This window comes from Manis pentadactyla, chromosome 11 (genome assembly GCF_030020395.1).
Source record: "Manis pentadactyla isolate mManPen7 chromosome 11, mManPen7.hap1, whole genome shotgun sequence".
NCBI classification, from domain to species: Eukaryota; Metazoa; Chordata; class Mammalia; order Pholidota; family Manidae; genus Manis; species Manis pentadactyla.
The window spans coordinates 8,074,186-8,218,364 of NC_080029.1; the positions used below are offsets into that span (position 1 = coordinate 8,074,186).

Below are 144,179 nucleotides of genomic sequence, written 5' to 3' on the forward strand. Positions count from 1 at the left end.
TGAATCGGAAAGGCCGCCCAAACTCTCCTGACTCTTGGGATCATCCAAAGCACTTAGTAAATTATTTCATCAGCAAACATGATAAGCAGATTTCTAGGTCCTTATATAACAGAATGGAGGTTTTTCTTTCTACAATTTCTCGATTTCTCACAAATCACACCAACAGTGTTTCTGCCACCACACACCAGCACATTCTAAGTCCCCTAGTGTGCAACAGGTCAGTGCTTGGACACTTAATTCATTTGAAGTGTGTGACTATTCCTCCTGACTCTGTGCTTCTCTTGAGCATCTCTGAAGAAAGAAACTGTCCTTACTGCAAAAACAAATTATAAGGTAGAAGGTTCCCCTTGTCCTTTCAGGTGCCAACACAAATACAGTGTCTGGCAGAGAGTGAGTAGCCAAAAAACATTTGCTAAACAAGTGAATTTTTTAAAAGAGGAGAGGACAGAAGGGTGGTCACTGACCTAGCAACAGAGTGAGGGCTCCCCCAGCCGCACAGGACATCAGGTCCCCCAGGTGCAGGGCTGAAAACGAGGGTACTTGTTTGGACCCTAGCCTTCTTTTCCCATTCGGAGTGGCCTAAGAGCTTCAAACAATTTAAATTTATGGAGGGATAAAATGAAGGCAACTTCTTAAAAAAGAGAAGGAAAAAATTAAGGAAGAAAAAAATAGGTCCATAAACATAAAACAGAGAAACCAGAGAGAAAATAATCAGATACAACACACTTCCCAGAACTGAGAAACAAAATCCTCTGGTCCGAAAGGGCCGCTGAATCCAAGCTGCATCGTGTGAAAGTCTGAAATGCCTCTTCAGGGGTCACCGTGCTTCCACTCTTGTACCTCTCCCTTCTGTCTTCCCAGAGCAGTGGTGTTGTCTTTTAAAAGGGTAAAGTGGAGCCTATCACTCCTCTGCATGTAACTTTCCAAAGACATCTGTATTTCAAATAGAAGAAAATCCTAAGTCCTTTCCACAACCCTACATGTATGGCCTAGGCTGAACTTTCTGGCACTCTTTTCCTTTGTCACCCTCTATTCCCTGCTCTTCAGATATGCTGAGCCCAGGACCTTTACACTTGCTTTTACCACCTGGAACTGCCTTTCCCAGATGGCTCCTCCTTCTCAGATGCCAGGTCTCAGCTCTTAACATCACTTCCTCAGAGAGATCTCCCTGGTCCCTAACATAGCACCCACTGTTCAACAGTCTTCAAATTCATTTATCCATCTGTATTCTATATTGTACTTGTCACTATCTGAAATTATTGTAGCTATTTTATATTTCTTATCTTTTTTCTCCCCTACCAGATTATAAGCTCCACAAGAATGAAAACCTTCTCCGTCTTATTTACTGCAGTACCTCCAAGGTTTAGAACAAGGTTTAGAACAGTGCCTTGGATGGAGTAAGTGTTCAATACCTGACAAATAATTGAGTTCCCAGAATAACAAATGACAAGAAGTTTCACCAAGGCAAGGATAAAGAAAAGATCCTAAGACTTCCAAAGAGAAAAGGAAATCAGGAGGCATTACATTTCCTCTCAACAACAATCAAATGCTAGCAGACAGTAGTGAGACACTTCAAAAAATCTTAAGGAAAAGAATTTTCAACCTAGGCTTCTATACCTAGCCAAACTATCAGATATGAAGGTAGATTAAAGACAGTTTCTTTTAAGACATGTTAGGATTAAAATAATTATAACCTCCCATGCATATTTTTAAGGAAGCTTCTGGAAAATGTACTAGTTTGAAGCAAGAGAGAAAATTAAGAAAGAGGCAATAGAAACCAGAAGAGGAGACATAATACAGCAAAGTGGTAAAGAGAAGTCCAGCATTACAGTGAGGGATGCTCCAACTGAAATGCTGTGCAGGAACCTAGGGACAAACTGATTTTTGGTGGAGCGAGATGGAAGGCTCCAGAAGGGAGGACTCTAGTTTAAAAGAAAATAAAGAAATTGATAAACTTTCTAATATGACCGAGCATATAAAAGTAAAAACTACTGATAGATATTATAATGGATCTGGTGAAACAACTGTAAAAAATCAAAATTATGTAGAGAACATTACAAATTTTAAAAATGAGGTCCTTTTTAATTCCAGGAGAAACAAAAAGTTTTACAAAAAAAACGAAATGATAGCACAATACATTGAAATAAACAATATTTAACTAATTGAAATAATGTAAACACTGAGTACCAATTTATCTAAAGACATTTAATTCCACTGAGAGGACAGAAAAGAAAAAAGGTAGAGAAGAGCTAAGATCTCATCTACCATAACAAAAACTCAACTGTTGACTGTTAAAGCTGATAAACAGTAAGTCTGTCAATGTCTCAAGATTCAAGATCAACATGGAAATCTCAGTTGCACTTCTTTATATTAACAATGAACTTGTGGAAACCAAAATTAAAAACATAACACTATTAACAATTGCTCCAAAGAAAATGAAATATTTAGGTAAATGCTTAACATAATCACTACATGATCTGCATTCTGGAACTTAGAAAATAACTGATGAAAAGAAATTAAGACCTAAATAAATGGAGACACATATTGTACATACACCGAAGACTCAACATACTAAAGATGTCGATTTTCCTAAAATTGATCTACAGTTTTAATGTGATTTCTATCAAAATTCCACCATGTTTTTGTAGACATAATTGAGTTTATTAAAAAATTTATGTAGAAAGGCAAAGATTCTAGGCTAAAACATCTTTAAAAAGAAAGACAAAGTGAGAGGAATCACACTACCTAATATTAAGATTTACTATATAGCTATAATAATCAAAACAGCAAGGTACTAGCAGAGGAATGGACATACAGATCAACTGAGCAGATGATACAGAAACAGACCCACTTATAAATATTACCAACTAATTTTTGACAAAATACAAAAACAATCAAAGGAAGAGGTCTTTTCAAAAAATGGTACTGGAACAATTGGACATCTCTAGGCAAAAAATTGAAACTTGTCTTAAAACTCAGACATACAAAAATTAACTAACTGGATGAGAGACTTAAATGTAAAACATAAAACTATAAAACTTTTATAGAAAAGACAGTCCCTTCAAAAAATGGTGGTGAGAAAACTGGAAAAGCTAAATGCTAGAGAATGAAACTGAATTACTATCTAACAATATACACAAAAGTAAACTCAAAATAGAGAAACTGAATTACTGTCTAATAACGTACACAAAAATAAACTCAAAATAGATTAAAGATCTAAATATAAGACATGAAATCATAAAACTCTTAGAAGGAAATATGAGCAAAAGTCTCTTGAACATAAGCATGAGTAATGTTTTCCTGGATACACCTACCTAGGCAAGGGAAACAAAAACAAAATAAACAAGTAAGACATCAAACTAAAAAAATTCTGTATAGCAAAGAACACCATCAACAAAATGGAAAGGCAACCTATGGTACAGGAAAATATACTAACAAATGATATCTGATAAGGGGCCAACACAAAATATGTATAGAAATCATATGACTCAATACCAAATAAATAAATAAATAACCCAATTAAAAAATGAGCACATGAACTGAACAGACATTTCTCCAAAGGGATACAAATGGACATAGAAACATTAAAAGATGTTTCACATCACTAATCATCAGGAAGACGCAAACCAAAACCACAATGAGGTATCACCTCATGCCAGTCAGAATGGCTACTACCCAAAAGGAATAACAATTGTTGGTGAGGATGTAGAGAAAAGGGAATCCTCCTACATTGTTGGTGGGAATGTAACTTGATGCAGCCCCTGTGGAAAGCACTATGGAGATTCCTCAAAAAACTAAAAAAAAGAAATACCATACAACCAAGTAATTTCACTTCTAGGAATTTTCCCAAAAACAAAATCTGATTCAAAAAGGTACATTAACTCATTTATTGCTGCATTATTTACAATAACCAAGATAGAGAGGCAATGATAGTGTCCAACAATAGATTAGTGGAACATGTGGTACATATACACAATGGAATATTATTCATCCATAAAAAGAACTCCTACCATTTGTAACAACATGGATGGATCTACAGGGTATTGTGCTCAGTGAAATATAGTAAAATTATGTACAAACAGGTGAGTTCAAACATATATTTCAGGCACTCACTTAAAGCCCACAAAGGCTATCCATCAATAGCTAGAGGGTTCCCTGAAAAGCCACAGCAGGGCTGTTCCTGCCTCCTGCCCTCCAAGGGAGAAACCATCAAGCCCTGACCTCTTAAGAGGGTTTATGACCTGATTTTCAAAGTCAATCCTGCTTTTATCAAAGGTCAATTAGTTACATATACATTTTTGATAGTCATTAATTTTACCATATATACTCTAACAATGGATAAAATGGCCTCTCTTGCCCTCTTCCATGAGCTTCTGGAAAAGAGCAAAAAAGTCATGAGAGGGCCTCCAGCATTTCTCGTCCTTTGTTAAGACAAATTGCTCTGGCATTTGTCAGCAAGGCCACACTTCCACTGATGGCACCTTAAGTCATCTAGCCAAAGGCTGGAGAAGCAAATCAAGACAAAAGATCTTATGTGGATGTGCACCACTACACATACATAAGATGGAGATAAAACGAGCGCTTGGGTTTCACTGGAATTCTTCTGCCAGGTGGCTTCTGGGGAAGACTGCACCGCCGAAGCCAAAGCTTGATAGCAGCACTGTGGGTGTCAGAGAAAGCTAATCAGAAGATTGGCCAGATACTGAGAAATGCAAAGTATTCCAACCACTTACTGATTTAAAATTTTAAGATTAAATTACAATTCCTAATATCTGCTGAATGGGGAAACAAAAAGCCATCATCTGAAGTTTTAAAAAATCTATGTATTTTTGAAGCAGAAAAACTATATATTTCAAAATAGGACACTGGCAAAACAGGCAGGTGCAGGTGGGGAACTGCTCCAACTGCCCCCAGCTGAGTCAAGGTGACAAAACTTATTTGCCTACCAGTTTTCTTCCCACATCTTCATTCCCAGGGTTCGCATGATTCGGAGTCAAAATGTCAACAGAATTCACTTTGTATCAGTATAATTTCTTTTGAGAGCCTGCACCCAAATTATAAAAATTTTTGAAATTAAGTATCTTTGAAAACGGAAAACAGACTGCTATCTCAATGAGAGGAAGGGCATTCCACATAGAAACTAAAATCATGATAAACTGATCTGCGAACAGTTGGGTGTGTGTTAGAAATGGTCTTCTGAAATTTAAAAATAATTACAGTGGGGCCTATCAATTAGGTGACAAGTACTTTGAGCCTATGTAATGGCTCATCTGCAATTTTTTTTTTTAAATGTCTGGCAAAATGTTTTTACAAACTAAACTCAGCAAGACGACAATTCTACCAGAAGGTGCCTCAGATGGTTTTCCTAATAATTTTGATCAGCTGAAATGAAGAAAAACATAATTTCAATTATTCACTTTCAAAAACCACCCATTTTAAGTTGGAATATTAAATGCCCCTTTCTTCCTCCCTCCATTACCATCAACCAAATAGAATCGAACCTCACAGAACCTTTGGAAAAAGAAAAAAGCGGGTAAGGAGTGACTTCATACGTTAACATACCAAAAATTTTGTCAACATGTTTTTGCCACTTGAGGTTGTCCAGCTTATGTGTACCTTTGCTCGAGATGATTAAAGTCCCTTTAGAGATCTCAGCGGAAGCTGGCATTGCAACTGCTGCAAAGATCTAAGTGCAAACCACCATATATTGGCTTTTGTTTTAATAGCCTTTTAACCAACTTTGTTAATGGACTGAATGCAATTTAGATATGGAACTTGGCTAAAACGTAGCTTCAATTGGCTATTAAAATTTAAGAGCCAACTAAGATAGCTAATTACAAAAAAAGCTCCAGTGATAATGCTAAGCAGAATTAGTAATAGCAAATGACAGTCTGTCTAGTCTTATTCCCATAGGGAAAGAAACTCTTAACTGAGAAGTCAACCAGACAGTGTGCAGCAAACCTGATTGCATTACTGGTATTATGGCATACAAATCTGGCAGCTCGCTGGGACAAAACGGGGAGTCAAGTCTGTCAACCTCCAGTCAGAAAACTGACCCCCTTTTACATGCATTAGAGCAGACTCTAGGAAATTTTACTGGCATTCACAGGTACGCATAAAGGCTCTTTCACTGAGGAACGCTGCTGTAAAACCCTAGCAGACACTAAGAGTGAGGAGGGAAGGAACTGAGCCTCAAAAGAGCACATTCACCATCACCTGCACAGAATCCATCTTTCCCTTTAGGAATTTAGGTCTGAAAAAGACAACAATAAATATCTGAATGCTAAAAAGTTGAGTGTAGAGGGGGGAGAAATGTTCTACTTCTTTGCTTCATTACAGATACCCTCATTATGGCATCAGCTGAAGTGCAGATGAGCTCTCCTGTGAAGATTTATCATGTGTGGTGGCCACTTTGAATCGGAGGTACTGGAGTCTTTAACATTCCCTAGTCAAGTGTCTCCCTGCTGTGCCTGTAAATGTCAGTCCAGTTTTTTCACGGCTGTGCGCACAGATTAGAAACAGCAGGAGAGCTTGGGAGTATGACTACAATACCAGTAAGGACACTTGTCTTCGTGGCACTGCTCAAGTGATTCTTGGAATGTAGGACCCTGCTGTTTTCTAATATTTACACACAACTGGAGTCATCAAGAGCAGTAAATGCGGTCTAAAGGCAGCTTGCTTCTTTTGTTAGGGGCTTTACATTCAAATAGGGATATCAACAATAAGACCAAAAAAAGGAAAAAGACCCACCATTTTTAAAAGTTTCCTATTTCCTCCCAATTTTGCTGCTAAAAGACGAACCAGGTATCATCATGACTGTCCACTTGGCTCGACCCTCCCTTCCAAGCATTTTCACTGTGCAGCATACAGTTCACTGGGAACAGCAGGTATTTCAGATTCTTAACCTTGAGTTGGGTATTTGCAGGCTGTGGCTCCTCTGACCTCTCCAGGAACAGACAGGGCCTTCGAAACCATTTTGATGTAATTTCACACACCTTTGCTTTCTGAACACTTTGCATGACATATCAAAGACTTATTTGGGGGCTGTAGCACCTGGAATACAACTCTTTCAAGAGCCTGATTAGGAACTTGAGAAAAAGGGGGGTGGGGGAACTACTATGCCTGTGCAATTTAAGAAGTGTCTAAATGGTCCTTCTTTAAATTATAAATGGTGGGGTAAATCACATAAACTTTTTAATATCTGCCAAGGACCTGTGGACTAGAAACTTCAGGGGGTCGTGGTGGGTGGGGGGAAGGTTGCACTGGCACCAGATCACACACCTTTGCAACTAGTGTTAACAGATTAGCATGTGAACAACAGTTCTCCAGTTGAACTGACTTGTGTTAGCACCATAATATTCTGTAAGAGTAAATGAAGGCCAAAGAACAAAGTTTTTTATTACCCTTTGGGGGTTGATGTGTGGGGTGGGGGTATTAAAATGCCCCCTTAGAAGACCTTAACATAAAGCTCTTCTTAGGACCTTGAAAGCACACTTCTATCTAAGAATGTTCAAGAAGTAAATTATTTCTCTCTTCTCTCTTCATTGGGCAATCTGATATAATCAATATGTACTTCCCAGCTGTAACTTTCCCTGTGATCTATTGTCCTGGAATCGTCCAGTGTTCGGGGTTAGCAGACCCTTTAGCTGCTTTACTCTGACTTTTAAGTACTAACACATATTGGACCCTTATGAGGAAAGTCTGAGAGCCTGTGTAGGGGCGTCTCTCACATCTGAGAACTACACCAAGAATGACCACCATGACCTTCTGCAGTAAGGCTTTTGTGTCAAGGTCAGAAAGTATACTGAATACAATTTTTCAGTTTTTAATCAAATCATGACCTGGGTGTTACAGGTGTTCATTTACTTAATTGTAATCACTTTTCATATACTTCTAAGAGATATCAGAAGCAGAAAGACAACCTACAGAAAAGTGGAAACAGATTTCAGACTACTGTCCCAACTCCCCCAACCCCTGTCAAGACCTGGAGTCATGCTTTTAAAACTCCTTCCTGCCTCTGCACTCCAGGCAGACAAATTATCTTACAGATCATCTCCATTTATATGTTTGATAATCCAGACTTCAAACAAATGTTGAACTTAGAATGAAGTCAAAAGAAGGAAAGAATGTTTCAAAGATCATTTGCAGAGGTTCACACATAAAACTGTAATTTGCTTGATGGAGAAATTTTACAGGTAATTTTATAATGAGCCAAAATCACAGGAATTTAGGACTACTATGTATAAGGTGCAAAATGTTATTCTATAATAAAAGAAAACTCACCATTACATGAATAACACATCCTTACTACAGTGGAAATGGTAAGCATCTATTTGTAAAATAACACCCCAGCAACAGAGCCGCCTAAACCATCTGGTCAGCGGCAAACTGCATGGAACCACTAACATGGTGTGAGGCTCTATTTATCTCCAGACCCTTTTCCAACATTCATTCTTCAGTGTGTCTCATACTCTTGATACCAGCAGACCTTAATGAAAGAGGGGGGGGTACAGAGTAATCTGTGCAATTTTAAAGGAAACAAAAACCACTAAATTACATCCACGTAAATGTGGTAACTATGAAAAATTATGTAGGCATGATACAGGACTTAACACATAACATAGCCACAGGACACGAGTTTGATTTTTGTAGTGGTGGTGAGATAAGGGAACTTTCCCTTTCATTTTGCTATCTGTTAATGTGGTCTGGGTAATAAATAAGAATTAATAAGTAAAATGGCATTAATTAAACCAATGCGGTGCTGCCGTAAGAACAGACAGATAAATGAAAAAGAACAGAAACAGACCCTGGTATAAGAACTTAGTATGTACTAAAGCAGGTATTACAAACCAGGCTGGAAGGTAGGTGAGGAAGAGAATGTATTTAACAAAAGGTACTGAAGATACCAGTTAGCTATTAAGAAAAAAGAATCTAATGTGATCCTTGCCTCATGGCATACGTACACCAAAATTAATTCCATACAGATTAAAAATTGAGAAGCATTAAAACAAAAAACCTAGGAAAAGCCATGGTAAATACTTCTGATTTAAGGATGGGAGGTATTTTAAAACACTGGTGGAAATTACAATGAAATAAATAATCAAAAGATTAAAGCCCTAAAAAGTAATAATGTTATCAACAAAAAATAAACAAGGAAAAGTCAGTAACAAACACAACAAAGTGTTAAGATCATTACTGTACATTAACAGTACAAACACCAAAGAAGAAATAGAATAATTAGTTTACAAATGAAAATTTGCTCAGCTTCACAGGCAATTAAAAAAAAAACTACCTTATCAAATTATAGAAACTAGTAATACTCAAGGATGACAAAATTAAGCTGAGTCCTCTCAATTACTGGGTGCAGTGTTACCTGATGGATTTTTGCAAAGCCATTTGATAACATGTATTAATAATCTTCCATTTTCCTAGTATTTGACTCAGTGCTTCCCTTGTGAAGATCTAAGGAAGGTTTGTACAACGTGGACAAAGATTTCTGTACAATTTTATTCAAGAATATTATTTACAATACCCCAATACGGGAAATACTTTAAAGGTCCAATATTAGGGAAATGATCCATAAATCCAGAAGATGAAGTAATATGGAAACATTGAAATGATATTCATGAAGTATCTATAACAACATGAAAAGCATTTAATTCCAGCTTTAAAAAGCAATATATAAGGTTTTATATAAAGTATAATAGGTATTTAAATGCTGTCAAAACATTACCAGTGATTGCCTACGAGTGGTAGTAGTCGGGCTAGTTAGTCTTTTGACTTTTCTGTATGTTCTAAATTTTCTACAATGACCGTGTATTATTTAATATATTTTGGTAATAAAGAATATAGAGAACTAAAAACAGTATTTTAAAGGATAAACATGCACAGAATGCTCAACTATATATACACATATATACACAAATACATATAATTTATTTATATTTCTAGCACTAATTTACTGCTATGCAACTTAAGCCTTTATACGCATTTTTTAAATTTAGTGATTCAAAAAAATAATCGGGGTTTTATAGCTCTGGCCTATTAGTGTTTATTTGTCTTAAGAGATCACTACTGAAGAACACCTACAAGCTATTATTTTACTTCAAGGCTTAGTTGGTTACCAAAGATTTACCAGTTGCTTTGTAGAAAATGTAGAACCACACTTACAGCTCCTTGTATAAACAAAAACAAAGAATGGCAAAATCTACTGAATTCAAGTATTGGAAAGTAAAACTATGCAACCTAAAAATAATAAACATGAACCGAAAATGGCCAGAAAAAGCAAGCATAACTCCAAATGACAAGGAGATTCTTAACCATTCTTAAAAAATAAAGGGGCCTAAGAAAACCCAGTGCTTCAGGGAACAGAACAGCAGAATAATGAGCTACAGCTGATGAATCAAACTGGCGACTATGGCTACTAGTTTTTAGTTTCCACAGCCCTGCCAACAGAATAACATTCAAGAAAATGCCAGCACTTGTTAGAAACAATATGGGAGGAAATATCTGTTTTCTTAATATTTAACTAACAGGTTTTACTGTGTTTTTGTTTTTTGGAAAATAAAAAAGGCTAAGGCATATACACGAACACGAACACACACACACACACTTTATCCTATTTTAAGCATCAATGTGTTTAAAACAGAATCTGAGAGTTGATTTAGGTGTTACAAACAAACTTGGGACCATAGCACTGATGAGTACTAAAACCCAGCACTTTACAGAAAATGGGAGGAAGTTCTGCCCAAAATCTAGTTCTCTATCCTGTAAGGACTCTTAGCCTTAGAACTTCAGGAGGCATTTAAAAGATTAACCTTCAAAGACAGTCTGCAGATCTGTTTTGCATTTTTAACATCTGACCACTACAGTGATAAATGGTTCACATGACAACTATCAATATTAGACAGCCAGAAGTTAGTCTTTGTGTTGGGACAGAGTTCCTCAAAATTGGTACAACCTTAACAATTTTTGATATGTCTACATCCCACCTGTACTACTACTTAATATTTTCTTCAAATCAAGTTTTTTTTTAAAAAGCTAAAATACCTACTTTAGGTTTATCCTGAGCAGTAGAGAAATCACTAGTTTTAATGTGCCATTTATACTTTGAACACTACTTGTATTTTGAGTACATACTAAAATAAATGCTTAAATATTTAAATAAAAGTATACCCACATACCATCTAAAAACATTGTACATGTTACAAGAGGTAAGGTGTACACCACCCTTTAGAAAATACAATCCAATACCATTTCTGTAACAAAGGAAATCTTGAAATTGTTCATAAATATTAAATTCCAAGCTTTTATTCCCAAGGCAATTATAAAATATCCACATCTTAAAATCACCAAAACTCTAAAGTGCTTGGTTTACTGTAGAAATACTATATGCTACAAAAAATGAAACTTGTAAGAAAAATAACCTCCTGTGAATAAACAATAAGCTAAAGACGGACAGACAGATGGAGCTAGGTCACAAGATTTCCTTAAAGGAAGCCGATCTATAAAACCTTTGATGATGCCACCACTTGATAATGTATCACCTGTTTTCTTATCATATAGCTTGCATACTTAAATAATTCTTATTTAATCTAACTTCCAAATACGTATATTTTATCTCTCACAGATAAACTTATTACTCTAATTTTTCTTTCATATTCCTTTCCCTTCTTTATGCTTCTCACCTGATACAGCAGGTGCTTAATAAATGCTGTGGAACTCAACAAAATCAATACGAACCAAACCTTATGGTCACAACAAATTGTGTATTTGTATCAAGCAAAAAGAGACCTTTATTTTAAGTTTTCTATTTCCTTAAAAGTGAGGACTTTGTCAAACATTTTTATACACTCAGGGAAATATACAACATTAGAGAAATGCAGGCCATAGTAATTTTTCTTGTATGTACTAAAGAACCTCAACACACACACACAGCTTGGGATAACTCAGAGAGTACAGCCTAAAGATTTTGAAATTTTATAAATTAGCCTTTAGTAAATTATACAAAGTATTTGATTTAAAAGTTTGTATTTTTCAAAGACACTAGTATTTCACTGTTATCTCCCACCCCACAAGACTCACATAACAATATAACACTTAAAAGAGAAAAAGAAAGAAGAGTCAAATGAAAGGAAGAAAAGAAAAATTGGTTCACAGCATTTGGTTTACTTCTGGACTCTTCTTCTGGTTTTTGAACCTGGAAGAGAAAACAAAGAAATTTAAATCATTAATCATTAACTTACAAAAGCAAAAGGAGAACATGAATGTAAGTATTTCCATATATAATTATATGTAAAAAGATATCTGACTAGAATGATTTGTGAAGATGAAATTCATACACAAAAGTATAATTATTAATACCCTGAAACTCTTAGGAAATTGGGTCAATTTTTTCATTCATCAAAAAATATGCTAACAAAGTCTACCTTCTAGTCTTAAGTTCTATCAGAACTCTTCCACTCATAAAACATATCTGATTTACACTTGTACTGAATTGTCTCTCCCCCAAATATTTATTGTACAATTCAAAACATTAGCTCCTGATGTAAGCTAGCAACAAGATAGCATTCTTTCTTTGGAAGGGAAACAATAAGGTAATGTATGTTATGAAAAGCAAGGAATTTTTTATAAAGGTATTATTGCTTTTTAAAACCTGTTACTTATATTCTTTAGGAAGGAGAGTGCTGGGCTATTCCAAACTACAGTCTTTTCCACTAGGAATGAACTAAATCCCACCGGTAGCCTTCTAGAAAAGTACCCCATCTGATATTGGCCTAGGTATCTTGTGACAGTTCTTCTCCAACTATTCCTGAATTGGGAAAAATCAGTGATTCTTTATTGGGGGCATAAAGAATTCTGCCCCATAAAAAATTCCATGTGGGAATGCTACCTCACCAAAGAAACTTTGCTCCTGACTCCCACACCCACTCCACCTGCACCTGGTGCACAACAGTCAAAAGGGTGTGCTTAAGCCTAACCCCTACTGCCTAGTGTTGGCACATGAACGTGCTTCCCCTGCCAGGAAGAGCAGTGGTGCCCGCAACTGATCAATGCACGCGCTACCCAAGAAAGATCAATACTTCTTTTCTAAACATACAAAACATTCTTTCAATCTAGGACAAAATATCTACCACACACATCTAATAAACAGTTTCTAAAGGTTTTCTGATTACAGGTTTATTTTGTGACTTATTTGTAAGATCACTTTAAAAATTTGTGGTTTTTATTTTCCCAAGTTCTAATTGCTATTCAATTGCCATATATTTCAATTAAAGCAAACCTTGAATTTGTATGAATATCTCTTTTTTTCTGCCACTCATAATGCATAACCTGATTTATGGCTGGTTAAGAGCTTTTTCTTCAATTTTCTGATATACATATAGCCTTCTTTTTAAAATAACTCATGGTAGATTTTGAGTTTTTTTCTTGAGAATTTTAAAATTAACTTTGCATAGAAAATTGAGAATGTTGTGATTATCTGAGACTGGTATAATGGCCTATCACAAAACCAAGGTCAATAACCAATACTACAGTACATCTTCCTTTCAATAAATTGTGAATCTGTAGTCACATTACAAAGGACACTAAAGTTAACAATTACCGCTACATTCAAGTAGTTTTATTCCCATTAACGTCCTAATTTGACATTCCACTGTTAGATTAAATACCATTGCTGCTTAGCCCCTTCAATCTGGATTTAAAGTTTTTTCAATGCAACTAAAAATGCTATCACACCTGGGATTTATTATATAATCACCACCATGCAACTGACAGACTTTGCTACTTGTATCAATTCAATATTTCCCTAACAATTCTAATCGCTGCAGAAGAAATGTTTCTCTTCCCATCTCTTTAAAAAAATCCAGTTCACAAAACATTACTACAGGTAAAAGTTCCAATCATAAGGCTAATGTGTAAAATTCAATATTTGAAAAATAAAAAATACAAGTTTGGGTTACTCTCCTATGATTTTATAATGCAGAAGGAAAAAAACAAGTGGGAAATTTCTTTGTGGGCTGCCCTTAAAAATACCTCTTTCTTGACTAGACCACAGATATTCAAAAGGTAAACTTAAATCATGCTTTCCTTAAAATTTCTCAAGAATGGTCCAACATCAAAGGCACTTCAAAGTACCAACAAGAGTAGGTGTTGAGTACTGTCCATTTTATGAGCAAATGAAACAAAGTATAGTAGCCATAAATATCATGGCTACAGTAACAGTTTTGAAATATTGGCATGGTTTTGAAATGCCAGAATACACAGGGCTTTTTTTTTAAGGCTTATCATTTTGTGGGGAGAAAAATTACTTGCAGCAAATAACCAAATTTTCTCAATTGGTAAAAATTATGCCTTGCATAAAAATAAAAGGATTAGAGGCCTCTGTTCTTCTTGAAAACCACCCCGTCACCCCCTCTCTTTCTTTGAGAAAATCTACACAATACACATTTTGAAAGCTTTCAGAATGTGTTCTCACACAATAGACCCCCAACTAGTCAAAATGAGTTTAGGTGTATCAAGAAAATTATACACGTTTTTAAAATGGTCTAAATAGATATTAAAGGAAAGTCGCTCCCATTTTGCTTGGCACAGCATTCTGAAAGATCACATAGTGAGAAAAATCTCTTACCATATTGTAAACCATAAACTGTGTTTGAAAATAAAATTGTTAATGAAGAAACTGACATTTCTAAAGCTGCTGTTGGAGGCAACCACTCTTGAAACACATTTATGATATAAAATCTTAAAGCTCTAAAACACAGAATTCACTGAATTGTATTATATATTTCTTAAAAAAATACACATGTAATAATGTACCTTCCCCTTCAACTTTCTTTAAATTGATGAATACAAATATACATTTTCATGAACCCTTGGTTTTTTTGTTGTTGTTGTTTCCCTGGAAGCAGTAACACTTTACCATCTGAGGTAATATTTTTCCCATTTATAAATATTTAGATAGTAAAATACCTTAACTAGCCTTATACTTTAGGGGAAAAAATGAATTACAATGGAGAAATAAACAGCATTTAAGTAAGGCAATTTGGAGTTTATATGAAAAAGGGAGAATCTGACTATTCTTTACCTTCCTTCTTTTAAAAAAAAAAATCTGGATTGTTTTCCTTAAATAAAGATGGGGTCTACTCTCTTCTGTGATTAATGAAAATATCAATACAAAATTTCAGGTGTAAAAAACACTGTTCATAATTATAGTCAAATTGAAAATCATTCTGTATCAAAAACAAATGCCTCTGATGCTCATTAAGCAAAGCTCAGGTTCCAAATGCCCACACAGAGCTGTGAATCTGCTTTCAGTCTAAATGGGTACCAACCTTACTGTCACAGAGTAGTACCTTTCCTAAACTAAAATTGCCAGTTTTAAATCTTAAGGGATTTTTTAAAACTAAGAATGTGTATCTGTATAAGTGCTCCTAATTTTCTCCCACTCACTGTCATAGCTGCTGCTGCTAGCCTCTGGCTGAGACATGCTTCGATGTACTGCTCCTCGGGACTTCTCACTTCCTGATGACAAAAGGAACAAGACAGGGAGGAAGGGAAAAAAATAAAAAGACCACAGGGAATGGAAGATGGTTGCAGCAAAGAGAGAGCGACTACTTCAAAACCTTCAGCCTCCAGAGTGAGGGCATATTCTCCCTCCTCAGAGATCCCAAGTATTCTCTTGGGTCAATTTAGATAAACCTAAGGATGTTCTATCCATGACATATAATGAAGAAAATGTTAATAAAATCAAGGTGAAGATGATTCTTTTTGAGAGTCGAGCTTTTGCCTTCCACCAACATGCACCAGTGTGACACTGTCAAAGGGAAGGTAAAATACATCATCGGCCTAACTCGTTCAGGGCACTCATGCTTTAATGAAATTTTTATCAAAAATAAGCCTTTCCTATTATAAATCATGAAACATTTCAAGACCAACAAAATAATAAACAAACAAAGGCAGACAGAAAGGAAAGAAGTCTAGAAGGGAGAGAAGGGAAGGTGTTGTAGCCAGCATTGAATCTCTTCACCAAGTAAATATTTCTTATGAAACTTGAAACACGTTTTTCCTTTTTTTGAGCCACCCACAGGTGTGCCTACACATCACAGAATGGCCATTTACTAACCAGACCAGACCAAAGCCCAGCTGGTTTTGCCCTTTGCAGACTGTCATTTTTGGAACTACTACATATTGGAAGGGCCTTCCACACCAGTTTATGAGCCATCTAAGAAGTGATGTCCCATGTTGCCTTTTGCTTCAAGAGCTTTGAAATTTTATGATTTGAGACTTTGATTCCTTGTGTTTCAACTTACTGAGAAGAGCTGGAAGACTTGGTGGAGAACATGCAGGCAGCTCAGGCAGGTGGAATTTGGCAGCTGCCAGTAAGCCCACTTACTGACCGCCTGACTCCTGACATGCACTCAACCCAAGTCATGTGGACCGTGTGCAGAAATGGGAACAGTGACCTGAGAGTTAAAGAGGTGTGGTATTTATGTGTAACTCTTTCACAATGGTCTGTCATTTAAATGTTCCATATCTGCAAAATGAAGAGTAGCTCTGGTCCCAACCTCATGCTAATTGTGAATAATAAGTAACACGATTTGTGTACAGAAGACATTGTGATACATAAGACATTGTGATATATACCATACAATTATAAGATCTTCTCATGTAATATTTTATTAGAAAATCAAAATGTTATCACCTAAATAGTTCACCCCTATTTAGTGGGAGGAAATGAAATTTGTGTTTATATATGTTAAAAGCTACAGGCAAGACTTCAACTTACGGGTTTGTGCAGCCTCTTCTGTCTGTTTGTCTGAGCAGTCCATATCTTCAACACTATTTTCTGTGCTTCCCTCAATTTCTTTCTTTCGCTTCTTATATATAAAAATTTTGTAAAAAGAGAGAGAGAGAGAGATGTAGTCCAATGGTCAAATAATATACAGACTTGCCACATATTAGTATATATATGAATCTGTACAGGTGTGAGTGTGTCAAAACATACAGGAAGCATACACATAACTTCAGGGTAGTGGTGACCCAAAAGAAAGTGTGGAGAATGGAAGAAAACAGGATTAAGCAAACCTTCAACCAGAGTTAGTGATCATTTAAAGTAGTGTTTTAACCATCAGGCCTGATTATACAGAAACTCTGTGTTTTACAAATCTGGTATCATTCACTCAGGCCAATGATACCATTCTCCCCATTTTACAATGTCTACGTGGGGGACGGCTGGGAGGTGCTGATCTACTTGGTAAGTGTGGAAATATACTCCCTGCCCCATATATTTTATCAGTGGTTATATCCTAAAAATTGGCAGCAAAATTCCATTCATAAATCAATAATGACAAACTTCTAATAAATGTTCTCTCCTGGCATATTTTTTATTGAAAGTTTAAGAGGACCATAAACTGAAGTGTAAGGGATGAGTCTTAGAAGTATACAGCTCTCCTAAAAATCTCAAAAACAGGTTAGATTTTCCACCATTCTCTCAGGTCTTTCCAATTTTCTATTTATTTTTCTAGTTGAGTGTTACTTAGGAAGTAATGCTTATATTCTGTCACCATCCATGTCTCCCAAACATTCATTCACTTTCTTTGTTACTTTTTATCACTATGACATTTTGTAACTAGTTCTGTCCTGTGCAGTTTTTAAATCACTTAACATCTCTATAGGTAGGAATAAGTATGGAAAGACATTAGTGACAAACTTGAAATTTTGTGTTTTTCATGTAACTTTATCCTATGTAATCTCAAATTTAAATGTTTTAAATTCCAAATTATAACTTAGGTTCCCTGCAATAGGTTTGTGCCATTCAGGAAATCATCTGCTACTTGCCGAATTTCACAGATTCACAATGCATCAGAATGTCTTCACTGATATTTTCTAACAATTAATATTAAGTTAAACTTCGCTTGAGAATTTTCTTTGCTTCAGGCCATTTTGCGTAAAGCTATGAAAAAGCATAATGCCTGCTGACACCACAGTGTTCCTTTTCCTAATGGCAACCACGGGTTCTGTTCCAAAGAAACTATATGGGAAAGCTCAACTCTATTCAAGCCGCATTATCTTAAAACCTCCAAATGGTCAGAACTATTATTATCTGTGTATTACAATTAATCCCACTGTTTCAAAACAGTCTTAAGGTGGCTGTGGAAAGATCAGAACTCAGAGATAGCCACCGTGTTCTTAAAGAAAATGCTTCACATGTACAAAAATAACAACTGGACTAAACCTTAAGAAACTTTAAAAAGCATTCATTTAGCAGATTTGTATATGGAGGTATTGCTTCTCAAAAATAGCTTTAAGAGTGGCTACAACTTCATATAACTGATGAGAGAAGGGGAGAGTGCCTTACATCTTTCTTTTCCAAAGTGTTGCTTCATGATTACCATCTAAACCCTGCTGGGCTGAACAGATTGGTTCGATAATTACATACAATAACTGCAGTGGGCAGGTAACCCTCAGCTGGCACAGGGCAGCTCCCCTGTGAGAACTTCCATATGCAAACTGCACTGATGGAGTGCATTAGGTACAGCTTTCCTGCCGGTGCGCAGGCCTGATTAACGCCAGCCAAGACTCCAAGGTTAGCATGTCAGCAGATTTGTGATGCATTAGGCAGGAATAAACACAGACACTTTTGTTCGTTCAGACCAAAATTAAGGAGGAATATTTCAGTACTATATTGCTTACCATACAGGAGAGAATGCATTTTCCAGTTTTAGGAGGGCAGACTTTAAAATGCTTATTACAAAGGGAACCATCCAATACATTCAATCCAAGAACCTAGTGCATTCATCTTTTCAAGCTTATTTAATAAAAAGGAGCCTTCTTAATCTCCATGCAGGTAAATTACATAGAAATGAAAATCAGACAGTATTCAACCAACAAAGGAAGCACCTGTGTTTTAAGCAGTATGCATTAGGTAAAGCACAGAATTGTATTAATTCACACTTCAGCTAGGTTATCTCCTGCCCAACTTTTCTGATAATGCACATAGTTTGGATAGAAAGGGCCAATGGTCTACAGACTTAAGACCAATTAAAAAAAAAACAAAAAACTTCAAGTTTAACAGCATGTATGTTATTCATTTTATAAGGTAATGAGTAAAATTCCAATTTGCTTCCAGCTTTTTTCTCCTGATTATCTCCAACACTTCATTTTGTTATTTGTCAACATCTTAGGCTTCAGACAGTGCATATTTTGGTTCTCTCTGGATAGAAAACAGCTTCTCTAAGTGACTAAGCTAACCTTTGGTTTTGTCATACTCCAAACCAGATCTTACAAGTTCCTTTTTTGCATTTTTAAAAGAAATCAAAATACTGTGCTACATACACACAAGAATAACTTACAAACTTAGGATGGAGTTCTCTTTTCATTCTGCACAGCTAAAATATCTTTAAAAAATCGGATTTATTTCAAAGGGCATTAGTGTATATATTACACATTGTATTTCTGAAGTGTTCAGATGTGCTAGGCTAAAATCTAGTTAATTAGCAGCTTCTCACTTCCAATTTAGAAACAGGAAGACAAGTCAGCTAGATGCATTTGGACTGATAATTTCCTAATAGTCTAAACACAGATTGGAGACCAGTTATAGACTTAAAGCTATTTTAAAGGAAAAGACAGTAAAAATCTTCAGAGGCAAAAGAAAAACACCAATTCTTTGCTTCCCAAGTCAAACGCCAAAAGATCACCTCTAAATGCTTTCAATAGCCTCTATGAAAAACCGATCAGATACACAACTATATCGAAGATGAGCGCTCAGGGACAGTTGTTGATTTTTTCCCCCCTTATTACAAAAGTCATAAATATTTACTTGAGAAACTTAGGATACACAGCCTAAAATTCTTAAATGTTTGATACTGCACATGTGTCAAAGAGCAAAAACTCTAAATACAAATATGTGACTGCATTAATCAACTGACCTCATTTTATTTATTTAAGGCCACCTAAAATAACCACACAAGTGTACACATTTTACTATTACCTTCCTTAGAAGCCCAAAATAGGGTATTTGTTACTCAGTAGCAACTAAAAAAAAGATAGGATGTATCTTATATGACAATAGGGCAAACACATGTGTTATACCACAACACTTACAAAGGCAGCAGATTTAGTTAAAATTCACTATATAGACAGAAAAAACTAAGGTTGGGGACAGAGAGAACTAATGCAATTTGTTCAGTGTTTCTCAGTTGGTGTAGTGAAGAACCAGAACTCAGACCTCTTTGTTCTGCTTACCATTTCCTTACATACCTTTGCTGCCTCCCTATGTGACTCTTATGCATGAAGCACCAGTTTCTAGTCGTTGTGCTTGCAGTTTAGTGTATCCCTTCCTAAGGATCACAGTCCACACCTTTGCGTACCTGGTAGAGCTTATTCCGCCCTCCTACCTCTCCCTACTATGTATGCTCCCAAAAGGCAATGACTAGTTTTCCTCATTTGTTGAACCCTCGCTGAGCTTAGCTGAGCTTGGTATTTTACAAATAAATAACCATGATGAGCAACTAACTATTTAACTATTACTATAAAAAGAGCTGACCTCATATTTTACCCCAGGCCCTCAAAACCTGTGTGCTGTTTACATGGACATTTAGTGATTACAGGTATGTTTTGAGAAAAAGCAGGAAAAAGTCAGACATACCTGGAAGGAGAAGAAATGAAGAGATGGGAAGTAGATTAGGAAATGAGTAAGTGATTTAAAAAGAGGGCAGATGAATTTAAAGAATAATCTAAAAAATATTCTGCTAGAATGCATTTAAGTCGTTCAATATTTTCTGAGTTTCAGTGTTAAAGGCTGTGATACAATAAAGATATGGCAAGGTCCTTCCACAATAACACTGACCTCCATTTTAACAGAGCAGAGAGCTCACCATGTATTTACTAAGCACCTACTGGGTACTTGGCACTGTTGCACGCTTCATTCTTAAGATGCAAAAGAGACACTAAAAACAGATTAAAGCAGAAGAGAAATTCAGCTTTTATATAAACATTAAACACACAATGTGTTTATTTCAGCTTTATAAGAAATAATTTTGGGGTTCCATAAATGAGTCTTAAGTACGGGTCCGGTGTAATCCCACACAGTAAGAATTTCATTCTGGGAAGTATCAATCTATATGTAAATGTAACACATGCATGACTTCACAGTCAACCCTAGATTTTGTTTGTTGTTGTTATTATTTGCTTAAATTTAGATCTCTCTCCTGTTGACACTTCCAGTTGTCTACTCTGGAGTTAAGGAGAAGTATAAGTTAAGAAATTTTGCTAATTGATAACGAATCTGCAGAAAAGGGTTGAGCAAAACAAAATGTTTAAATGCATGACTGACAAAGTGTGGACTCCTTAGGTTCTTCACTAGTTCAACCATCCCTCTCTAATAATACCAGGAAGGATGAAGAATTTACTATAATGATCTAAAAATGGGGCACCAAAGGTCACTGCTAATTCATATGTGCCAAAAAATACTGATATATTTGTAGTTCTGACAGAATAAATAAATAAACGAAAAAAACTTCACCTAGTTGGCAATCAGAATTGATTGTCTGCTCCATGGATGATGCATTTCTAGCAAAAGTACGGCTTCCACAAAGTAAGCACAAACTGTCTACTACTTATTTGGAGTGAATGTGTGCCCCTTTTGAAGTTGGGCCTCCTGAGGGAACAGAAAAGCACTGCTTTAGAGCCCTAGGGTCACTCATCCTCCTAGAGAAACACTAGGATAGTGAGCAGGTAGTGAGCTGAAAACAAATTGAGCCCTGACCACATGACCTGCAGGAGTATTACATGCATAGGAACTTACTCCCATCAAGTATTCATATAATAATGGCAACGACAGCCTGGAAAGATTTCCCAACAGCAGTTCTGAAAACAGTAAAGCTAACAGCTGAATTTTTGGCAACAATGCCTTTCATGACTCTAATATCATGCATGTCACAAGGACCATAAGACTACCAACATAATCAAACTGGTAGTCACTTAACAACTGAAAAACCGCAAGATGTTTCCCAAGATTCAATAAAGTCTAGAAGACGAATACGTCACTGTATTCTATGTTAGAATTAATATGACTTCTTCATTCATATTTACTCCTGAGGGCTCCATGACCTGCACCATTAATGTCAAAAACTTCAGCAAAGTTAAGGTGTTTCAAGGGCAATTTATGGGAAGAGGCAAATGGGTAGCTAGTTACACTTTGATTATCTTTAATATTTTATGCCTAAAATCACTAGAAGATTTCTAAGTGTCTTCTGAGAAAAAAAAAAGCTATATAAATGCATAATAATAATGAATAGCTGCATGGCCCTAGACAAGTCACCTAACCTCTTTTGAATTTTAGTTTCACCATTTATAAGCAGAGGTATCTCACATCAATACAACACAGATACTTTAAAAATAGTGACAAAATACAGAGTACTACATAAATGTTTAATGATAACCTAAAGTTTAAAGGGTTAATATACTTACTATTGCCAGTACCAAGCATGATCAAAGACCCTGGAGAATTCTCAAAATAAGAATTGAAAGCACAAGACTCTGACACTAAAAACACTGCAAACTAAAGAGGCCCATATTTATAAAGATAGGCATTTTGATGAAAACCAAGCCCTATGTATGTACTGATGGAGAATTAATCTTTTCAGGCCATAAATGAACAAGGTTCTTGTAAAATAAATCAGGCTACAATAGAGTTCCTACTAATAAGAGACTGCCTGACTTCCCCAAATTAGACTCTGTCCACAAAATACCTAATTCCTAAATGCGCAAGTACCACATAGTAGACACAGAATTCTTTAGTACTCAGAAATTCTCTGCTTTCTGTCAAATACCTATTGTCCTTCAGTATCAATCACTAGCTTGAGGGAAAAGAGTTAACTTCAAACTCTTTAATTTGATTTATAATATGAATAAGTTATAGAGTTGAATGATTATGGAATCTTTATTCTACAGTAATTACCATCTTGTCTTTGTTACAAAATCAACTTTTATTCAAAAATTCCCATTTATTCAAAACAATCAACTTGAACATACACACTCAACCAGGCGAAAGTAAGCCAGTCTTCATTCAGATCCACCCAACATACCCTATTTCATAAACTGAACTTTTAAGGATGTACAATCTTCATTCAAAGAAAGGTGTCAACATACTTAAATGGGAATGCTCCATGTGTTAGTTTCTTGACATCAAGAAACAAAAAGACTTGAGAAAACTTAGTGAAACAATAGCATTAACAATAATATTGCAGTTAACATTTACTGATCACTTATTATGGCTCTAGCACTGTTCTAAGCACTTTGTGTATCTCATTTAATCCACACAACAATCCATGAGCAAAATAGACAACATTATCATTTCCAAGGAAGTTTTAAATAATTCACCCCTTATTAAAAAGAAATTCTATGGAAGCAACCTAAGTGTCCATCAGTAGATGAATGTATAAAGAAGAGGTGGTACATATACACAATAGAATATTATTCAGCCATAAGAAGAAAACAAATCCTACCATTTGCAACAAGGATGGAGCTAGAGGGTATTATGCTCAGTGAAATAAGCCAGGCAGAGAAAGACAAGTATTAAATGATTTCACACAACCGTGGAGTATAAGAACAAAGAAAAAACTGAAGGAACAAAACAGCAGCAGACTCACAGAGAAGACAGTAATGATTCTATAGCATCTTACAACACTGGTGGACAGTGACTGTAATAGGGTATGTGGGGGGGACTTGATAATAGGGGGAGTCTAGTAACCATAATGTTGTTCAAGTAATTGTACATTAACGATACCAAAATAAATACATTAAAAAAAAAATTCACACAAATGTGTATGATTCCTAAAAAGTAGTCACAGTATCAAAGAAAAATAGGACCTTGGTCCAATACTGTCCTTTGAGATCTAAGTTTTGAAAACACCTTGTAAGCATATCCTTTTGCTACAACAATGCAAATTTCTCTGGGCATCACTAAAGGCATATTTATATGATACCAAACTACTTTCTCTATCTCTTAGAGCAAAAATCAAAACATGGCATGTTTTAATCATTGTTCACATATAAAAACTGGTCCTGTGACTAAGTTTAATTATTTAAAGTCTTTTAGACTTTAATGCCCAATATCTCCTTTGCCTATTTGCAAAAGAGTTGTTTTACACACAGAAGCTAGAATTCAGAGATTTTCAAATTTTGTCTGGCAGTGGTTCTCAGCTATGTCCGCACAATGTAATCACCTAGGAAACTTTTCTAAAAGTTCTGAGGTCTGGACCCACCCCCATATCTTTTGATTTAATTGATCTGGGGTACAACCCAGGCTGTGGGAATTCTGAAAGCTCCCAGGTGATTTTAATAGGTAGTCAAGGATGCCAGTCCCACCTTCATCTGCATCAGAATCACCGTAGGCACCTGTGGTGCAGCAGCCTCCCAGGCTAGACAGAAGGCTTGCAGATGCACGGCCACCCATCACCCAGAACACAACCTACCTGGCCCAAGGTCCCACTCATCATCTGAAATCACAAGGAACGTCTGTAATGAAAGCTACATTAAACTAACAGATAAATGGGCATTCCAATTTCAGCTAAGGAAACACACTTATTAAAATTAGTCAACAAAAATTATGAATTAAGTTAGGCAAAATCTAAGGAAAATTACAGGATCAGAAAAGAAAGACAATAAGCTCAGAGGAACTAACCTCCATGCCAAGAGTTAATAGGAAAAAATTATAATAATTACTGTTCTCAAAGAGACTTAAGAGGCTATCACATCAATAAAATGAGAATAAGCTGACATATAAAGAAAATAACCAGTTCCCTTAAAACACGACTGAAAAACGGAATAGAGGAAACCAGTGAGCGGGAAGTCTATGGACTCACCCAGAACAGTGTGAAGGGCAGAGAAAGAAAACTTGGTAGGAGAGTTAAAGAGATGTGGAGAAGAGACGGTGGAATCTGAAGTTACCAGATTCATGCAGTAGAAGCTCCAGAGGGAGGGATGGTAAGGAAGTACTCGCATACATAAGGTAATAGATTTTTTGAGAGTTAAAGATGGGCACTGAGTCTTCAGATGAAAAGGGTCCACCAAGTACCAAGAAGGATGAATGAGGCTTAAGAAAAAGAGAAAGAGCCCCACACATCTATACCTATGACAAAATGCAGAATGCCAAAGATAAAGAAAAAAGCAAGAGACTTTGAAGAGTGAAAACATATAAATCTAACAAACAAAAATCAACAAAATTGGATGCTAGAAGACAACAACAGAATGCCTTTAATTAAGAACTCTCTTTATGGCTAAATTACTCTTTGACTAGAGCAAAATATGGACAGCTTTGGACTTTTGCAGAACTCAAAGATTATGAAAAATGAATCCAAGAAAAAGGACATGGACACAACAAAGTGGTAACAAGAAAGATCAGTTAGACTCATGACTAACTCTTAAATAACTAATGATACCTCGTGTACACAAACAAAAACTGGAACTAAAACCTCAGATGCTTGTAACATGGGAGATGGGTTGTGAGGGGCTAAGATGGTAAAAGTGAAGCATGCTGGGTTTACTTTTGTGGGGGAAGGATATAAATTTCAGTTAACTCTAAATGTTTATGCAAAACAAGGGTGGGATATTTGGGGGGTAATATTTCACAAACTCCCCCTGCCCAAAATCTGAAGAAATGAACCCAAAATAACAATTAGGGAATATTTCGGCAGCAAACAGTGGCAGAGCCTCACAGCATAACCTGAAAGCAACACGTAGCTCCTACACACCACTAAACTATAGTGGGAAAAAGAAAGTGAGTGAACACCATTCTGAACGGTTTCACCAATGATCTCCAACTTACAAAATAACAAGCAGGAAGCTTTAAAAAAAAGGACTGGAAAAGCCTTTTGAAAAGAGAAGACCTTCCCTACTTCCACCGTACCTCACTATAAGCAGGACCTGCAATTCTGTTTCCTGGAGAAAGAGAGCAGAATAATCAAATTCATTCAGGACTAATTGTTTTCAACAATAAACAAAGGCTTTTCCAAAACAGATGACAAAAGAAAACAAATAAGTAAAACATAAAAAGCTATGGAGACCACATCCCCAATGAAGTCTCTCTTTCACTATGGATTAACTAACAATGCATTAACAAATCAATGCATTTCACTTAATTCTTTTTCTGGTGGCTCTGAAGGAATGGAAGCAACTTTGAGGAAAGACAGATCATTTGGCCTATGGTATCTGCTGAGCCATGGCTCTCCAGATCCTCCCCAAATATGCACCTGCAGGACAAGAAAATGAACTAACAGTGCCAAGTCCTCAAATCCAAACTATGAGGAAAAGCAACGTAAGACGGAAAAGCCAATCACAGTAATTAGCAATCACAGTACAGGTAGGTCACGGGGAAGGCAGTAGAGTACAGGGAAGACAAGTCACTGAGTCCACAGCCTCTTGCTGCCTCACAGACAGTGACTGCCGGGGGTGGGGGGGAGGAGGCCTCGATAATGTGGGTGAATGTTGAGACCACAATGCTGTTTATGTGAAACCTTTGTAAGATTGTTCATCAATGATACTTTAATAAAAAAAAGTGGGAAAGCCAAAGATTCACAAATACAGTAATCTACTAAGTGCAGATAAAGCCATCCTTATTCAACATTAGTAAGATCAAGAGAAGAAAGCATGCCAATAAAGAATACTTGCAGACAAAAAGAGAAAATGAAACAAATAATGAGAGCATGAATATGATAGCTGAAGACTCCACTCTGAAAGAAAACAGTCCTCCCCCAAAATTTTTATGAAATGCATTGGAAGCTCAAAAAAGGAAAAAAGATTTAAAAATTGAGGAAATGAGAAATGATAAAAAAGAAAACAGCAAGGAAACTGCATAGCTAACAAACTGGAGTAATCATTACAGAACTTATAAATATATTAGAAACAAAATAGACATGGAAGATGTATATGATCTCTACAGAGACAACTACAAGCATGACCGAGAGAAATGAGAGAACACCAAAATAAATATAAGGGTATGCCATATTCATGCAACAGAATAGTATGAAGATGTCAGTTTCATGGAACAGAAGAGTATGAAGATGTCAGTTCTTTCCAAATGACAAGAGTCGATGCAATCTCAATCAAAATCCAAGAAGTATTTTTGTGGAAATTAAAAAGCTGATTCTAAAATTTTTATATAAAGTCAAAGGGCCAAGAATAGCAAAGACCATCTTAAGGAAGAACAAAGTTGAAGGACTTAACTATCAGATACCATTATGAAACCAGGAGTCCAAACAGTGTGGTTTGGCTCTAAAAAACAGACCCAAACACGTATCATTGCCCTAAAAACCTGCTACGTACTATGGGGATTCAATAAATGATTCAGATCAACTAGAAAGCCACAGGGGGTAAATAAATATTGACTTATACCACACACAAAACCAATCTGTTAAACTGTAGACCTAAGTGCAAAAGATAAAATATCTTGATAGTAGCAGACTATCTTCATAATCTTGAGGTAGACAAAATTTTCCTAAAATACAACAAAATTTTTTTCCTAAAATAGAATACAAAAAAAAAGCACTAAGTGTAAACAAGAAGACTGATAGATTCATCTCCATTAAAATGAAGAACTTCTGTTCATCAAAAGATACCATATTAAGAAAGTGAAAAGATAACTCACTGGCAAATATGTGCAACATGTATACTGTATACATACAAAGTAGTCAACTCTGGCAAATCAAAAGAAATCAGACATTGAGTCACTATGCTGTATATCTGAAACCAATATAATATTGTACATCAGATATATTCCAATTAAAAAAAATAAATCAAATAACCCAGTTTCTTTTAATAAACAAAAAACTAGGAATATAACTCACAAAAAAAGGATAATCAAGGCAGATGGGCATATGAAAAGGTGTTCAAAATCAATATTCTCAAAGAGATTACATTAAAAACCATAAAGAAATACCACTATGCATCTACCAAAAAGGTAAAACTAAATATAATGCAATAGTAGTGTCAGTGAGCAATGAACACTCATAACCTATTGGTGGGAGTGTAAACTGGGATAGCTGCTTTGGAAAACGGCTTGGCGGTTATCTACTAAAGCTAAACATAAATAAACCCTATGCCCCAGTAATTCCACTATGTCTAAACCCAAATTGAAATAAATATATATATTTACCAAAATAAATTATAAGAATGTTCCTAACAGCATTATTGCAATCACCAAAAACTGGAAACAATGCAAAGATCCATCAATTGCAGAAGGGTTAAGTGAGTTATGATACCATCACATAATGCAGTACTATATAGAAATGAAAAATAAACTTGTTACAAGCAAAAGAATGGAAATTCACAAACATACAAATGAATGAAAGACACACAAAGACTACACATTGTATGATGTTATTACTATGAATTTTTTATGGCAAAACTAATATGGTTTTGAGTATTAGTCAATAGAAGTCAATATATTGGTTACTCTTAATGAAGGGATAATGGCTGGGAGCAGGGGCAGGAGAGGGCTTTCTGGGGTTCTGATGATGATCCACATCATGATCCAAGTGATGTTTAAATGCATATGTTCACTTGCAAAGTTCAAATTCCACATTTAATTGTGTACTTTTCTGTACATATATCATAATCTCACATGAAAATATATGGGAAAAACAACTTGACAAAATCCAGCCAAATAAAATGAGATTGAAATAAAGAATCAATAATGGGGCACCTAAGTTAAAGAATTATTAGTATACACTGAATCCACTTAAATACAGCACTATGGCTAAACTGCCGTTAGAAAGCAGAAAGAAATGTATCAACTTCAACAATCAAAGTTTATATAATTAAAATACAGTTTCTATTATTCTATTAAGTTGAAACAGCTGGACAGACTTTCACTATATTTAAAGGGTATATTTGGGGCAATGGGACTTAAACTATGGGCTACATGGTATAAACTGAATACTGCATGTGGAGTGGTCACCTCAAAGAGACACAAGAAGGTACCCATGAAAGCAGCAGCAGACCCGACCTGCAATGGCAGACCAAGGTGTACCCTGTTCCAGGCTGAATGCCCACAAGGACTTATTCAACAATGTTAATGATTCTTTAAAAAAACTCTAGAAAAGCCAACTAGCATAATATAACTAAAAAAAAATTGGAAGTGCAAAGAAGGGTACGTGCACATCATTCATAGGGAGCAACAATATATACTGTATGTGATGAAAAAGTAATATACAAACTACAGGGTCACACTCTATAGACCTACTCAGTGAATCTCCAAGGATGAGACCCAAGAGATTCTAATGAACAGCACATTTTGTTGGCTTGGGCAAGCAACTTAATCAAAACCCTACAAGAAAACAGCTAATGGAGGTATTAATGTCCTTTTAACTTTCTGAGTTCTTTCCAGTAAATTAAGCTATTCTTAACCCAGATGGGGCAGGGAGGGATTCTTTAAGGGTGGAACTACACGTTATTGATCTTCAGAGACCCAGGAATCTAGCCCGACCAGGTACATAAATTAGACTTTACATATAATTTCTGAATGTTGACCTAAGAGTACAAACTCTTGGTACTGAATCCAGTAACTGTTGGAACTATCCTGACAGATTCTAATTAAAGTGTTTAGTTCTAATCAACCATGACACTCTTTGACAATGTACTTTTTAAGGGCAGATTGGTAACTTAAGTCTCTTCCTTCAGCTTTATGTCATCCCAAATTCTGTGCTTCAAATAAAATTCTTAGGCTATTGAGGCTGAAAACATTTGCAAGTGGATAAATTCACATTTCACTCTGATTTCCAAATTTACTGCACCAAAATCAAAAGCATGGATATAAAAAATGCACAGAAACCTTGCTTCATTCCTCTGAGGACCAATTCTTAGAGGTTTTTACCATAATGGATATCTCTTAGGAACATAAAGAGAAAATACATTGCATTAATTAAGCCGACCCCTTTCCAAAAGAGATTTGAGTCTCATAAACACAAAGCACATGCACTTTAAAAAAAAAAAATTATGACAAAGGAATAGAGGAAGGAGCAAATATGCTAATTACAAAGATAAATATAGTTTCTATGACTAAGCATCACATTTAGCTCTAAGCTTCCTGGTAACCAGATCAAAAAAGACCTCTCAATTATACCACTTGCTAAGAGATGGAATACCAATTTCTCAAAGAAGAAAGCTTTTCCTTGCAGCAAGACCCCTACCTTTCAGGTGCTGGCATTCTGCTTTTGTGTTTTAGATAGGGGATATTATAATTTGAAGAAAATATTCTGTGGCATTAAAAAAAAAAAACTAGACAACAAAACACTAGCTTGGTCCAACTCTTTCACTTTACAAATAGAAAAACAAAGGCCCACAAAATGAACAACTCACCTATAGTTACATGGCATTCAAGCAGCTTGATCTTACCTAATCTTAACTCTTATAAATTTATTTTTAATACAAAGAATAGCCCTGTGGGGTGGGGAGGAGCAGCAAGCAGTAAACTAATGAAGGATATCTAATAGTTCAACTTGTTATTCATTTTTTTCTCCTAAATAAAGCTTTGTACATGTAAGGGATGGTCCAACAAGAAATTTCCAGCCTTCTGAACTACCCAAGGACACAAGAGAATTACAAGGTCACAGATGTTAGCTCTGCAGCAGACTGACCTATTCAGCTGAAAGTCAGCCAACCTGCAGAAACCACATTTTCTCCAGCACACAGGTCCAAACAACAGTGATTTGCAAAGAAACGGGGAATAGCACTGAACAAGTTCTCATTGCAGCAAAGATGTTCACTTATCAATCAGCAAAATTTTAGAAACACTACATAAGCTAGCTACAAATATTAACATAGAGCAATCTGTCCTGAGCAAGAAGATGCATGCTATATGTTTATAAATGAACACAAACTCTAAGCTTACTACCTTACTGAAAAACTCCACTCAGGCTTCCATTTTTATCCTCTTCATTTCAAAACTGGATGTGGCTTTCAGCACACTTGTTGACAACAAAAATGGAGTAAATGCAATTACGACAAAACTTATGAAAGAAAAAAATGTATATGGAGATTCATGTGTATAATTTCATTTCTGAGATGAAGCTACAAAGAGAACTACTACTTGTCAAAAAAGTCAAATTCAAGATACAATTTCAAAATTCCTATCTCTTTTGTAAGTTACAAATTATGAAAATATTTTAATATGCTGCTTATTTTAAAATGAAAATTTGTTCTTAGCCCTTTTCCTCATAGTTTAGAATATGAGATTTTCAAAGGAATCTACTGCAATTCAATGACATTAAAAATGGTCAATAATGTAAAAAATATTTTTCTTCTAAAAGTTATCTTCCTTTCCCATATAAAAGCAATTAATATTTTATCCAATAATTTCAGATTACAAAGGCAATCAGTAAGATATTAACTATTAAAAATAAGCAATAAATATATCAAATCTAAACTTAAAGTGATACCAGGAGCTATTTACATGCCTGCGATATTTCTACCATGAAGTTCACTATTTCTTAACATTTATCTCCAAAAATTGAATCCCTTTATATGTAGATACTTAAGCTTTACAGAGTGACATTTCTGTATATAGCAAAATAATACTCAAGTGGTAAACATGGCACACCAACAAACAAGGGAACTTTCAAATGGGAATTTTTCAAATACCAATTTTCAAATGATGTAACACTTTGACCACACCAACAAGGAAAAACTGAGAGACAAGAGCAGCCCCAACGCATGACCCAGGAGAAAAGAATGCACAAACTTTATGAACTGAGTGCCCATCCAAATCCCTCTGACAGGTACTAGTATCCCAAGCCAGAATCTTTTTAAGAATTTAATAACTTGCTATCGGGCATAAGGAACACAGAAATATTCATTTTTCTACAACCCTCCACATTTTTCTGTACCATAAAGAGTTTACCTTTACATAAATGGTGACAAGTATTTAATTGCCAAACAATCTGTTATTATTTTCTTTACTGAGCTACTAATGTACTTTCCTAAAACTAGTGTTTCTTGCAATTATAACCACAGGAAACCAAAGGATAATTCAATAACAAAATTCACCTTCGTTATTGTTTTTGCTTTCAAACCTCCATTCTCCACAACACTGAGGTCCAGTTTGCCATCATCCTTACTTCCTATAGATTTTAGTCCTTGCAAAAGAATATCTCGTAAATTTTGATAAAGCGGTTTTTCAGCATAATCCAGTAATTTCACTGTTTCGATGTATTTAGCAATTTCATCTAAAAGAGTAACATAGTTTGTAATTTATAAATCATAAATATAGCATACTCATCTCTTGTAAGAAAATAATTCATGGTTATAGTAAAAACAAAATGCAAATGTATATCTTAAGATGTTCTTTTCAATCACCTTCAAAGGATGCTTTTGGACTTAGGAAATGTCAGATTAAGTCAAATAAAAAATGCATTTTGATATACCACATAAAAAAGTTTTATAATAGTAAGAGACAACAGAAGACATACTTAAAATTTATATATGTACAAACATAACTGCTATAATTTTAAAGCTATTAAAAAAATACAAAAAGACCTAGAATAAAGACTATGAAGTAAAATGTACTTGAGTACAAGGAATATCACAGCCAAGATTTTTTTGCCAGGGAAGCCATTAATTAGCTCTATAGAAAATAGCTGCATTCTTTATGTAAATAAATAAAAATAACACAAGCAGGGTGAAGAAAGAAGGAAGCAAGGCCCGGTTTTCCCGTAAGAAAAAAATCAGCTTCTGAATGATAACCGTTGAGTGGAAACTGAAGCAGAACCAAACCCATAAAAAAAAATCTTTCCTGTCAAGACCAACGTGTCTCAACACTAAAAATCCATCTTTGGGCTCATACACACGTATCTCCACTAGCTTTCCACTGACCTCTGAACACATATATCCACTGCTCTCGAATCTATAATTCTAATTTTAAATCCCAACAAATTCACCTCCAAACTCCTACCCCACCCTGAAAACCTGTTTCCCCTGCAGCTTTCCCTGACCCAGTTAACTGAGAATTCCATTGTTCCAGCTTCTCAAGCCAAGAATCTTCTCTTCTAACACCCACATCCAATAAATGAAGAGATCTGTCAGTGCTACATACTCACATACATATCCACATCCATTCATGCAATTATTTATTAAGCAACCTCTACATGCCAGCCATGATCCTAGATACTTGGGATACATGAAGAAAGAAGAAACAAAAATCCCTCCATTCAACTTTCTTAATAGGATAAAGGAAATCTACAGAAAACCTAAAGCAAACATCACTAAGTACAGTAAAATGTTAAAAACTTTCTGAGAGAGGAAAATGCAAGGATGTCCACTTTCACCACTTCAAATTCAGTGTAATAGTCATGTATACTTTTAGCCAGTACAGTAAGGCAAGAAAAGAAACAGAGGCAGAAAGAGTGGAATGGAAGATGTAAAACACATCATAGTGTGTGTAGAAAATCCTAAGGAATCTACAAAAAACTAGTAGAACTAATAGGTAAATGTAACAAGGTCACAGAATACAAGGTAAATATTAAAAAAACTATTTCTGTATACTAGCAACAAAGAAATGGACAATGCAATTTTTTAAAAATATATAACCTACAATAGCATCAAAAGTCACAAAATACCTAATAACAAATATAATGAAAGACAGGCAAGATTATTTGCAGAGAAAACTATAATGCACAATTGAGAGAAATTAAGTGAGAGCACAATAAGTGGAGGATATACCATATCAGCGGATTGGAAGACTCAATAGTATAAAGATGTTAATATCCCTCAATTAGTCTGTAAAGCCAATGCAATTCCACTCAAAATTCCAGCCAACTAGAGAAGGAGGGGATGGTATATGGAATTGACAAGGTGATTCTAAAATGTATACAGATATACAAAGGGTCAAGAATAGCAAAACAGCAAAGTCAAGTTTAAAGAATAACAGTGCTGGATATCAACTACCAAATCAAGACTAAAGATAAAGCTATAGTAATTAGGATAGTGTGGCCCAAGAATAGACAAAAAGAATGATGAAAGAGAAGAATCTAGAAACTGATCCGTAGTTTCACACTTGATTTAAGACAAAGGTGGCACCATAGAGAAAGAACAGTCTTTTCAGGATAGGCTATTGGGTCAAAGTGCATATAAATAGAAGGGTAGGGAAGAAACTTGACCTCTCCTCATATGACACACAAAAATCAACTGCAGGTAGACTATACATCTGTATGTGTAACTGGCAATCGATAACTGTCAAAAATTGAAACAATCCAACAGAAGGAATACATAAATAACAGTATATAAATATGATGGAACAACAGTATTAGAAATGAGAATAAACAAGTTACTGTTAAACATGCATTTAGGTCTCATAAGGACCTAATGCATAGCATGTTGACTAGAGTTAAGAATATGATATTGTTATACATGAAAGTTGCTGAGAGTAGATCTGAAGCATTCTCACCACAAAAAAAAAGAAAGTCAGCTATGTGAAGTGCTGGATGTGTTAATTACTTTGACTTGGCCATCCTTCTACAATGTACATGTATATCCAATCACCATGTTGTACACTTTACATATATGTAATTAGATTTGTGAGTTACTCACCAATAAAGCTTAAAAATACACTCTAAAAAGTCCAACGATGGGAATGAATTTTCAGAAATAAATGCTGAGTGAAAGAAAAGACTTCAACAGCACCAGAATGTTAATAAAATGCTTCAGATCTACTCTCAGCAACTTTCAAGTATAACAATATCATATTCTTAACTCTAGTCAACATGCTATGCATTAGGTCCTTATGAGACCTAAATGCATGTTTAACAGTAACTTGTTTATTCTCATTTCTAATACTGTTGTTCCATCATATTTATATACTGTTATTTATGTATTCCTTCTTTTGGATTGTTTCAATTTTTGGCAGTTATCGATTGCCAGTTACACATACAGATGTATATACACACATCATAAAATGACGATATCCATTTTATTTACTCGAGGATTCCATTTCTATATAGTTCAAACACAAATCTTTGGTGTTGAAGTCACGCTAGTGATCCATTAGGCCAGAGGGAGTGGCTCATGCCTGGCAGGAGGCCTGAGAGAGATTCTGAGAAGCCTGTAACTGATGCGGTTGGTAGTCCGTGATTTTAAATAGCATAAGGTCAAGGTAACCCCCTAAAAGGAGATACCTGAACAAAGGTTGGAAAGACTTCTAAATACATCCAAACTGACCACTTCTCATTCTCTCCACTGCTATTTTCGTGGCTTGGATCATTGCAGTAGCCTTCTGACCTGCTCCTGTTCATAGCCTGCCCTGCTCCCTTAGCAGTCTACCCTAAAACAAGCAGGAAAGATTTCCCTTAAAGGTGAACAGTTCATATCAGTCTTCTACTTCAAACCTTATGTTCTTGCTCAAAAGTCCTTATACTGGCCTAAAAGGACACACTCCTCAAATACACCAGGCACTTATGTTCCTTCTGCCTAGAACACTATTTCCCAGACTTCCATAGAGCTCACTCCCTATTTCCTTCTACAACTGCTCAAATGTCACCTCCTTACACCATCCCTGGCCACCCTCTTTAAAATTCCAATCCTCTTTACTCCAATCCCCACTTTACTCCCCATGCCATCCATAGACCCCCTAATTTTATTCTCTGTTTTCTTCTTTTTTCTAGCGTACTAACCATGTAATACACTGAAAAATTCACTCCCTGATTTACTGTCTCTCTCCAGCCAAAGCATTAGTTGCATGAGGATAGGAACTGTTACTTGTTTTGCTCATTGAGGCATCCCTAGTGTCTAGAACAGTTGTTGGCACACAATTAATCTCCAATTAAAAAAAAAAAACACTGAATTAATGAATGAAATCTGGTTCCTTTCCTGAAAGCACTGAATAATAACTGAATGAGGCCCAAGTGCTCATTCAGCCCACCTTTGGAAAAGGAAGTACTCCTATGATGAGATCAGGCCCCAGTAAAATGATCACACTTAAAAATAGCTAAGCTCTTACGTGATGGGACATTCCATAGACATCCTTATTTTTTCCTCCCAGAAAACAAAATCCCTGTGAACATTTAAGAAGCCTTTTCCTACCTGGCTTGTTTTTCGCAGGAAAACATTTGTCCATCAAACCTGCAATATTTTCTCTGTATCTGTTAAAAATTAAAGAATGAGTCATTGTTTGAAGCTTAATGACACAGAAAATGATTAATATTTAATAAGAGTAAATAGCATATTAAGCAGCACTGTGCTACATCCAAATTTGCTTAAAGACATTCTTCTAAAATAACTGAACTGAAGACCAAGAATCCTGTTTAACAAGTACTTCTTATTTCTAATTAGTACCAGTTAAAACTAGTTTCCATCAAGAAATTCTGACTAAAAAACATTTGCCTTACATGATTTTACCCAAATTAATTTATTGTAAGTTTTTGTTTACCTAATTTTGGAATCTCTAACATAGTTAGGATCTTTCAAATTATCTTCCCAAGGAAGATGGCCACTAAGCCACTGGATCATGCAATAACCAAGTATTTCCAAATCACCACGTCTTGAAGGGGCTATGAATACAAAAGAAACAGATTAAACATATCGACATAATGTTTAAGATATAATTTCAAGTATTATAAAACAAGCTAAAGAGCCAACTTTACAGTCTTGTTTTTCATCATAAAACTTTGACTGCATTTAATAAAAGCATTGAATATTGGCCAATATAAAAGAAATAATTTACCTCCAGCTAATAATTACCTTTAAAACTCAAATTGGCAAACTCCAGAGTTTCAAAATGAGACCATTAAATAAGTCCAGGAAATAAATTAAAAACAGTGACACTCTTAATATTGCCCTTGGAAAATTTGGTGATATTAAGAATTTAGGAAGCTACTGAGAAGCCCAAAGAGCTGGGGACGTTAGCTCCTCCACAGTGCTGGGCACAGGAGAAAGATATGACCGCTAAAGAAGCAGGCTAACTTAATAGGCGACAAAATAAAAGTTTACCTGTTACAAAGTTGTAACTGCCTAAGACACAGAAAGACATAAGGGGGAAAAAAATCCTAACATCTAATCAAGCGAAATAAAACCAAAAACAAATACTTGCTCAGCTAACTAAACCCCTTTCCCTGCTAAGACCTTGGTACCTTGAAGGGTGGAAGGAAGATGAGGAGAGAACAGCAGAGGTCCTGTTACACAATCACAGAAGTTCAACCACTCCCTTTCTTCCCCATCTTACCTTACCTCTTCAATTCTTACTTATCTACGTATTCACCTCTGCAGGATTAAGAACCATGTGGGAATTCAGTTGAAAATGTTAGCAGTGTATTTCTTGTTCAAGTGCAGATGACGTACCCACACCATGGTGCGCATCAATGCTGGTGAATTCAATAGTGCCATCATGACATCTTTTGGGGTCCTCCTTATATTCCTTATGAATCCCTTCTGGGCAGTAGCGATAAGCAAGGCCGTAATCTACCAAGTACACCTAAAATAGTCCAAGCACCAAGATAAATTAAAGCCAAAATGATGGCACAAATACTCCTTTAAAGCCCAGAAAGAATATACCGTCATTTGTGGGTAGATTCATTGACAAGTCACCTCAAGCAAGTTACATTCAATATGCAAAAGTAGCAAATACTTAAATTGAAAGACTTATTTGAAGAAAAATGTTAAATGACCATGTAGCTACAGTTCAGATAGTATCATCTGACTTTATATACTTTTTTAGACAATTATGTGTTATACCTGTAATTAATCTTGTCTCCTCAACTTGAGCAAGGACTATAAATCTTACACTTTTACTTACAGAGCCTAAACAAAATTGAGCAGAGTAAACCACCAATATTTGCTGAGGTACAACTGCCACACATTGAATGTAAGACTGCAAACTTAGCTGACACAATATGTTAGGTAGTTTCTACTCCTCTAGCTGCTTCCCTTATAAAATAACTAAATAGCAATTCACTTCATAAAAATATTTCTAAGATTATAATGATCTGAAAAACCTTTAGAAGAGGCTTTTATCTACATTTAAATATTATATATTGAAGTCAAGTCTTCATAATTAAAACTAAATTTTAATGTTATACACACATATCTGTGGGCATGTACATGTGGGCCTGATTAGCATACAAAGCTAATAAATTTGACTTTCTTCTATTCCATAGCCACATATTACATCTCTAATCCTGGGTAACTGTCTCACAAGTATATGAATTTGGTCACAAGAGGGACCTGAAGTAAAAATATGGGAATGGATCTAGCATATACATCTAATACTTGAAAAATAATCCCATCCAAAACATGTGCCCAAAGGATGACAGAATCGCAAAAAATATTCCCATTGTAAACAAAGGCAGCGTGTTTCAGTCAACTGCAAACTGAAACAATCTGTATTTTTATTTACTGTATTTTACATGTCCAATCTACTTCAGTTAACAGAATCCTTATCATTCAGGTTCCTAGCTTCGTTTTGCTAGTTTTTAACCTAAAAACATCTAAAATGAGATGTCTACAAAGTCTGTGATTGCCTTCAAGATTTCCCCATTAGTATGCTATAGTTAAGCAACTTTCTTCTGTTATACATTTACAGATAGATCCCTTATAGCCACCATTAGGGAGATGGGGGAGGGAAAGAACATATGTGAGACGACAAGAAAGGGGAGCCAAAGGAAACGGAAAAACAAGCAAGAGGAAGTTAAAGTAGGTTTGAGGAAAAGCAGAAGTATAGGGTATCAATATAAACACACTTAAAATGTTTAAATATTACTTTCTTATACAAGATCAAGTCAGAATGACAAACACGGAATGGATTAAACACAGTGAGCCCAACTATGAGTGTCAGTGAAATCTTACTTTTATCAAAATCATACAAACAGCTTCAAAACAATTGTATAAATTGTTCTAGACCAACTAAACTGACCCAAATAAAGGCAAAATAGCATCAACTTTTCTCCTTTCCTTAAAAAGTAAAAATTACAAAGTGAATGTAATAAACTAAAAAAATGCACATTTGAATTCCAAACACCAAGGGTATACAAATTTAGACAGCTAAGATATTTCTGTAAACCAATTGATTTGAGTAATCAACATGTTAAAGACCAAATTTTCCAAGTAACAGAACACTTATATTTGATGGATTTCCTGAACAAAGGAAATAAAAAAAATGACAAAGCAGACAGGCAAACATAATTCATTGGTGCACTATATAATTTTACGCTTCCACCCCCAAATAGCTATTTGAAATTCATTTTGTATTACAAGTACTTCTCCTGAATATTATTTAGGGTAAAATAGCCAACTTGATAAAGTGCCAACAAATCGCATCAAAAATGCAGAATGTTAACTAGATAAAAGTGTCAAGGAGAAATATTACTATTTCCATATCTACTTCAAAAAGTAAAACTTCTGCATGGGTTCAAAAGTTCAAGGCAACCATATCTTGTTTTCAAACAACAGTTTTTAAATAGTAAGAATTAAAGTTATAAACCTACCTGATCAGGATTCTTGTGGCTCAAAAGAAGATTTGAGGCCTTGATATCTCCATGTACATACTCATGCTCGTGAATATATTCCAGAATATCCAGCTATGAAAACACCATATAGAATAAATTAATGCAGTACCTAACACCAACCAGCAGAGGACTGAGCATCAACACAACTAGCCTTTACTGGATGAAAAACAAGAATGTAGCTCACATACAATTCTTAAACTCAGCTTCAAGACGGTTTTTTGAGAAAACCTTTTGGCATTTGCTTCATATATTTTCTGAAGGTCACTCCCAAAGCGGTCCATTATCATAAACCTGTAACTGAAGATGAACAGGACAAGTCAATGAACAAAATATAACTAAGGAAAACCTATTTTGCAATGAGTACTCTCCTTTCAAAGTAACTTTTTCAAGGCAAGGTTTAGTAAGGAAGTAAAATGAAAAAAAAGGGAAGAAACACAAACATTTGAAACAATTTCTTCTAACTGGAAATCCCAAGAGTTAGGAGTGCATCCAGTCCTGCCTTTCATCTTGAGGGCTTCCTTTCTCACCTGGTTACATGAGAATATATTCAAAGTAAGATGACGTCCACAGACAGAATCCCACAGACTCACTCAGAGTAAAGATCAATCTTAGTAAGACTGATATCACTGATTTTTCTCATAGTCAAAGGCAATTTATGTTTCTGGGTATTAGCTTCCTGCCTTTGAATGCTTCCTCTATTTTTAGGGCATATTTTAGCAGTATTAACATTCTATTAATAGCAGAACTGTCAAGAAATACTGTAACAATACCGAATTGGATAAAATTGCTTAAATGGTGTAAAAAGATTATATATTAAATACTCAATGGCCAAGATTTGGGGAAGACCAAATATCCTGAAAAACATAAAGATCTTGGTTTTGCCACAAGCCCCAATATGTTATCTTGGCCAATTCACATTACTTCTTTGGGCCTCAATTTCCCTAAGTATCAAATGAGAGAACAGGACCTCATGCTTTCCAAGGTCTTTCCAGCACTCAAGTTCCCAGGTTTAGAAGCCATGTGTGTACTGAAAAGCACCACCTAGACGCAGTCACACAGTTCATCTTCAGCTCTGAGAACAGCTTTTATCTTTAGAAAGTTTTCCAGATTCTTACTTGTCTAGTTAAACCACTCAATAAAGAAAAAACAAGACCACATTCAAAATGTATCGAAGTATCTTCCAGTGAGGATGAGGTTAATCATCATCATGAAAACAGCTGGAGTTTAACCGAAGCTCTGGTGGGAGCACAGCACTGATCTAAGCACTTTGGAAGCATCCGTGCATTCAGGCCCCACTTCACCCTGTGAGGCAGGTGCTCCTATGAGCACCACTACCACTCTAAACCATCCTTTATTCACCTCACCATTTCTAAATCACACACATCACCTGAAGCATGATTCCTTATACTGCAGACAAATGTTTATCATATTATCTGCAAGGATATTTCTACCACTGTGTAGTAAAGTCAAAGTTATTTCTAAGTAACTCTTCTAAAATAAAACCATCAATGTATACTTTCCTGGGGACTTGGATAAAAGGATGCAAATAATGGAAAAATATAAATCAGCATGAAGGATTATAAATGATTTAATAATGACAGTAGCTAATGTTTTCATGATCCTAACACTGCTCTCCATCTCTCCAGACCCTGGTCACTTCAAAGGACACACACACATGCACGCGCGTGCACACACACACACACACACACACACACACACACACACACACAGGGCATATTTAATTGGCTCTGTGATTTATCACAAAATAGGTGACAAGACTGTCTAGTGGTGAAGATTTCACAATGTACATAAATGTTGAATCAGTATACTGTACACCTGAAACTAATAAAATATTGTATGTCAACTTTACTTCAATAAAAACATTTTTTAAAGAATGTACAAGGTCAGTGTTGATGACTTTAAGTCACCATTCCCAAACAAAAATAAATAGCACCAATAATAATGATAACAATAATGACAATGGTGATGACTGCAACTAACATTTACTGAGAATGCTCAATGTGCCAGAAAACCCCCCTTAAGATTTACATGTTTTCATTTCATCTTCACAATAAATCCATAAAGGACATACTATTATCCCCATCTTACAGGTGAGATGACATGAGAAACTGCAAGCAGGCAGCCCAGGACCACACCTGATGGAGTCAGGTATAACCTGGTTCAGGGAGGTTTAGGTTTCACTGTGATATACTTCTGTATATATAGGGAGGGAAGGATAAAGAAAAGAAGGAAAGACAAAGAAATTCATACTGATACTCTGGAAGGAGGGGAAAAAACTTGTTACTCCAAGTCTGAAGTCCTCTAGCCCAGCTACAGTTCTCTTCCAATTGTCTCTACAAAATATGGTTTTGATAATGTACTGTTTCTTAGGAATAAAACTACTGTGCACTGGGGTAGATAACAAATTCATCTGCTGTCTAGGAGGTCATCTGTAAGGGATTTTCCTGCCCAAGTGCTCTGTAAACAGGTTCCAAATCACCAGGCAAAACCAATTCTCAAATACCACTCTCACCATCATGTCACTGTCCTTTGTTCAAGAGCATGCAGTAGCTTCTGCCTACCTACCACAACTGGTAACAAATCACTCTCTCCCTGGGCCTTCACTGGGTGCCTCAGTCTCTTTCTCGAAGCTGATTTCCTTCTCTTCCACACTTATGCATGCCCTCTTCCTTTGTTGAAGAAAGACACAGCAGACCAGAAGCCCACCCTGCCCTGTGTTCACATTCCTCTCCCACTTGAGATGCTATCCCTCCACTTCCATGGTTTTGTAAACTAGCAGTTCTTAACATTTAAGGCTTAAAGACCCCTTTGAGAGTAAAAGCTAACACAGGTATCTTACACGTGTTCTAGAAGCTTTACATTTAATCCCCCTTATTTAGTGGGTAACCGTTACTCTATTTCACAGATGAGGAAATTGAGGCAAAAACGAGTAACTTACCCAGTCACAAACATTTTAAGGGGCAAAACAGATTTGAATGCAAGCAGTCTAGCTCTAGAATCCTTGCTCTTAATTTAATCCTTGCTCTATACAATTTCTCCAGAATATTTCATAAAAAACTATAGATGTCCCAGCAAAAACATGACATATATGACACACCACATCTTGTAAGCATATATTAAATATTACTGATATAAAACACCCCTTCAGGAAGTCCCCAAGTTCTCATCATTTCAGGGAGCACCCTGGAATGCTTGGATTCCAGGATACAAATTCCCAGATAAACAACGCTGGCTGCCCACCCAGCAATGACCTCTTCTCTCCATCTTTTCTAACACAGCAGCTGCTTGGTTCAGGCATTCTGTCCTCTGCCACATGGCCATGTGCTTCACCAAGCCAATCACTGTGATCACTGTTCCCTTGCCAGTAACTGGTTTAAGGATGTGCAAAGATAAAACTCAAGTCTGCCATGAGACTGTTCAGAAAGGTTTCCTTGCAGGGAAAGTCAAACTCAAAAGCAGCAATACTGTTTTCCGCTGTTGGACACTGTGTCTGCCTGGGAAGCCTAGAAATGGGGCAGCCACCCTGAGACCACAGGATGGAGAACAGAGAACAAAGCCAAGGTGAAGAGGGTAACATGCAGGGGCCTGGGCTCTTGACGATTCCTTAGGGAGCCAAGCCAGAGTTTTCCTTTACTTGCAGCTGAAAGTACCCTCACCAATATACCCCCAGTTCCAAACTAAATCTACTCCAAATCTTAGCTACCAGCCCTACTCCAGGAAGTTCCATTCACTCATTCTAAGATTTTTAAGGTGTTACTGTGCATCAGAGTATGGGGATTTCTCCAATTCAACTACACCAACCACATTCTCTCCATGCTTTGAACTCCTAACACAAGTCAGAAGCACACAATTTAGCACTTAACTGTTCTCTATTTGTTTCATTCATGTTTGTTCTTCTCACCATCTGGACTGAAACCTCATAAAGAGCAGGAATCTACCCTGAGCATATTATGTATCTAACATGAAATTAAAAATTGAAGCCTAAAGGGCTACTTTTTACATAAATGACATGGAGTTTTTCGTTTGTTGGTTTGTTTTCAAGGGAAATAAAAAAGGCAGGGCACATATGGTTTTGTTCCTACTTGTCGGCTGGGTTCTAGTCAGTTGCTACCACTCTGCACAAGTCCTCCAGAAGAGAGACAGTCTCTGACCATTGCCTCCAAGAAGCCCAGATGAACGCCTCACAGAACTGTAGGTGCCCAGTAAATAATTATTGACAGAAGAAACAGTAAATAATTATTGACAGAAGAAAAGCAAATGCACAAAAAAGGCAAGAGAAAAACAAAACATGTATATTCTTACCTTTTTCCATTTTTATCATGGAGACCAGACCCCCAGTACTTAGGAACACCCAGGTACTTCAATTTATGGGTACGAATCCATTTCTGAACTACAAGTTAAAACACATGCTCAGTATTTCTATTTTGTTTAATGTAATTTTTTTTTAATCATTAAGAGAATATATACATGCAGTAAAGTTTCATCTTTATTTATAAAAAATGAACAGTACATTATAACTAGTAAATGAAAAGGACAAAGCATTTTTATTAACTCATAAGTTTTCTTACCCTATCCTAAACACTGTCTTTAAATAAAAATTCTCTAAAACATCTAAAAAAATCAAATCACAGTACTACAGTTACAATTAATCTCTTCAATTATATAAATGTTTCCCTGCATTCACAGGAAAACTTATTTTTTATTCTAATCTAAAAGTTTTTTTACCTCATTCTAAAAGACCTCAACCAGGAAACCAAGCTCTGGGAGAGACGGAAGCCTCCCTTAAGAGACCGCCAAGCCCGACACCACCCTGTAAGGAAATTCCCGGATCAGTTCCCAGAGGGGAAGGCAGGGAAGAGGGGAGAGGCCCGAAAAGACTGGGGCATCCAGAGGACGGCCGGCGCTCTTCCTTGACAGTCCGCTCTATTTCATCAATTACGGCACCCCCCAGAGGATTCTCAAGAGTTTAAAAAAATACTCAAAAAAGATTTGGAGGTCTTTTGGGTTAGGATTAATTCTCAATTTTTAACAGTATTTCTAATGTCATATATCATTTAACTTTGTTCTATGTATAAATATAGGTGAAACCTTATCCTAACAAACCCATTAAGAGATCAAAATTCTTTCATACAAATCTCATTTAAATGGAAACCATTTATAAAGTAAAAACTAACAAGGCATCATAATAGAAGATCCAATTCTCTAATACTGGCTTAAACAAAACAGAACAGTGGTCATTTTAAAAGTTTCTTTTAATCAAACAAAATAGATTCATAAATACAAAAAACAAATTGGTGTTTGCCATGGAGACTGGGGGGTGCGGTGATGGGCAAAACAGGTGAGGGGGATAAAAAGATACAAAATTCCATTTATAAAATAAGCCACAGGAATGAAATGTACAGCACAAGGAATAGTCAGTAATATCTAATAGCTCTGTATGGTGACAGATGCTAACTACACTTATCATGGTGAGCATTTTATAATGTATTTACTCATTGAATGACTATGTTGTACAACTGAAACCATAATATTGTATTATCAACAATACTTCAATTAAAAACAAAATATTTCTCAAAAAATAAAAGTATAAACATATGTGTATTGTATTCCTTACTTTGCTCCGGCTTGGCAGCTCGCTGGTAGAATTTTAATTCAGTAAAAAGAGGTCCATTGTCACTGGGTTCCTTAAAACATAAGAGTAAATTAGTACTAACAGTAGTTAAAATTACTGAGTTATTTTCAATGAACCTTCAAAAAGACTAACAAACCAATTTTTCTTTCCAAACAATGTGATTTTTATACTTAAGTTTATAACCATGTTTAAAGTTAAGTCAAATTTTTTAGAAATGTTTTAGATATTCTTAGAATAGTCCATAAGTCTTATATTTTTCTCACATTTCTATAAGTGATAAGCTATATAAAATCAGACATATAGCTTAGTCTTTGCAGAAGTTTAAGAAAAACCTTTAAACTTATCTTCTTCATTAAGCTTTCTCTTTAGCAAAGATCAGCAACCATGTCAACAGTTTCACCAAAAGGCTACAAGATATTTCTAAGATTAAATAAAATTCCATTACCTAATTTAACCAATTAATGAAAAAATCCCTTTCCTTTTCTGTTTCTCATTGCAGTTATATCTGGATTATTAGAAGTGGCAGAACCCGTACCCAAAAGAAGAGCATTCTGGAACTCCAGAGCAAGCAGGCACTGCATTCTTTCCTTCTAACACTGATCCCCATTTTTCAAACTAAAGGGCCCTCCAATTTACTCCCCACCTGATAACTTAAAGTCAAGAGGAAAATGGGGCTCAAAAACAATTGTTTCCCACCAACTTTACTGGACTACATTCATTCACATTTTGAGGGACAGTAACAGTTAAATTTTTTTGTAAAGAGGCATATTTGACAAACAAGAAATATCAGCCTATTGGGAGTTTTTCCTTGTTAAATAAACATGGAAAAGTGGGAAACATCATGTAATTTTTTGAACTCTTTAAACAATAAATTTTGTCTGATTAAAATTGGTTAGTATTTATTTAATGTTTGGTATTTTGTGTTGATATTATTTTGTTTATTGAAAATCTGAGAAAAATTTTGAAAAGCAGCAAGAAGTTCCAATGAGGAAAGTAACATTTCTAAATTTTAGGGCTAGTTTTCTTTTATGAAGTACAGGAAGAAAGTTATTTTGGACAGAATATCTTGTAGCTGGAGTTCAAGGCTCAGTAGAACATTAGAAATGATAAATGAGGCCCACTACCTTAACTGAAGAGAAAATATGACAAAATATGTAATTTTGGCTCCTGGAGATGCCTTTTGCAAATACTTAAAGTACATTCATTCTAGATTCCCTCACTGTAACAGAGGTTAATTTTACTCCTTGAGGTTTAAATAAAATCACTCTATACATACAGTTCTACTATCTCAGATCTCTTGTAATTCAGAAAAATAGGAATCCCCACTTAAGAGTATTTACAAAAAGACTGATTAGCCAGTCTTCAAAGAGGCAGTACCTAGTTAAGAATGAGCATTCTATGTAGCAAATGGGTAACATATATAACACTTGGAGCAGAACTCCAATTGAAAGTAAGCTTGCCTTACTTGTTACAGGAAGTATATTTTTAGCCAACCTTGGAAGACAATGGTATACAAGGGCTTGATAGGTCATCACCTCCTAAAAGCAGACACTAACCAATATACTAAGTTGTGAGTGCCAAAGCCCTGATTTGTGGACCCAGGACCTCAAGCTTCATCATAACCTGTGGGTCGCTCCTTTCCTAGCAGCTATGCTAACTAGACAGACAGTTGTGAATGTTTAGAGCCCATGGCTGAGAACAGGCCTTCAGAAGGCGGTAATAAATTCAGTGTAAGACATGAAGAAAGAGATAAATTCAAGAGAAGGAATTTTAGTAAAGTTACTCACCAAAGGCTAACTTCTAGAATGGCTCATTAATGTAATTCAGGTTTAAAAGGGGTTTTCCTAACACAAATTCTGGCTTATTGCATTCAGTTTGAAATTCTGATTTATTCAGTTTCAACCTATGTCATATCAACTTTAATTTTCAAGCTCTCCTTCAGGCAATAATTTATTAAACTTCTAATAATGAGAATCAACCTATATAAATCAGGCTATTATAATGAAAGCCCCACTACAATGAAGGCTTTTTGAGCTCATTTCATACTTTTTCTAATCCAATAAGATTCCATTATAACAAAATAAAGGAGTTAACTTCCTTGGTATTGCACTCTAGCCAAAGCTAGCTATTTCTGTTGAAGAAAATACCTTAACTCATAACTAAAATTTTATTAACATATTTCAAATCTAAAATACTCTGCCAACTCTATAATAGCCAAGATTTAGAAAAGAAATTGGGACTGACATTTTAACTAGAATATCACTAAACGTTTCTTTAAGACTTCTAAGTGTCAAAATGAAGATGACAACAGAAAAAAATTTAAATGTGATATATTTCAATGGCACCATCTAAAAGCAACTGGCTGCCATTTAAAAATGAAGCTGTATACAGTCTCTCCTTTCTACCAAAAAATTGTGATATATATGAATTGAAAATTCAGGTCATTTCTCATAACATCATGAGGGTACTGAACATCAGTCTGCAAACTTTCCAGGGAACTTCAAAATACAGATTTACATCCATCATATTAGAAGGTGAACATGATATAAAGAACTGTGGGGACATAAGATCCAAAAACCTGGCCTCTAGGTCCAATTCTGCTATTTGCTCATTGACATGGTGGCAAAAGGTATGAGTAATTAAAGGAACTAATTCCCTATAAAGCCTCTTAACAAGAATTTTTTCTCCTTTCATTGTCTACGTTATCATCAGTTTACCATTTCTCTCTGCATCTTTACTCCCAAAATAAAATATAGGTAGTGTCTCTTAGTTATCTAGAGGTGACCTAGTGTCACATCTCCAAGGCTGCTCCCATACGTCAATAAGGACTATGGCCCAAATCAAACTGGACAGAGTCATTTTGTAGAATATATTTAGTATGAACTTAAACATCCATCTTGAATACATGTCTTACCTTCATTTCAAGGCCAAGTGTAAGACACATTTGCGGGTTAAGTATTTAGAGATCTCTCATAGAGCAGATATGCATATTAGCAGCAACGAAATTTTCTGACAATTCTTCCACATTAAGATGGAAGCCCTCCCAGAAGCACAGGGCACCTGAAAGCCCCTACTGAATAAAAGGATCCCCAAACAAGGATAAACATGAGTGTGCACATATGGTTCCACTGAAAATAATTAAGCTTCTCCACGTGCCAAACTCAACCAGTGCTTCTCAACCTTGATGCACAAAATAATCCCCTGGGAGAATTTACTAAATATACCAATAACCAGGCCCTGCACCTAGAGACCCTGATTATACTGTACAACTTCTTAAAGTCAAGAACCACTGTTTGATCTGACATGCTATTAGATTATTAAGTCTAATTTGCCTTTTATTACATTACAAATCAATTTGCCTTTGATTATCTCTTAAATAATATTTGCTGAGTTTTTCTCAAGATAAAATATGTGCTCATTTTAGAAAATTTGGAAACAGTTTGGTGTATTTTCTTTATACATATATTTTATAAAATTACCTCTGCTCTATATTTAATTTTGTGTTTTGCTTTTTTTTCCCAAGGAATTATGAAATTTCCCCAAAGAGTAGTACTTGTTCTTTGAAAACATGATTTTTAACAGCTAATATGGCAAATGTTCATAAACAGTTCTGATTTCAATACTGGAAAGATATGATTCTCATTTTATACATTTGTATTTAATGAACCATTTCAACTTTTAATATTATAAAGCCCTGAGAGAAAAAAAAAATGCAGAACAGTAATGGACAGAGCTACAGTAAAACATATCACAACTGAAGGCAAATTATGAATGGGCCAAAGGCACAGACAGGAGATGGAAACAGTTGGCATCAATAAGTTAAAAGGTGATGGGGAATTATGGCCAAAAGTTTTCAGAAGAATAAAATAGGCATTTAAAGGTGGCACAAAGAAAACAAAGTTTAAAATAAGGTCCTCATCATCAAATAACTTAAAATCTAGTTAGGGAGACTAAAACAACACATAAAAAAACTAAGAACAACCAGCGGCATGAGAAGAGTATTAATGTGTGCACTTATAAAATAAACAGAAACGGAATGAGCGCTGCAGGAGCTTAAAGGAGTTCAGAAAAGACAGGGGTCAGTGCGAAACAGCAAACAGCAGCTACTAAACTCCCCTTGGAGAAGAAAGGGTCAATACTGTTGAGCTTCTGGCATTCTTCCACGATCACCAACTACAACAGTGAAAATGTTACTGACATTAAATGCAAAAGAGAAATCAACTCAATATTTAGCACTGCCCTAATTAGAGAGAGAAAGACTAATAAGGGCTAACAGAAGCAGAACTAAATTAGGAGAGAAGGGATGCAGAGAGTTTTAAACTAGGGTTTGATAACAAATGGCTTTAAACTTAGTGATGTGATGTAATTTGCTACATTAAACAGTTAGGAAATACTTGTTCCTATTTTTTTCATAACTCTGTAAGAAAGGTAATAAATGCAAAGTTGCACTGCATAACTAAAATATTTAGAATTACCCATAATAAAGAAAAATATCATAATTCTAAAATAAAACAAACTTAAAGAAGCCCAGCTTGTACCGAAGAAAAAAGACAGGGTGTAAGATCCAGCACCAGCACTGGCACTCTCCTTCTGAGACATAAAATGACTAAGCAGATTAACCAACAGCAAAGTGGTCAGAAATAACCACATTTTTTGAACCTCAAGATTATGAGAAGTCATAAGGTGACTTGCTTTCTTCTCTCAATGGGAACTTTAAAGATCCTAAGAAGAAACAAATCTTACCTATTGATTTTAATATTTTAATTTGTCAAATCAAAGACAAATGCAGGTAATATTCTTCAATTCCATGCAAAAGGCTCAATTTAATAGTAAGAACTTCCATTCCTCTGGTATAGCAACAAACTGAATATTTCCAAAGGGCTGTTGCTCCACAAGCGAGAAAGAAGAAACCCCAAAACAGAAGGGCATGAAGAAAAGTGAAATGGCACAGGAAACAAACAAATGACACTCTGACTTAATCAGTTTTACCTTCCACTGTGGGCACAATGGGATAATGGAGACCCAATCAGCACCCCCCAACACTAAACAAATACAAAAATTGGACAAAGTATGGAAATTACTATTTTCAGACGTGGGGCAAAATAGGCAGCACAAGACTATGGTCTCTAAAAAATGGGGAACAAACAGTGAGCCCATGACAGTCCCAGCTTTCTTCAGGGGGAAAGAGGAGGAGACTCGGGATGCCACGGGCATAAAGGGGGAGACAGACACAGTGCATCAACAACCTGACACCAAAACCGAAAACTGAGATGGGAAAACCAGGAAAAACAACGAAAAGATCAATATCCCTCACGAACAAAGATGTAAAAATCCTTAAAATATTACTGAATCAATTCCAGCATCATGTAAAAAGCATAATACACCATAACTAAGTAGAGTGTATGTTAAGAATATAAAGTTAGTTCAACACTCAAGTATCAATCAATATAATTGCCACATTAGCAGAATAAAGGAGAAAAGTCCTATGATTCATCTCAACAGATGCAGAAAAAGTCCTGAGAAAATAAGCAGGAAAGCTACAAACTGAGAGAAAATATTTACAACACGTGTGTCTGAAAAAGGACTTGTATCCAGAACAACTCTCTCACTACTCAATTATAAAAAGCAAAACAACCTAGTTATATTTTTAGAAAGAAGTAGTGGGAGGGAAGGGGGCAAAAGACTGAGGAGGAACTCCACAAAGGAAAATTTATGAATGACCAATAAGTATAATGAAAAAGTGCTCAAAATCAGCCATCAAGTAAACATAAACCAAAACTATGAGGAACTACCACATTTCCAGGGTCACAGCTAAAAACCAACTAACCCAACAACTGTAAGTGTTGCAGAGGAGGTACAGTAACCAGAACTCTCATACATGGCGGGTGTGTAAAATGTGTAAAATGGCACAACCACTTTGAAAATCTGTCTGGTACTGTCTTATAAGCTTAAGTATATACCTTCCCTGTAAACTAGCCATTCTACTTCTAGGTACTTATCCATGAGAAATAAAACGTACATGCAAAAACACTTGTACAAGAATGTTTACAGAAGCTTTATTCATTAATAGCCCAAAACTGGAAACCATCAAAATGTCTACTAAGAAGAGATGGAAAACAAACTATAATGTGTCTGTATGATACACTACTACTGAGCAGTAACACTGAATGAGTAACTACTACACCAACAGTATGGATGAACCTTTAAAATATTATGCTGAGCATAAGAAGTCAGAGACAAATAGTATATATCATTTAATACAATTCATATGGCATTCTAGAACAGGAATAACTAATTCATCGGGAGAAAAAAAGCTCAAACAAGTGATTGCCTCCAAGGGTGTGGGAAGTAAGGGTTTAACCAGAAAAGGGCACAAGCAATCTTTTTTGGGCTGATGGAAGCATTCTGTATTTTAATAGTGGTGTGGTTACATAGGTATATGCACTTGTCAGAAGTATTCAAATTGCTTATTTGAATACATAGGCATTTCCTTGTATAAAGAATGCCTGAATTATTTTTTAAATGTTAAAAACAATCACTAAAACGGTTCAGGTCCAAAAGAGTTAACTCATAAGGGATCAAATATATTCCTTTTTAAAAAAAGAGTAAAATAAACTGAAACAAAAAACCTTGGGATAATTCTAATTCCAGAGTTCTATAGCCTTTAGGAAAAAAGGAGGGGTGGGGGCCTTAAGAGGTAATTTGTAGAAATAATAGACTCCATTACTCTACCATTTAACAAAAACACAAGGAGAGTTACAAATGTTGGAAAGCAAAAAAATACATAATATATTGATTACAAAAGAATAATGGTTAAAACATCCTTTAGTGTACCAATACATAAATTAACCTGGCTTTATGTCAGATGGTATGTTATCAACTTTTACTCACTACAAATATATTTCAACTGATGCTAATATCACAAAAAGATGGTTCAGTGTGATCAGAGATAATTTAATTTACTAAAATGGAAGGGGAAGATAAGAAAATTGGAAATAATGAAGAGAAAATTGACCAAGTGGAAGAAGCAAATGCAAGATAAAATACAATAAAATTTCATTGAAGTTGTATAGTCTTATAGGATATAAATATAAAAAGCACCTCATCTATTACAAATAAAAGCTGAAATGAAAAGAACAAGCTGAATATTTTTATTCCACAACTGTATACCTATGTGCTTTCATTTATTTATCCCCAAATACTAGTGCTACTCTAATTCAAGAGAGAAAAGGGACTTACTGAATTCAAATTATTAAAAACTATAAAGCTACTCTTCTGTTTCATTAAATATTTATGAAACATTATTAAAAATGTAGTACCTTACTTTAATTCTAGTTACCAAAAAGGATGTTTTTTTACAAAATAAATACTACACTAAATCAACAGAAAAGAAAAAAATCAGCTAAAATATTTGCTTACCACTTTTACAACACAGGGTGCATCACTGCCCACCGATTTTGAAGAATTCGTATCAGCTGTTTGAAGAAGTGACACATGTAATATTAGAACAAGAAGCAGCATTATTACAAATAGCCTGTAACTAACCCTTTATTAATATTTAAGTCTGTAAATCTATAACCCCTTGATAGAATAAACTTCAGTTCCCAAATAGGTGTTTTACGATATCATTACAGTGTATTTCATCTACTTAAAGACTTTTTTTCATGATTTAACATGTCTGAAATTGGAATGCATCTTACAATTGCTGGTACCTTCAATATGATCATCCATTAAGTATGGAATGCTCTGAGTTAAAGATTTCTTTGATTCAAAATTACTCCTGGCTTTTCATACGCTAATGTATGTTGTGAATTCCCAAGATGGTGATAACTGATACAATGTCTTAAATTTAACAAACTAGAGAATCATTTTAAGAAGTAGCATCAGAAAAGTAAGAAAACTGGGAGCTAAAGATCCAAAAAGCACTAGTTTGGGGGAAAAAACTTCACCTAGATCAATAGCTTAGACTATTGGCACTAGAACTTTGAACTGCCATCTAGAATAATTTTCAAGGGGCTGTCGTTTTATTTCACGCAAAAAAAGCAGCATAGCTGCCCTGGAATACTGAGTTAGGTACATAATGTTGACCACACTGATTAAACAAATGTTTTCATCAAGTACCTACTACACACCAGTTTCTTGGAAACTGATCTAGCAGTGAACAGGAAAACGTAATCCCTGGTCTAAGGAACCCTTCAGTGGGAGGGCACAGATAATTAAATTATATAGTATTTTTGATGGTGGTGATTGCTACAGAAGAAAAGTTAAGCAGTAAGTAGACAGCGTTGCAAGGTCATAAGAGAAACCTCACTGATGGAGTGTCACTGGAGCAGCAGTCTGAAGGCAGGGAGGGAATAAGCCATGTAAACATCTGGGGGAAGAACATTCCAGGCAGATCAGGACAAAGGCCTCAACATGGAGCCTCTGACATATTTGAGGAAAGCAAGGAGACCACAGCAGCTGGAGAAGCATAATGAGGAAGAAAGTTACACTGAATAGATCAGAACAGCAGCAGGGAACACACACAATGAGCTTAACAGGTGACAACAAGCTGTTACTGTGAATGAGACGGAGCAACTGGAAGCTCTAAGACAAGGACGAGCAAGATCAGCCTGATTTTTACCAAATTCTTTGGCTCCTATGTAGGGAACAAAGTGTACAGCGCAAGGGCAAGGGCAAGGGCAAGAGCAGGGAGCACTTAGGCTATTACAACACTCCAGGGGACGGACGTGGTGGCTTGAGGTGGTAGCAGTAAGGTGGTGATAAGTGATCAGACTGTGGACACATTTTCAAAGAAGAGCCAACATGATTTGTTCATGAATTGGATACAAAGGGTAAGTGGAGGTAAAGTAGGTAAGAATGACTCAAGGCTTCTGGCCTGAGCAACTGCAAAGAGGAAGCTGCTGAGCCAAGAAATGGAAGCAACCTAAGCATCCATCAGTAGATGAATGGATAAAGAACAGGTGGTACATATACACAATGGAATACTACTCAGCCATAAGAAGAGAACAAATCCTACCATTTGCAACAAAATGGATGGAGCTAGAGGGTATTATGCTCATTGAAATAAGCCAGGCTGAGAAAGACAAGAACCAAATGATTTCACTCATCTGTGAAGTATAACAACAAAGCAAAACTGAAGGAACAAAACAGTTGCAAACACAGACTCCAAGAAAGGACCAGCGGTTACCAAAGGTAGGGAGTGGGGAAGGAGGGAGAAGGGGATTAAGGGGCATTATGATTAGCACACATAATGTAGGGGGGTCATGCGGAAGGCAGTGTAGCTCAGAGAAGACAAGTAGTGACTCTATAGCATCTTACTATGCTGATGGACAGTGACTGCAATGGGATGTGTGGGGGGGACTTGATATTATGGGTGAAGGTAATAACCACAATGCTGCTCATGTGAAACCTTTATAAGATTGTATATCAATGATATCTTGATAAAAAAAAGGCCACAAAAAAAAGAAAAGAAAGAAAGAAAGCTGCTGCTCATTAAGATGGAGAAAACTGCAGGAGGAGCTATGTTTGGGGGTATCTTTGGTTTGAGATCCTTCCTAAACATCCTAGTTCAGATGTTAAATAGGCAGTTGATACTTAAGTCTTGAGCTCAGAAGAGTGGCCCAAGTTGGGGAAATGAATTTGAGAGAGATCACCATAGAAACGATATTCACTTAAAGCCATGAAACCGGAAGACCCCCCTAGGGAATGAGTGTAGACAGAGAAAAGATGACCTAGAACTGAGCTCTAGGGCTTTCTCACATCAGAAGTTGAAGAACTGAAGAAGGACAGGCGAAAGAAAACACAGCCACCAATCGGCTGGCAAACACCAAGTTTGAAATTGTGGCAGCTAAAACACTTCAGACTGAAGAAGAAACACTAAATTGGGCAGACGAAGAGGTCTGAGCTCATTAAGGAACAGCTCCAAGGAATATCATTTAGATACTGAATTAGTAATAAAGAAAGGTCAGATTTTTTAAAAAAATAATCATTTAGTATAAAAATATTAAAATAAGGATAGTATCATACAATTCAAATGAGGGAAGGGGGGGAAGGAAACTCAATGTACTACAAAATGGGCCAGGCCCTCGGAGTGCAGCGAGAGGAGGAGCCAACCCACTGCCCAGGAGCACATGTTCACTCTGGAAGAAAGAAAAGTCATTTCAGCGCAGTGTGGCAGTATTCGAAAGGGTTAGCCAACAGCAGGGGACTACCAGCAGAGGCAGCACTGCCCAAAACTCAGCTTTGGGAAAACGAAGCCAAGGCAGCACCACATCAAAGATCACACAGCGAAGGGCAGCCCGACAGCTGCCACCCAGATTCTGAGGAAGTCACAGGGGAAGGGAAGACGTGACACAGGGACAGACCAAAGGAAAGGTCTTTTATGCCAGTCTCAGAAATCTGGCACTTTGTCCTAAGAGCGCTGGGGAGCCAATTTACATAGGCTAGATCACTCAAGCCAGAATGTGAATAGTGGGACGGAAGGGGCAAGACTGAGCAGAGAAGGTCGACGGCAAGAGTGAGACTCCAGACAAGACTTGAAAACAACCCGCACTAAGGTAGTATCAGCAAGGACGGAGAGAAATGAATGGCTCTGAGAAGTCACACAGTTAAAGCAATAGAACTAGGTGAAGTACTAAGGATATTAGTAGGGGAACATTTGAGAATGACTTCCCAGAGTCTGGTTTGAGGGGTGTCATTCATTCAGGTAATCTCCTGATCAGGAGAATCAGGAGATGGAAGAGGGCAAGTCTTAGACATGCCTGTGGGACACCCGAGTAGAGATTCCTAACAGGCCACGGGCTATAGGCCTGGATTCAGGAAACCAAGTCCTAGGATACAGATAAAAGATATTGAAATCAACAGTAAAGAGACAATAACAGAAGCCACGAGACCCGATGAGATCACTCAGAATATGTAGAATGAAAGTGAGCCAAGGAAGGGAAGCTAGAGAAAACAGACGTACCTACAAAAATGACAACATACACCCAGAGAGGTAAGGGGAAAGCTAGAGGTGAAACATGTTATTATAAAGGTCAATGGAAGCAATTTTTATGAAAAGAAAAGATAAACAGCACCACATGCTATAGAAAATATCCAAAGAAAATTCAAAAGCTATCTTTTTAATTCATTAGTACAAATTGCTGCTGATCTTGAATATGGCTGTTTTGATGTATCAGTGGGCACAGAGAGATAAACTAGAGGCACCAATATTCCTTCTCTGAATTCCTGGAGGCAAATTCCTTCTCCAGATTGATCAATCTGGTTTTACAGAAGCAAAATTTTATTATAGAAATCTGTCGAACCATTGAATATTAAAAATACTAACTATTAGATGGTACTTTCTGATGTTAAATACAAACACAAACAAACAGCTAGCACAAATACAAAGCAAGCTGTAAATTTGCCAAAGGTACAAAGGCAAAAGTACAAATTTAACTAATGAAAAAATTTTTGAGGAACCTACTTGCTTAAAGCCAAGTTCCCATTCCTAACATGGGATGCTCTCAGTCCACACATCCTGTAATAGAAACACCTTGTATAATCTACCAGCTCTAAATCACAAGGTCAAAAAATATGTACCTAACTAGTATAGCTACTAACCTTTCACGATGTATGAGGATTTTCCCCTTAAGTCAGAGACAGCCTAGTTCAGTGGAATGAGTTTGGCTCTGACACAACTAAAGGATCAACATCTATTCCCCAAAGGCAGGTGCCACTAACCTAGAGGAATCATCTTTACAAAATACAGTCAAGTGCTGATTTCTAATCTACATTTCATGCACATACTCTGGAGACTGCAGCTAACCCACTATATAGCCCACTGGTCCTGGAGGAGGTCGAGCTGAACTCCCCTTGAGTAAGAGCAGCTGCTCTGTTAGATGCGTCTCTGGTTCTCAAACTTTAACATGCATCTGAATTACTAGGAGGACTTGTCCAATCACACTGCCGGGTCCTCTCCCAACAGTTCCTGGTTTGTAGTTCTTGGGTTTTTGCAGTTCTAACAAGTTTCCACAAGATGCTCATCTAGTATCTAATACTAGTATTCTGAGCAAGATTTTCTAAAAGAAAAAGGGTTCCACTACTAAAAATAAAACTTTATAAACCTCACAGCAGAAATTCAATAATTAAATAATTACCTGATTAAATTGATATTTGAAGTGGAGTAGGAACATATAATGGAAAAGGTAGAGAGAAGTATCCAAAGTAAACACAAAACGCACTATATCACTATTAATATTCTTAATGAAGGAGACCTGATTTTAACTGACTTAGAAGTAATCGGGTAAAATATTTTTTAAGTCAACAATGTACTTAAACTATAGAATCTCAGGGTTCCGCAAAGGGTCCCCCAAAACTTCAGGGTAAGTATATCAATTAATAGCACATTTAATCAGACCTAAATATAATTTCTAAGTCATTCTCTTAATTCCACTATGATGAATATGAGGGTTGTACAGAAGGAAAAAATAATCCACACCTGTTAAAGTTCTCAAAGTGATCAAATAAAACCGTAACAGAGGGAATAAATCCTAACTGGGTGAGGTAGGAAAGAAAGACACTCAGTTTTCTTTGGGTCTCAAAAGAAATTAAAATTATATAGAACATCTTAAATATCTAAAGCCACCGTACTAATGACAGTATTACAGATATTTATCTTTTCTATTGATTAAATCAATTTCCACTCCTATACAAATCAAATTGTAGATTATTAAGAGTATCCCGTAAAAGCTCATAACTGAGAAACCATTTTGATAAGAAAGCATATAAATCTTTGGATTGACAATTAGAAGTAGTCATACACTTACCAAGATATATACATCCAAAGCCACCTTGGCCAATGGGTAATCCTAGTTTCCATTCCTTTTTTGTCATGTCAGTGATTATCTCCCCAACTGCAAATTGTTCTGCAAGACGTCTCCTTGTAGGACCCTGTCTTCCAGCTTGAGCTGCTTTTACACGAGGCATTTTCACTATAATTTAAACAAAGCAACACCCAGAATTATACTCCTAGAAGTATTGAAAACATTTTCACTAAGGAAAGCTTCTGTGCACAAAGATGGTGTTCAAATTTCTACTTACTCCAAAACTTAAATAAAGGACATCTATTGATTCTGATTTATAATTGCTCTAATCCTATTTGGTTATCTCAACTTTGGAGAGGAAACAATAAAATGATCTATGCAATTACTTTCAAGAGAATATTTATTTTTACACTACGGTGGTATAATAACATCTACGACTAAAATGCTATTTAACAACAAAAAGAAAATTGCTCTCTGAAGTTGAGGGGGAAGGTACATCCAAATACAATATACATTTACAGTGATGCAATGAGCTTATACAGGTATATACTGACATAGTAAGAGCACAGCAGAGATTGAAAACACAAGATAATTAACAGGAGGGGAAAAGGAAAAAGTATTTGTGGCATGAGAGTAGATGCCTTACACAAAGGTGCCCATCCATCCTCACAACTGTGAAGATTACATTACCATTCCCAGTTTTACAGATGAAGAAATTAAGGCTCAGCAAAGTTAAGCAATCTGTCCAAGGTTATGTATCTAGTAAGCAGCAGAACAACAGAAATCTGCACTGAGGAACCCCTGGCTCCAAAGCCTCACCAACGTGCCCCGAAATTACAAAAGTCACTGTAATGAAAGAGCAAACCTTTCAGAAGAGTGACAATGAGAAACTGTAGCTGTTTAGCCAGTTGGGTTCACAGGAACGGCAAACGAGCATTCCTGTGCTTCCTTTCTCACCAACTATCCTTTGTAAGAATCTCTATTTACTTTTCTCACTAACAGGTAAGTTTAACGGAACATTCAGGGAAAGCAGAGTTTACTGTGAAAAGAGAACTAGACTAAAATCAAAACACCTAGATTCCAGTCTACATACCATCAGTTAGTTGGGTGATCTTGATCGTCACTTCTCTCAGAGCTTTAGGTGCCCTCAGACTTAACTTACTTCACTGAGTGAAGGAACCTGGTGGGGGTACGAGGAGATTTCAAACTCTCAGTCCTACAACTATTACTTGAAAAAAATTTAAACAAATGCTTTTTAGAACTTAATAGTTCCCTGAACTGTATCAGAGAAAAAGTAAAAAGGAGAGGGTGATGAGGGTTTAAGATAGTCTACAACACTTGACATGGCTATTCAGATGAAACATGTCTATGAAACACAAACATTTACATTACAAGAGTAATTTGGATTTAAACCTAGATATTCTGAATACAGTTGACCCTTGAACAATGCAGAGGTTAGGGGCACCGACTCCTGCAGAGTCAAAATTCCATGTAACTTTTGATTCCCCAAAAACTCTACACTGATAGCCTACTGCTAACTAGATGCTAACTAGAAGCCTTACAGATAACATAAACGATCAATTAACACATATTTTGTATATGTATTATATATATTCTTACAATAAAGTAAGCTAGAGAAAAGAAAATGTTTTTTCAAACTGTCACAGATCTCTAAAAAATTTTCCAATATATTTATTGAAAAAAATCCACATATAAGTAGACCTGCATAGTTCAAACCCATGCTGTTCAAGGGTCAGCTGTACATACACACTACATTAGATTGGAATTTTTTTAGCAAACAACCACCCACTATCATTCCACATATACAAAGCCCAGATACGCAATTCTCTTTGTTAATTTATAGGTCTTTAAATTTAATTTTTTCCTACACAAAGCTGATGCATCTTCATTGTCTAAATCTTATCTAAGTTAACAAAATAAATTAATGTGGCTGTTATCTCTTCATCAATTCATTCATTTAGTGTGTTTTTAATCATTGTAAAATCTTCCTGAATGGAACGTCACGAAAACCATGACAGCCCAGACTCAAAACACCAAAAAAGGTAACTTCTATAGCTAGGTAGTAGATTGAGTAAAAGAAGTAACTAAGTTATTTAGCCATAAGAAGAAAACAAATCCTACCATTTGCAACAACATGGATGGAGCTAGAGGGTATATCATGCTCAGTGAAATAAGCCAGGCAGAGAAAGACAAGAACCAAATGATCTCTCTCATCTGTGGAGTATTAAGAACAAAGCAAAAACTGAAGGAACAAAACAGCAGCAGACTCACAGAACTCAAGAATGGACTAACAGTTACCAAAGGGAAAGGATTTGGGGAAGATGGGTAGAAGGGGGGGATAAAGGGGATAAAAGGGACATTATGATTAGCATGTATAGTGTAGGCAAGGTGACACAGGGAAGACAGTATAACACAGAGAAGACTACTAGTTCTATAGCATCTTACTACGCTGATGGACAGTGACTGTAATGGGGTATGTGGCGGGGGGACCTCATAATAGGGGGAGTCTAGTAACCATAATGTTGTTAATGTAATTGTGCATTAATGATAGCAAAATTTTAAAAATTAAAAAAAAGAAATAACTAAGACACACACTACTTCCAAATTTTAAAATGGATGCCTTCCAAATTTCATCCAACTTTACCAAATCATCAGAATAACCTCCTATTTGATGACTTCCTTATAAAGGCAGTTTAAAATGAGTTAGAAACTTTATTTCTCTTTCTGTAACTCAAAACAAAAACTAGACTATCTTTATTTCATGTTTTCTGGAATTCTCTTTCAAAAGTTAATACCACATTTCAAAAAAATTATTCTACCTCAACTTCTACTTGATATAAATTGTGCAACAAAGTGTTTTGCCTTCAAATTAAGCTGTTCACTTTTATTTTTAGTTTTATTCCTACAGCCCAATTGTAATAACCAATGAAGGCTTGGGTGACTTTCTCTCCTAAAAGCAGTCCCACAAACTGACAGTCTCTGCTGTCAGTCTACTGCACACCTGGGCAAACCACTGCTTCTGAAGGTTCACTGCTAAGACAGTGGGCAGCAGCAACTGTTGAATCTCCCCTAAATTTCCCCCATAAAACCAGACAACTGGAAAGCAAAATTCAAAGCCCATGGATGACATCTACGACAAAGCAAGGCAACAGTATCCCTATGCCCACAAACACCAAAAAGTGAGTGGGTGCAGACACCACAGACAGCAAACTGGTCTGTGCGGTACCAGCCACTGGAAAGGAAGAAGCAGGAGGAAGAGTGATGTCTCTGAGGAGTCCGCGAACCCCAAAACCACCGGCAGGTACTCCTCACAAGCACAGAGACAGCTGTGAGCGCAGCAGCTGACTCCGGGAAGGGCTGTGCGCGCTCCACCAGCGGCAGAGCGGAAGGGGTCTGGAGCAAGGTCTGAAGAGGCTGGAGCGGGCTGGACTCCACGGCTTTCAAAACAAATGAGCCAAAGACCCCTCCTAAGGCGAGGCCTAATGCCGAGGAGAAACCGGCAGGGATGGAATCTAGAATGAGTACCAGAAGGATAATACAAAGGAATAAAAAAGAGGACTGAAATAAACGATCTAGGAATTAACCTCCATATTTTGGCACACTTACAATAAAAAAAAAAAGAAGAGGAGGAAGCAGCTCTAGAGAATGACATAAAGTAGACCTGAACCACACCATCTACAACTATTTACAAATAAAGGAAAATGAATTGCATATAAAAGTCAGCAACACAAAAGGATCAAAGCCTAATCTCATGCAAGTTGCTATTAGGAAAACATATATATCTTCAGAAAAACACAGAATACATGCCTCCTAAAAAGCTGAGAGCTACAAACCAGCTTTATTTCAAAGAAAGCTAAAAAGTTTTATAAAGACTAGTGTAAATCAGAATTAGAAAACTTAGAAGCCAAATGATAAACAGAAATGATTAGAAATACAAGTCAAAAACATTTCAGAAATGACTGAACCAGAAGGAACACCAAATGGAATAAAATGTTTAAATGACTTAAGAGAAGCAGAAAGGAAAAAAATTTTTTTAATCAAATTGGGGAAAAAAGATAAATGTTTCTAGAAAAAAAAAATCATAAATTAAGAACACAGGAAAAGAAAAACCGGTATACATATAACAAAGAAAATCAAGCAAGAGAACAGCGTACTAAAAATGCTTTAGTTCAAAAGATTTTCCTGAACTTACAAAAAAAAGGGAAATTATAAAAGGCCACACTACATACTTAAGAAAAATCAACCCATGATGACCAACACAAAGACACAGCCTAGCAAAATTACTGAACTTAATAGAAAAGAAAATATTCTTTGAGTATCCAGGCCCCAAAAAAGATATTTTTATAAGTTAAATAAAATCAGATTGTCCGTCACTTTGACAAGAAGATTTTATGCCAGAACAAAAGAAAGTAACATAAACTTAATACTCAAAAAACAAGAACCACAATCCTGAGAAGGAAGAATAAAGTGGGGGGGATCTCACTCCCCAACTTCAAGCTCCACTACAAAGCCACAGTAATCAAGACAAGTTGGTACTGGCACAAGAACAGAGCCACAGACCAGTGGAACAGAATAGAGACTCCAAACATTAACCCTAACATATATGGTCAATTAATATACGATAATGGAGCCATGGACATACAATGGGGAAATGACAGTCTCTTCAACAGATGGTGCTGGCAAAACTGGACAGGTACATGTAAGAGAATGAAACTGGATCACTGTCTAACCCCATACACGAAAGGAAATTCGAAATGGATCAAAGACCTGAATTAAGTCATAAAACCATAAAACTCTTAGAAAAAAACATAGGCAAAAATCTCATGGACATAAACATGAGTGACTTCATCATGAACATATCTCCCCGGGCAAGGGAAACAAAAGCAAAAATGAACAGGTGGGACTATATCAAGCTGAAAAGCTTCTGTACAGCAAAGGACACCATCAATAGAACAAAAAGGTACCCTACAGTACGGGAGAATATATTCATAAATGACAGATCTGATGAAGGGTTGACATCCAAAATATATAAAGAGTTCACACACCTCAACAAACAAAAAACAAATAATCCAATTAAAAAATGGGCAGAGGAGCTGAACAGACACTTCTCAAAAGAAAAAATCCAGATGGCCAACAGACACATGAAAAGATGCTCCACATCGCTTGTCATCAGAGAAATGCAAAATAAAACCACAATATCACCTCACACCAGTAAGGATGGCCACCATCCAAAAGACAAACAACAACAAATGTTGGCGAGGTTGTGGAGAAAGGGGAACCCTCCTACACTGTTGGTAGGAATGTAAATTAGTTCAACCATTGTGGAAAGCAGTATGGAGGTTCCTCAAAATGCTTAAAATAGAAATACCATTTGACCCAGGAATTCCACTTCTAGGAATTTACCCTAAGAACACAGAGGCCCAGTTTGAAAATGACAGATGCACCCCTATGTTTATCGCAGCACTATTTACAATAGCCAAGAAATGGAAGCAACCTAAGTGTCCATCAGCAGATGAATGGATAAAGAAGATGTGGTACATATACACAATGGAATATTATTCAGCCATAAGAAGAAAACAAATCCTACCATTTGCAACAACATGGATGGAGCTAGAGGGTATTATGCTCAGTGAAATAAGCCAGGCAGAGAAAGACAAGTACCAAATGATTTCACTCATATGTGGAGCATAAGAACAAAGCAAAAACTGAAGGAACAAAACAGCAGCAGAATCACAGAACCCAAGAATGGACTAACAGTTACCAAAGAGAAAGGGACTGGGGAGGATGGGTGGGAAGGGAGGGATAAGGGCGGGGAAAAAGAAAGGGGGCATTACAGTTAGCATGTATAATGTGGAGGGGGTACAGGGCAGGCTCTACAACACAGAGAAGACAGGTAGTGATTTTACAGCATCTTACTAAGCTGATGGACAGTGACTGTGAAGGGGTATGTGGGGGGGACTTGGTGAAGGGGGGAGCCTAGTAAACATAATGTTCTTCATGTAATTGTACATTAATGATACCAAAAAAAGAAGAAAAAAAAAAGATGAGGGACAGGGTGGTAGACAAGGAGAATTTTAGATTCATTTTACAGTTTTCTATTTGAAATTTTTTTCTTCCTTTTGCTATATGCATGTATTGATTATATTTTTAAATATTTAAAAGTTTTAAATTAAAATGAGTATTTTAATATGTAATGTAAAATTTATGTAATGTAATATTTTATATTGTATTTATATGTATTTATATGTATTTATATGTATTGATTATATTTTTAAATATTTAAAATTTTTAAATTAAAATGAGTATTTTAATATGTAATGTAAAAATATTTTACATTATAGTATTTTAAAATATAAATAAACAATTGTGCACTCTGAAAAAAAAAAACAAGAACCAAAGATTTTATACTCGGTTAAATTTTAAGTATAAAGACTTGAAAGTGTTATCAACATGGAAAAAGAAAATAAAAATGTACTACAGAACAAGCCTCAGACATCCAAAATGACTAAAGAAACATCACTATAAGAACTGATGGGGAGAAGCAAATAGATATTTGTAGACCCAAGACTCAACAAGGGTTATAAAGGACAGAACAGAATATATAATGGGTGTGTGTTCTGACAATGTAGATACAACACCACTGTAAAAAATGGGAGAATATATGTAAAAAAAAGCAACTCTTTCAGTAATCATATTGTGATACTGGTTTGTTAACTAAGGCTAACTATAGGCATAAATGTGGAATAATGCAAATTAGTAATTAGTGATACTTTAATTCTACCATCATCCCCTTGTATCCTTAAAAATCAGAATTCAAATATGTAAGAAAGGGGATAGAGATGAAAGAAAAGTCAAGGTTAAAAATGTATTTGCAAATATTTTTAGTTCAGAAGGTTTTTTAAGTCTTACAAAGAGCATATGCATACCTACACACACATACACACGTACATCCAGCTATTTCCTAGACCCATTCACAAAGAAGCTCAGAACTAATAACAAGACTGGCAGTAATGGGCATCCTTTACACAAACTGTAATTCTGAAATACCATTGCCTGTTGAAAGAAACCAGGTTCCTTGAAGAAATGATTGACTCTAATCTGGAGTTAGAAATGTACAAGATAAACTTGGAACATCTTGCCATTTCTAGATGTCAAGGAAACTATAATTATGTCAAATAGGTCTAAGAGGCCAGCTTGGAAGACGTTTCCACGATCCAAAGATAGGCCAATTTAAGTCAATAAAGATAATAACTACAATGGATTAAAACACATAAAAGGGGAAATTCCAAGAGGGTTTAATAGTCAGAAAACCTAAACGGTCCTCTTTGAGGTCAATAAGAAAACACTCCATTCTGGAAACTGGTAAATAAAGAAAAAGAATCAAGCATTTTTCCTTTCTTATATGGATTGTACCACTGGGTAACCAACTACAAGATGAAGAGACATTTCTCCTGATAGAAAAATTTCAGCTAAGAAATGAGAAGACTGGTTTTAGGTTAATACCATTTCCACTTCCTAGTGAATTAATGAACCCAGACATTGAGCACTGATAGCTACTAACATCAAAATATGAGCAGCATCCAGACATTATATGCCCCCTGATAAAAAAGAATATGCCACAACCCATGAAGTAATCTTGCCAAAAAAGAAATAAAAAATAAATAAATAGACCCTAACTCTGATCAAGCGTACTAATTCACAGGGTATCAAGAGAACAAGAACATGATAAACCGTAACACAGGAATGTAATTAGCAAAATCCTAACTGTGGGAAACCCAAAGTACCTATAATCCCATTTCTTCAATAAATAAAGGGAAAAAAAGGAGCAAGGAGAAAGCCAGATTTTAAAAGACTTAAAGCAACGTTACCTGTAACAAAACAAAATCAGGCAAATCTAAACTACATATTTAGGTGTATATTTTTAAGTGACAAAACTATAAAGAAAAGGAAATTATTATCATATGTGACATTAGTTATTTCAGGGAAGCATAAGAAAGTGTGATTAAGATGGAACATATGGTGGGCAGAGTTTTATTTCTTGACATAGGTGGCAGTAATAAAGTACCTATAATTCATTAAGGCTATATTTGCTTGATAGTTTTCTGTTTTGTGAAATATTTTATGGTTTCAAACATTAAAAAATTACTGTTCCTATTATTAATAATCACCAAGGGACCAAAAACTTAAACTCTTTTCATATGCCATGAGCTTTTCCAATCACACACACACAAAGAAAAAGAAAACACTCCTAAATAAAATCTGTACTTTGTTTCCTGTGAACTGTTGGTGATCTTTTGTTTTTTATTTAGGTACTACTCCCCTAGTCCATGTAAATGAAATTAGCTCACTGTATTGCAAATAGTCTTCCCAGTGTATTCGTGTCCTGGTGTTCTTTACTTTTAGCTTTTGGATTTAATGTCATTCTTCCGAAGACTTCTCCCAAATTCCTTTTTCAAGTATCTCCCATGTTTTCTCTTAGTTATTTTATGGTTTCGTATTTTGCTTGTAAAATTTGATACACCTACACTTACATTGGTATAAGATATGAGGCAGAATTCAGTTTTCAAATGGCTATCTATTTTTTTTTCTTTTAATGAGTCATTCATACATATTAGGGAAATCCAGTGTGTGAGGAACTTAAATACATACCAATCCAAAAGTTAAAAAAGTACAAACAGTTCATATAAAGTTGTTCAATGTAAGTCCTAGATTACTGGCTTCTTTGCAAACAAAGAAAAGAAAGAACAGAATTATTAATTAGCTTGAATTAACTTTGTGCTTGGGTTCAAACCTCCCACACATTTAGGTCCACTCCAGATGAATGAGAAGTTGCTGAAATACACTCTGCGGCTCTAAAAGAAAGAGGCCACTACAACACAAAATACCTCTGAAGTTGTCCCTAAATGAAACTCCTTCCTTCAGGGTCTTCTTAGGGAAGAAAATGTGGGGTCCTCCCTTCTGTCAGTCCCAATAACCTTCAGCAGGTCTCAGACAACTGACAGCCATGTCAGTGCTCAAAGACTGGATGCAAGGGGGACCCGACGGCCGTGCATTAATAAACAAACTTTTGGTCAATAACCCATCTTTTAAAATGCTGAGACAAAAAAGACTTAAATTCCGCAGGTAGACTACATACTGTACAGGGCAATTTAATGTGATAACCATTCCTAAAAAATCATACCTGGCTGTGGTTATAATTCTCACATGGGCTTCTCGACTCTATGTGCTGATACCTTATTTAGAAACAAAATTGATGCTCGTAAGTAAGACTGGTCTTCAAGTTCTCTTTTTTTCCTACTGTTCTGATATCAGTATTATCCTCACTTCATAAAAGGACTTTGGAAGATTTTCTTCTTTTATCACAACATAGAGAATTTAAACAGCACTTGAATGATCTATTGAATGATTAAGTGTTTGAAGACCTCAACTGAGAAAGTCAGACAATCCCAAGTGTTGACAAGGATATGGAGCAACGAGACTCCTCATACACTGTACACTGTCACAGCTGCTTTGAAAATCTGTTTGGCAGTAGCTGCTATCTGACCCAACAATTCCTCTTCTATGTACACACCTAAGAGAAATGAAAATATGTCCAGCAAGAGACATGTGCAAGACTGATAATAGCAGCTTTATTCACAATAGCCAAAAACTGGAAACTCCTATGTCCATCAGCAGAAAATGGATATAGCAAAAATGGAGGAACTTTCCAAATACTATGTTGAGAAAAAGAAGCCACATGCAAGACATACTGTATGATTCCATTTGTAAGAAGTGTGATAATAATCAAAACTAATCTGTGATGGCAGAAGTCACATAGGTGATACCGTTTGGGGGAGAAAATGACAAAGACCTGAAGAGGAAGGGGACCTGGTAATGTTCTATATCCCAACCTGGGTCATGTTTAAACTGCATATTCACTTCAGAAAAACTAACCAAGGTGTACACTTATAATTTAATTTTATTCTGTTTACTTATTTATGTAAAATCAACACAGTAAATTACACAAACCATAAGTGTTACAACAGTCAGGGCCCAATCAGCAGATAGAAAATACACAAGCAACATCAACAGGATAATTCAATATAAAAAATTATTAATTTGTAGAAGATTGTTGACTACTAAAAGGGATAAAGGAGAACGCTAAGGCTTCAAGGCACAGCAAGTGCAGGGAGAAGTTCCTACCTCCGAGGCTAAGGAGAGTATGTGCGAAATAATCAATAATCTTCACCCGTGAGGCTGAGGCTGAGGCAGAGCCCCGGGCAGCAGAGTTCTGTAGGGCTGGGGTGCCAGTGGGCTGGAGCTGGTCCACAGGAATCCACCTGCAGGGGGCTGCTGGGAGCAAGAAGCTGCCTACTGGGGGCTAAAAAAGGTCACAGAGAGTAAGCACACTTTGAGGAAGAGAGAAGGAAATGAGCACACTTCAACTTCAAGTGAGGCCCCTTCCCTACCACTAGGCCTTGCAGCATCCCTCACTTGCCCTCTATTGACACAACCTAACATTGTGCTGGAAGGAAAAAAATGTTTGCAGGGTCTAGTTCAAGTATCAGAATCAGAGCAAATTCAATGGTGAATTTAGAGTTGAGAGGCACCAAATTGGTAACCTGCATGAGTGTATACATACACTGATAAATTTTTAGAGATGCATATACACTTGAGTAACAACCACCTGGACCAAGATCACACCACAAAGTTCCCTAGTGCCCTTTTCTACTCTTCCAAACAAAGACTCACTAGTTGTGCCCCTCAGGGTATGCTACTCTGAAGAACACTACTCTGCAACTCTGAGATCTGTGTCTCCGCCCCAAGAGTGCCCCTCCCAGCATCCTCCCATGCCCCAGCTGACCACTGCATCCAGCAGCACCTCTTATTTTCTGGTTCAGTGCTACAGAAGTCTCCTAGTTGCAGAAAATATGAAAACTGGGTTTCTCAATTGCCTTGTTCCTTTCCAGGTGATTTCTGAAAAGAAAAGAGAATTATTTAAAACCAAAAAGTCCCTGCCCAAAAACTGTAATAACAGAACCACAAGCATTTGCCTCAGTAAAAGTTAGTGAATTTTCTAAAGAACTTAAAATACTAACTTGAATTAAACAATCGATTTAGTACATTATAGGTTTTTTCCTAATAATGAAGCTAATACCTACATCAGGTTTCCATAAAAGAATACACTGGCAGCACACACCTCGCCCAAATTAAATCTTTTGGCATGATTTCTGCCCATTTTAAGGCAAAACAAATCCACTATTATGGTAGCTAATCCAACAGAGAGGGATCTAAGAAAAGAAAAACTTTATCATCATATAATCCATTAGTCTGACCACTTCTTTCCCCTCGATTAGATGAAATGCAGATGCAAGTGATAAGCACATCCTGGCGCCAACCAACACCGCCCTTTGCTGAAATCACTCACTGGCATACTCCCTATTAGCATATTCACCAAAATTTAATTGTAAACAGAGTAATTATGGTACTAAAGTTATTAAATACACAAAGCAAGCTTAGAACTATACATATTCAAATAGAATTTCAGTGGCAGATCAACTTCTATATCTAAAACAATACCCTAATTAATAGTCAGCTCTGATAATAAAATGGCCCTGTTTTTCAGATAACATTCCAAAAAAAGTTCTGATATGAATACTAAGATGAAGTTTTGTAAAGACATTTTTTAAATTTCAATAGCTATATTTATCAGAATATGACACTGTATTTAGACAACTGGTATTTTTCAAGTCCTAGATTCAAATTTGGAATAATTTATAATTTTTTTTTAATCTTCTGAAGAGAGAAGAAAGCCTGAATGGATCAAATAATGTCACTTACACTTAATGAGCTCTACGAATTCATCATACCCAAACTGGAAAATTACCGTGTTATAATAAAGCTTGTTATACACTGAATGACTACATTTTCCCTAAAATAGGTATATGCATGTAAGCTCCTTTGAGGGAATCATGTTTTTTTATGAAATTTTCTTTAAGCGTGTTTCTCTGATGTTTTTAAACTGCATAGAGAGGAGCTAATTCAAAGATAATTTTGAACAAGCTGGCTTATTCACCATTCCATTAACATGGTACCAACATACTACATTTGTAGTGTAAAGCTTTTTCTCATCACCTACCCACCTCCCCACCATCTATATTTACTGAAATCTTTTTCCTACCCAAAGATCTACCTCATTCTCAGATATGACTTCGGAAGTTTCAGTACTTTTCCTACCTCTTCTTGTATCTTCCCTGTAAACTTATAAGCTCCCTGGGTACAAGAACTATCCTACAGTACATAGCACTCGGTAGGAATTCAGTAAATGGTAAAATTAATACAGCATAAAGGTTAAGTTTATGCTTAATACACATCACCCGACTGCAATGGATATTGCCATTCCTTTTAAAAGCCCAGTAACTGAAATCTCTTCCGACTCTCTACAATGACAATGTCCAACCCTGTTTATTCAAACCCTGAAAGTTTATTAAAACTGTAATTCCCTTCCAAACTCATATAATTTTCAATAGATGACCTCATCTCCAAATTTAGAAAGAAAACAGAAGCTTGCAGTGGAATTCCCTTTATCATCCTAAGATCCAAACCACCTGCACCCCTGCAAGCCCCACTCTGCATTCATCCTACAGCCCTTCTCTCCATCACAACTGAGGAAAGTTGTCCTTCCCTATCAAACACGGGCCCCTCCCCTTTGCTTGTATCTCATCCCCTCCAACCTTCTTAGGACTTTATTATTAATTAAGCCTTCTCTCATATATTCAATATCTCCCTCAACTGGATCTTTCCCATCAGCTTTTATATATGCTCATGGCTCATCAATTTTAAAAAAAAGTTTTTTAAGCCCACATGGCTCAGTAAGTGTGCGTACATAGTAACATTTCCTCTCTCCTCACTCCACAACTCCATCTGGACTCCAACTTCATAACCCACTCTAACTACTCTCACTAAGGCACTAAGTCCAAATGACATTTTGAATTCTCATTTGCCTACTCAGCAGCACTCAACACTACCATTCATCCCTTTTTTCTGGAAACATTCCCTTCCTTTGCTGTCAGAATACGATCCTGTTTTTCATTCTACTTTTTAGGTCACTCACAGTCTAGATAAGTTGGGAAATACAGCAATGAATAGCAGCTTGTTCTTTCAAGGAGTTTGTTCCACTTTTTGATGGCGTTTTCCAGGACTGTAGCATGTTAAAAAAAAGCAGACCCACTTATACTTCCACAGTTTATAGCAAAATACAAATTTTATTATATGAGAATAAATTGCATTAAAAAATGCCACTAAATAAGATTAAGATCTTCACAAATAAAGTTAAGATCTTGGAAATAAAATTAAGAGCTTTAAAATTAAGATGGAGGCATATACTGAAAATATAACTGATATGTTTATCCCTTTTCGTTAACAGATCTCAAGAAGAGTTTACAGTCTCAAAGAGATGTCTGCACACCCATGCTCACAATAGCACTATTCTCTACAGCCAAAAGGTGTAAGAACCCCAGTGTCCATCCAACACATGAACGAATAAACGAAATGTGGTGTGTGGGGAGCAGTGTCACACAACGCCATATTATTCTCCCTTAAAAAAGAAGGAAATTCTGACACATGCTACAACATGCATGAATCTTGAGGACATTATACTAAGTGAAATAAGCCAGTTACAATAAGACAAATACTGTATGGTTTCACTTATATGTGGCATCTAATATCTACAGTAGTCAAATTCATTGAAACAAAGTACAATGGTGCTAGGAGTCAGGGGAGAGGGAAAAGGGGAGTTGTTAAATGGGTAAAGTTTCAAATTTGCAAGACAAAAAGGGTTCTGGAGATTGGCTACACAACAATGTGAACGTACTTAACACCGCTGAACTGTACATCAAAAATGGTTAAGATGGTAAATATTGTTATGTGTTTTTCCCCACAATTAAAAGAAGAAAAGAGTTTATAAACACAAAACAGACATAGAAATTGAGTTGAATGTAAGCAGTACCAATACATTCCTGGTGATTATGGAGTCACCCCTACTCCCCCCAACATACACAGCTGGAAAAGAATCACCAGTGGTATTATTTCAAAAGTTGTTCTTATAGGTGCTAACTACATAAATCTACTAGTTGTCACATTAATAAGTAAAGGTTAACTGTGAAGTATGTGAATTTATGAAGAATAACAGTTCATTCATTCACTCTCTCAACAAGTATTTATTGATAATCTGCCATGTGTCAAGCACTACTATTCTAGGCACTTGCTATGCAAAGAAACAAAACAAAGGTCCTGCCCTTTTGACACTTGTATTCTAACAGAGACAGGTAATAAGAACAAACACAATGGATAAATTATCTAATACTTTAGAAATGTAGGTGCTATGTTTAAAAAAAGAAGAAGAAAATAATATTCCAAGTCAAGGTGGATAGAGAATAAGGAGATGGCAGCTTGCAGTATTAACAAAGGGTCATGGTCAGCCTCACTGAGGAGAGCTCTGAGCAAAGACTGGAAGGAGTTGAGGAAGCTGGCCATGTGAGTATTTTAAGGCAGGTATTCTGGGCAGAGGGATGAACACTGCAAAGATCCAAAGACAGAACCCTGCCAGGCAACCAAAGAGTTAAGAATGCCAGTGTGGCGGATGTGCAGTGAGCAGGGGAAATGGAGATAAGTCAGGTAAGACAATAACAATGGACCAAGTAGAGCCCTGAAGACCATTCATTATAAGGACTCTGACTTTAGCAAAAGGATAAACATCCTTCTACAAGGTTTTGCAACATGTGTTCTATTTGCATTTTAATTTACAATACTTCAATCAAAATAAGAATCACACTCTGCACACTTCAGTCAAGAATTCTCCCACTGACCTAGTTCTCACTGAAGTTTTTACACGCCAGATGTTTTTTGCTGTTATTATCCCATTCTCAAAACCCATTCATTCTACAGAATGAACCATGTAAGCTTGATACATACCCAAAATGTTAAGTGATTCTGAGGTGCCTTTGTCACTAAAGTCACCTCAAGGTACAAAAAGGCTTACAATGGATCAAATTCCCTTCTTAAGAAGCAGTCGACATCAATAGATGAATGGGTGTTTGCGTGAGCGCGCGCACACACACACAAATATTAGCCATAAAAAAGAACGAAATCTTTGTCATTTGCAACAACATGGATCGACCTAAAGTGTATTATGCTAAGTGAAATATAAAAATATAAAACAAACAAACAAAACAAACACTCATAAATATATAAAGAACTAATAACTGCAGGAGGGGAGAGGTATAGGGAATAGGAAAAACAGGTAAAGGGGATAAAGAGGTACAAACTCACTACCAATTATAAAATAAATTAGTCACTGGGATGAAAAGTATAGCATAGGGAATAAAGTCAATTATATTGTAATAACTCTGTATGGTGACAGATGATAACTACACTTATCATGGTGAGCATTTTGTAATGTACATAACTGCTGAATCACTATGTTGTACACCTGAAACCAACATAATACTATACTTCAATTTTTTAAAAAGCACAGGATAGGACTAGGCACTATTCTCCCTTTAACTTATAAGTAATTTGGTAGCACTATTAGAGTGAACAGTTTGCAACTTTTTGACAGGAAATATAAAAATCTTTACCATGCTAAATTCTTTTTAATTTAAAATAAAAATAATGCTGAGTCCCATGGAATTCTATATTATTACAATGCATAATGCCTGTTTCAGTAATTCATTTGCTCAACAAATATTTACATCTTACTCTGTGCCAGAACTGTTCTAGAAGACAAGGATTAAACAGACAAAAACCCCTGCCCTCATTAAGTTATTTTTTTAGATAAGTTTTCAAAAATTAAACCATGTCCTATGTCCCATGGTAATAAGAGCTAAAGGAAAAAATAAAAAGCAAGGACAAGGAGTTTGAGATGGGGATAGGGGGAGTTTAAAAGGCAATCTGGTAAAGCCTCCCAAGAAAGTGACTTTAAGCAAAGACCTGAAAATACTCTAGAGAGATAGTCATGCGGTTATCTACAGGAAGACCAAACCACATTAAGGGAGCAGCAAATACAAAGGTCCTAAGGCAAGAGAATGTTCTAGAAGAAGTAGGGAAGCCAGTGCAGCTGAAGAATCAGCCAGGGGAGAGCTGATATCAGAGATGCAAAAAGGTGTTGGGTAGAAATCATGTCCAACACACAGGCCACTACAAGGATGCTGACTTTAACTCTCAGTGAGACGGGAAATCTTGGGAAGGTTTTGAACAGAGGCATGGCATGCTCTGACTCACATTTTCAAAGCATCACCCTGGCTGAGCCGTCATTAGACTGTATCAGGGCAAGGCAGAAAGAGCTACCCTGTCTCACAACGGTGTTGCTACTGAAATAACCAATGACTGCATTAATCCTGACTGAGTAGTAAGAATGTCAGTCTTTTAAAAACTGCATTGACTTTGAACACAGGGGTGCAGAATACCCTAAGAGGTTTTCAAATTTTTTTGGACTTTACACAAGCTACCCTTCCCCCCAAAGAAGTCTTCAGTGCCAAGTAGAACAATTGATGTTAGTGTCAGATGGTCTAGGAAACATGTTAATCATCCCTTACTCTAGATTCTCTAAGCTCTGTCTTTAAGGCAATTTAGTTCACCAGGAAATTAAACATTTGAACCCATTTATCCCAAATGCATTTATAAAGCACCTCCAAAATATGTGCCAGAAACTGTGCTAGGAGCTGAAATACACAAAAAGAAAATGCAACCATTGGCCTCAAGAAGCTGCTTCATGCAGAAACATCATTCTACAGTTATGATTTAATATTAGACCACCAGCTTCAAACAAGGATCAATAAAATGCTCTCCAGGTAAAGAATGTTTCCGAATTCTTTGATAAAACTATTAAAGACAGTGAGCAGCTGGACAGATCTACAAAATCAAACTGTTCATGGTGGGGGAAAAAGTGCCTCTCCCAGTGTTGCAAGTTTTTAAGATATTAAGAGATTTCAGAAACTCCTCTTTTTCAGTGAGTGCCAGCAAGTTCCAAGAAAAATTATAAACTCAATTACATAAGTACCATTGTCTGAGGCAGTGATTCTCAGTCTTGGCTATACATCAGTACCAGTGAACTCTGCAGCATGGCAGGCCCTAGTTGACAGGAACCCTGGCGCCTAGCTGCCTTCACGCTGCCACAGGGCTTATGATGCACAGACTGGACCACTCATCTAGATATTCTGGTACATTTTCCTTTCTCTCCATTAAGTCATTCACTTTCAATGTAACGGCTCTATTACATGCAACTCTGCTCTATTAGAGGATTTGAATACAAGTCCCTTCAAAGTCATTTTAGAAGTTGGGTAAAAATATAAATTAGTGAACGAATGTTTCAAGGAGCCCCAAAAAATCACCCTTTTCCCATCCCATCATATCCCAGGCCAAAATCACTCATCTGTATTTCAAACTTATCTGGGATTAAAAAGTAATTACATGTTTTGGTCTAAATGGCTTCCTGCCAAACTACAGTAAGTCAAAGAATAAAATCACAAGAGATAATCGGTCAACAAAGAACTTCATCACCTCCTTTGCTAAATTACATCAGGAACAATTTGAAAGCAATACATCTAAAGATAATTCTCCTACAAATGAGCCAGCTAATCAGAAGTTAATTAATGTATTTGATTAGGGCTAAGAAATCAACTGAAAAATAAAATAATCTCGAGTTTATATAGCTACTTCCCAATCATATAGAGGTCTTCATATATTTACTTCATTTTATCTCCAAAATCCTACAATTGAGACAGAACTGTAAGGATATCCATAGGAATAAAAATACACTTATTGCCAAATACCATATAATACCAAAACCTGAGACACAGTAAGGTTAACTGTGAGTTCCAATTAGGGACACCCGATCAGTCCCCTGGTTTCACTCAGAGAACCATGCCTGTCAATAAAAATATGAAAAACACCTACGGCTATACAGTACCTTTCGTAACATTAACAAAGTAAGAGTCAAGTAAAACACAACAAACCATGAGAATACAGAAGTGAACCTCCATAGATAATGATCATGCAAATTCATAGGCTTATTCCTGAAAAACACTAAGTTAACTCAAACTGTAATACAATCTTTAGAAGCAATTGTCACACAAGTCATGTTTTCACACCTAAGCTAGAAAGAACTAGGTGAAGACTCACACTTCTAATTCTAAAAAAGAAAGTAGATATCGTCAGAGAAGAAAAATTTCTTCCTAGTCAGAAATTTTTTTACTTCCATTAGGAAAGTGATTAACATTACATTATAAAACTTGTTGGTAAATGTTTAAAATACAGTAACAAATGTCCTCCTTCAACTTTTATATCCTTAAATGATTTCTAAAAGTTCTAAAAAGTAACACTAACTGCAGAATTTTTAACTGATAGCACACAGTATGTTACAATTTCAAACTCAAGCCAAGGACACCCCATTGTCACCATTTCTCCCCAAAGGGAAGGATTCTGGCACGTGTCTGCTGCACACTTCTCTGACTTTTGATGTGATAGTTAGAAGATCCATCCCTGGAATCCTAACAGGAACCAACTATGAAGAAGGCACTCAGTAACATTCATTTGCCTGCAGGCAGGAGAAACTAGAAACTTCCTGCTCGGCCTATGTGAAGGCATCACCTGGGACACAGGGAAGCCTGAAGACGACAACTTCAAGGGGAGGTGCTGCCTGGCTCCCCCACCCTAAGCCCCAAGGAAGAAGCTGAACGTTTCACATGTTCCTTGTTCTATTTTTTAGATTCCACATATTAATTAAATCATATGGTATTTGTCTTTCTCTGTCTGACTTAATATGCTTAGCAAAGTACCTTCTAGGTCCATCCATGTTGTCACAAATGGCAAGATTTCAGTCTTTATGGCTGAGTAATATTCTATCGTACCTATAATATGTACCACATCTTTTTTTATCGACGGACATTCAGGTTGTTTCCCTATTCTGGCTACTGAAAATAATGGCACAATAAACACAGGAGTGCATATATCTTTTCATATTTGTGATTTTGTTTTCATTGGGTAAATTCCCAGTAGTAGAACTGCTGGGTCATATAGTATTTCTACTTTCAGTTTTTCGAAAAACCTCCACACTGTTTCTCATAGTGGCTGCACCAATTTGCAATCCCACCAGCAGTGTATGAGGGTTCCTTTTCTCCACATCCTCGCCAACACTTGTTATTTCTTATCTTTTGGGTAGTGGTCATTCTAACAAGTGTGATGTGTATCTCATTGTGGTTTTGATTTGCATTTCCCTGTTGATTAGTAATAAGAAGCATCTTTTCATGTGCCTGCTGGCCATCTGTATTTCTTCTTTGGAAAAATGTCTGTTCAGGTCCTCTGCCCATCTTTTAATTGGGTTATTTGTTTTTTTGGTGTTGAAGTGCATGAGTTCTCTTTGGATGCTAACCCCTTACCAGAGGAATCATTTAGGAGTATATTCTCCCATACTGTAGGATGCCTTTTTCTTCTGCTAATGGTGTCCTTTGCTGCACAGCAGTTTTTTAGTTTAATGTAGTCCCACTTGTTCATTTTTTATTTTGTTTCCCTTGTCCAGGGTGATATGTCCAGGAACAAATTGTTCACGCTTATGTTCAAGAGATTTTTGCCTATTTTCTTATAAGAGTTTTATGGCGTCATGTCTTACATTTAGGTCTTTAATCATTTTGAGTTTACTTTTGTGTATGGAGTTAGGCAGTGATCCAGTTTCATTCTCTTGCATGTAGCTGCCAGTTTTCCCAACACCAGCTATTGAAGAGATTGTCTCTTCTCCACTGTATATTCATGGTTCCTTTATCATATATTAACTGACCACATATGGGTAGGTTTGTATCTGGGCTCTCTATTCTGTTCCACTGATCTACAGGCCTGTTCTTGTGCCAGTACCATACAGTTTTGATTACTATAGCTTTATAGTATAGCTTAAAGTCAGAGAGCATATCCCCAAGCTTTGATCTTCTTTCTCAGGACAGCTTTGGCTATTCAGAGTCTTTTGTGGATTCATATGAACTTTAGGATTATTTGCTCTAGTTCTTTGAAAAATGCCATTGGTATTTTGATAGGGATTGCACTGAATCTGTAAATTGCTTTGGGCAGGACGGTTATTTTGACAGTATTAATTCTTCCTATCCATGTCCATGGGATAGATTTCCATTCATTTATGTCTTCTTTAATTTCTTTCATGAGTGTCTTACAGTTTTCAGAGTACAGGTCTACAAATAACCCAATTTTAAAATGGACAAAGGACTTAAATAGACATTTCTCCAAAACAGAGATATGAATGGCCGATAAGCATATAAATGACGTTTAACCTAGTTATCAGGGAAATGAAAATCAAAACCACAATGAGTTACTACTTCACACATACTAGGATGGATATAAACAAAAACAAAAACAAATACAATAACAAGTACTGGAGAGAATTTGGAGAGATCTGAACCTTCATACATTGCTCCTGAAAGTGTAAAATGGCACAGCCACTTTGGAAAACAATTTGGCAGGTCCTAAAGAAGTTAAACAGATGACTATAGTTAAACCCTATGACCCAGCAATTCCACTCATAGGTATATACTTGAAAAATGAAAACATACATCCACACAAAAACTTGTACGTTAGGTGTGCACAGTAGCACTATTCATAAGTCAAAAAATGAAAAGAACTCAAATGACCTTCAACTGGTAAGTGGATAAACCACATAGTGTACCCCTACAACAAGATATTATTCAGAAATAAAAAAGAAATAACATACTAATACATTCTCCACATCGATGAACCTTGAAAACATAATGTTAAGTAGAAGACATCAGTTACAAAAGACCACATATTTAAGACTCAAATTATGTAAAATTTCCAGAACACGTGAACTGATAGAGACAAAAGCAAACAGTTTCTCAGAGTTGTGGGGGGTGGAAGAGAGAATGAAGAGTGACTGCTAATGGGCAGGGGTGGGTTTCTTTCAAGATTGATAAAAATATTCTAAAATTAGATTATGGTGTTAGTTGCAGTCCTGTGGATATGCTGAAAACCACTGAACATACTCTTTAAACAAATGAACTGTACGATATGTGACCTATATCTCAACAAAGCTGTTTAAAAAAGCTTAATGAGAAGAAAAATGTGAGTATCAGGATAATAAAAGAAGGAACAATAACTATACTGAAGTTACACTGTTCTGTGGAAACAAAAGTATACCTTCTAGAAGGGTAGAAATCACCCTAAATCATACCTCTATGAACACAAAGCAACCAGCAAATGACAGATTTTCTGTTATGCCTTCCAGGGTGGTTCTTGACTACTCTCCTTAGGGGTACAGCTACAGCATGTACACTGATATGACTATTGGGAAGCTTTGTCACTTTCCAGGAGTGTATGTGCAAGATGGAAGGAGAATTTGCTAAGACCAGAACTCCCTGATCATGAATGACTTCTGCTGATTCATAAGACTCTACATTGTATCTGTGATTCTTAGAAGTTCAAGCAGGAAACTGAAGGAAGGAACAAGTACAATAAATAGTATATGCAAATGACTTTCAAAAATGGAATTGGTGTCCTGAACCATGGCTTATAACAGAACGATGACACAGTATACCAAGAAGATCAGAAAAACATGTTTAGCTGGGGACTTCCCAACATGATTAAAAAAGCCACCTTTCTTCAGTAGCTTAGATGAAGATCTAAATGGTATCCTCATCATAACTGGTGGTAACATAAAACTGGGAGACAGCAGAAATACATTAGATAGAATCCAGATCCAGGAAGATTCTAAGTCTAAATAAAACTGTAAAATGAGGTAGAAGGATCTAAAAGGCCAGAGCCAGAATAAAAATCATAAGCGTTTCATTCAAATCCTTCATTTTACAGCTGAAGCTGAGGTCAGAAGGGTTTAATAACATGCCCAAACTCAGAGAGTACATTAAAGGTAGGTTAAGGCTGAGAATACCGGGACTCTCATTCCTGGGCTTGTGTCTACCTGACCCAATTCTACCTGCTCCTACTTGTATGGATAAACATATGGAAAAAAGGAACCTTGACCCCTACTTCACAACATACAAAATTCCGTTCCTGGAGACCTTAGCCAAGGTAAAATAATAAAGCTTTCAGAACACTAAGAAAAAAAAAACTTCATGACTACAGAGTAGCAAAAACTTCTTAGACAGGACATAAAGAAGTACTAATAATAAAGGAAAAGATTGGTAAAATGGAATTAAAATTTAGAATCTCAGTTCACCAAGACACATTGCCAGAGTGAAATGCAATGCCACAGGATGGGAAGAAATTTTTGCAATTCACACATTCAAAGGATTCATTTCCAGAATATGTAAGAACTCCAGCATTTCAATAAGAAAAAAGACAACTCAACTTGTTAAAAATGGACAAAACACCTGAACAGGCACTTGACAACACAGGATACCCAAATGGCTAACAAGTACATAAAAAGGTGCTCAAATCACTAGTTATCAGGGAAATGCCAATTAAACCACACTGGTATCTTCTACACAATCATAGAATGGTTAAAAAAAAATTTTAGTGTTGAACTGACAGTACCAAGCAGAGCCAAGGCTGCAGAGCCACGGGAACTCTCCAACTTTGCCAGCAACATTAATACAAAAACTTTAGAAAACTGTTTGGCAGTATCTATTGAAGCTTAAGATACCCATACATTCTGACCAGCATTCTACTATAATATATACTCATCAAAATGAAAATGTATATGAACCAGAAGATACAGACAAACATGATTACAGCAGCACTACGTATACATACTCTGAAGCAGGAACTCCGCAGAGACCCATCTGCAACAAAACGGATAAACTGGGGCATGTGTAACTTGTGCTGGTACTGTTAAAAGGTCATAAATTCTTGGACACATCTCTCATAAAGACATAAGGTCTGTATTCTCTCCCCTTGAATCCAGGAAGGACTGTATCTATCTCAACCAATAGAATATAGTGAAAATGATGCTATAAGACATTCAGGGACAAGTCAGTCACTCTCAGGAAGCTTCCTCTGCGAACCCAGACAACATGCTGTGAAAACCCAAGACCTTGTGGAGAACTCCACATGTAGGTGCTCTGGTCAACAATCTCAGATGGTCTTCGTCTTCAGAACATACCAGCTGAGGTACAATACATGTAAGTGAAGGAGCCTCTAAATGACTCTAGACATCAACCATTATAGAACAGGAACAAGATATCCCCACCATATTCCTAACCCACAGAATCCATGAGCATTTGAAAATGATTGTTGTTTCATCATTACACAGTAAAAGATAACCAAAACTATAGAGCTATAAAAAGAACAACAAACTGCATACAAAAACATGAATGAATCTCAATGCAATGTTACATAAAATAAGCCTGGTTAAAGAAGAGAATATAGGGTATAATTTCATTTGCATATGAGTTCAAAATCAGGCAAAACTAAGCTATAGTTACACAGAACAGTGGTTACTTTGGGTGGGAGTAATTACTGGAAAGGGGCACAAGAGAAGTCATCTAGAGTACTAGAACATTCAGTGTCTTGACCTGCATGGAAGTGATTTTAATGGGCTCACTTTGTTAAAAACAAAAAATCACTGAGGTAGATAGATACTAAGATTTATGCACTTTGTCCAGTATGTATTCTATACTCCAGAAAAGAAAAACATTTTTAATCACAGAACTTGGTAACCCAATAGATACAAGGGTGTGAAGGAGAAGTGAAGGATGACTCCAAGTTTTCAAACAGGATTGGCTAGGTGGTACCATTAACTGAACAGTTTAACTACGGGGCAAATAAAAACAGGAGCAGAAAGCAGAGACCACGTCCTATTCAATTGGCATTCAAGTAAATATCACAGTACTTAACACACAGTCATCACTCCAGCTTCTAAGATACTCCTCTCATTTTTATCCTACCTTTTTGCCCACCCCTACTTGGTCTTTTTTGCTTCCTTTTTCTCAGCCGTCTGTTCATACTGGGATTCCCCAGACTGCCACCTTCACTTCTCTTTTCAATCTGCGTCAGTGCACACACACTCACACACACATTCCTTTCTCCTGTATTTTCAAACCCAGTTGATGGCATTATCACCTACTTGTTCTTTTAAGGCAGAAAACAAGAATTAGGACTGCAATTAGCTAAAACCACAAAAAAAGACATTTAACTGTTAAACATAAGGTCTCATGTTGTGCCCTAAAATTAATGTGTACAAACAGGATGAAGGAGATATAGTTTAGCTAGATCTAGGGGCTTTCTTCAACCCTAAGCTCAGTGTATGATGTGCTCACCAAAGGATATAGCTGGAGGGAGCCAAGATGGCGGCGTGAGTAGAGCAGCGGAAATCTCCTCCCAAAACTACATATATCTATGAAAATATAACAAAGACAACTCTTCCTAGAATAAAGACCAGAGGACACAGGACAACATCCAGACCACATCCACACCTGCGAGAACCCAGTGCCTCGTAAAGGGGGTGAGATACAAGCCCCGGCTCCGCGGGACCCGAGCGCCCCTCCCCCCAGCTCCTGGCGGGAGAAGAATAGGCAGAGCGGGAGGGAGACGGAGCCCAGGACTGCCGAGCACCCAGCCCCAGCCATCTGGGCCAGAGTGCAGGGCGCTCGATACTAGGAAAACAGGGCAGCAAGAACAGTGAGCGGGTGCCGGAGGCCTGGCGCCGGAGGACATAAGAAAAAGCGAGTGGCCATTTTTTTTTTTTTTTTTTTGCTCTTTTGTTTTGGCGAGCGCTTTTTGGAAGTCTTAAAGGGATAGGGACCCCAATACAAGGGAAACAGGGCAGCAAGACCAGTGAGCAGATGCCTGAGGCTGGCGCCGGAGAATAAAGAAAAACGAGCGGCCACTCTTTTTTCTTTTTCTTTTTTTTCTTTTTTTTTTGTAGTCGTTGTTTTGTTTTGGCAGGTGCTTTTTGGAAGTCTTAAAGGGGCAGGGCGGGTCACTTAAACCAGAGGTAGGGAATCCGGGATCTCTGGGCACCCTAACCCCTGGGCTGCAGGGAGCAGGGAGGCCCCTTACGGAGATAAATAGCCTCCCAGCAGCTCCTGCTCCAACGCGACTCCACCACTTTGGAGTAGCTGCCCGAGCCAGGCCACGCCCACAGCAACAGCGGAGATTAACTCCATAGCAGCCGGGCAGGAAGCAGAAACCCTGTCTGCGCGCAGCTGCGCAGCACAAGCCACTAGAGGCCGCTGTTCTCCCAGGAGAGGAGGGCCACAAACCAACAAGAAGGGAAGTTCTTCCAGCCGTCACTCGTCCCAGCTCTGCAAACTATTCCTATAACCATGAAAAGGCAAAGCTACAGGCAGACAAAGATCGCAGAGACAACACCAGAGAAGGAGACAGACCTAACCAGTCATCCTGAAAAAGAATTCAAAATAAAAATCATAAACATGCTGACAGAGATGCAGAGAAATACGCAAGAGATATGGGATGAAGTCTGGAGGGAGATCACAGATGCCAGAAAGGAGATTACAGAAATGAAACAAACTCTGGAAGGGTTTATAAGCAGAATGGATAGGATGCAAGAGGCCATTGATGGAATTGAAACCAGAGAACAGGAACGCATAGAAGCTGACATAGAGAGAGATTAAAGGATCTACAGGAATGAAACAATATTAAGAGAACTGTGTGACCAATCCAAAAGGAACAATATCCCTATTATAGGGGTACCAGAAGAAGAAGAGAGAGGAAAAGGGATGGAAAGTATCTTGGAAGAAATAATTGCTGAAAACTTCCCCAAACTGGGGGAGGAAATAATCGAACACACCACGGAAATACACAGAACCCCCAACAGAAAGGATCCAAGGAGGACAACACCAAGACACATAATAATTAAAATGACAAAGATCAAGGACAAGAAAATAGTTTTAAAGGCAGCTACAGAGAAAAAGGTCACCTATAAAGAAAAACCCATCAGGCTAACATCAGACTTTTCAACAGAAACCCTACAGGCCAGAAGAGAATGGCATGATATATTAAATGCAATGAAACAGAAGGGCCTTGAACCAAGGATACTGTATCCAGCATGACTATCATTCAAATATGATGGTGGGATTAAACAATTCCCAGACAAACAAAAGCTGAGGGAATTTGCTTCCCACACACCACCTCTACAGGACATCTTACAGGGACTGCTCTAGATGGGAGCACTCCTAGAAAGAGCACAGAACAAAACACCCAACATATGAAGAATGGAGGAGGAGGAATAAGAAGGGAGAGAAGAAAAGAATCTCCAGACAGTGTATGTAACAGCTCAATAAGCGAGCTAAGTTAGGCAGTAAGATACTAAAGAGGCTAACCTTGAACCTTTGGTAACCACGAATTTAAAGCCTGCAATGGCAATAAGTACATATCTTTCAATAGTTACCCTAAATGTTAATGGAGTGAATGCACCAATCAAAAGACACAGAGTAATAGAATGGATAAAAAAGCAAGACCCATCTATATGCTGCTTAAACTCACCTCAAACCCAAAGACATGTACAGACTAAAAGTCAAGGGATGGAAAAACATATTTCAAGCAAACGCCAGAAGAAAGCAGGGGTTGCAGTACTAATATCAGACAAAATAGACTTCAAAACAAACAAAGTAACAAGAGATAAAGAAGGACACTACATAATGATAAAGGGCTCAGTCAAACAAGAGGATATAACCATTATAAATACATATGCACCCAACACAGGAGCCCCAGCATATGTGAAACAAATACTAACAGAACTAAAGGGGGATATAGACTGCAGTGCATTCATTCTAGGAGACTTCAACACACCACTCACCCCAAAGGATAGATCCACTGGGCAGAAAATAAGTAAGGACACGGAAGCACTGAACAACACAGTAGAGCAGATGGACCTAATAGACATCTATAGAACTCTACATCCAAAAGCAACAGGATATACATTCTTCTCAAGTGCACATGGAACATTCTCCAGAATAGAACACATACAAGGCCACAAAAAGAGCCTCAGAAAATTCCAAAAGATTGAAATCCTACCAACCAACTTTTCAGACCACAAAGGCATAAGACTAGAAATAAACTGTACAAAGAAAGCAAAAAGGCTCACAAACACATGGAGGCTTAACAATACGCTCCTAAATAATCAATGGATCAATGACCAAATCAAAATGGAGATCCGGAAACAAATGACAACAACAACACTAAGCCCCAACTTCTGTGGGACACAGCAAAAGCAGTCTTAAGAGGAAAGTATACAGCAACCCAAGCATATTTAAAAAAGGAAGAACAATCCCAAATGAATGGTCTAATGTCACAATTATCGAAATTGGAAAAAGAAGAACAAATGAGGCCTAAGGTCAGCAGAAGGAGGGACATAATAAAGATCAGAGAAGAAATAAATAAAATTGAGAAGAATAAAACAATAGCAAAAATCAATGAAACCAAGAGCTGCTTCTTCGAGAAAATAAACAAAATAGATAAGCCTCTAGCCAGACTTATTAAGAAGAAAAGAGAGTCAACACAAATCAACAGTATCAGAAACGAGAAAGGAAAAATCACGACGGACCCCACGGAAATGCAAAGAATTATTGGAGAATACTATGAAAACCTATATGCTAACAAGCTGGGAAACCTAGGAGAAATGGACAACTTCCTAGAAAAATACAACCTTCCAAGATTGACCCAGGAAGAAACAGAAAATCTAAACAGACCAATTACCAGCAACGAAATTGAAGCGGTAATCAAAAAACTACCAAAGAACAAAACCCCCGGGCCAGATGGATTTACCTCGGAATTTTATCAGACATACAGGGAAGACATAATACCCATTCTCCTTAGAGTTTTCCAAAAAATAGAGGAGGAGGGGATACTCCCAAACTCATTCTATGAAGCTAACATCACCCTAATACCAAAACCAGGCAAAGACCCCACCAAAAAAGAAAACTACAGACCAATATCCCTGATGAACGTAGATGCAAAAATACTCAACAAAATATTAGCAAACCGATTTCAAAAATACATCAAAAGGATCATACACCATGACCAAGTGGGATTCATCCCAGGGATGCAAGGATGGTACAACATTCGAAAGTCCATCAACATCATCCACCACATCAACAAAAAGAAAGACAAAAACCACATGATCATCTCCATAGATGCTGAAAAAGCATTTGACAAAGTTCAACATCCATTCATGTTAAAAACTCTCAGCAAAATGGGAATAGAGGGCAACTACCTCAACATAATAAAGGCCATCTATGATAAACCCACAGCCAACATTGTATTGAACAGCGAGAAGCTGAAAGCATTTCCTCTGAGATCGGGAACTAGACAGGGATGCCCACTCTCTCCACTGTTATTTAACATAGTACTGGAGGTCCTAGCCACGGCAATCAGACAAAATAAAGAAATACAAGGAATCCAGATTGGTAAAGAAGAAGTTAAACTGTCACTATTTGCAGATGACATGATACTGTACATAAAAAACCCTAAAGACTCCACCCCAAAACTACTAGAACTCATATCAGAATACAGCAAAGTTGCAGGATACAAAATCAACACACAGAAATCTGTGGCTTTCATATATACTAACAATGAACCAACAGAAAGAGAAATCAGGAAAACAACTCCATTCACAATTGCATCAAAAAAAATAAAATACCTAGGAATAAACCTAACCAAAGAAGTGAAAGACTTATACTCTGAAAACTACAAGTCACTCTTAAGAGAAATTAAAGGGGACACTAACAGATGGAAACTCATCCCATGCTCGTGGCTAGGAAGAATTAATATCGTCAAAATGGCCATCCTGCCCAAAGCAATATACAGATTTGATGCAATCCCTATGAAACTACCAGCAACATTCTTCAATGAACTGGAACAAATAATTCAAAAATTCATATGGAAACACCAAAGACCCCGAATAGCCAAAGCAATCCTGAAAAAGAAGAACAAAGTAGGGGGGATCTCACTCCCCAACTTCAAGCTCTCCTATAAAGCCATAGTAATCAAGAAAATTTGGTACTGGCACAAGAGCAGAGCCACAGACCAATGGAACAGACTGGAGAATCCAGACATTAACCCAGACATATATGGTCAATTAATATTTGATAAAGGAGCCATGGACATACAATGGCGAAATGACAGTCTCTTCAACAGATGGTGCTGGCAAAACTGGACAGCTACATGTAGGAGAATGAAACTGGACCATTGTCTAACCCCATATACAAAAGTAAACTCAAAATGGATCAAAGACCTGAATGTAAGTCATGAAACCATTAAACTCTTGGAAGAAAACATAGGCAAAAATCTCTTAGACATAAACATGAGTGACCTCTTCTTGAACATATCTCCCCAGGCAAGGAAAACAACAGCAAAAATGAACAAGTGGGACTATATTAAGCTGAAAAGCTTCTGTACAGCAAAAGACACCATCAATAGAACAAAAAGGAACCCTACAGTATGGGAGAATATATTTGAAAATGACACATCCGATAAAGGCTTGACGTCCAGAATATATAAAGAGCTCACACGCCTCAACAACAAAAAACAAATAACCCAATTAAAAAATGGGCAGAGGAACTGAACAGTTCTCCAAAAAAGAAATACAGATGGCCAACAGACACATGAAAAGATGCTCCACATCGCTAATTATCAGAGAAATGCAAATTAAAACTACAATGAGGTATCACCTCACACCAGTAAGGATGGCTGCGTTCCAAAAGACAAACAACAACAAATGTTGGCGAGGCTGTGGAGAAAGGGGAACCCTCCTACACTGCTGGTGGGAATGTAAGTTAGTTCAACCATTGTGGAAAGCAGTATGGAGGTACATCAAAATGCTCAAAACAGACTTACCATTTGACCCAGGAATTGCACTCCTAGGAATTTACCCTAAGAATGCAGCAATCAAGTATGAGAAAGACCAATGCACCCCTATGTTTATCACAGCCCTATTTACAATAGCCAAGAATTGGAAGCAACCTAAATGTCCATCGACAGATGAATGGATAAAGAAGATGTGGTACACATACAAAATGGAATACTACTCAACCATAAGAAAAGGGCAAATCCTACCATTTGCAGCAACATGGATGGAGCTGGAGGGTATTATGCTCAGTGAAACAAGCCAAGCGGAGAAAGAGAAATACCAAATGATTTCACTCATCTGTGGAATGTAAGAACAAAGGAAAAAACTGAAGGAACAAAACAGCAGCAGAATCACAGAACTCAAGAATGGACTAACAGGTACCAAAGGGAAAGGGACTGGGGAGGATGGGTGGGTAGGGAGGGATAAGGGGGGGGAGAAGAACGGGGGTATTAAGATTAGCATGCATGGGGGGGTGGGAGAAAGAGGAGGGCTGTACAACACAGAGAAGGCAAGTAGGGATTCTACAACATTTTGCTATGCTGATGGACAGTGACTGTAAAGGGGTTTATAGGGGGGACCTGGTATAGGGGAGAGCCTAGTAAACATAATATTCGTCTTGTAAGTGTAGATTAGTGATACCAAAAAAAAAAAAAAGGCAGTTCCTGTGTGGTGACCTCCAATGAGTTCTACACAAGGGTATAAAGGGCATATAAAAGTGTAGGCAAAGGGTCTGTTTGTGTTTATACAGAGGATCAAAGCCTAATTGGGCTACCCCAAAAATGAACTAAGATACAATATGAAAAAGAACTTCCAACATCAGCACTCTCTGGAAGACTCATGCCAGAAGATGATCATCAAAAAACCCCAACAAAGATCCACGCACTGCTACAGCTGTAGATGCACTCATCCCACCAGCTCCTGGACTTGCCATGGGAATGAAGAAGGAGATATCTAAGCTGGCCTGTGCATACAGTAAAACAACAAATTGGACTGGATCTATACTGTTGGAACTCAACCAAGAATTTGGAGAAGTGCAAATTGTAGCGCTCCAAAATCTTACAACTACAGACTATTTACTGTTAAAAGAACATAAGGGATGTGAACATTCCCCAGGAATGGGTTGTTTTAATTTGTCTGATTTCTCTCAGACTGTTCAAGTTCAGTTGGACAATATCCACCATATCATAGATAAGTTTTCACAAATGCCTAAGGTGCCTAACTGGTTTTCTTGGTTTCACTGGAGATGGCTGGTAATTACAGGTATGCTTTGGTTATGTAACTATACTCCTATTATGTTAATGTGTGTGCGCAATTTAAGTAGTAGCTTAAAACCTATACATGCTGAAGTTACTCTACAAGAAGGTATGTCAAAGAAATAATCAATCTTCCCATGTTTTCTTCCGCCTGCTACTTCTATAGCTTTTCTTCTTCCTTCCTAATTACAACCCTCAAATAGAATTCGTGCCTCATATCAAATTTACCGAGTATCATAATTCTTCCAAGTGGTAAAGATACCTCAAGACAAATGCTGGGCATAGAAGCCACAGGGCATAAATATGCAAAGAAGTAAAAAGCTAACCTTTTCAAACAATAAGGCTTCCCTCTCACTTACCAACTTCACATTTCCCTGTATGGCCCCGGAAGATGACTGGTTAGCCAGAGACGGGTAAGATTCCTCAAGGGAGGAACAACCTAAGACAGGCACAGTCGCAGGGGGGTCATCAGGCGAGAAATTGGGGATCAACAGAGGTGAGGCTTAGAACCTCACCCCCCCTGTTCTGAGAGAAATCTTCTGCATACGTGGATGTTTTATTGCCCTTGTCTAGCTTGGATTAACACATAGTCTACAGGCACACACCTGATCATCTACATTTGCTCTCTTACAACACTAAACTATGTTTTCTACCTTTATCTTGCATCTACCTACCACTTCAGCATTTTATTAAAAATAATAATAATAAAGAGAGAAATGTGGTATCCACATATAAATCAAGTAGAAAAATCAAATGAGTATTCATATTTGAACTGACTGTTTATAGTTCATAATGCATGAGCAAAACCAAAAGTTTCTGTGATGACTGCCCTTGTACTGCTCACCATGTAACTTATTCACTATGTAAGAATTTGTTCTCCATGTAAGAACTTGTTCATTATGCTTCAGAAGATTGGAGACTGACGAAAATTAGGCTTGGGGTGGATTAATGATTGTGCATTGAGCACTGACTCCCCTATACAGAATTTTATTGTTGTTAACAACCATTTGATCAATAAATATGAGAGATGCCCTCACAAAAAAAAAAAAAAAAAAAAAAAGGACAGACTTCCAATGGTAAAATAAATAAGTAACCGGGATGTAATGTATAGCATAAGGAATATAGTCAAGATATTGTAACAGCTTGGTAGGGTGATAGCTGGAACCTAGAATTATGTATATAAATGTTTTATCACTGTGTTGTACACTTGAAACTAATGTAATGTAATACTGTGCGTCAACTACCCTTCAATAAAAAATAATTATCTAAAAAAAAAAAAAAGAAAAAAGAACATAAGGGATGTGAACATTCCCCAGGAATGGGTTGTTTTAATTTGTCTGATTTCTCTCAGACTGTTCAAGTTCAGTTGGACAATACCCACCATATCACAGATAAGTTTTCACAAATGCCTAAGGTGCCTAACTGGTTTTCTTGGTTTCACTGGAGATGGCTGGTAATTACAGGTATGCTTTGGTTATGTAACTATACTCCTATTATGTTAATGTGTGTGCGCAATTTAATTAGTAGTTTAAAACCTATACATGCTGAAGTTACTCTACAAGAAGATATGTCAAAGAAATAATCAATCTTCCTATGTTTTCTTCCGCCTGCTACTTCTATAGCTTTTCTTCTTCCTTCCTAATTACAACCCTTAAATAAAATTCGTGCCTCATATCAAATTTACCGAGTATCATAATTCTTCCAAGTGGTAAAGATACCTCAAGACAAATGCTGGGCATAGAAGCTACAGGGCATAAATATGCAAAGAAGTAAAAAGCTAACCTTTTCAAACAATAAGGCTTCTCTCTCACTTACCAACTTTACATTTCCCTGTATGGCCCCAGAAGATGACTGGTTAGCCAGAGACGGGTAAGATTCCTCAAGGGAGGAACAACCTAAGACAGGCACAGTCGCAGGGGGGTCATCAGGCGAGAAATTGGGGATCAACAGAGGTGAGGCTTAGAACCTCACCCCCCCTGTTCTGAGAGAAATCTTCTGCATACGTGGATGTTTTATTGCCCTGGTCTAGCTTGGATTAACACATAGTCTACAGGCACACACCTGATCATCTACATGTGCTCTCTTACAACACTAAACTATGTTTTCTACCTTTATCTTGCATCTACCTACCACTTCAGCATTTTATTAAAAATAATAATAATAAAGAGAGAAATGTGGTATCCACATATAAATCAAGTATAAACATCAAATGAGTATTCATATTTGAACTGACTGTTTAGAGTTCATAATGCATGAGCAAAACCGAAAGTTTCTGTGATGACTGCCCTTGTACTGCTCACCATGTAACTTATTCACTATGTAAGAATTTGTTCTCCATGTAAGAACTTGTTCATTATGCTTCAGAAGATTGGAGACTGACGAAAATTAGGCTTGGGGTGGATTAATGATTGTGCATTGAGCACTGACTCCCCTATACAGAATTTTATTGCTGTTAACAACCATTTGATCAATAAATATGAGAGATGCCCTCACAAAAAAAAAAAAAAAAAAGGATACAGCTGATAACTAACATAGTATGTATAAGAAAGGTAATATTCTTTCCTACAGTAATAGAAGAAAAATGCTATAGAAAAAAAAAGAGAGAGAGAGAGGAAACTCTATTTTTTACTAATCAAGCCATGCCTAGAGTGTTGCATTCAATTCTGGGCACTACACATTAGAAATGGAATTAAATCAAGGAAAGCCACCAATGTGGGGATCTGACATGAAATCATGTCTCGTAAGAAACTGCTAATGAACTGGATATACAACAACTCAAACCAAGAAGACTTGATGACAGTCCTGAGCATTTGAAAGGATGTTAAGTGGAAAAGTGATTCAGTTTGTCCTAAGTGTCCCCAAAAGGCAGAACTGAGTAAGAAAAAGAAGTAGACTTCCACTCAATATCAATAACTTACTAACAGTTAAAATTTCATTAAAAACGGCATAGGCTATCTCCAGAGCAGGGGTTCTCAGCCTGGGATGATTGTGTCCGCCTGGCCAGGGATGCTGCTGCTAAACATCCCACACATAAGAGAACAACTCCCACAACAAAAAAATGACCTGGCTAAAATGTGACTAGTCCCATGTTTAATAACCTCTGTTCTAAAAGTATTAATTTGCTTGTTTTGGGAGGCATTCCACCGCAGACCAAATAATGCAGATAATATTGTATACATGACTTTGAGGAACGGTGGAATATGAACTGAAAAAAATATTTTGTTTCAGAAAACTCCAGAGAAAAATACCCTCAGGTAGTTAAAGTGATTGAGGAGGAGGAGGAGAAATATTTATTGAACTGTTAATGTAGGCCAGATATTATACCAAGTGATTCATGTAAAAATCAAAAAATTCATTTACAATCATGTAAAATTAGGTTGCCCTAATGTCTGTCATACGGCAGTCAGTATTTGAACTCAGATCTATCTGACTACAATTATATACATTGTCCAAAGCATAAACATTAAATGATTTCCAAAGCTTTTGTCCTCTAGAAAACAAGTGAAGCACATATTCTAGAAGTATTGGGACAATGTCTGAACAGGTTTGTACTCACTGCAAACCTAGTTGGCTAGGAGAAAAGAGGAAAGGATTACTTGAAGTAGTCCTGTGATGAAGGGAAGAACAATTATCCTGATTGTCCCCAATTGCCTACTTCTGTAAGAGCCAAGAAGCTCTTATATACCCATGGAATCTCAGTCAGAAGCTGAGATTAATGATGACATTCCTTTATCCATAGGCGTGAAAGCTCAGGATGGACAGACGTTTGAACATCCCCAACTGGGAATCCTGCCCTTAACAAATACACTAGATGCAGATACATGATTTCTTGGCTGCCTACACTCATGCCCATCTGTCAGGATGGCAGTATGCCTGCTCACATGTTGGTCAAACTGTCACCAGGGCATAGGTGCCAACCAATGATAGTTTTAAATGGGCAGCTTGCACAGCACTGTAAGAGCTTGCTCTTCTGCAGAAAAAAAAAAGTTCTCTGTGTTAATACTGAAGGGTTGCAATCACAAGTGGAATATTCTTGGTCCACCTCAACATTTCAGTGGAAAAAAGGTCTAGACTAGTAGAAAAGAGTCAGACTAAGAAACTAAATCAAATGGAAAAACTACTTTGAAGACGAAGAAGTAGATGCACGGAAGCATCTCTGCCGCTTTCATTAACACACGTCATGGTACTCTCCTGCAGTAAAATCCTTTGCTCAACAAGTCATCATTGATTTTTTTTAATGGGATGATGTGGTTTTCCATGTTCTAAATTAATAAAGCAGAGCTGCATTGATATTTAGTAGTCTGTCTAACATTAAGTTAGTTCTATCTGCTGGTTATTTTTTAAATGACAGAAGTCTAATATATATCCAAGATAATCTTTTAAATGCACAAAAGAAAGCAGAAACCCAATGAGATTCCCACAGATGAGCAGGGGGAAAAAAAAGTATACTTTGTTCAGAGAAAAGAAATCAAGAAATGAAGTGAATGCTAAGAGAACAAAAACTGAGTATTTTTGGTCACACATTAATAAATTACAACCTAAGAGTTGTCACCTGTCACATTCCGTTGACCACAAGCAAAATGTTCCTAAACTACCTCTAGATTCCTATTCTATCCTAAAAGATCTTTTGGATCACTGCCATGAGGTACCTAATTCTTACTGTCTGTAAATTCTTCCAGATTCCTGCCTAAAACTAAAACCCTAATGCTGCAATTTGAGCCATTTGTTCTTGTTCACTGCTCAGTGATTCTGAAGAACAGCTGGTCACCATCACTCTCTGAGTAGTTCTTCATATGTAAGTATTAGGACATCCTGATTGAACAATCCCAATCTCCTCTTTGCCGTGCTAAATAAAGTGATTCCATTAACTTTTCCTCACTGGACCAATTTATCAGCTCTTTGTACCAATTTATCACTTCAGTTCCTTACCTCTTGGTCTCTTTAGCATGGTAAGAAATGTCAACCACATCAACAATGAACCAATAGAAACTACTCTTCTTCCCACATGCAAAACTTAACAAAAAGTAGCATTAATGTTAAAGAAAGTGTTAACTGAAAGTCCAGCAGAGTTCTCAGTATCTATCACTGAAAACAGTGACAAAAGTCTGCAATCTACCATTACTCTTTTAGGAAGTACAAGGGACTTAATACTCTGAAGTGCCACCCTTTTTTAGCTTTCTGGTAGACATCTGTAATACAAAGTCGTAAGTCAAGCTAAGGGTCATGGTTATATCCTGTTCTTCCTGCAAACCTATTACTGCCATACAGGGGCCCAAAAACAACTTCTGAACACCACTTCCACCATATCACTTCCTGCTCAAGAGGCTCCAGTACCTCGAGGCCAGTGAAACTGATCATAACACTACAGTCTAGCCAGCAGTTCTCTGTACTCACAAACCCACTAACCTTCCTTTATTTCCCTCCTCCCCTTCATTCACCTGACTCCATAAAACAGCCAGTTCTTACTCACTTTTTCTAGGACCTATCTTTGCTCATACTAGTCTTTAAAATGTTTTCCCAGTTCCTCTCAAATTACACATACTTTTTTTCAGGACTCAAACCATGCCATACCTTCATAAATCTGTGTTAATTTTAATACTTAATTGTTTATTTCCTATCTTCATTTTGGTATACAGTTTACATACAGTGCAAGGCCAACTGATTTTTACAAAGATTTTTTTTTAAGTAACTCAATGGAGCAATGCTAATCTTTTCAACAAATTAACCCAAATGGATATCTAAATGAGACATAAAATTGTGGGACACTTAGAAGAAAACTTCTAAGAAAACTTCCTGACCTAGGGTTAGGCAAAGAGTTCTGAGACATGCATGACACCAAAAACACAATCCATGTAGCAGCAAGTTGGACTTCATCAAAATTAAAAACTCTTGTGCTACAAAGGACACTGTAAGAGAATGAAAAGACAAGCCACAGGCTAAGAGAATATGTTTACAAACCACCTATCTGGCACAGAACTTGTATTCAGAATATATAAAGGACACTCTAAGCTCAGTATGAAAACAAACCAATCAAAAAACGAGCAAAAGATTTGAACAGACAAGTCACCAAAAGATATAAATGGCAAATAAGCACAGGAAAAGATGTTCAACATCATTCGCCTTTAGGGAAATGGAAATTAAAACCACAATGAAATATCACCGCACACCTGGAATAATGGCTAACATAAAAAAATACTGCCAACAACAAATGCTGATGAGAATGTGATGAAACTGGGTCTCTCATACAGTGATGATAGGATTGTAATGGAATGCTAAAAAAGCTTAGCAGTTTCTTAGTAAGTTAAACACACACTTACCCTACCACTCAAACTTTATACTACTCCTTGGTGTTTATACTAGAAAACTAAAAACTTATCTTCACATTAATACCTGTACATGAGTGTTCATAGCAGTTTTATTTGTAAGAACCAAAAACTAGAAATAATTCACATGTCCCTTAATTTACAATAATTCACAGTTAAACTAATGGTTAACTAAAATGTGGTAAAGCCATACAATGAATGAGCACAGTACAATTAGCAAAACTAGGAAATTAACATTGACACAGTATTAGTAATTAAACTACTTATTCGAATTTCAGTTTTTACATTCTTTTTGTGTATGTATAGTCCTACAACATCTTATCCCGTGTAAAGATTTGGGTAACCATCACAGTAGGATAAAGAACCATTCTATCACCCCAAAGAAACTCCTCTGTGCTACCCCTTTATAGATACATCCTAACCCCCAGCCCTAACACCCCAAAAACTGACTGGTTATTCATTTATAACTGTGTCATTTTGAGAATGCTATATATATAAAAATGGAATCATACAGATCATACAACCTTTTGAGACTGTATTTTTTTACTCAGTACAATGCCCTTAAGCTCCATTCAAATTGTTGCATGTGTAGTGTGGCCCTTTTTATTGGGAATGGTGTTCCATTTTATGACTGTATCACATTTATTTGACCAGTTACCCATGGAAGAATGGGTGGCATTGCTTTTGTTTTGGGCTATTATAAACAAAGCTGCTATGAACCTTCATATGCAGGTCTTTGTGTGAACCTAAGTTTTCATTTCTCTACGAAAAAGCCCAGCAGTGCAACTCCTGGGTCATCTATTAAGTGTATGTTTAACTTTTTAAGAAATTGTCCAACTAATTTTGAAGTGACCGTACCATTTTTTAGTCCTACCAGCATCAGATGAGGTAATGCAAATTTGAAAGTCACAGTTTCTAAAATATTTTCTAAAAGCCTGAAAAAACAGTAAGATTAAGCCTCTTTGGTGTTATAACCTGACCCTGGTTTTGAAATAAATGAATTCTTTAACTTCTATCCAGATTCCCAAAAAACACCGTTTTCTTATTACCTCTAACAAAGAATTTATAGTTAGATATCATCAGTATGTTGATAGTTCTGCTCCCATATTACATAGTAAACTGGAATAAGAAGTGGAAAAAAGCAACATAGACAAGTAGAAACAGTGGAAATTTCTCTTTGTATGTCTTCCAGACACAGTCTATGAAGACTAAAGGCTTTAGCAGCACTTTTCTAACACAGTAGTATGAAATGTGATCACAATGTATAAGTTGATTTATACATAGTATCATCAAACAAGGGCATTTGTTCAGCTGTTACTTGGTAAAACAATTTGAGAAAAGTAATTAACCTAAAATAAAGCGACAGTTACCTTAGCTATGAGATTTCTAACCTCATGATTTCTTTTTAGTTTTAAGTGTAACTGATAATTAGATAATGGAGTCTCTTTGGGGTTCTTGAAACAAGGAGCTAGTTCTGGAAAAGACATATCTACCCCACAGCAAAGAGCAGCAAGGCAGCCAGTCTGCAAAGAGAAAATGAAATAAATGCACAGAAAGAAATTTAAAGCCCTGAAGAGTGGGATTGCACTGCCCTTACTCCTAATGACTCCAGTTCTCATTTAGTCCCTTATAATCAACTATATTGTTCCAGACATCCAGGTACGTAAGACAAATGTGTCCTTCCAATAGTTTGTTATTTGCTTAAAAGGTATATGACAGAACATCCCCAAATCTCAAACTAATAACCTTGCAATTTAATTATGACTCCACCCAGTATGTCATCCCACTTAATACATAAGGTTTTATTGGTATTTTTGTGCCTATGTTTAATGTCATCCTAAATATTAGCAAGTGTGATGTGTGTATCTTAATTTTCAAATTCGAGAGTACAAATTCCTATCCTATGGACCAGAGACACATGGAAAGGATATTTCAAAGAATCATCAAAATCCATGTACCTACATGAAGACTAAATAAATATGATTTATACTGTATTTTTCCAAGTTGAAAGAGGCGCTATTGTTAATAAAATCTTAATAAATTTACTGAAGAGAGTTACTAAAAGTGGTTTCTTATCATAAGTATTTAGGGATGAATATTAAAACTCCTATGAGTGGGGGGAAGACCCACCTCATACCTCTCTAGGCTCTCTAGACAACTTCTCTTTTTAAAGTGTTGCCCATTAAGTGATCCAGAACAAGAACAGAATCTGCTTGAGGCTGAAAGCAATGGTTCAAAACAACACTGGGAGAGAAGGAGCAGGAGTAAGTGAGAAAGTCCACGAAACGACTTCAAAACAGCAACCTCAGAATATTAGGAACTTTAACAGGGGGAGTGGGTACAACTCCAAAGGGCACAGACCTCTTGCGTCTTTATAATGGCAAATGAGAATACACAGGAATTTAGGTCAAAAGGGCCAAATATAGCATAAAGGACAAGCACATCTTGGCTATACCATTTAGCTCACTGCTCTGTCAGGATTCTACCCCTTTCTAAATTAATCTAACATCCTTGTTAAAAATTCCATATTTTTGACATTTTATCAATAATAGGGTAGTTTTTCAAAAGTGTCTTATACATTTACTGATTTCTGCAATGCCAGATGCTAGATAACCACAAGTCAAAAAGAATAACCTCTATTAATTTAAAACAAAGAAAACTTGCTTCAACAAAATACTACAGCACCAAGAAGAGACTGTACCTAGTTCCTGACACATAGTAGGCAGCCATGTGGTTTTGGTGAATACATGAGTCCACTTCTGCTGACTCTGTAAAATAACCTCAGAAAGCATGCAAAATACCCTCCAGTCCCATTCAGTTACCAATCCATTATCAAAACCCATCAAGACCAGCTTTCATGAAAGCCTCACCCACATAAAGGCAGCATTTAATGCCCACTAGGCTCACTGCCTCATATATGGAAATATCAGCATTGGCACGTGTGCATAAATTCAAGAGTCATCCTTCATTTGACGTAAGGTAAATTTTAAAGCTTTGCTTCCTTTCCTGTTTTATTTTTCAAATCAAAAATATTTTGTTTTATTTCTCAAATAAAAATTCTACTCATTGTGCATTTTATCTTATCAGGGATGCCTTTAAGGAAAAAAGATATAATTGTCAAAATTAAAACACTGCCTTTTCTAGACATGTGGGATATTCACTTTTATATTTATTATTTAACATTTGTTCTCAATTTTTTGAAAAGCCGGCCTATTTAAGAAAGTTAATTTTAGAGTCTATCAACATTTTGAATACATAACTGTCATTTTTTAAATACACACTTGCATCTTGGAATAAGACAGCATAAGGTTTCCGTGACCATTTCCCAGGCACTTACTAGCTTAATATATGCCAGGTTCTATGCTTGACACACTACTCCATTATCTCATGTTTCACAAATATCCTCATAGTTTCGCAGTACTGAACATAAGCCATTATACTATAAACGTGGTATTTCCACTAGATACGAGTACTAAATTTACAGTGATGCTTAACACAGGTTATTGTTATTAAACTCAAGCTGTTTTACTGTATTAACATAGAGTCAGTCAGCAATGGTGAGATGCACAAAGAATAACCATGTGTGTTAGTTTTAGCAGAGAACGCTATTAAGAAACTACTCAAGTTACATGACCTTCTATAGACAGATAAACATGATCCTATCTACCCAGAAATTTAATTCCAATTACATGCCATTTTGAACAGCATAAATATATCCAATTAAAATGATTATATAAAGAACCCTTGCTTCCTTCTGAAATTGCCTTAAAATTGTAGATTAAACTCTACCCAAAATTATCGTGCTCAGTGTGTCATAAAAAGTAAAGTGCCTAGATTCTGAACTCTGAAAAATAAATGCTGCCCTACAATTTTTACTCCTGCGAATTTCTGACTCAACAGATGGGCAAATTCAAAAAAAAAGAAAGAAAAGAAAAAGGATTAATGAGGCTCAACAGTTCCCTAAAACCACCATCCTCCCAACAGCAAAAGTGATATTTCCAAGTTGTTTCAAGAAATGAGGTGGGGGAGGGAAAGGAAGTCAGTACAGAGAAAGATAAACAGAAAAATTTCGAAAATTAAGGTCCTAATCGTCTGCCTCTCTTGCTCTCTTAATCCAGCTACTCCGAAGCTGTTTGTCGATTTTAACTAAATAACCTAAGAGTTTTGAGACCAGGGCCAAAAACTATTTCGGAGGTAGGAATTAGCTGCCCTCAAATAGTTTTGTTGCCCTTGAATACAGCTGCATCAGTAAAGGGTGCCAACCCGTCAGCTAGGGAAAGAAAACAGAGAAGGAACCGTCACAGGCGAAGGAAAATCCCTTGCACAACTCCCCACGGAGCTCTACCGTCTGGCCCCATGCCCTCCAGTGTAAACTCGCACCAGCCCCACCCGGACACTGGCAGTTTAGTAAGGGGACGTTCTCACTGCTCCCGGGCCTGAAATGCAATCGTGGAGGGAGGCTCCTTCTCCCCTCTCAAATCTCAAGTCAAACGTCACCTCCTCTATGATGGCCTCCCTCACTCACCACTCTGGCCCACAATCGCCTGTCCTCGTTTTAAGAGAGCTTTTCAGTGTATGCAAATTGTATTTGCTTCTATACGGTGTTTGCCTTGGAGAAAGTGAGCTCCACGACCGCAGAGGGACCTCGGTGGTCCAGGCTTGCACACAGCCCCCAGCTCTCAGACCCAGCCCCGGGCGCCCGGGATGCCAGCTAAGCCTGACCACGCCAAGACTTTGTCCAGACGTGGAATTAGGCCTGAGCGGAGGCCTGGCCTGTGCGGGCTGCTCGGGGCCGCAGCGGGGCCTGAGGAAGCCCAGAAGGGGACGCCGCGCCGCGCTGCCCGCGGCTTCGGGCACCGCCCCAGGTCACGGCCGCCCAGAGTCCGCCCAGCTCCCGGCCGCCCTCGCCACGGCTCCGCACTGTTCCGTTGCTCTGGGACCGCGCCTTACGCGAATTCCCTACCTCGAGCCGCAGATGCGTCGCCTTCTGCCGAGTATGAACTTCCCGCCGCTTCCTCCGACTTGCAACTTCGCGGCGGCGCAGACCGTGTCACACCCTGCAGTATGAAGCCTTCCCATTGGCTCGGCGCGAGCGGGAGAGGCGGGGCGAGCGGGAACGCCGAACTGCGGGGCGGTGCCCGCGCTGGCTCCCACCTCCTCCCCAGGCATGCCGGGAGCCGCGAGCTAGGTCTCCCACTGCATGCTGGGAAGTGGAGTGTTTTATAATCGGGGTGGGATGCGGTTCCCTCTGCTCCCGTGTGCTTCTGGGAAATGTGGTTTATGGCCTTTATCAGTCCTGATCTTACGCTATACCCAGCAACGCCATAGGAAATAAACATTACCGATGTTCGCAGTAGTTTGACTCATTACATAAGTGTGCTGACTAGGGCCGGACGTGGAAGAAGTCCTATGTCCCCGTTGGCTGAGTGTCTCCTCTGCCTACTTGAGCTTGTGTTTCACCACCTTCTGGTCCACTACGCTGGAACATTTACCCCTCCACAAGCTGGCACAGTATCTGTGCTAAAGCCTGGCCCTGGAAGTAAACAACCAGCAGTTCGAATCCTAGCTCTTCCACTTGGTCGCTTTGTGACCTAAGGCAGGTTATTTAACTCCTATGAGTCTGTTTCCCGTTTTGTTATGACTAAATGAGATAATCTGTAGACAGTGCTTTGCACATAGTAGGTGCTCCATAAATCATATAATGTTATTCTGCCCACCCATTGCTATCTATGTATCTAAATCCTATTTGTCTTTCAAAGCCTATTTCAATGTCTACCTAACCCTCTGTATATTTCATCTGTAATTCTCATATGCTATATACAGTTTGTATTTATAATAAATTGCCTAGGACTTCATCACCCATGAGACTATAAGCCTTCTACAGAGTGGGGTGCTGTTTTAAGTCAAAATCACCAAAGCCTTAGGCAGAGGGAGATCTAGAGTGACGCTGATGAAGCATAAACTCCAGGGTCTCTTTGCCCTGGTCCCTTCCAAAGCCCTGAAAAGGGACTTAACAACATGTTTACATAGTTTTTGGTTGTTTTATTTGCCAAGGTAAGATATTTTTGTATGATTTCTTACAGCTCCAAAATTAAATTAAAAGGGACCCTCCAAATTGTATAAGCTTCAGTCTCCACAAAACCTGGAATCACTCTGTTCACTTGACAGTGCAGATTTGTGCCTGATTATTTATATTTGTCTCTCCAGATACCCTTACCTGCTCCAGATATTTCTTCAGCCTTTCCTGGGCCCCAGGAGGCTGACCTGTACAAACAACTTCAAGATTCTTGTGCTCCCTGTCTTCCATTGGATTTGGCCAGTGGGGAATCCCACAGAGGGTTGGAAGGAAGGAGAAAGGTTGCTAAGGATAGGTAGTCCCCTGGATCCTCCAGTTGGTTGGGTCTGTAGCTTCACGTCACTGCTCCCTGGCCCTCCCCGCTCCACCCCAGCTGGCAGTGACAGCTCCCTCCCTTTGTGCTTCAGATCTGCAGATAACACCACAACTGCTGCTGAGCCACAAGCTATAGCTCCATCCCTGTGCTTCCCACCCCCACACCTTTGTTAATAGTCTCAGTGCCAATAAATCCTCCTCAGACTGTCCTATTTTAAATGTATCATCTGCTTCCTGTTGAGAGCCTAATGGAAACACATGAGCAAGGTGAGCACTTGATGAATATTTGTGACAAAGAGGTCTCAGAATTCACACATCTCATGGGTGTGGATTCCCCAGCAAGACTCATTGGCCAGAATCCATGGAGAAAGACATTCCACACACACACACTAAGAAGACTTGAAACAGAACTTATCTGTCACATTGTGACCATGTTCCCCTAACCTTACCATACACATGTGGAAGAAATGTCCCTGCTTCCGCACTGCATTGACAATTGGCTGGCCTTCAAGCACAATTAAATCAGCAACAGTGCATGGCATATCCCAAGGTGAGAACGGAATGCATTTACTCTGGAGCTCATGGTCACTCCACCCTCAGTCGGATGGCTTACTGGTAAATGCCACTAAAATACAGGTTTGTGCCAAGGCAGTTGTCAGGGCTTCTACCACCCCCCACACGTGCTGAGATGTCCTCCCAGTGCAGAGCATAGCAGAAGAGCAGTCCAAGCTGCCATCATGGAGACAGCATGTCAGAAATGCTGTGGGGCCGGGGGGGGGTGGGGAGCATACAGCCCTGGGACATAAGAGACCCTTGACAAATTTTAATGAGTTGATGGCTTGGTATTATGACCAGAATTGTGCAGTCGGTTGATCAATGAGGACTTGCCGTAGCAGGGCTTTAGAACTTGAGAACTGAATTAGTCAGGAAAGGATCATGAATATAGCCCTGCCATATATTTAAAAATATCTAGACAGTCCAAACAAATGCTTTCTGAGCACTTACTGTGAGCCAGCAATTTCGGTTAACCTCAGGAACTCTGTGGATTCTGGTTTAACTAATGTTTAAGGAGGCCCTATTATGTGTTAGGCACTATGCATTTTCACACACATTATCTTAATTCTGAAAGGGAAAAAAAATATCTCAAAGAGTTTAAGTGATTCCAAATCCCTGAATCTAATTCCATCTTTTTTACTACCCCTTTATGCACAGCTCAGTACATAAGGAAACTTCTAATAAAGAAATCACTTCAATGCAGAGAGAGATTTGTACAAAATTCTGTCCAAGTCAGGTAGTGGGATCCTGGCTAACAGATCATCATGGATAAACCAATGACCCATGAGTGGGTTCAGCCCAATGAGTCAAAATTTTTCAGCAGACAGCTAAAAATCTATGCATAGGATCTGTACTGATTTTCCAGACAGTCAGGCACAAGAGTGCCCTGTTTTACCTCCAGGAGCCCTGCCAACTCCGGTAACCCTAGCACAAAGGCGCGGAAAAGAAACAATAGTATGAGGTGCTCTGGAAGAGGGAGAAGAGGCTGGTATTGGCTAGACCAAGGCAGAAACCCAATCTGTGAAGTTCGAACAGTTATGATACTCACTAGGAGGCAACAGGCCTGATAGGATGCCCAGCAGGTGCTGGTTCTACCCATGAGCTATTTCATAAGTCTGGTCCTTATTGTTTCACCCACAGAATGGAAAAAAATCATCCTGGGCCAACCAGTTCCCTGCCTCCCCAGGCTGATGGGAAGTTAGATGAGGCAATGTCTCAGAAAGGCTTTGATCTACAAAGCTTGCTAGGGTATCATTACTCAATGTAGGCGACCTATCAACAACTCAAGGAAATATTACCTCCTGGGAGGACAGGAAGTGAAAAAAGCAAAAAGCAGAATGTGTTAGAGGTCTTCTAAGTACCCTTCCCCTGGTTTTGACGCCTTGTCTCATCCCAGGTACCCAGAACCCTTATTTCCATTATAACAAGGACTTCTGTGCATCTACCATGTGCCGGGTGTAAGATAAATTCTAGCCGAAATAAGCAGGCGAAGAGAGGCAACAAAGGGCCAGGTAGTTTATTTGAGCACAGTTCCCGGGCGAGGTTTCCCAGTCTACAGAAATGGAGGCTGGGGAAGTCGTGCCCAGCAGGAAAGGCAGCAAGTTTTTAAAGAAGGAAGGAGGAGGGAGAGCAAAGGTATACAGTGGTGTGAAGATTGGCTCGCCTAGGGTACGTGGGGGTCTCTCATTGGCTTTTAGCCTGGTACTGGATAGTTACCACTATTCTTCTAGCCTGGGGAGGGCTCTAGTTAGGAATGTTATCTGATCAGTTTCTGGAATGTTGTCAGACCGGAACCTGTTGGTCGCTTCGCCTTGTTTGGTGAGGCCTGAGCTTGTCCAGCAGGCTCACCCCTTCCCCTAGTGCCTCCAGCCTTACACCGGGCATAGTGGGATTTATAATTACCAGATTTATAATCCAGTGGGAGAACCAGGTGTGTCCACAAATGCAAGTAACTGTGATATTTATGAGCACCTATTACATGCTGGGAAAAGCATCTTGGGTAACCCTGAGAAGTGAGTGATATGATCAAGTGGCATGCAGACGAGGAGACAAAGCCCCAGAGATGAACTGATTTGCTCAAGGTCACTGCTGGTGACCAACAGAGCTGCCTGACTCCATATCCATCCTGGTGTCAATCACAGCTGCTGCTGCTGCTGGAAACCATAATGAGGTACAAGAGCGAACGGGTGGCACCCGGATGCCATGCAGTAAGAGCACAGGAAGAAGAGCAAATTGTTCTGCTTGTTTCATAGACCAGGTGACCTGGACCTTGCTACTCTGCTGAACTGAGTGACTCCTACAATAGTAGAGACAGGTTCTTTTATATTTAGTGATGCAATAATTGATGGTTATAGATTATTCTGAGGTCAGAAGTGGATGAATGGGGTTTTTAAGTCCTAGGGAAATGTTCTGTCCTTCCCCACTTCATCCTGATGATGATGACAACGATTATGATGATAATGATGGTGAACCTCCACTTACAGTTTAAGCATATTCCAGGAAGTGTGCTAATACCATATAAACAACATTTCAAGAAATCTTCACAGTAACCCTCAGAGGCTGCAATGATTGTCCCCTCCTCCACTGCAGATAAGGAAACCAAAGCTCAGAGAAGGTAAGTAACTGGTTCAAGGCCACACAGCTAGGAAGGGATGCAGCTGGGCCTCAGAAGACTAAACGTTTAACCGCCCTCCATGCAATACACCAGCAGCTCATCATTTCATGTGTTTCTATATCCTGAGCTGGTTTCCAAAATGCCATAGTTAATTTGGCTTCCCAAAGTTTTGAGAGATCAATGGCACAGGGAAATTTAATGTACATGCCACCAGCAGTGACAGAACCATTTCACAGGGTGGTGGTGAAGCTCTCTGAGCTGAGGTTGGCATAAGCTGCCTGTGGGTCAGCTGCTCTCTGCCCACCTGTCAGGAGGAGGGGGCAAATGTGACCTACTGACACTCAGCACAGATTTCTACCACCTTCTACTGTCCCTTCTTACTGTACAGGCCGCAAAGCTAAAACCTGTATGTCCCGGGTACCCTAGTGCTTAGGGCCTTGGGTGCAAATTAGGTTCTACCAGTTAGATTCCTCAAGCAAGATTTGGAGGGCAGAAGTGAGGCATCCACACAGTCCTGTAGTCGTGGGATTTTTCCACAGCAGGGTTCCAGTTCCATGTGTCTGCTTTAACAAGCATCAGAAGGCAGTTGTATCGGTGGCAGTAATGGCTTCCTCATCTCTGGGTGGCAGGTACAGTGTTGAGTTTGTGTAGTAAAGAATTTAACCTTGCCCAAAAAAGAGCTCCAGCCTTTCCCCCTCAGCTTCTGGGATGTAGTCTTTAAGATCATGGAGTGCCATGCCTGATAGGAGGGGTCTTTGTTTGCCTGGGAGCCTTGGGTCACCAGACAGTCTAACAGCAGCTTGCGGTGAGGGCTGGCCATGCCGGAAGAACGGACCAACAGTACAATTGGTGCTGGGTGCTTTGGCTCATGCAGTACTGGTCAGCCTCCAGAGGGACTGGACACTGAGATCAACTAACTATGCAGGCCATCAATCACACCTTTGCAATGGGACCCCAGAGAAAACTCTGGATACTGGCACTTAGGTGCCTGGTGGCAATATTCCTCATGTGCCATTGCACATGGATCCTGGGAAAGTAATGCCATGCTAACTCCACAGGGAGAGGACACCTGAAGCACCATGTTTGGAACCCTGCTGGCCTCTGCTTCTCCCCTCGGCAATTTTAATCTGCATCCGTTCCCTGCAATAAACCATCCCCAAGAGTAAAACAGCTTTCAGTGAATTCTGTGAGTCTTTCAAGCAAATTATCAAAAGTGCGGGTGGTTTAGGGAGCCTCACCAGACTTGCACTGGTGTCAGAAATGAGGGTGGTGGGCTGGGCTCCCTCTGTCTGTGTGGCTGGAACCCCGCAGCATTCCAAACACGCTTGGCCTAGAGGCGGCCTTATTCTTCCCCTTTCTCACTGTGGCAGCGCCTGGCACATTGTGGCTTCCCTGGCAAGGCTGTTCTACAGTGCCCTAGCTAGTGCCTGCTAGGCTGGCCCTTCAGCGATTTTATAAGCACTTAACTCCCTGTATTAAATCCCTTTGTGCTTAAAATACCTAGAATGGTTAATGTGTCCTATGTTAAACTTTTACCAATACAGGAGTGGAACTGGCCCTAATAAATGGCATCTCTCATCAACTCTAACATGCAAGATTTTCACATTTTAGTGTCTCTCAAATCAGGATATCTTACAATCAGTGCCAACTATAATTGGCAATGATTTTTTCTTCTTTATTAGTAGCACATAAAATACTGAAACATCTTACAATTGATGGAGTCTTGGATTTGATTAAATTCTAGAATACCTGGTGCTCACTTGGTTAGAACTTCTCTCGAGATCATTTCTCTTCAGTTCGCTTCCCACACTGCACACTGGATCGGACATTCCCAGCCTCCAAGGACACGAAGCTTTCCTCCTTTCTCCCACTCCACCCTGTTTGAAAGTGAAAACACAGCAACCTTAGAAAAGGAGAGAGGCAGTGCAGTAATGTGATGGGAGCACGGAGTTTGTGACTGAAGACAGATTTGGCTGGAACCTCCCTCTGCTACTTAACTGCTGTGCAACCTGGAAGAAATTATTACCCCCACTGAGCCTCCTGCATCTGTAGATGCTAGTAGTTGCTGGGATTAAATGAGATAGCATGTGTAAAGTTCTTGGCCCCTAGTAGGCACTTAGTAAAGTTTTTTCCTCCTCCTTCTGCTCATCCCTCTCTCATTCTCTTCCTTCTAAACATCGTGAGGTCCACATCTCCCATCGCTCCATCTCCAGGAGCCCAACTGCAAGCAGCTGTCATCATTTATTGTCAGTGATTAGCCATAGACTCAAGGCAAATATACATACATGTTCACATCCAGCTGCCAAGCGGCACACTAGGAGAGGAAGGAGAGCTTTTCCAAAAACAAAAGCAAATTGTTGCTTTTATTTTTGCAACCATCCAACTCTTGTTATGTTTTGATTTCAGGGCTGCTCCAAGATTCTGGGACAAAAGGCTCTATATATAAGCGTTATTATGAGACTCAAAGGAGCTCTGAGCAAAACAAAATCCTTTTATCACAAGAGAATTAGAGAGACCATTGCCAAATATAGTCACTGCACAGAAATGCATTTTTCCTATTTTTCATGCATCACCTTCGCCACCACCTTTTTTAAACTAAATCCATAGTCTACTATTAATCAATAAGCAAATATTTTTTAAATTGTTGACATGTTATAGTAGTTACCATGTGCCAGGCACTGCCCTACATACTTTATATTTAGTGTCTCATTTGCTCTGAGAGTTTTCCCAGGAACTCAGGTACCATTGTTAGCCCATTTTACAGGTCTTTAATTGAGTCTTTGCGTAGCCCAAAGTGATACAGCTCATAAGTGATGGAGACAGGATTTGAAGTCAGCTGTACAATATCAATAACTATACTCTTCCTCTACGACAAAGGGAATATGGCATTATGCCACAAAGAATGACACATGGCCCCTCATCTTCAGAAATCTGGGATCTGATCCTTAAGAAAAGTGTAAAGCTCAGGTGTGGGAGAAATCTTCATCTGCCAGAGTTCTTTGAGAAAACAATGCAGGGGGCTACTATTTAGTAATATGGATCACTTCATCTCCCCTTCCTCCCATCAATTTCTCTGTATCCTGTGGTTTCTCCTTGGTTCAGGCAACAAGGACATTCCAGTTCTGAGCCTCAGAGAAGGCATACCACAAGGAAACGAGAACAGTGCTGGCCTTTCTCGGCTTTTTAATTTTAAAGTACACTTTCGAAACTCATGGCAAAAGCAATATAATTCAGAGAAGATTTGTGACTTTCAAAAACCTGGGCTTTTAAGTATCAAAGGTCAAGGCCTTGGGAGACAGGCCAGAACACAGAGAAGTTGCAGCAGACCACTCTGAAAGCAGGGGAAGAGAGAAGGAGCGGGAGGCATAAGGTCATTGGTACTAAGGTGTCCCCGAAAAGGACCTGTGTATATCCTGCCCCCACCCCAGGAACAGTCCCAGATAGTGGTGGCGACAGAACCCCCATATGGGACACATCTGTGTGTCTCATTGTGCAGAGCCTCACCTTGTCTCCCAGACTCTAGGCAGCTTGCTCACTGTGGACACTGCTTCCACGGTGTGATGGGCTGAACTGTGTCCCCCCAAAGTTCATATGTCACAGCCCTTACCCCCAGACCTCAGAATGTGACTGTAGTTGGAGAGAGCGTCTCTAAAGAGGTGATTAAGTTAAAATGAGGCCATTAAGGTGGGCCTTACTCCAATCTGACTGGTGTCCTTACAAAAGAGATCAACACACAGACATACAGAGGGACGACGATGTGAGGACGCAGGGAGAAGATGGCCATCTACAAGTCAACAAGAAAGGTCTCAGGAGAAAGCAGTCTTGCCGACATCTTGATCTTGGTCTCCAGAGAAAATGAATTTCTTCCGTTTGATGAGCCCAGCCTGCGCTATTCTGTTAGGGCAACCCAAGCAAACGAGTGCACTTGGTAACCAAGACTTAGAGCGGCAGAGCACATGGCTCCACGTGTAAGCCGATCCCCACAGCCCCGAGCCTGCTCCTCCTGCCCGCCCTGTGGGCATGGGATCTGGCTCCCAACTTAGTGCTCCATCTCTATCCTGCACCAACATTTTGCAGCAACACGGCTGTGCACCAGGCCAGAAGCCCTTTCTTCTGTCCCTCGGTTTACAGGGAAACTTCTCTAAGGCCAAAGGAACGAACTGAGGGAGAGATGTTGGTGCAACCGTATTTTAAAATGTAAACTAAGTTGACAGAATTCCTAGAAAACAGTGAAAAGAGACAAGAATGCAACTTTGTTTTGTGTCTTTTATGGGAGGCCTTGAAAGGATGCTGACCTATTTAGCCCTTACTACTAACCCTGGAAGGCAGGTCTGATTATCATTACCTAACAGATGAGAAACAGGATCTTTAACTGCAGTTGTGGCTAGTTGGTGACACAATGGGGCTTTATTAGGTTTGACACAGGACTGTCTGACTCCAAAGCCGTGATGATTTCACACTGCCTAATAGAACTAGGTAAGTGGGCTTTTCTCCTTTTCTGCATAAATGTCTCTTGCTAATACTTTGAGAGAGACTGAATCATCAGCAAGTTGATACACTGCACTCACTTCCAGCAAACAAGTCAAGTGTTGTTTTGCCTTCAGCAGGTGTGGCTCGACTGCAGACCATTAGTGACCGTTAATAAAAGAAACACCAGAATGTTTGAATTTCCCAGGATTTGCATTTCACACCAGGGAGCTGAGCTCAGCCAATATTTTCACAAGCTAACACCTGCAATAGAGGCATAAAGCATAGTTTAACCTGGGAAACATTTATTTTAGGGAATTAAAATATAAACCCAAGGAAATTTGTGAATTCAATCATTCTATCCTGTCATTGGTCTTAACTTAGCATAGAGATAAGGCCTCTGGTGTTTTAAAAATCAGTTAAGCAGCATTAAGAGGATCCAGATATATTGCAGAAACTTTGGATGAGTACACTAGTTTAACTTGAAATGTATTCATTTACTGCCAAGCAAAGGTTTACTGATAATCTACTATGCATCAGGCACTGTGCTAGATTCTCAGGATAGAGATGAATAAGACAAGATTGCTGTCCCTAAAAGGCCACATTCAACTGGGGCAGGGGGGCACAAAGTGCCACTTACAGGACAAGGAAGGCCGCGTGATGAGAGGGGATTGTCTTTCCCTTTCTCACATTTCCACAGGAAAATGCCATCCCACACCCCAGGGCAAGTGCTGTTAGAAAAAAATGTCAGCCCTTCTCCCACTCATTCCTCCCAAATAAGAAGTGACTTGTAGAACTGGTAGGACGTGGAGAAGGAGATGACCTGGGGAAGCGTGCCTTCCTCTCTTCTCTCTCTCTCTCTCTGTCTGATTTGCTCAAATCAAGACCAGCCCTGCCTTCCTGACCCAGGTCCGGACGCCCAAACTGCTCTGTTGAGGCTCTCTGGGTGGGGCAGAGACCCCTGTTGCATCTGGCTGCATACGGTTTGGCTCAGGGGAGTTGCCCCAAGGTTTAGAGCTGGAGCCAAAGTCTAAAGATGCCCATTCATTCCCAGGTCAAGCCGTGTTCTCCACCTGATCTAAATTTCCCAATCATGAAGCTGAAATTCTGCTATTCATGGTTCATTCTATGTCTATATTTCAATTTATTTCCAAACTTAAAGGAAAGGAGAGGGAGTGTTAGTTAACAGGATTCCTAAATCCCAATGGCTATGACAGACGTAGGTAGGAGGAGCTGAAGGAGCAAAAATAAATAAGCAAATAAATAAAAGAGGAGAGATTTTTAACCCAGCAAGCAGGGTGGGCTGGTGAGTAAGGCTGAAACCTCAAGTGGAGATCTGAGATGAGTGGGTGTTTATCAAGAACACCAGGGTGGGAAGGGCATCTGGCAGGGGGAAAGGCATGTGCAAAGACCCAGAAGCATGAAAGAGGTGTGGTGCTTTGGAGAAAATGTTAAAAGCTACTGTTGTCTATGACTCCCCGCCATGGACTGCACCTTCCTTAGCTAGGACCCCTCTCTCTGTACGTCCATGTCTACATCTATGTCTGTGCTTCTTCAGCTCCTCTTCAACCTTCCTCTGAAGCATTCTTGCTGTGGTCACCAATGAGCCTGTGTTACTAATTACGATGTCCTCAGTTCAGTTCTCACATCACCTGGCCTCCTCACTGCACCCAAAACTGTTGCCAGTCCCTTCTTCATGAAGCACTTTCTCCTCTTGGTCTCCATAACATTACTCTGCCCTGGTCTCTGCTTCCTTGTCTAAAAGCTCCTTCACTGCATCTTTTGTTAGCGTTTCTTCTTTGGCTCCAACTTCTAAGATTTCAAGGCCCTTTCCTCCATCTTTATGTTCAAATCCATGTAGATTTCAGAGGATGGAAATAAGAACTTGGGAGCCATCAGCATATAGGTGGCTGGTTAGGAGAGTGATCGTCCATGAGAATGAGAATGGATGAGCTGACCTAAGGAACAAGTGTAGATAAAGCAAAGAAAGCAGAGAGTCCCGTGGTAATGGTGCAGCAGCTCATTTCATGCTGACCTCCCGGTGGACAGTAGCCAAAAGCAGGTAGAAACTGATGGGGGTTTGACCCTGGAAAGAAAGAAGCCACAGTGGGGAGACCTGTGTTTACCTGACTTTTCCACTGAGGACACTCCCTGGTCTACATGCCACAGGGTGGCTGGAACTCAAGGAGAAAGCCGCCTGACAGTGAGAACATGGAGTTGAATGCTAGAGCAGTTGGAAATTGGGGAGGAACAGGGAATTGCCCAATAGAGGGAGCCTCAGGGGCAGCCCTAAACTCTTCATATAAATACCCATATAAAAAACTCCTTGGCTGATAAATGAATCACACCTGTATGAGCAAGACTCCAAGCAGCCCAAAGGGGAAATAATGATCTGAAGGCTGCAAGGGCAGGCAGAGATTTCAGCTGCTGCCCACTGCAGGGGACACTGACACCTTACTGACTTAGAGGAGCCCAATAAACATTTCAGACTGTCCACCGAAACCCTAAAAAAGACCAAAGACTGGGGAGGAAAGATACAGAGGCACAACGATACCATAGCTTGTCCTAGGCATACAGCTAATCAGTTGTGGGGCTGGAATTCAAACTCAAGAGCTCTGATTGCAGAGCCCATGCCCTCAGCCCCTGCATTCAGCCACCTGTCAGCACTTGCTTCCTGCCTTTAAAGCCCTCATCACCAAATTCAACACCCCCTGTCATCGCACATTCAGCTATTTGTCTCCTGCACTGGGCTGAAGATCCGTAAAAGCAGAGGGCTTGCACGGTGCCCAGTACACATTTCAATAAATATTTGTGGAATGGATAAATGAATAGTTTGGGATGGCTGACTCAACAAAGCCTAAGCATGTGTAATGTATTAATTATATTTTCTATTAGGAAAGACATATGATTAAAAACTCATTCCTGCCATATATTTTCATCCCTCCCCCCCCCACCGCCTTATGATCCTGGAGTGAATTAAATCACCAGTAATCACTCTGGTTTGTAGCTGGATTTATTGTACATATCTGTTACTGACTTGTTTTTAAGAACGATCAGGAATTTCTAACTGTAATATGAATGACTCTCTATTTTGATTAATCAGCTCAGTAGGAAAATTTCCATGGATAATCAGACTGAACGTAAAGATAGGGCACATGCTGAGACTGAATAGAGGGGAGAGAGAGGGAGAAAAACGGAAATGATCATTTTTTTGTAGTCAGAAAGGCAGTTTGAGCCAATGCTACAGAACTTACTAAGTTTCTGTTTCATCATAAACTTACGTTGGCAGCTACTTTGGTTTCCTGTGGCTACCACAACAGATTACCACAAACTTGGAGACTTACAAGAATAGAAATGATGGTCTCTCACAGTTTTGGAGGCCAGAAGTTCAAAATCAAAATGTCAGCAGGGCCTCACTCCCTCCAAAGGCTCTAGCAGATAATTCCTCCGAGCCTCTCTCAGCGTCTGGTGGTTCTGGGCATTTCTTGGGTTGCGGGTGCATCGCTCCACCGCTGCCTCTGTCTTCACATGGTCTTCTCTCTGTGTGCACCAAATCTCCCTCTCCTTTCTCTTCCATTGGATTTAGGGCCCAACCTAAATCCAGGAAGGTCTTATCTCAAAATCTTTAGCCTGATTACATCTGCAAAGACCCTATTTCCAAATAAAGTCACACTCCCAGGTATGGGGATGAGGACTTGAACATATCTTTTGGGGGGACACAACCCACTTCAGCAGCTGTGGCAAGTGTTGCTGCCACAAGTCCCTTTAGCGGAATTAGGAGAGGAGGCTGTGCTGACAGTTTCCCGCTGCCCCCCTGGTGTTACTGGGTGTGTCTCCTGCTGCCATGTGTCCTCCCCACATGGAGCCTGCTCTAGCCCACACACAACCACTGGGCAAGGTCCCTGCTCTCCAGTGAAGGAAACAGAGGCCAAAAAGGTTAAATCAACTGTTCAAGGTCACACACATGGGGATGTCAAGGTTTGAACCCAGGTGTACCTTCTCCAAAGCCAGGGGTATGGCCATCCCATGCTGCCTGCAACACCTGCATTATTAGAGTCACCTTATTCTTTAAATTCCTTTGTTAAAATACAAACACTTCCTGAGAGAGGTGTTTGAGAAGTGACACCTGGGAATCCTGACTGCATAAGGAAACCTGGAAGACATCAGCAAACTTGAAATATCCTATGTTGGCTGTGCCAAAGGGTTGGTGTCAGAGGAAGTGAGTTTAAACAGCAAAGCCCTTGCCAGAATCTGCTAAGAGGCTTCCTGGGCCAACCTTCGCAGGAGGCCTCCCCAGCTGCCTGGTTCAAAGAGGGGCGGTAAAGAGAACAGAGCTGAGGACAAGAAACCTGAGTTTTAGTGATGGAGCTGCTACTAAAGACTCCTGTGACCTTCAGCAAGCCACTTCTCTCTGAACTTGTGTCCTCAACTTCCAGGAAAAAGGTTGGATTTAATTATTTCAAAAGTGCCTCTAGCATGAAACATGTTATCACGAGCAAGCCTCAGGGCCAACGTGAGCTGGTTCAGGCCATTTGGAGTTGCTGCTGGTTGTTCCCTCGGCCTGCCGTCCTTTCCCCTTCCTCCACCAGCAGTTTTCCTCTCTTCCAAGTGGGAGCCATCCACTACAGTTCACACCTTATGGTGGGAGAAGGCTGACCCCGTTCCTTGCCTCTGCCCTAAGCAGGCATGCGGTTAAGGCCTGGCCATCAGGGTAGCTTGCACCGTGAGATGGTGATTGGTTCATGGATGGACACGTGATCCAGTCTGAGCCAATGAGCATCAATCCCTGGGCTTTTGTTGAAGATACTGGGAGAAAGATGTTCTACTGCCATTGGGAGCGGTGAGGAACCTGGTGGGAAGGGAGGGCAGCCTAAAGGGCAGCCTGACTGACTGTGATGTCAAGAGGGAAACCAAGTAACATTGGTAACACCCTGGTAACTTTGCTGGAGCATCTGGATGTGCCTTGCCTGAACCCAGAACACTTTGTCTTGCCAATGGGTTTCAGCTCCGGGTGAATTCACTATGGGTTCAATGTGACCAAAAAAATGACAGTAGAACGTTCTTGGGGTGAAAGGGTTATACCCAACTTTATTTCCACCGTGGCAGGTCAATCACTAAAATCCCATCCACTCAGAGCAGGTCTACATGCAGCAAGCCAGTCTCTGCCTCTGGGCCTCTCCCCCCCACCCCGCACAGCCGTCCTCCGGGCCTCTGTCCTCGGCGCTGCCACCACTCCAGCCTCTGCTCTGCTCTCCTGCAGTCTTGCAGCCGTGCCACCGTGTCACCCAGAGCACTGGGCAGGGCTCTTTATGTAAAGTGAATGACAACATATTCCCCACACGTGTGTAGTGAGCTAGCCAACCAGGGCTGGTGAGAATCCTGGCCATAGGAACCTTCATTTTAACCACAGCTTCTGAGACTTTTAGTTACATGAGCCATTGCAGGCCCTTTTTTTTCTTAAGCCACTTTGAGTATCACTTGCAGGTAAAAGTTTCCTGATTGATACAAGAGCCCTCATTTTAAAGATGAGGAAATGGAAACCCAGAGTGGAAAAGGGTTTCCTACAATCTGACAGCAGGAAGCACCCCAGAGCCCATCAAGGCTGATTCCCACTGTTCACAGGTAACCAGAATGAGATGAGATGTGTTGTGTGTATACAACACACACGCGCGCGCACGCACACACACACACACACACACACTCTGTGGTGTGAGTCATCTTATTACAATGCTGAGAAACTCTGTTTATCATCAAACATTTCATACATCCTATTACACGTGAGAGAATTATTATCTAGCCTGGTGCCGTGAAAAGCTTTTTCCCATAATGGAATTTTACTCTGGAAGTGTATTTTGGTATTAAAAGGTTCCACTTTATAAAGTCAATGGTTCAATCTGTGATCTAAAAGGCACTTAAACGCTTTGAACAAGAGGCATAAAAAGCTTTTATTGCAAAAGCCTTGCTGGATCCACCAATTTTGCCATTGATCCTTTTCCCCGGAAGGCTGCTCTGGAAGCGGCCCATGCAGGAGCAAATCCCATGGCAGAGCTGGACCTCCTGCTGGTGAGCAAGGCACATTTCAGAGGGCTGCACTTTCTGTGCCCCATTTGCAGGTACTGAAGCCATTCCGGTTGCACTGCAGTGAGCTGCTTCAAGCACGCAGCTCAGGCAGACATTCCAGCCACCCAGAAAGCCCATGGAGCTCAATTCTAACTCCCCTTCACTGCCACTGTCTTCTTTCAGTCATTTCATCTGTAAGGTAAATTCAGTAATACCAGCCCCCAGTGTTTTTGTGAAGGGTCAGCTAACTACACTCGCTAGGAAGCTGGATACACACAGGTGCTCCGTGAATGTAGGCTCCCTGTCCCTGGTGATGTGATTCTCCAGTAACTGAGGGATTTGGTCCCACTGAGAGTCGTGGCAGAGAGGAAAGAACCTCACACTTACAGCCCTAGGCCACTGACCCCTTGGCTTTACCCTGAGCAGGTCATTCACTTCTCTAAGCCTCTGCTCAGTATAAGGGCATGCGAATATGTCATAGACCTGTCATGGCCACTTGCATCATGCATGGACCTATATGGCTGCCTCCAATCCCCATTCCATGTGACCTCTCAGCTCCGTCACCTGCCATGGGAAAGAGGATATGACTGGGACCTCTTGGGCACTGGGGCTATTTGGTCCTGGTTGTCAGGGACTAAGGGCATGGGTACTCCCTGCTAGGGCTGTGGGCAGAGTGGCAGCAAGATGCCTGAGTGATGGATGTGAGAGTGTACCATGGACCAGCGGCCCTACTGGGCTTCCAGAGCAAAATAAGTGTGGGAAATATGGCCTCCTGAACCTTCTGTGAGATTTCCAGTGCCCTCCAGCATATTTAACTCCTATAGTCAAAAGGGAAGTATTAACTTTGTTTAATTTGGGGCTCCCCAAACCCATTCCCCCACAGAACATCTCTCCTTCAAGCAATGTCTATTACCATTCACAGCAGGAGTGGAAGACAGAGAACTCTGGGGGAGCCAGGCTCCAAGCTTCCAGGAGCTGGAACGGAATTTTCAGCTCTTAGCTGTGATATACCTGCTGATGCTTCATATGCTTCCATTCAGGTATTCCAAGAGGAAGCCGTTCCTGAGACCACACCATCCCCCTGCTCCCAAAACACTCACTCTCACTCCCACTCTATATTCATGAAATGCACCCCACTTCCCATGTCCTCTCCTGGGCAAAGAGAACATCCTCAAAAATATGGCTCCTGGCTGCAAGTCTTTCATTGTCTCCAAGAGAAGGTAGATATCTGACCAGACAACTCCCAGCAAATGACAAGACCCATAAGATAAATGGGTACCTTGCATGGCAGGATGGGGCAGGCGGATGTCAGAGAAGCCTTGTTTGAAAGATGAGGTGCTGCCTTAGGAAACAGAGGAGGCAGGGATGCTGCAGGGGCAGTGCATGCAAAGGCCCAGAAGGCAGATAAGGGGATTTCTGGAATTACAAGTAATGAAATTAAGATGGTGCCTAGGGGATGAGGGGTGAGAAGAAGGTAAATAGAGGCCAGGCCATAAAGAATTTACTGAGCTGTGCACACCTAGGAGCTTTGATATCCTTCAGGGGAACTGAAGAGCTGTATGTGACTGTGTGTGTGCATGTGTGTGTGTGTGTGTGCACGCACCGATGCTCACAGAGGACAGGGGATGACAGGGTCCAGTGTGTGGCTCTGAGACCCTGTGCTGAGGGGCTCGGAGAGAGCGTCTGGAGCATTGGGTAGTGGCTGACAGGCAGGATGAGCTGTACAGGTAAAAAAAAGATGGCCACAAATTGTCCATCCATCTTCTGATCCAGAGATGGTGCTTACTTCCCCTCCTCTTGAATCAGGACTGACCTTAGCAACCGGCATGGCCAATACAAAGTGGGAGAAGGGACACTGCATGAATTCTATATCTAGGTCACAAGAACTCTTGGCGTTTCGGCCTAGCTTTCATGGAATACTCGCTCTGGAGGGAGGCCAGCTGTCCAGTTTCCAAGGGCCACCAAGCTAGCCCCATGGAGAGCAGTGCCTTGACAGAGAGGTGCCCAGTCGGCCCCAGCTGTTCTAGTCCCCCAGTCATCAGACAGATGAGTGCAAAGTCCACCTCGGATAATCCAGCCCAAGCAAACACAACGTGAAGAATCAAAGGAACCCAGCCAGCAGGCAAGACCATGGCCAGGCCACCATCTCCAGTTGTTCATGTCACCTGAGCTGAGGCTGAGCCAGTGTGGGGCAGGGACCAGCAGTCCTGCGCGTCTCTGCCCTAATTCCCAACCCACAGAATGGTGCATATAATTACATGGCTATTGTCTTATGCCACTAAGTGTTGGGGTGGTTTGCTACACAGCGAGGGATAAACAGGACACTGGACAAGCTCAAAGCACCACATCTAATACAAATATCCTGTGAAAAGATAGGAAGTAGTGTGTGCATGCGCACACACACACATCTCCAGCACATCTCCTATTTCATGGTTCATTCTCACCCTGTCTCCTGCTCCAGCATGTGTCACTTCAGAGCCACAATTCTGAAGGCATAGGGACAGTGGCCCATTTGCAACAGAACATGGCACTAATAAGGAGAATGTCATTAGTAGGTGGATTTCGTTAATCACTGAGAATTTAATGCAATTCTAGGAGCTGAGCACTAATACCACGTCAGTCGGTGTTTTGTCCCCAAGGCAGGATCATCTCTGCAGCGACTTCTTATGTTCCTGGGTCAAATCCAAGACCGCGCTGCAAAGCCAGCTAACCCCTCCTTTCAAAGAAGGCAGGTGGGGGAATTTCAAGCCATTCATCTGCTCTCAAGCCCCCAGGTCTACCCAGAGCAGCCCAAGGCAGAGCTCAGCCTCCCCTTTACCTTCCATGCTGGACGTGCTGGGCCTGAGAGAGGCCTTGGGGAGGGGAGGCCATTCTGCAGGGGGAAGGAAGCCAGTGCTGGAGGCCTGAGGCAGCTTGCTGGCCAGGCTGCCCTGCAGAGGCCCAGGCCTGCCCTGGGACTGAGACACCTGCGCTCGGATCCCGGTTCTGACCCTGGGAGTCTCTGCACCATGACAGCTGTTCATATGGCCCAAGGGGTACTGTGGGGCCACAGTGAGAGGGTGGCCACCTGCCCATTATGCCTGGGAGAAGGAGCCTTGAGGCCAGCTGTCTAAAGGGTTGTTATGGGTTGAACTGTGTCCCCCTCCTGTCCCCTCCAAGATTCACATGTTAAAATCTTAACTCCCAGTACCTAGAGAAGTAGCCTTATTCAGAAACAGAGTCATTGCAGCTGTAATGGGTTAAGATAAGGTCACACTGAGTCAAGTGGGCCCCTAATTCAGTATGACTGGTGTCCTTATAAAAGGGGAAATTTGAGGACACACACATACACACACACACAGTAAACACCCTGTGAAAAGTGGACTTAAGCTGCCACAAGCCAAGGAACCACCAGAAGTGGACCAGGGGCCTGGAACACATCCTCCCCCAGAGCCTTCAGTGGGAACACTGCCCTCTGACTCCTTGATGTCAGCCTTCCAGCCTCCATGGCCGCGGGAGAATAAATTCCTGTTGTTGTACAGCACCCAGCTGGTGGCACTTTGTTGTGTCAGCCCTGGGACACTAGCATTAGGGGCCGTTTATTTCATGCATTCGTGGAGCTCCTTCTATGCCCGGAGCCTCATATACAGAGATGCATGAGGTGCCATCTTCCCTTACACTCCAGGGCCTCATGGAAAGAAAAACCCACTACGAAGCAGAGTGCTAAGTCCCAGACAATGGCTGTGCAAAGGGTGCAGAGAAGAGGCTCCTACCCCAGCCCAGGAGTCAGGGAAGGCTTCTGAGAAGAAGTGACATCTAAGATTTGAGGGCTGTGAGGGACAACTCCCCATTTGCTAAGTACCACTATGTGTCTCACCTGGAGGATTATAGCGCTTCACTCATGCTCTTCTATCTGAAGATAAAACCCCAAGTGGGAGGTGTGGCTAAGACAAGAATCCTTTTCCCACATGGGGTTCCTGTGAGCAGAACACCTAAGGATGTTGAAGGTCAGCAAGACCTTCGAACTCCTTGGGGCAGGGAGGGGTTGCAGTTCATGGACTCCAAACCCAGCAGGGTCTGATCAGAGCCTGGCACCTAATAGGTTCTCTGAAAGTGTTCACTGAAGCATTGAGGCCCAGCTCAGCCCACTCCTGGGGTCATCAGGCTCCAAGGCGGCCTTGGAGTGTTTGTGCAGCTCCCAGAGACCTCTGTGACCACCTGCTCCTTCACGTCTTTCAGTGGACCTTATCAGGTCATCCATGTGCAGCTAGTGCAATGGGCTGGAGGTGGAAGGGAAAGGTCAGGTTGCATCATACAAACTGGCAGCCATTCACGGATCTGGCCCAAGCTGAGCACATTTCCCCAAGGATTCTGAATTGAAGACATGGTTAAAAGAGATACGTGGATACCCAGAGGGCCTGAGACCAAGAGAGACACAGAGGCAGAGAGCTGGAGAGAGAGTTTGAACGGTCTTTGTCCCTGGTTCTTGTCCCTTCCAGAGGCTGGTGAAGTTTGCCTGGTAGAGAGAGGAGCTAAGAATTCCTTTTATCCTGCCCTTATTGCCATTGGCTCTGAGAAGGAAGAATACTGAGGATGTCTGCCACCAGGTGCCTCGGTGGGTTATTGCACAATGGCACAATGCAAAACAAAAGAAATCTTGGCAAACTTTGAAGAAAATACAGTTAATTGCCACTGACATTCTCCCTTTCGTTACACAAGCAAGCCCTGGGTTTAATCACATGCATTATTGTAATCAGCCTGCCAATCACATTTTGAAATATTTCATTTTTGACATAATTACAGTAGAATACCCACAACCCATCAATAACACGGATAAGGCAAGACTGATATTGTGTTTCCAAATGGGACCTGACAGAGCCGTCACGGCTTTTGTTCGGAGGAAGAAAGGTGGGGTGGAGAGCATCTCCCGCTCACGTTGTGACTGGGTTTCACGAGACTGTCTAGCACGTCACTCATGAGAGGATGGAAAAGCCCACTCCATGGACTTGTCATTGGGAATTTTCAGTTATTCAAGTCTCATATGTGCACTTCTTATTGAGTAACACATTCATGGTGAATGCTCTAACCTGGGGCCTTTGCACGGACGTGTTGTATGCAATGGGTTGCCCTTTTATGTTACTGTGCCTCATTTTACTTATTAGGTGCTTGCTGTATACCAGTTTAGTTACTCTCAAAAGTAAAGCACATGCACGGGAAATTGCACAGGGTGGACTTGGACTTCCCAGGTGGCTTGCCTCGGCCACCCCGACCCTTTGTCCACACCTTTGTCTTTTCATCTCCACGTAGGGCTTTGTTTGCTTTATTCCAAACAGTGAATTTTAGAAACTCCAGACAAATCCTCTGGCTAACTGTTCAAAGAATGATTTTTTCTGCATACAGAATTCTGTTCATTCAAGAAGAGCCCGCTTTACCCACCCAGTCCAAGGCCTGAAACTGGGAGAAAAAGGAGGAGAGTGCATCCTTACTCAAGTCTTCTTTCTAGAAGCATCCCTCATTGAGGACATTACATGGTGTGTTGGACCAACAGAAGGAGACATGAAATAGCTTGAAAGTAAATCCCTAGGGGTCCAGGACGGAGACTCAGGCAGGTCAGTAGTGTGACTCCGAGGCGGCCATGCCTCAGATGGCTTTGCACAGCACTGACTGCAGGCCCCGGGGGGCCACACTCTTCTCAGCAAGGCCGGGGCCCCCATAACCCCCACCAGTGCCGGCCTCCTGACCTCAGCTTCCAGCCTCCAGAATTGGGAGGCAACACACTTCTACTGCTTAAGCCTTTGTGGTGCTTTGTTACAGCGGCCCTGCCAGATCAACGCAGCCCGTAGGGCAGATCCCTGAATTAACCAGAACCTCATTCCCCGCTGCCCCTCCATTCTTCGTTATTCAAGGCCAACCTGCTTTGAGGCTGGAGGCTGTTGTCCTGCATCATTTAATGGAGGCCTCTGAGCTGCCTTCCAAGGCCCTCCCTGAGATGTGACCATTTTCATAGCAACTGAGAGTCTTAGTATGGTGCCTCTGGTAATAGGACCCGGGAAAAAGAAAGAAGAAAGGGAGGGATGGAAGAAGGCAGGAAGGCAGGGGGAAAGTAAGGGAGGGAGGGAGGGAAGGAGGGGAGCAGGAAGTTAGTTTGTAGGTCAGATGTCACAGGTGGTGTGGCTGGGCTCTCTGCTCAGGGTCTCACACAGCTGACATGAAGGTGCTGGCCACTGCCCTTTCATCTGGAGCTCATGTCCTCTTCCAAGCTATTCCTGTCCTTAGCAGAATTCAGCACCTTGTGGTTTTAAGTCCAAGGCTCCCATTTCTGCGTTGGCTATGCACTAGAGGCCACATCAGCTCATTGCAGCTGCTCTCTGGTCTTTTTCTGGGGTCCTCTGCATCCTCGGATCAGCAAGAGCAAATCAAATCCTTCATGTGTTTTCTATCTCTTGTCTTCTTTTGCTACCAGCCTGAGAAAACTCTCTGCTTTTAAAGGCCTCATGTATTTACATTAGACCAGCCCTAATAATCTCCCGTTGTCATATAAGGCAACATAATTGAGGGAATGACATCTCACCATATTCTCAGCTCCATCCACACTCAAAAAGAAGTATGCAAGACAAGAGTCACTTCAGGTCATTCTCAGAATTCTGTCTTCCATGGACAAGTACATACATATGTGTATAAATGCCCAGATAAGGCTCTGAAGGGCTACACATCAAACTGGCGATAGTTCATGTCTTGTGTGAAAGGAGACTATTCATTTTAGTTGATGCTAAGAATATATGTTTAAATATATGTGCTAATAATTACAGGGTAAAAGATAATGAGTGTTCATGAGATACACAACTTCTGAATGCTAAGAAAAGAAAAAGAAATGGAACATAGAAAACAATCTTTCTAATAAAGTCTCAGAAGTTGGGGGGAAGATACCACATAGTTTGGTAACTAGAAAACATAAAATAATATTGGTGGAAAAAGAAATGTGAATGCATTAAATTCTTACATTAAAAATCAGAAACCCAGAGTGAGTTTTGAAAACCCAATTATGTATTATTTAGAGGAGGCACAACCAAAAATAATGACACAGAAAAATGAAAAAAAGCATGAGAAAAGACTTGGCAGGTGGTAAAAAAAGAAGGCAGTTGTAGTAATGCTAACATAAGACTACACTGAATATAAGGCAAAAGTAATATTTCATACTGATAAAAAGAATCATTTACAAGAAAATGTCATAAAATATTTTTGCACCTGACAACATATTTAAACTTTCAGTTTAAAAGATGGAAATAAAGCAGGAAATTTACTCATACAAATCCATAATATGAGACTTTCATATACTTTTCTCAAAAATGAATGGATCAAATAGAGAAAGAAGTAAACATACAGAAGATTTAAATAGCACATTTAAGAAGCTTGATGTAACAGAAACAGAGAATTTTGAACCCAGCATTCACAGAATACTTTTCACGGAATACTCACAAAATGTGATCATGTAATAGGTCACATAGAAAGTCTTTTTAAAAAACAAAATGAAAGAGGAGAAATGAGTCAAACACATTTCTGATCACAATTCAATAAAATTAGGAATTAACCACAATGAAGACAGCCAAATAAAGTAGACCTGCCTCAAAATATTAAAATACCATTCTAAATAACTCCTGGGTTAAAGAAAAAAGCAAATTGAAATTAAAAGCTATTTAGAAGTAGCAATAATGAGAGCACTACTTTTGTAAAAACTTGTGGGTTACAGCCAAATTAATACTCCAAGGAAAACCTATAGCCTTCAATCTTTTATTTGAAAATAAGAAAGATTGAAAATAAATAATCTAAACATTTAACTCAGGAAACTGAAGAGGTGGGAGGAACAATAAAATAAGCCTGAAGATGGTAGAAGGAAGAAATTAATAAACATAAAACCAGAAATGAACTAGAAAATCAGGAAACAGACAACCAGTAAAAGCAAAACCTTGACTTTAAGAGATGGATGAAATAGACATACTTTTGCTGAGTATATTTCACCACTAATTCATTGAAAATTTCTGGGGCACCCAATATATGCCACATATTGTTCTAAGCAATGGGAAAGTGAGATCAAACAGAACAGAGATCCCTACCCTGGTGGAGATTACACCAGAGTGGAGATGGGGATATAATCAATAAATAAACCAGTAAAATCTAAATCCATCTGATGATGATGAATGTTAGAAAGAGGATCAAACCATGGAAGAGAGAGACAGAGCCCTAGGTTCGGTCTATTTGCAACTATAAAAAGGTTGATCAGGGCAGACCCCCCTGAGAAGGCACACTTGGGGAAAGGCCATGAGGAGGTAGGGGATAAAGCCCTGCAGGTATCTGGAGAAGGGCATCCCTGGCAGAAGGAAGAGCAAGCGCAAAACACCCCGAGGGAGGAGCATGGCTGGTGTGTTTGCAGAGAGGCAGGGGAAATACTGGTAAGAGAGACAGAAACAGGAGAGAAAGAGAGAGAAACAGGAGAGAGGACAAATACATAACAGGAATGAGAAAGACGTATAACCTCAAGAGTGGAGTTTTTTTTAATAGAAGTTACTGACAATGTGGCTTATAGTAATTAGATGTGGGGTCAGTGGTTGTAACAAGAACTAAAAATGAGGGGCTTAAACAAGAGAGAAGTCAGCTCTCCACTGGCACAGCCACCCAGAAGCAGGCCCAGCTGCCTCGTCACACTAAGGATGCCGGCTCCTCTGCCTTACCGGTCTGCCATCCCAGCTCATGGCCCGCTGACCCAGTGTAGGTGCCTCTTCCAGGCAACACAGTGAGGGAAGAATGGGAGCACTCCCAACACCTAAAGGCACGTGCCAGGCTTGTGCACAAACATTGCTTCCTTTACAACCTCAATTCTGAAATCTTTCACAACCTGGCTTTTGGAGCTTGGTCACATCCGGCCACAAGAGAAGCTAGAGGAAGTTGACTCGTTCCAGGCATTTATACCCAGCTACAAATCAAGGGTTCTCTTGTCTTAGAAAAAAAAGAGAACAGATATTATGGGCAATGCGCAGTCTCTGCCACAGTAGCCAAAGATCTATCTCTAAAAAGTCACCATGCCAGATGGTTTTAAGAACAAATTCTCCTAAATCTTCAAAAAATAGGTAGTTTCATTGTATATCAACTGTTACAGAGCATGAAAGAGGATAGAATGTTTCCTAGTTCATTCTTTCAGGTTGGCATGTCCCTGATACTAAAAACAAGAATACTGCACACATAAAAACTATAGGTCAATTGCTGTTTATGAATACAGAAGCCAGTCCTAGATAAAACATAGTCAATGGTCTGTGAAGGGAATAATGCAACTTGATTGAGTAGAGTTGAATCCCAGGAACGCAGGTGTAGTTCAGCATTAGGAAGTCCACCTCATTAAGAGATTCAAGGAGAAAAATCATACGGTCACCTCAGAAGATGCTGAAAAATAATCTGGTGAAATCAAGCACTTAATTCCAGATTTAAAAATAAAACAAGCTGCTTGTTAACCAGAACTAGAAAGAGATTTACTTAAGTTGATAAAGACTGTTGTAGCGGAGATTGGTTCCCATTTCCCATTATCCATTCTCTCTTTTCTTTCTTTTTGTAATTGTATTGAGCCCCAGTGTTAGCTGGAAATACAGCCACTGCACCAGAGACTACATTTCCTGGCGTTTCTTGCAGTCTCCTGGTAGTCACCTGCACATTCCTGTGCCCAGGTGATTAAGTTCAAGCCAGTGAGATAAGAGCGGAAATTATAGCTGCAAAGGCCGGGTTATTGCTCTAGCGAGGAAGCGATTTTCCCCAGACTTCTCTTTCCCCCTTTGAGGTGGCTGGAAAATGGCAGTGACTTAGCAAGTTTGGAAGCTACTTGAGGAGAATGGCAGAACCAGCCCTGGGCTACTTACCTGGGACTGTCAAAGTGAACTCATGTAAGAGAGAAATGGGCTTCTGTCTTATTTCAGCCATAGTATTCTGGAGTTGTACCATTTAGCCTCTGCCCTAACTAGTGTTAGAATACAGTAGTTACCAGAAACCACCGCAAACATCATTTCCAATGATGAATCATAGCAGCATTCCCATGAAACTCAGGAATAAGAAAAGGATACCTGCCATCTTTTTTACTATTCAACATTTTGCTGGATGTCCTAGCCAAAGCAATTAGGTGAGAATAAAATAATAAATAAGAGAAAGGAAGATGAAAATTTCTATTACATGCAGGCAATATTATTACCTGCTTTCCTACTAAAAAAGTACTAGAAATAATAAGAGATTTCAGTAAGTTGGAATATAAAAGATTTCAATAAGTGGCTGAATATACATATTTATATGAATATACATATATATGAAGAGAATAGGTTTTCTATATATAAGAATGACTGACTAGTAAATATAATAAGAAAAAATCCTCTTCACCAAAAACCAATGGCAAATAAGTAGAGATAAACTTTACAAGAAATATATACATCCTATTTGAAAAAAAGTTTTTTAAATCAATAACATACTGTTTTTAGATAGTGAACTCTGCTATGAAGATGTCAATACTCCCTAAGATAACCTTTAAATGTTGTATATTCCCAATAAAAATTTTATGAATCTTGGTAAGCTGACATCCAAGCTATAAAAAGAACTATAAAACAGAGTCCTCAAAACACAAAAATATCAAACATCTTAAAATGTTATGGTAATTAAAGCAGTATAGTATCAGCATGGAGATAAACAGATAACAAAATAAGAGAGAACATCAAAAAAACATTGTAAAAATGATCATTTACTTTGTGGTAAAGATGGCATTTTAAATCAATGGAAAGCATGGACTATTTAATAAGTGAGCTTAGCTCTTCATTTAGAAAGTTTTAGAGCGCTATCTCACACTGTAAACAATGATAGCCTCAAGAGAAACGAAGGAGCTAGGAGTGAGATTCTAAACTCTAAACATAAAAAAATAAAAATAAATAAATAAACTCTAAACATGTAGGAATAAAGCGTTGTAGATCATATTTTAAAATGCTGAGTGGGCAAAACCTCCTTATACCAGGTACAAAGCTTAGAAACTATTATGAGTAGACTTCAAACTCAAATCCTTCAGGGGTCTGGCAGGTTACATCAAGTCATGAATCCATTGGGGGTGAAGTTGATGCAGGATGAGGGGAATAAAAGGAGGACATGTCCCACCTAGAGGCATCCAAAATTTTACATATTAAAGCATTGTGCAGACTAAGCAGAAACTTCTTGGAGGCCAGATTCAACCTACTTGTTGTCAATTTGAATAGCGTGTAAAATAAATAATGGTCAATAAATATATGAAAGGTGCACACCGTTAGTATATAATTAATGAAAATCAAAACAACAGTTGAAATGACATTTTTCGACTAAAAAACTAAAAAAAATGTTAGAAGATGAATAATATTTCATGTTGGTGTGGGTGACTGGCACTCTCATCTCCTGCTGGCTGAAGTGTTAGTGGTGAGACTGATAGAAGATCTCCACTGGACATAGCTATCAAAATTCGTACACAGCCTTTAACTAAGCAGCTCCATTTCTAGGACTCCATCCTGGTGAAACATGCCCATCTGTGCACAGCAACAGACACAATAAGTGTCCACAGTAGCTCTGGGAACAGCCCACATGCCCATCAGTGTGGCAGGGTAAATTAGCATAGCTCTGTAGGAATAGCATAAAGAAGTTTAAAAGAATGAGAGAAACCAAATTGCTAACAGAGCAGATTTTCAAGATACATGCAAAAACCAGGTCACAGAGTCATACATTACTATGATCCCATTTATGATTTTAGAAATCCAAAATATTTTCATGTGTTTGTGTATATGTTTACAAATAATAAGTAAAAAGGACCAGAAGGATAATGCATGGAAAGTTGAACAGATGGTGGTCTTGGAGGGCCTGGATGGGGATGGAGGAGTTTTACCTACTAGTTGGGCTGCCCTGGGCAAGTGTGCAACTAGCATCTGATTACCCAGCTAACCCATGTGGGAGCCGGAACAGGAACTCAGGAGCCTGGATTCTTAGTCTAGGGAGCTTTCCCTGTTTCACAATGCCTTCCCAGAATATCAACCTGAGTCTCAGTGTTAAGGAGAAACCCGAGACTCTTCACACTTCCCCCCAAGCCTGTAATAGGATAAGTGAGAAGCAAAGGGTTACCAGATAGGACCAGTGTTATATTTTCTGTAAACCAAATGAATTCCCTGAAACTATTGGGTATATTCCTGGTTGTCCATGCACCACATCCTGGAGCCAACATTCTAAACACACCCCTTTATCTGTGGGTATTTCTGCCACTATAGACCACATTTTAGTGGCTAGGATTTGGACTTTGGAGATTAAAATAAATCAGTGTAAGTTTCTGTTCCACTACTTATTAAACTTTTTTGAGCCTCAGTTCCTTGTTTACAAAATGGGGATAATAGTTCCACATAGGATTCTCATGAAGATGAAATGAGAAAATGGTTGGAAAATACCTAGCACCACGCCTGGCACAGAGTAAGCCCTCAGTAAACACTGTTCCTTGCCTTCCTTCTCATTCAGCTCTAATTGGAAACCTCACACATCTATCTATTACAAGAGAAAAAAGATTAGTAAAGTAAGTCTGTATTTACTCCAAGTAAGTTTGCATTTCTGTACTGAGGCAAAGCCCTACAGGAATATAATGGAATCAGGGGCTGTCTGGTTGGAAGAAACTTAGCAGATTAAGTTTGTCTGGCAATCTGTCTAGGTCCTGAAGGCTCTCCACAACCTGTGTGTGAATGCTTCTAATGCCAGAAAAAACATTGTCTAGATCTATTATAAGCAGATCTAGGAGGATCTATTCCTTTAGCCCATCCAGCCCCCCACCTATCTATCCATCCATCCATCCTTTGATCCACCACCCACCCATCCATCCTTCCTTCTATCCATCCATTCATCTATCACTTACCCACCCACTCTTCCTTTCACCCATTCATCCAGCCAGACAGCCAGTCAGCCACAACACCACTCACAAACACGCACTGATCATGTACTATGCACCAGGCATGGTGGTAGACACCGGGGCTTTGAGTTGAACATATCATGGTTGGGCTGTCAAGGAACTCAGACTCTACTGCACATAAGGAAATAACAACACACTGGGACAAGTGTTAAAATGGACTGTCCTGTAAAGTGCCATGGGAGAATGGGAGAAATAACTTCTGGGGGTGTCAGAGAAAGTTACCTAGCAAGGGAAAATTTTATCCTGGAGCCAAAGAATGTCTAAGAGATATCCCCCAAACAGAGAAGAGAGGAAGGACATTATAGACAGAAGGAATAGAAAACTGAATACAGAAATGTACATACACAATGTGTTCAGAAACTTGCAAACAGTAGGGTGGGGTGGGGGTGCATGGGAGGGAGGAGAAGGGAGCAAGAGGAGGAGTGTCAGACAGTGGGGTCCAGAAAGGAGACAAGAGACAACTCAGAAAGGCTTTGCAACCCCTTAATGTTTTGGTGAGTAGAACAGTCATTCTCTAGAGATCTCCTTAAGAAAATAGGCAAAGAACCCCCATGATATTCTTACACTAATCTGTGCTGGTGGCTTGGTCTTAGAGGAAGCTTTGCAGAATATAGTTTTTAAAGTTTCATTATGCCAGTGTACATCAAAATAGGCCAATATAAATTATAATATGGTCATGCCAATAGGACTTGCAAACACAATATTTTAAGTTTATATTGCATTCCAAGACCCATAAAAATTATTCTGAATGGCTGTTTGCTTTTTGAAGCCAAATGAAAAGGTATTTGCAATTTGATTATTAACAAATCAAATCACTGATGTGATATTGGATTCGGTACATCTCAAACTGACTGAAAGCAAAAATCCTCAATGGTCAATTATGTAGCATGGCTGGTTTCTAGTTTCCTGTGTGTCATTAAGAATAAGCACCACAGCCAACTCCAATTTTATTTTGATTTATTTTAACTATTTCCCTGCTCTGAGAATTTCTGTCTAGGCCTCTACCAGGCCTTGGAACTTTCCTCAGACTGAGGCAGGCATGGGTATGACCAGGTGGATAGTTGACTATGTAAATAGAGCCACAGGTGGATGGCTAGGTGAATGAGTGAATGAATGAATGGATGAATGGATGAATGAATGCAGGCATCATCACATGGATGAAGGAATGATTCCAGATTAGTGCACGATTTTAAGAATTGGAAGCTCAAGAACTGAATTACTTTCCTATGGAAAGAATGCTGTTTTTCTTACTTCCAGCACTGAGTCTTTTGTTTTTCATATTGCCTTATGTTTTTGCTCTGTATCCTTAATTGATGTAAATGTTCCTTTTTTCCCCCCATGTGTTCAGGCCTTTTGAGAGTAGTGACTAGAGAGAAAACAATGTACATGCCCTCAAGTAAAACAGATCATTAGGTGATGGCCACCTGGATGGTGTTTCTGATCTCCCTGCAGGGTCAGGGGAAACCTCCTTCTTACAGCAAATGTACCTCTCTTCCGCCTTACTTCAAGCTGAGACCTCAATTTCAGGAATCCTTATATGACCCAAACTCTGCTAATAACACAGAAATGCATGACCCAGGAAATGCAGGATAAAGGTCTCCTATGGGGCAGGGGTGTCTGGGGACATATCCTGCCTACTGATCTGGAAATCCTGAGTTTGGGGTCCTTTCCTCCCTGTGGACAGGATTTGGGTTTGGGGGGCCTTATCTTGTCCTTCTTTGGCTTTTAAGGTTGCAAGCTCCAGTTTGCCACTGATGCTGATGGTCACCTCCTCCAGGTAGATACTGCGGGCAGCTTTCATAGGCTTCCTGCCATGCCATTCTCAAACCTGAGCCTCATATGAGTTGCCCAGGACAAGTATTATTTCCTGAATTCTTTTAAAATAAGAGGAAACAAAGATTTTGGATAGTTGTGTGTCTTACAAGGTCACAGGGATTTTGTGCCTATCCCAGGTCCATTTTCCCTTCTTTGGCAATAGCTGCCTGAAATATCCTTCTAGGAAGTGTTATCCCTCCAAACTCAAGCCATGATTTACTCAGGGCTGATGCCCAATCCTGCTTCTAGAGGTGCAGAATGCTCCTTCCTCACCCTTAACAGGAAGGGAGATTGTGTTACTAGGTGAATGGGATGTATTTCCAGGAATTGTGTTGTGCCACTAACAAAGAGCAGTTCTGCCCACTGCTATTACTGGAAGCAGGGGTGATACAAATCTGGAAGTTCTAGGAAATATCAGGGATGAGAGGTGGTTTAGGAAAGAAGCCAGCACAGAAGAGAGCAAGACATGAGAAAGAGAAAAATAAGATCTAGCAATCCTATCTGAGCATCTGGATCCAGCCATACCTGAAAGTAGGTGTCCTGGACTTCTGCATTATATAGGCGTTCTGGTCATGTGTTGCTGCATAACAAACCATCTCAAAATTTAGTGGCTTAAAGCAGTAATTCATTATTATCTTTGTGGTTCTGTGGGTTGATGGGCTCAGCTATGTGGCTCTCACCTGGGATTTTTAATGTTGTATTCAACGTCAGCCAAGCTTACTGTGCAAGACGGCATCTTCACTAACACGTCTGTTGGCTAAGTTAGTCTAGTGTAGCTGGACTGGCTGGGGACTGGCCAGGCATCTCTCTCCATGCAGTCTCTCCACATGGCCAGCTTGGACTTCCTCATAGCGTGGAGGTCCCGTCACAGTTGAACTTCTTGTATGGTGTCTGGAGTTCCTTAGAGTGAGAGTTCCAGGAGAAGGTAGAGCTGCAATACTCCCAACCGGGGAAGTCAGGCAGCTTCATGTCAGGCAGTTACGTGGGTTATAAGCAAGTTTCCTGGTGAACACAGATTCAAGGGGAGGAGCCTATACAAGGCCTGAATACTACCTAGAGGCATGATTCATTGGGAGGCCACTTTCAGAGACTAGCTACCACGATATGCCAGACAATATGTTTCCTCTGATGCCCATAGAGTTAGTTTCAATTCCTTCCAACCAAAAGCAAATTTGAATGGAACCTGAATTAGGACGCAGGCCCCCTTGGCCACCTCCCCTGTTGGAATCCTACCTGTCAAGCCCAGGTCACATGCTTCCATATGCCCCCTTCCTCAATTTCTTCTCCCCAGTCAGAAATCAGCGCTTCCTTCCTGATCCCACCCCACTGTTGGAGATCAGCTGGAAGAACTAGGCAGAGCCTGAGGCATTACTGAGGCCAGGCACCCTAGCAGCTTGGGAAACTGAGGCCCAGAAAGGCAATGAGAGGTGCCCGGATTCCCTCTACAGGTTAGGGGGCAATTCAGGGAGGCATGGAGAGCCCAGTCACACTCCCAGGGGTAATGGGTGTGATGCACATACCTTGCTCTCTTCACTGCACCGCACGCTCCTTAGCCGCAGGAACTCTGTCTGGGTCATCTTTGTATCCCCAAGGCTCCTTGACAGCAAAGGTGCTTAATGCTCAAACAAGTGTTATTTAAAATGTACTGAGGAAAAATTTACACTGGGAATTTCCTCAGCCTGCTTGACCCTAAAATGCTCTCTGGTGCCTGGGGAGCATCCCTTTGTCCCCACAGGTGAAGAAGAGCAAAAGGCAGCCCACAGCCTTGGCAGCCCAGGCCTGGGGTCTAACACAGGCTCTGCCAATTGCCTGCCAGGCAAACCTCCATTTCCTCATCTGTAAAGCAGGATGTGATGGCCACACCCTCCACCCAGTCTAGAAGCTATTGGATGCAAAAGGCCTTTGAAAACCCCAACGAGCCTCACAAAAGTGTGAGGTTGGCGTCATTAGTAGATTGGGATGCACAGACTCCAGTGTGTGGATGGACAAGGGGGTGGGGGGGTGGAAGAGGGTGGCAGGAAGGGGAGGGTAGGAGACCCCCAGGGCCCTGATCTTCTGAAGAGCTGCCACCCTCTCCTGCACCTGTGTTCACAGCCCTCCCCAGGCCCAAAGGATGAGCACTCTGACCCCAAACTGCCTGTCACAGCCCAGGGCTAAGGAAGGGACCCTCCCCATCAGATTTTCTCCCTCCACCCTCGGATTCCCCACCCATTATTAGCCCCGAGTGGGGAAAGAGACATGACTAATTGTGCCCACAGTTGCCTCCTGGCATGGACAATTAGCCACCTGCATCTAATTCTGAGGGACCCAGAGGCTAATTACATCTGCCAGACCCCCATCGGCTGTGTGTGTGTGTATGTGTGTGTGTGTGTGTGTGTGTGTCTTCTCGGGCTATCAGTGGGCACCAAAGCAGAGGCTGCTAAAATAAATGGGTATCATTGCATTTAACACCCACCAAGAGCCTGCCAGTCCTGAACACAAGGGGACCAGATCATGACACTATCCTCCCAGGAAAGGGACAAAGGAGGTTTTCACTGGTAAATTAGTAAAGCACGGCCCTGTAGCTGGTGGGTGCCTCTGAGTCATTCTGGGGGTGAGGGAGGGGTCCCGCCTCTGTGATCAGAACCACCTGTCTCAGCTTCCCCAGAAAGACACTGTCAGGGACCCTCCTCTCCGCCCATCTCCTCCCTGGCAGGGCCTTTGCATGCTGTGCTTTAGCGAAGACTCATCGGACTGTGCACCAACCCTCTGGATTGAGAGTACCTCAAAGGCCAGTGTCCACGTGGGTGAGACCCTCACCCTGGCCCTCGTGTGCAGAATGAATAAATGAATGAGTGAATGAATGAATGACGACAGTCTCGGGAAGGGCTTGTCGCAGCTTCAGTCCTGCACTGTTAGGGTGCCCTGGCACCCCCTCTCATCTCACACCCACCCTCACCAAGCAGCAAGCAGGAGCCCCCACGGGGCCTTCTCATCATCCTGCCCCGCCCCTAATCCATGCTCGGTTCCTGCCTTAGCCTCCCTCCCTTGCTTTTCTTCTCTCTCCTGCAGCAACTGCTCCCTCTGGCTGCTGAGGACTCTGGACCCGTCTGAAGACTCCTGGCCAGGATTCCCAGTTCTCGGGCCCTGCCCCTCTGGTCTTTCTACCTTGTACCTCCTTAGGACATGGGCCTGCCCTAGCCAGTCCCTTGGGACTTAACCTTCTTGGGCCAGCTCACCTGACCCTAATGGGGCAAGGGTAGAGAACCTGAAGACCACTTCCTCTGAGTAACACGAGCCCCCCTGGCCCCATTCCCCTCTCCCACAGACCGCACCTGATGTGGTTCAGTTGTTGGCAGGGCATCTGCCCCAGCAGCCGGAAAGTGGTTATTCAGGCTAGGAGGGCAACTGCCATTGATAAACAATAAGGTTTATTCATACACACAACCCAGCCCAGCGTGGGTTCGTACGGCTCTCTGCTCCGTGCAATAATTCAGATGCCCAGACCTCTCCTACCTGGGCTCAGAGTCCCCACTATCCCATCTGTGTTGGGAGGGCAGATCTGGAAAAGGGAGGGCCTGCAGGATTACATGGCAGATTCCTATGGCTGGGCCTAGAAGTAGCACACGTGGCTTCCTCTGTGGTCCATTGGCCAGAATTCACATGGCATCAGCTAACTGCAAGGAAGCCTGGGATGTGTAGGTTAGTTATGTGCCAGGAGCAAAAGAGACTCATTTGGTGAACAACTAGCCAGTCCCTGCCACCTCCACCTAGGATCTGGCGTATAAAGCAGTGAAAATGAACAATTAGGCATTCATTTCCTTGGCATACACCTGACAGAGGTGAAACACCATAGCCCGCCACGGAAAGCCCTGCCTCTTCACCTGGCCTTCCCCTGTCCTGCTGCCCACACCCTGTGCTCCAGCCGCTTCACACTAGTTAGGACCCTCCAGCTGCCCACAGGCTGCTCCACCCTTCTGTGGTTTGCTGAGTCCGTTTCCTCTGTTGCTATGCCCTCTCTCCCTGCCCAGGGAAGCTAAGGATGGCTGGCAGCCGCCAGAAGCAAAGAGAGAGCCGGGGAACAGATTCTTGCTCAGAGCCTTCAAAGAGCCGAACCCTGCCGACACCTTGATCTCAAACTTCTGACCTCCAGAACCATGCGAGAATAAATTTCTATTGTTTCATGCCACCAAACGTTCAGTGATTATTGTAGCACGCCAGGGACCTGATTCACCACCCGTGCAGAGCCTGCCCAGCAGGAGCCACAACTCCAGGGGGCCTACGGCCTCTGCTGGCCTCTCTATCCGGCCTTTGGAGAGGGCTCTCCATGTCTGGGGAGCTGTAGAAAATCACAGCGCTTCCCTGGTTGTTTGATAATTAATCAGTTACAGGCCTGTGAACCTTCTAGAACAGTACTATCCAGTAGCGGTGGAATGTAATCTAAAATGTTTCCAGTCACTCCATCTCAAAAAAAGTAAAAAGAAGCAGATGAAATTAATTCTTTAATTTATTAAACAAAACAAATTTTATTTAACCCACTGCATCCAAAATGTTGTTTCAACATGTAACAAATATTATATATTTCTAATATATAATAAATACATATTAGTAAACTGTATATATTATTTACAAGATATTTTGTATTCTTTTTCATACTAAGTGTGGCATATGTTTAACAGTAGCATGTCTCACTTCAGACCAGCCACGTATCGAGCGCTCAGTAGCCACAAGTGGCTCACGGCTACCATATTGGACAGCACAGACCTAGACCACAGAAGGTGGAAATCAATGTTGTCAATGGTGTCGGGCACTTAGAAGGGACCCAGTGCATAACTACTGAATGAACAAATGGACAGTAAACACAGAGACATTGTTTTAAAGGTGGTATCAGTGGGTAGAACTGATAGGCCTGGTAAAAACACCCATAGCTCATCACATCGAATTTTCACTGTAAAGAGTGGTGATGTTTCAAAGGGCCATTTGGCTGGTAATTGATTATAATATAATTGTAGTCTTGCTCAAAGACTACACATACACAACTGAACTATAACCTCTGACAGTATTTCCCAAGCTTCTTTGACCATGGAATATTGTTTAAATCGTACGGCTCTGTCAGGGTACCAGCTGAGGCTCACGTAGTATTGTTTAAATTCAAGTAGACAGCACAAAAATGGTCTCACGGTTGACTTAATTGGGGTAAGAAATGATCAAAATGTGATCCATATGCTTAATAGAAAGTAAACATTGAATAATTGCACCAATAACTGTTAAAATTATGAGATAAAATGCGTAACAAAGGACGGCAATTGTCAAATAGAAACCACACAGCTTGGCAGCAGGGAGGCAAACGTACAGCCTGCTGCCACCCATCCCTCTCCTGCCAGCCATCTGTCACGTGACTTCCTCATGTTCTAAGGTGCAGGAGGCCCTTTCTCCAAGGTAGGGGATCACTTAGAAATAAACTCTACCAGAAGTCAAAGGCTTACTGTATGCCAGGCCCTGCTCTAATCCTGTGAGGCAAATGCTACAATCAGTGCCATTTTACAGATGAAGAAACTGAGTCACCACGAGATTGAGTGATTTCCCAGGTCAGGTTGTGCCCGAGGACTCTAGTTCCAGAACCTGTACTCCTGTTATGCCATTCGGTCTCTCCTGTTTAATTGTTCCAATATTCTAGCAATAAGCCTAGCATTTTTCTAGCATGTATTTTAAAATGAATTAAAGATGAAAGATGCCACCAGCTGTGATTGTCCCCCTCCTTTGGAACACCTCTGTGAATCTCTGTGTGCCATGGAACGGAGTTTGGGAAATGGTGTTCAGGGGGCAAAGGCAAACCCCACTTAATGCTGCCAGAAGCTATTTTAAACCATGTTTTATTGATTGACTGAATCACTGGGCTTTCTCCCCACCTCCATATCCAAAAAGGCAGCTTACAGTAACAATAAGATATATTTAAATCAAGCAGGGGGATGCAATATTCCAGGTGATGCTGCAGAAATTAAGCCCAAAACTTCCTCTGAGCTTCCCAACACCTGGAATCCGGAGGGAGGATGGCAGGCTGGGGGCTTCTTATCATCAATAGGTAGGATCCAGCCTGTCAGGAGGACCAATGTTTCTTGGCCCAGTGCCCTAGGATGCATTTGTCATCAGGACATTTGCATAAGTGGCATTGAGCAGTGTAATGAATTATGTCCCCAATAGTCGTCATTTTATAAAACAATGCAGTGATGTTCCTTGGGTGGCTCTTATATCATTGTGTAATCTTTGCTGAAGGAAAAATATTAAAGTGTTGTTCCGCAAAGGCAATTCTAAAGGGGAATTTAAGTAACTCTAGTGCCTTGATTCTAGGTAAAGGAATTTTAGTTAAGCGGCTTTCCAATCTGTCCCCTCATCCTTGTTGCTGCTGCCATGGCCCCCAGCCAGCTCCTCCTCACCTCTCCCCAGCTTTTCACAGGAATCTCTTCAAGGGCCACCCAGCTTCTTACCCCATCCACCTCCAGGCCCTCCTCCAAGTGTCAGCACACGGCCCTAAACATCTGAGCATGTCTCATCTTGCTCAGAGCACTGCTGCTCTCGCGCTGGAATGCAGAAGCACCCATCTCGTCTGTTTTGTTTATCTCCGACCCCGCAGGATCTGGCGCATGATAGGTCCCCAGTAAGTTCACTGCTGCACAAAGGAATTATCCCAAAGAATAAAAACAGTGTGCAAGGCCTCACGTGACTCCTGCCAACTTGTTGGTCCCCAACCTCAACTTCCACTTGCCTTTCTCTGTGCAAGGAATTCCTCTCATAAGGGAGGAATGAGGAGCGGTGGGGAGGTCTTTCTACGTTACAAAGAGCTATCTTAATGCCGCACATCCAGCGCCTACCCCTGCCCACTTTCCCAGCCCACCTCTGCACCCTCCAGCGCGCCTGTCAGGGGCCTTGCAGGAAGGATGGAGTCAATCTGGCAGGTTTCAGTGTGAGGGATACAACACGTGTGCTTTATGGCTGGCGTCCGAGGCCTCGAACCCAAATTTTCTGGGCAATATTCATAAATATCCAGAATAACTCCCAACACTTCAAATTTCCTTGATTTCATGGTCCTGAGTATAGAAATAACCCTTTGATTTTAAACAGAAATCACAGAACTGAAGACCAGTGAGGAAGGTCTTCCAAGATCTCAAGGCGCCACTGCAGAGTTCAGGCAGGGCCCGGAACTCAGAGGGGAAATGTGCCTGACGAACCTCCGAGCGAATCCGGAGCTCCAGAGGGCACCGTGTGTGCTCAGCTCCAGAGGGCACCGTGTGCGCTCAGCTCGACTCAAAACAGGCGCGGCCTGGGCAGGGGAGATGATCAGCAATAAAGGGAGAGCGCCTCAGGGGAGCCTCCCACAGACAGGCTGTCACCCAGTGTTTTTACCATTCCATTTCAAAGTTTAATTAGATAATCACCTTCTAACGCTTAGATGCAATTAACCCCTTTGGAGCAGCCGTGGTAGGCAGTCAACTTTCACAGGCCACAGAAGCTGAGATGCCCCCACAGTCTTGAGCATGGCAGATTTGGGAACATTCCTCAGAGAGAAAAATAACTGACGAATATTTGTGGGTTTTAAAAGAGGACTCCCGTCTGAAATGTCAGAAGAAAACAATTTCTCATCCAGGAGTTTAGGCTTTACCGTCAAGGCCTCCTTCTCCACCACACTTAACTTCCGCGCTGAGGGCGATAAAAGAGGTTGCAACCTTTCTCTTAAGGCGGTGTCTTGTCGGCTGCAAACGCACACGCCCCTTCCCCAGCTTCTTGGTTGATGTACTGGTCCCATTTCATTTAAATCAGTGGACGATATAGACCCCTTTAGTCCTCTTTAAGGCCCAAATCCAAGACGGCAAAAAACCAAAGAGAATTTAAAACGTCCCTGGGCTTTCAAAAGCAATCTGTTTATTTGCATGGTTTGCCAAAGCATTCCTGTATTTCACTTGACCCTTATAATGTCCCCAAGAGGTGGACAGGACAGCGATGATTATGTCTGTGTGACGCGCAAGGACACTGACTCAGAGAGGGGACATACTCAACATCACACAGCTGGTAAGAGCCAGAGGAAGACTCAAATCCACCGCTCCAGATACAGGCTCCCAGTCTTAAGTTCTTTCCACCGGTCCTTTTGGTTTATTCAACAAGTCCTTCTCAAGCACCCGCTTTGTGCTGCCCCGAGGATTCAGCACCTAGTAAGACCCAGGAACGGTTACCCTGAAGAACCCCTAGATTGGATGGAGGAGGCAGACAAAAAGCAGTGTGGGGTGTGATGAGAGGTAAGCCCTGGAAGCCACTGGATCACAGACAGTGGACCCGAAGTGATGCCCGTGGGCCGGTGGGAAGTCACTCAGCAGAACCAGGCCTCGGGTGGGATGAGCAAGGTGTCTAGGGAGCAAAATTCAAGGAGGCCCTCTTAGGCGCATGTGAGTTGTGGCCGTGTTACTCAAGGGTGTGCTGGTAGATACGTGCTCGGTGGGGAAAACAGACCTGATTTTTGTAGCGTTTGCTCACTTCTGTAGTATAAAGACTCCTACAACAACTGATTTCAAGCTGCCAATGGGAAGTCACTGTAGAATTTGGGCATATTTGCACGTATGTGCCTGACGCACTGGTAGAGGCTGACGCAGGCCGGTGCAAGCTGGCTCCAGCACACCCCAGAGGTGGCATCTAGCTGAGACCTAAGAGCTGATACCATTTGGATATAAAGGATGGCTCTGAGTTTAAGTGGGACCAGAGGCAGAACTGAGGACAGGTTTTTATAGAGCCACACTACCCAATATACTTCAGTCACTAGCCATATGTGGCTATTTAATTTAAATTTAAATTAATTAAAATTGAATTAAACTAAAAATTCAGTTGCTCAGTGGTACTAACCATGTTTTAAGTGCTCAGGAGTCACATGTGGCTGGTGGCTACCATATTAGACAGCACAGATTATTGAACATTTCCAGCATCATAGAATATTCTATGGGATGGCTGCAGGGTAGAAGGGAGACAGAGCATGAATTTCTGACAAGAGAAAGAAATCCTGAAATGGGAAATGAAAGATCATCTAGAATCAACTTCCTCAACTTCCCAATTTTACCAGGACTCAGCCTTGAGTGATGGATGAATGGACGGATTGAATGAAAGAAAAGAAAGTCAAGGTTGAGCCCTTGTCTGTGGTGAGACTCCTGCTGGGTTAATCTGCTCCCCATCTTCAAGGAAGTTATAACCCTGGCACAGAGCAGGTGCTCAGTGCACCGGGCATTTTGGACCACCTCCGGGACGGCGTTCCACTGAGCACACTTTGGGAAAATGCCTGTCCAGGTGAGTTGCTGCTTGTGGTCCACGCAGCTCAGAGGGCTGCCGCTGCAGTGGGAACGCTCGGGGGCGGCGGCCAAGGGTCTGGTTCTGGTTAAAACCCTAATCAGGAAGTAGCTTTCTCTCCAAAGAGAGTGTGCTGTGCGTCTTTCTTAGATTTCAGCAGCGATGGGCATGGAGGATATGAGATGCAGACACACAGAGGTCTGCCAGGTCGGTGGTTGAGGAAACCAGCCCCTCCTTTAACAGTAAGGTGGCAGCAATCATCTGGGAGAGCCCAGCACTGCCCAGGTCGAGGGGTGGAGGCAGGATTCAGTCCCAGGTCCTTTTACCCCCAAAGCCCTTGTTCTGTCCCTTACCCCAGCCCCCCATTATCCTAGAAACCGGGCTCTTGATCGCTTCTATTACACAGTCCCGGTTCATCCCAGGACCTGGTTTCCCTCTTTTTGATGATCTAAACCTTTCTTCTCAGAGCCCTTGAAACTTTCACAACCACCTTGAAAACGGGGGAAAAAAAAAAAAAAGCAACTATTTGCTCTAAAGGGAAATTCATACTCCTTCCAGAAAACTAGACCACAAAAGAGAATTAGAAAGATAAGAAAAAAAAAAATCACACCTAGTTTCTCCATAGACATGCGCACTGTGAACATGTTTTCTGGGTGTGACTTTTCCTCTATTGAACGTCCTGTGCACGGTGCTCTAGATTGAGCTTCGAATCTCACTTTCGTCTTGCCATTTGATCCCCTGCATCTCCCAGGTCACTGTACTCCTCAGACATGATTTTCCATCCCAGCATCAATTTTAGGTGGTGGCTAGACCACAGTTCACTTAAACAGTCCATTTTTGTTGGACATTCAGGTTATTTCCAATTTTTCTCTCATAAATGGCAGCTCAATTTACATCTCTGGGCATAAAGCTCTTTCCACATTCAGATGATTTCTTTGGGCTAGATTCCCAGAAGCGGAATGACTGGATCAAAAGATAGGAGCATTTTAAAGGTTCTTGATACAGATTGCCAAATTTCTTTCCAAAAGGGTTGCATCCATTTAGATTCCCCAAAGCTCTGCGTGCATTCCTCCTTCTGGCTCTCAGCAGCCTTGAGTTTTGTTATCTTAATCTTTGCTCATTTCATAGATGAATGTACTCACTCATTGTTTTCATTAGAATGCCTCTCATGATTGGGCGGTTGATCTTTTTCTCAAATCCCCATAACTGTTGAAAAGTTTTGTGGCAACAGACACCGGACACATCTTTCAGAAAGGTGTGCCTGATGTAGAAGCTGCCAACCCTCCAGGCAGGAGCCGAAGTTTCCCTGGAAAGTCCCAACTTTGAGAGCTTGCCGAGCATTCTCTTCCTGCCAACTAGCTCTCAGGGGAGCCCCTCACTGGTTCCGCACCACCTTCCAACCACATTTCCACCCTCACCTAACACCATGCCTGAAAAGGGACAGTGGATTTCCAGAGAATTCCTATGTGTGTTTTCAAAGCAAAAACAGACACAGTAAACAAAGCACACAAAAATAAACCAACAAAATAAAACAAAACAAACAGCCAGGCCAGGCTGGGCTGCAGAAGGCTCCTGTGATCGGGCAGACCAGCAGCAACTCTTCCAGGGTTTGGACCACAACTAATTCGAATGCAATGGATGCAGAGGAAGTGGGCTTGCATCAGAGATTATTAAACCGGAGGCTCGTGATTTATTTGTGAAATTCCCTGAGGAGCAAGAGAGAGAGAGAGAGAGAAGAGAAAGAGAAAGCGAGAGGAATGGACAGAGAAAAATATCATCAGAAATATAAAGTTAGAGGCTAAGAAACAGAAATGGAGAGAGCACGAAGAAACAGGGAGGAATGTAGGCAAATAGAAAGGAAGCAAAAGCCAGGAATGAGAAACAGCGTGAAAACTGTATGGGGGATAAAAAAAAAAAAAAAAAGCAGGGGGACTGCAAGAGAGAAATTAAGAGAATACAGAATGTGGATGAGGAACTGCTGCTATAAAATGAATGAAACAGGAAGAAAAAGGAAATGGGGAGATGGAGAGGTAAAGTCGGAGCTCAGTGATGGGAGAACCCCAAAGGTGGGGCACAGGCGGGACGCTGAGGACAGGGGTGCGCCCAAGACGGGGCGCAGAAGCTGGGGAGGGGGTCGCCCTGAGCCGGAACACTGGAGGATTCCGGTCCCGCGGCGCGCTGCGACTTTCGCGGGGTCCGTTTGAACGCAGGCGGCAAGAAAGCAGGAGGCTGGCGGGCCTGGGGGCCTACTCGCCCCGCGCCCAGGCAATGCCAGATGTGGCGCAACCCGAGCGAGCGGCCCCAGACAGGGAAGGGGCTCCTAAAATTTGAAGTAGACTCGCGCGGCCTTAGACTCCGGTCCGAGGGGGCCTCGTGCAAACGCGGGCGCCGGGCACGCCTCTGCAGCGCACCCCGGTATCCCCTGCATATTCAGGCTCGCCCGGGTTGCAGACGCTGGCCGGTGGCGGGCGGGTCATTCCGCGGCAGTCCCAGATGTCGACGCTAGGGGGCGCGCAAGGGTCGCGGCGCCACGCCGGGTGCGCGAGGAGCGGCCCGGGAGAAATGCAGCCAGCGAGCCGGCCTGCAGGGTGCGGAGTGCCGGCAGCTCAGTGGGGAGCGTGGGGAGCGTGGGGGACCTGGGCGGCGCTGGCCTGGGTGGCGGATGTCATGCAAACGGCTGCTGCTCACGTTGTTTACTTGGGGTCTGCAAGGCTGAGACAAGCCCGTATGAAAGGCAGGCCAAAGGGGACAGCCAGAGCCCCCGCAACTCCACCCCTCGGCTCCAAACTGCGCCCCAAAACTGCTTAGGAGGAGAAAGAGTTGAGCCATCAGCACTCACCACTCCACACAAGACACACATACACACACCCTTTCAGAATGGGGAGTGGGAGAGCGGGGGAGAAGTGAACTTTAAAAGGCTTTTAAAGCAAAAAAAAAAAAACACGAGGTTTGCACGAGGCTGAGGTACTTGAAATGATTTTTGTGTTGCAAATTGCTATGCTTTTACTGAGGCGCTGATGAAAATAAATGAAGCTCCTCTCTCTCCTTTTGCTAATAAATGAAATGAAAAAAGCACCATTATTATGCCACCTGCTTCTAATTCCTAATTGTGGTAACTTAATTCTCAGATTGTTGTTAGCTACTTAATATCGCAGGCACACTCACACACACACACACGTACACACATGCACACAAATATGGAAGGCCTTTTGGGTCTTTTTTGGCAGATGAGGTAGAAGTATGCAGGATTCATTTTTTATTTAGTTTGGTGACAGGTCCTATCATGAAATGTGCGTAAGAGAAGGGAGAAATCTTTATTTTCTTCAGCGTCCCAAGGAGAACTCAGAAGCCATAAAAGGGCTTCTGAGATGCTCAAAATCTAAATAGTCCATGAAAAGTGATTGTTGAGGAGGTCCCTATTTTTTCCATAAAAAAAAAGTTATAGAATGGTGCCTATTGCCTATAAAAAGAAAGCACTGATTTTTGTAAGCTGGTTCCTAAGTGCTTCCTATGAACCTCCAAATCACACAGTTCCCAACCAGGGGGTTTTAGCTTGTTCGCCAGCACGGAAAAGCTTTTCTATCCTTGGAGAGGGGGTGGGGGTCCGATTTAAAATGTCTTCCTGGCAACTAGAAGTTACCAGATCCGCATTTCAATTTTGCCAAAGTCAAGAGCTATATTTAGCATATTATCTAATTTTCTATTAAAACAAGCTTTTTTGTTTGTTTCTAATGGCCATTCTTACTGTTGGAAAGTTCTGGAGAATTGGACTTATTGGGAAGGAATTAGAGGACCTCAGAGAAGTAAAAATTTACGGGAGAAAAGAAAACATATTTCTCTGGTACAATTATGAAAGGAAAGAATATTTCGCTGTGCCCCAACACATTTATCTTTTCTAGTTGTACGCAGACAGACAAATAAATACATGTGAATAATAACAATTTAATCGAGAACAGTTTGTCAGTATCGTTACATTAGTCAGGAGTGGAAACAGATAAAATCATCTTAATGCTTCTGCCTTGGCCTCGTCGTGGTCTTTGACTTGTTCACCCCAGATGGCATTTGTATCTTACAACTGTAAATGGAGAGCATGGTAGAAAATGTGGGCTAAACTGCATCCAAGCCAGTTTGGGGCCTGGTGAAGAAAACAGTCAGATCCCCAATCCTGGTTCAGACCCTGAAAGTGTTGCAGTCACACTTGGCAACGTCCTGTTGACCGTGAAATCCCCTTCTAGCAAAGGAAAACTAATCCAGCTCTCACCAGGATGGCAGCCTGCGTGAGCAGAGATGGCGAAGCAGTCCGATCAGAAACATGAGTGAACAAAGTTCATGAAGGAGAGGATACAGACTGGCCAGTCCAAGTCGGCCCTGAGTCCAGAAAAACCAAAAGCAAACACTTGTGAATGAAATTTAGCAAGCTCTCAATGGAGCTGGAACAGCAGGTGCTGTTTTTAATAACCAAAATAAAGTTGTAAGTAACAGCTCGGATGTTTCTTTTCTATCCCACTCTGCATGACATTAGAAAGAGTGTGTAAAAATACAAGCCCACATCTGCACACAGAGCCTGGCTGATGGTGAAGAGATGTAGCGAATGATCCCCCTTTTTTGGAAAATATGCAAAAGGTTTGCTCTTTAAATCCTCCAGAAGAACACAGAGTAGAAA

At 39.7% G+C, this 144,179-nt stretch overlaps 1 protein-coding gene across 9 annotated transcripts; it reads right to left on the minus strand.

Moving 5' to 3' along the window:
* Positions 1-9,488: 9,488 nt before the first annotated feature.
* On the minus strand, positions 9,489-100,423 carry VRK1 (VRK serine/threonine kinase 1). Of its 9 annotated transcripts, none has more exons than XM_057488159.1 (16): positions 100,281-100,423; positions 68,827-68,921; positions 68,148-68,315; positions 57,948-58,112; positions 52,558-52,613; positions 45,121-45,190; positions 43,809-43,896; positions 39,674-39,782; positions 39,465-39,557; positions 37,324-37,456; positions 36,416-36,536; positions 36,070-36,128; positions 32,044-32,222; positions 16,787-16,877; positions 15,451-15,522; positions 9,489-12,199 (listed from the first exon to the last, which is right to left on the minus strand). In XM_057488159.1, the coding sequence occupies exons 4-16, from the start codon at positions 58,105-58,107 to the stop codon at positions 12,168-12,170; spliced, it is 1,263 nt and encodes a 420-aa protein (XP_057344142.1). In that variant the 5' UTR covers positions 58,108-58,112; positions 68,148-68,315; positions 68,827-68,921; positions 100,281-100,423; the 3' UTR covers positions 9,489-12,167. The 9 variants fall into 9 exon arrangements, with proteins under 9 accessions (XP_057344142.1, XP_036738194.2, XP_036738193.2 ...); XM_036882299.2 differs by having other exon boundaries at positions 16,787-16,874; positions 68,148-68,325; XM_036882298.2 differs by having other exon boundaries at positions 68,148-68,325.
* Between the last annotated feature and the right edge of the window lie 43,756 nt (positions 100,424-144,179).

What these genes read in the sequence shown, in the direction of transcription:
- VRK1 (XM_057488159.1), bottom strand. Translation starts at nt 58,107, where the DNA reads ATGCCTCGTGTAAAAGCAGCTCAAGCTGGAAGACAGGGTCCTACAAGG. An exon ending in AAGCAAAAACAATAACGAAG is followed by an intron (nt 16,878 to 32,043) that starts GTGAATTTTGTT and finishes TTTATATATAAG; the next exon opens with AAGCGAAAGAAAGAAATTGA. An exon ending in TAGCAGCAGCAGCTATGACA is followed by an intron (nt 12,200 to 15,450) that starts GTGAGTGGGAGA and finishes TTTCTCTTCCAG; the next exon opens with GTTCAAAAACCAGAAGAAGA.